Raw genomic sequence first — 105262 nt, 5'->3', positions numbered from 1 at the left:
AAACACTGCAGTAAAATGAATCAAACTTGTGTCCACCAGGCCCAGGTTATTATGTGCTTTGGCATTTCTATCGTAGACGGTCAAGAGAACAGGAAGTGTGGAAAGAGAGAAAGGAAACAGGTCGACGCTCTGCCTTCAGCGCAGTTTCACACACAACAACGTTTACATCCTTCGTGTCATGTGATAGATGAGATTGGAGGCTCATCGTGACAACAGCTCAAACTTCTCCTGATGTTTCACGAAAAGCCCTTTGTGACCCCGGATAAAATGAGTTTTTAGACACTCACTTATTAAGACACAAAAGCGGCATGACGGGAGCGCAGCGATACGTTTCATCAATTAACGCGTGTCAATTGCTTGTTGCATCATTGAGAAATGTGTTGAGATGGGACAAGTTATTGGACTCCAACCTCAGATAGCTCTACCGGAGCATGGGCATCTCTTTTAATAAAGTGGCCAGATAAATAGAGCAGAGTAAAAAAAACTGTGAAGAAAACACTGCAAGCAGGAATTAAACGTCAAACGATTCACTGGGTGTATACTGAATGTGAGGCTAAAATCGGAGCGATAATTGGTTCTTCCTTTGGCTTGTCGTTGCCTTCCTGCCCTGATGTCACGCTGGTAAAAACTGAACTGAGAAATCTGTCCGAGGACCTCTGGGGAAAAGTCCCAGCACTTCTTGTATAAACCAAAAATCAATGACTCAACACTCTCCTGTCAAAATGGTGAGTCAGAGGTCCTCCACGCTGAAGAAAAGTGACCCAATAACCATCAGTAAACAGCAGCTGTGTGTGTCAGTGACCCGAGGGCCATTTAATATCGCAGATATTAAAAAACCGAGGAGAATTTCATTCATCAAGAGCAACCTCCCGATCGGAGTCGACATCAAAAACAATTTCAGGAGTGGAAAAAAAAAAGATCAGGAAATAAGCTTATTTCTATGAGTTTTCCCTCAAAAATTAAATTTCTTAAATCATGGAAGCAGCTCCAAAACGGAGAATGTGAGTCTTCCTGTCCTAAGGGACGGAAACCATATTTGTCTGCCCCCTCGCCACCCTCCTCTATTGTCCAGCTAAAGTGATTTGATAGAAACATGGGCAGGACTTGTAATCTTTCCGTGATACAACTGAACCAGTGCTTCGGGTCAAGAGCTCTAACAATGTAATGTGGCCGCAATCTTGACCAGCGTCTAATTGTCTGTTTCTGAACCCCGGACTGAAAGAGCAGAGAACGGAGACGACCCTCGATGCTTTCACATCCTCCACTTAACTTGACAAGAATGTCAAACATTAGAAAACTCTGTGTGCATCAGAGGCAGAGAGAAAGAATTCATTCACCACAGAGCAAGTCTAGCAAAAGCTTTTCTACGTTGCTCAAAGTTCTTTTATTTTTTTTAAATTATCTTAAATTGACTTTAATAAGGAGGAGTTCGTTCACACAGCATCACCAAGATTGAGACGAAAGCTTGGATCCACCCTGCCTGGTGGGGTGACGGTGTCGGCCAGGGGTGCCCAAAGTCTGTCCTAAAGGGAAGCAACCTGGGTGTTTTAGTTCTCTCCCTTGTGGAAGTATCAACCTTTCCAGCTTGTCAATGTTCTTCTTAGACCTTCTGATGAGCCATCATTGGATCCAGGTGCGTTATATCAGAGAGAAAACTAAAACGTGCAGGATGCTGGCCCTCCAGGACCGACTTTGGGCACCAGTGGTGTAGAGGATCCATATGTTGGTAGCACACTTTGAGCTTTTTGCTACTTTCTACTGATGGCACCGTGTCACAGAGCTCAATCAATCCACCATAAACTCCACATGAAGCTGATATACCTCCGAGTATGAAATTATTTCACTAGCACCGGATGGCATTCGTTGATTGGCCCGTAGTTGGAAGGTAATACTTGCAAACTCCCTGAGCAACACCTCAGCCGCCATTTTCAGTCCACAAAGTAATTAGCGCGCTGCCAATCATTGATTCCACGAAATCTTTGAGGTTTGAGCTTTTTTCTTTTTTTTTTTATCAATCATGGCAGAAGATAGCCTAAACTGTCAGCTGGACACGGCAACTCGCCAAGAGAAACTGTGGCAAGACGTGTCAGCATAATTGGCTACATATGCATAATGACATCATCAGAGCGTCAATCATATCACAAAAACAAAACAGAGTGAAAGTTTCCATCTCAAGGTGTCAAAAGCCAGAGACAAGCGGAGCGTTTTAAGAAGATTGTTGATCTGTCTGATGTGCACTGGTAGGTTTCCACATCTCTGGACCTGCAACCAAAATCTGTTTTCTATATTCATGGATTCCGGGCTCGTCAAAAATATCTCATACCTCTGGATCCGTCTATGAAGTTTATTTGTTTTATGATCATATTTGCTTCGAAGTAAAGTCCTATACTCATAATAACCTTTCCTCCAACATCAACCGCCAAACGGTGTTCTCTTTTACAAATAGCAAGAGACATTTTAATCAAAAACACAACAAATTGAATTTCCTCTTAAACAACACCGACACTAAAACGAAGGTTCCCTGGCCGCCTCGCTGTCCTGTTTGTGCTAAAGGAAGTTACAACCCGTTGGTTTCCAACGCATCACAGACAACACTTATAAAATACTTTCCATTTGCACGAGCATATAAAATTGAGATTGCACAGCAGAAGTCATTACTGGCTGCTAAAAAGATATTAAAGCAATTTATTGGCCGTGGCATTTTGAGGACAGCTGGATGGACAATAAGAGGATGGAGGAGGCAGTGGAACATTACGTATCCGTGCCTGACTTGTGTTTGTATCCGCATCTCCAAGCATCTCCAAGCATCTCCAAGTTCGTTTCAAAGATTACTTATTACAGTATCTGTGACGGCCGGGTGATGAATGTGGTTTGCCTTTCCTCATTTCATCACCACATCCACCTTTGGGTCATAAATTTGGACCCTTGGCGGTTATAATCGTCTCCTGTCTCGCTTTTTTTTTTTTTTCCATTAAAAAGAACAAAGCTTCTGGAGCCTTTGCTTTGCGTAGTGGTGACCTATTGTGCCAAAATGCATATCTACTGAATGACAGATGCTGTACTTGTAGTAAAAAATAGGAAAAGTCTATAGTTTACACTTATTTTTTATTGGATTAGGGATTAGCATAGGTTCCATTTTAAGGGCAGAGTTTGAAATGAATTATATTTTCAAAGGGGAAAGAAATTCATTATTTTCTTTTTATAAAAGGTAAAAACACATTTAAAAGCTTTAGTTTTAGTTTTGGAGTAGAAAATTTGTTGTGACCGTCAGTCCTCTAAGTGGTGATGACGTTATTCATAACCTCTTCAAACCGCGAAACACGTTTAAACTGGAAATGCTGATTCTAGCCGATCTCTTGATGTGGGAAAGTAATAATTTAGTAGTAGGTGCGCATAAACCTCACTGAGTCCAAACAATGGAAAAACAATGGACAAACAATGGAAAAATGTTAAATGGTTTCAATTCCTGTCCCATGCTGTGTGTTTGGCATCACCAAACACACAACATCAATAGAAAATATCAAAAACAGGAATAAAAGCTTCAATTTAATTAAGTTCAAATTCCAAACAACTTTATCCTGAAGGAAAATCACCTCATGTCAAGTATTTTTCAAAAAGAGATTGTGGATGGTGAGGCACTAAGAGTTTGCAAGTAAAATAAGTCTAACTTCAACAAAAAAATAAATGTTTTATTGTTTGCCACTCGGTGTCACTGAAGCGAAGTTTTAAATGGTTTAATCTGTTTGAAGCAACTCATGCACTGGTTCTATACTGGTTTGTTGTTTCATTGCCAGTTTTGAGGATTTCAAATTTTGCTCTAAAATTAGCTACGCTGCAAAAACAGAAGTCAGTTCTTTTACTTGAGAAAACAAAATGCAGTTATTTATTAGTCAGACGTTTCATAAGTCCAACCCAAAAGGTCGGACTGAGGAACAAGATGACAAGATGCAGGTACGAACTGACGAATGGACGGACTGACAAACAGATGTTCATGTTGATAGCAACAGGACAACTGAAGATCTAATTTCTTTCTTCATTTTAAATAAGAGCCTTAAAATATTGTCATTTTGAAAGCACTCAGGTTCACGTTAGCTAAATGCTAGATTTCAGATTTATTCTTATGCCAAATTGGGCAATTGATGCTACAGCAAGTATTAAAATCAAAAGACAAAGCATCAAAGACTGAAAAGTAAAAAACAACAAAACATACCAAAAGGACATACAATACAAATCAATACATCATGGGAAGAGTACAGTAGTGTATTTCATCATTGACCAGCAGGTACTACGAACACTAAATCAGGTGCAAGTCCCCCTATGCTGTCCTGCATTAAAAAGAGAGATTGCTGTAGGAACAAGCGTTTTCATGAACCTTTAATAGAACTTTGCATTAAAAGAGTCATCAATGACTGAATGAATGTCGCAAACATTCATAAACACTCCTTCACGCTCACGCCGTTGCTGTGTTGTGTTTATGACAGTCTTACGCACCCCTCTTTAATTAAAGTGTCACTGTGAATTTCAAGTTGACCTTGCCTAATCGTTTTTGTTGGATGTGATTAGGTGCCTGGATCTGTCCCAATCTGTATCGAGCTAAAAGCAAGTCTGAACTTAATTAAGCAACTACACAAAGACAGCGGATGACTTGATAAATAATGAGATGAGTTGAACAAGCTCAGCTTGATAAAGAACCCACTTTTAAATAATTTGAGTGAAAGGAAAGAAAGAAAAAAAAGAGTTGGACCTCCCGAAGACACAATAACAGGGCTTGAATGACAGAGGAAAGACTTTAGCCAACTGAATATTGATCTTCTCACTGCATGTCTGGGTCTCTGTGCAAAGCCGTATCTGTTTCTCGGTTCAGTTGCGCTGAAGTTTCCACTCAGGCTTTGGAGAATTGAAGAGAAAGACTGAAGACGACACGGGAACGCTGAGGTCGGAGATGAAAAATATGCAATTTGTTCGGCTTTACCTTCACCCACAAAAATTTGGCCATTTATAATCATGCAAGTTTTTGTTTGTAAATGAATTAAGTGGGGAAAAACGTGCAAGGATATAATAAATTGAGACATTGTAGAGTTGAGATTGTGAAATGCTGCCTATGTTTCGTTTTGGAAATGAAAAAAATTAAGATTTTGTAAAGATGACAAATTGTTATTATGTGAAGTAATTAGACTGGCATCATTTGAGTCCCATCCCAGCCACCAAACAGTAAAAAATAAATGAACTTATTAAAAAGGCTCTCATGGATTTGACATGTTGCCACATTTAATAATGTGATTTAAATATAAAAGTGTAGATTGAGGTTGGACTTCTTTGACATAACTCTTGATAAATTTTGTTAATAAATAAATAAGTGTCTCATCTGGAATAGCATCAGAGAGCGCCAGCTACACAAGTGATGCTTCACACTACTGTAATAAAACACTTAAAATTAGCATTTTGTTCCATATAAATGGAACAAATTTCCATCACACATGTTTTTGTTGAGCGTCACGTTGAGGCATAACAGTAACTTGACACAAGTTAAACTAATGAATGACAAACTAAATACGTAGCCTCATATATAACCCGGTAGGTCTGCTGAAATAGTTAATGGTGACCATGCAGTGGTAACAAAGTACTATCACAACTTAAGCAGCACTCAACCATAAAGTGCAATAGAGCTGCAGTAACTCAGGCTAGCAGCGTAGCTAGCATACTTCTGTCTCCCAGCGCCTGAACTGGGTCATCCCAGCAAACAGCTGGCCTTGCTGGTCGGTGGATCAGGCCTCCTCCACAGAGGCCGTCAGCGCTTTCATGCTGGCTGGTTGTACGAATCTAAAACCGATGGAAACAACATTTTAGCTGTAGATAAAAAGTAGATATTTGGTTTTGTTAGCGCTGAACTCAAATCTAAGCGTTGGTCTGGTAGTGTCTGTCCAGAAAATCTTCAAAACATTTTACGGTGGCAAGGCCGAAAATTTCATTTATTTATTTTTTTAATCTTATTTATTCATGTTGTCATCAGAGACAATAACATTTATGTCTTTCTATGATGCCAACATGATTCTCTGGGGTAGAAGGGCTGCATTTCTCAGGATCCTCTCTTCGGGGCGCCACTGCTCGGATCAGACGCACGTAACGCTTACTTTGCTGTTTTATTAAAAATTTATTCGGACAGACCAACACAAAGTCATTCATATCACACACGCTTCATTTCTGCAGGGATTAGAGGTAGTCAGAGTTCCCAGAGAGAGCTCATCACACACACAGGCTGCTGGGTTTTAAAAAGATACATTTTTCAAAAACTTCCACAAATGGCCACCTAAAAATGTTTTGAATTTTTTTGGTGTTACATTAAAACTGTCTACATTTTTTATAAATGGTTGTGGGCGCATCATGCTGTCTGGTATTTTACATTAGAAGAAAAGGGGGACTGCTGAGAGCCAACCAAAAGATGGATGGATCTTATTAAAGGGGCAGTATTATGTAAAGTCATGGTTTTATATTATATTATATTGTTATTCCCTGTTAATTTGCTTTGAAATGGCACTATGTGTCTGGAAAACACTTAATATTACCCTTAGTAATATTAAATGCAGACCTATTTGAGGTCCAATTGACAATCAATTGGCAGGACAATGTTTATACTTTTGAAAAAAAAACTATGTATATATTTGTTTCTTCCATGTAACAGTTGCGCGCTACATTAAATTGGTCTTTCACATCAATCTGAATAAAACACAAAATGATGAATAATAGTATCGAAAATATGAACCGTGTTTCAGATAGGGGCACAAATTGGTATCCATCTTAGTTCATATAAATACCATAAACTAAGAAAACACACAGTTCAAAATTCCACACATCCTGTTAAAACAAGAACCAAATGAATAATGTGATGATGTAATATTCTTAGCCATTTTGAAAGCCTGATTAAATCTGCTCCGTGTTTGTTCTACCACTCTGCTCATTGACTTTTGATGTCCGCTCATACGTTTTGGTGATTAGAGTTGACAGCGAGAGCAAGAGAAAGAGAGAGAGAGAGACAGAGAGAGAGAGAGAGCGCTGTTTGGACAGATTTATACGACAGGTCAGCTGCAGGTTTTACAAACACGTCCAACGGCGCGCCGTCTCATAAAGGCTCTCCAAATGCAGCATCCGCTTGGTGTAAATGTAAAATGGCATATTTTATGAAATACAAACCTTGACGGTTCAAAGAAGAGAACATTGAGCGCTGGCATGTGCTCTCATGGTCGCATGTGGTCGTTTCATATAGGGATTGTTTTTCAGCACAGAAATGTTTTCCAGTTATTGGTTCTGATAATGATGGATAATATATATATATGTGTGTGTGTGTGTGTGTGTGTGTGTGTGTGTGTGTGTGTGTGTGTGTGTGTGTGTGGGGGTGTGTGTGTGTGTGTGTGTGTGTGTCAAGCAGAAGTAAACACCATTATGTCCACAACTGACCACCAGTGGGTTGATCCTAGTTTTTGTCTGTGTGTGTGAGTGTGTGTGGTGTGGGTGTGGGTGTGTGTGTGGGTGTGGGTGTGTTTCTGGAACAGCACAGACTGTGCCACAGTAAGACTGGCCCACAGTGTGTGTCCCCTCCGAGACCGACATTCAAAACCTCAGTTAAGGCAAGTGGAGACGACGGAGACGAACTGATTTCATTGGTTTTTGCTGCAGCATTTGATGACAGATTTGCCAATCGTAAAGCAGCTCAGCACATAAACAGAGATCCAGCTGTCTGACATGTCACAGAATATATTCAAAATGTTTAATACTCAGTGCCTCCACTTTTATTACGTGGTTAAATGATGTGCAGTTTTGCTTAGCATCATGCCTTTGAAACAACTATGTGTTATTCTACACAGTCATAAAGTGTGTTGAGTGACTGAACGTCTCCCACAGTTGTTGTTGGCAAACCTGACCACAAACTCTTGCTCTGCCTCGAATGACACAAACTGAGACTTTGTTCAGTCACTGGCATGATGCCTTGGTGCACTTTCCTAAATATATATATATATATAAATATTATTTATTTATTTTTTGTGAACATTACAGTTTCTATAGGAGCAAAAGACATATTAATGTCCAAGTTCTTTCTTTTTTTTCTATTTCAAGGAACTTCTTTAGAATAATGCAAATATCATCATGATTTTACTGTTGCTGGTTGGCAACTATTTTGCATAAAGTGTCATTGTGTTCTCTGTCTGATCTTATGAACCACTATGGAAGACGTACAACAGATAAGTGGATATCTGACTGCACCATTCCTCACATCAGTGGTTCCCAAAGTGTGGGGCGCGACGCCCTGAGGGGGCGGCGCCATGCCATTGCAGGGAAAGCACTACGGATGAATGGAGAAAAAAAACAAAAAACAGTGTGAAGTGTGAAATAAACTTCAGTGGAGTTTGAAAGCCAAATATGTGTGCAGGTTGAACGACGTGTGTGCCCAGTTGATATTACTATGTAACACTGTACTACTAAATGACAAACACAAGAAAAACCCAACAAAGTGCCGCTCACAGAATCCTGATTCTAACAACAGTGTACATGCCTTAAGAGAATAGTTTGTGCGGTGCAAATTTAAAGATTCCCATGTTCATACATTCCTAACTCTTATTAAAAATTCATCTATTCGCTGCTCCTTCGCGATTGTGTGATTTCTTTCGGTGGAGATGGGATTGGCCTGTATTAACCGCTCAGACTAACAGACATGACAAAACTGTCCGAAGGTCGATATTACCCTGTGAATATAACTAAAAAAAGTCAATAATTTGGATTGTTTTTTTTTTTTTTTTTCTTGCTTTCTCGCAAAACAGTTCTGCCATGTTTAGCTTTCAGAGAGGGGATGGGACATTGTGTTTGTGACAAAAAAAAAACCTTTCAAAATCATGACATTATAGCAGAAAGACTTTCAGTAATCAAGACGATGCATGACTGCTAAATACGTTATTGCGAGGGAACAGCAAATGATTGCATGGGAATGCCAAACAAATAAACATCCCCCATGTCATCAAATGAGCTCCGTACAGATGAGTTTCTGAGACGGCCACTTCTAAATATACTGCAAATAAAATAAAAAAATAATTAAATAAAAAATAAATGCAACCTTTTCAGAAGAATGTTTTTGCTAAATAGCATTTTCCTCTTGTCCAGAGGGAGGCAGCCATCAAAACAGAACAACACCTGCTGAGATGAACTGAACCCTCACGAGGTTAATCGACCTTTACTCAAAATCCAGTACCTTTGTACATTATTCATTTATGAAGCCTTCTTAATTTTCATCTGTTGTTGTTTCCAGGCGCATTTGTTCGCTAATGACAGGGGTAACACAAGCAGTCAGGCCTTCGACAGGATCTCATTTGTCCTCAAAGCGGAGCATGCATTCATTCTGCATATTTTTCACGACGTCTCGTCGTGATGAAAGCACCGAACAGCAGCTTCAGACTCAGCGCTGTAGCTGATCCGATCCGTTTTCATTACCGTTTCCAACCAACAGAAAAGCAACCGTGAGGCGTGTCTTAGCTGCCGTTCACTGCTGAACAGTTGTTTTTATTCATAAAGTCATAGTCATCATATTTTAGGATTGCTCACCAGAGCAGGTGATGACGCCAGGTGGTGGGCATGGAACCAATTTTCTTTGGTAATGTGAGACATGGATGGTAAAATTTAAGACTCAACACAAAGTGAAAGTCACATCTGTAGAGGAGACTGTGGATTGGTGGAACATTTCTGATAGTTTTCCCTCTAGCTTGGAGCTCTTCTAAGCAAGTTCATCAAGAATGTGGGGCAAAGTAATTGCACATATCTGCCAATAGATGGCACCACTATTTTCTCTGCTGCACCAGTAGTAACTGCACTGTTTGATCTCAAACACAAAGAATGAAATTTTACAATTAGACCAGGGTGGTCACAATAAAATAAGGATATTGACCAAACAATATTGAAACTTTTCAGGGTGTAAGAAACCTTTCTTGAAAAGAAAAAAAAGGACTATGACTTTAATTTAAATATGTGCGAAGCCAAGTCACAAAATCACTTTGTGGAACATTCTTCAGCTCCCAATTTCCCCTTTGGATTGGCTCACTCTGCTTGGCAGGAGAGTAGATTTGGTTTATCCCCCCGGCTGTTTTTACAACCAGATGCTTAACATCTGATAACCATATTTTCAGTTTCAGTTCAATACTTTGACATGGAGTGGCGAGAAAAGTCTGCCGTCCTCCTCTGAGACAACACTTTAGCTCTGTATGAGCATCTCTCTGCTCAGGTGTTTTTATTACTTCCCTTTTCATTTTTTCTACTTGGCGACCTAATAGGTTCCTGTGTTGTTACATTTTACATATACATGTCTAAGTGTAATAAAACGTCCCACAGGAGTCCTTCGTCTTTTTCGTCAACCAAAAATACTGAATCTTTCAACATGCTTTCAATATTTTTATTCTTGATGTGTTGCTACAATGATAGTTAAAATTCGGATGATTTTTCAAGGGCCCGATTCTTGCGAGCTCCCTCAGCCCCCCCCAGGCAGGTGCAGTGCGTGATGTTCGTGGGCGGAGTGCGGCCATGTTGGCTCCCCTCGGTGGTTGTTTTAGCATGAAATGCAGCGAGGCTCTTACATACGCGAGATGCCCATTTTGCTCTTCCCACAAGCAGTTTGACCTCTTGCTATTTATAAGATGTGATTTTGTTTAAAAAAAAAAAAAAGCCAAAATATGCAAGAGCTTTATTCCAAGGTTATGAGGCGTATTTCATTTAAAGATTCTTTGTTCATTTCAATATAATTTTTTTAACATTTTTGCTATTTTGTATTGTCTTCCTGTTTGTGTATGAACTCTGTGATCCAGCCGTTTCCAGGGCACGCTGAGTATTTGTGGACGAGTCGTCTCCAGCAGTAAATGAGACAAATGGCAGATTTAACCTGAAACACATGAAAGACCTAAAGATTAATTCATTTGCGATTTTGGACAATAAAGTAAACCTGAAGTTTCCAAGCTGGAAAACCAGTGCAGCCTGGAAGAGGCCAGTATCACACTTTTACATTGTTAAGTGATAAAGTTATGCTTTTATACGCTGCCTATTTTGAGTTTTACACATGGGATTTCTTCAATAACATGTAAATTCATTTCACAGTACAATGAAAATCAAAAGGTCTTTGACCAAATCAGTTTCCGTTTGAATAGTGAAGTCTCATTTTCCCTGCACTGCTGATGAAAAGGCCTCAGAACAGACGAGCACACATCACAAGAAGTTTACAGGTTTTTCAAAGCCCTTTGAAATGCAATGTTTTAGTCTTTGAAATTCATGTGAAGTAGTGAGGATAATTCTGTGCCTGTTTGCCATGAGGATCCCTTTAACACTCCTGATTCTGTGATTTCCTCCTTTCATCCCATATGCATGCGTTTATCTTACCGAGGTAGTTTTCCAATCTTTATGTAGCCGAACTGAAAATGACCCAGGCTGGATTTGCAGAGCTCCGTAAACTTGAATAGCCGAGCTTGTGTTTGACAGGTTTATCATTCTTTCGTGGGAGCAGAAAAGGCTTCAGTGCGTCTGCTGCTGCCTGACGGCAGACTGACAACAGGCTGCATCAAAAACAGATTTTCTTACATTTCAGGGTTTTCTGATCTTTGCCCCAGCTCTAGAAAATCTCAAGAAAAGCACTGAAAAGCGGGCAAGTATGTGAATCTGGTTTTTCTGTCTGTTCTGTCGTTGGCAAACCTTCCAGAATACATTAAAGGTAATTATTTATGACAAAGGGACAGAGTTTTATTTTCAGCTGGAGACTACAGTGACATTGTTTCTTATGTCCTCCAGAATGAGACTATTGTTTATCTCCAGGCTAAGGAAATGAACTAAATGTGACTCGGTTAGAGGTTTTAAGCAATGCTGTGAACTATGTACAATCTCTAAGTCAGCATACCTTGCAAGCGAGTTCACACTTGCTAATTGTTTTCATGTTTTGTCACATAAAAACAAATAACCTAATATTTGAACCATTTTTCACTCAATTTACAGGAAGAAATCTTCATAGGTGGTATGTCTCTGCTAGCTTTGCACATCTTGAGATAAAACGTCAGTTTTATTTTTATAATGTGGCAGAGGACTTTCAAAACCCTATTCACTAAAATGGATAGTTGCTGATGTCAGAAAGTCATAAATTCGCAAGAAAAAATAATAATTGTGCATCATTAAACAAATAAATAAATTGTATTAAAATTGGGATATTTTCTTATCATACATATAAGGACATTTTTGCAACAAAAACACCAGAAGTCCTCTAAGGTTTGGAGGTGATTTTATGTCTGGGTGTTTTCCAAAATGCAGGAGGGTATATGTGAGTTATCAATATATATCTGTAATCGTGAAAAAAAATTATTCAACGTGATGAAAATGTGCAACTTTTCCACATGAGAGAACATCCTTTTGTAACAATTATGCAAAATCAGTCCAGACATGTAGTTTTGTACTCTTCCGTGGCCACGTTTTTATTGCCTTTCACTCTCCAGTGGCCCTAATTCTTTGCCATTGAAACGCCTACAATTGACACTCTCGGGCTTCCATACATAACACTGTTTCGCTTCAAAACAAACGTCAATCTGCGCCGAGAAGAGAAAGCGACCCGTTACCATAGAAACGAGGAAAAAGGTTTGCGGTAGAAGTGAATTAGATTGAGGAAAGATAAAAACATCCGGAGGCCGACGGGCACACAGAGCCAGCATGTTTTCCAAGATGACCAGCGACCGGCCGGTTTGTCCGTGAGTCCAACCCCCCCATCCCCCGAACCGAATGCGAGGTTCAGCCGAACCAGGCCCGGTCCAACACGCCTGCTCTGTTTTGCGTTTGCAGGAACAGGAAGCCGACGGTCCAAGACGCGATGACAGGACGGGACTTTATAGAAGCGCAGCTGGAGCTGAGAAACAAGGAGAACGAGTTGGAGCAGCTGCGGCACAAGGCCCATGAGCAGAAACAGGTTCGGGACGGTCTGTCCAGCGGAAGGAGACGCTGGCTTTGATTCTGCTGCATTTCGTTGACATTCACGGACATGTGGAATGGTCAGACTCAAAAGCAGATTAGTTCTAAAATAATTACAGATTCCATAAAAAACACCGAATCGTTCAGTTTGGTGAAGGGTGATTGTGTTGTTTTGTGTTTGTTTTGTGTTTGCTTGTTCACCACGTCAGACAGAATTATTGGATTGGTTACTTTTATCCCACGTCACGTCAAGTTTTCTAAAACACGGTTTGGGACTTCAGTGTAGCTTCAGATTTGACGACTAGACCAGGGGCCCAAAAAAACCTTTATCATCCAAAAACCCCTTTCTGTGTCTTACCAAACGAAATTTGCTCACAGCCCTTTGTTGTGTTAGTTGAATCAATAAGAAGCTTTTTTTTTCACTGCTGCTTTTAGATTTTAGAATACATAAAAATAAGATTAAAAGTTTTATACGATGCATTTCCTTGAATCCTATATTTCTGCAATGTTCAAAGCCAGCTTTTGACCTAATAAAAAGTGAACGTGACGCAAACACAGCCAGTGTTTAAAATTATTTTTAACTCACTGCGACCCACATGTGAGTTTGGAGCTGCAGGTTGCAGACCGCTGACCTCGATCACGTCCTTGACGCGACCCCAGCAGAGAAAGATCAGACTGCTTTGTTCAGACCTTTGAGCTGTGGTTTAGAAATAAATAAAAGCATTTTTCTCCCTCTCTTATAGCGCCTTTATTGTCGGTTCAGTTTAAAACACCTGCACAGCTCAATTGATTGCTGAAGTAGATTGCAAGGAGAAAAGAAAAACACACAACAGGAAGCTCAAATCTGGGCAGAATTGTGCTGTACCAGAGATTATGCGAAACGCAGTTGGTGCTTTGTGAAACGTTCCAGTGGGAGGGGTTTTAATGCTGTCTCAGGCCAGACAAAACATTTGGCTTAAACTTATATTTTATGATTTAACATTCGCCATTTATGTAATCCTAAATTTCTAAACATGCAGCACTGTTTGTTTGCTTCTTTAGATCCAGAATCATGACGTTTTCATAGTATGCCGTGTCAAAACTCATATCGTGTGGCTCATGTGACTGACTGAATATCTGTTTTGTTGATGTCTGTATTGTTTTTTTTTTGTTGTTTTTTTTTTGTGGCAGTATTTGATTTATTTACATCGGCGTAATGAGGAGCTGCAGCAAACCGCAAAGGAAGCACGCGAGCAACGCTTCAAGCTGGAAATGTTTTTTCGGGTACTTCCAGAAATCACACACACACACAAAGCATGTTTATCAAGTTTGACATTCTCTAAGTCATTACTTAACACTGCTAAATATTCATTTTTATATGAAAGTGTGCTCACATATAAATGTTTAATCCTATTTTTTCTCTGAAAAGAAATATCTCAACAAACGTCCTTTTACCAGCTGGGGAATAAAAACAGGACATGCTCCCCTTTGAAAAACTAGTCATTTTCCCTTTTAACCAGTCATTTCTATTGCCATCCTCCTGACCATGAGATTTGTTTGAGGATAGTTAGTCACCAGATCTTCGGCTTTAGGTTTTGGATAACACTCCTTATATTTCTGAGTTTGTTTCATGCTGATGTTATGCCTCCTAAATGTCCAAAAGCACACAAAGTTTTGACGCGACTGTCTGTGGCACTGAGTAACTCCATCATTCTCCTCCAGGACGAAGAAACGGAATCCGACAGGTTGATGGCTGAGAAGGAGATGAAGGAGGCTATGGAGAAGGAGGCGGAAATACAGAGGCTGAGGGAGGAGTGTGTTGAGCTGAAGACGAGGAAGCGGGAGATGCAGCTTCAGACCCTCAAATACACACACTACCGGGAGTTCTTGGAGCGCGTGCTCAAACTGACAAAAGTACGGAAGTGACCCGGCGTGTGGCGCAGTTGTCTGTTAATTCATTGATAGAAATGACGAGGGAAAAGTGGACATATTGGGACACAAGTTCAGTTGAGACAGTCTAGATTAAATAAATAAAGAAAAAACAAGACGCTCGACTTAATTTCATAAAGACATCACAGCATCCCATAGGTTTTCACCAACATGTCCAAGACTGTCCCTTCATCTAGTAACTCTGTTGAATCCTCCACATATTCAGCCAGTGAGTACATCTTCCATGTCATCTTTACCGTCCTCTAACAAGTATACTGTACATTACGTAGAGTAAGGATTGGATTAATAAGCTTTATCTTTGAAAAAACAATTGTTGAAAAAGTATTTTCTTTGCCTCCATTTCTTATTTTTGATAAATACATTTGGTGGAAACCATCCTGCCATTACTGCAGGACCTGATATCTATAGTCTTCGATATCCGGAGGCAGAGCCAATCAACAGCAAGTAATATGAATGGCACTCTTGGATTGACTGCTTTGCAAATATCAGCTAAAAGCGTGTCAAGCAGCACTTTCACATTTTAAAAATGTACACAAAAAATTGTGAAAAGTGGGTGGACGGTGTCTTGCAAATAATTTAGAGTAACGTTCAACAGAGAGATGCGTGAATAGGCGCATCATCCGCAGGTAGCGAGTGCGGGGAGTTTACTGTAAGGATTTGCATCTTTTAATGTTAGTCTTTGAAATATCACAGTGTGCACATGAATTTGTGTTTGTCTGTCTTATCCTATCATTCTTAAATATCAAATCTAGTTTTAGGTTGCGTTATGTTGCACTTGATGTAGCTTTTATTTCCAATATCTTTTTACTTTTACTTGAGTAAAACCTCTGGGTACTCTGCCCAACTCTGATTAAAACTTGAACTGTGGAAATTTGAAAAATCTAAAACCAGGACTCATTTTTACTTTATTTTTATTTTGCATTTGGACATCTGAGAAAAAAAAAATCTATTCCTTCTGTCCTTTTCCTACACAACTCTGTGTCTTGCAGTTCGCCAACGTGGATGCGCTCGCAGGTTACTTCGAGAACCTCCTCTACATCAGGGACCAGCTGTACCAGAGGGAGACTCAGGTGCAGGAACACATGGAGCAGCAGAAGAAATCCTTCCAGATCCTGAAGGACCAGCACAACCTGCTGTGGCTGCAAAAGAACAACCGCCTGTCGCAGCTCCAGACGAACCTGGAAAAGGCTCGCTCTAAAGCTCTGATATGGGTACGAGAGCGCCTGATCATAGCCTCATCGTAGCCTAATCATAGCCTAATCATAGCCTCATCGTAGCCACGAAGCAAAAGACGATCCGAGAGAAGCTCAGGTGTTGCGTGTTTCTACAGGAAAGGCAGTGGAACCAAATTCAGGAAACGGCCGCAAAGAAAACGCTGGAGCTGGGCCAGATTACGTACGCGACCCTTAACCTCTTCGAAATGGCCGGCGGTGTGATCGGAGTAGGCGGTCTGGACATCCACGACACAGAGAAACAACTGGACGCGGTATGCACCCTGAGGGAAGCAGCGTAAGGAAGCCGGAGTAAGAAAAGAAAGAACTGATGGGTGTGTGTGTGTTTCCTCCTCAGATCAAGAACTTCATAATGGACCACACAGACATTGTGAAACATTATCAGACATACTTGCACCGAGAACTCAGAGGAAGCAAAACAGACAAGTAGCACAGTGTTTGACCTTGTTCCAATGTTGTAATATTACACTGCCTATTGCAAACAAAAAAAAGTACAATTCACTTTTCTTCTCTTCTCTTTTTTTCACCCAAACTTAAAGATTAAACCCTATTTTTCTATACTATTTGGATAGAAAAGTTGGATGGAAGTTGGTCGTTGCGGTTTCGTAGGACGTGTGATTCTGGTGCAACATTTGTGCAAGATGTCGTACATTATATTTAATACTCTAAAACTTTCATGAAACCTCACAATATAAATTGAAAACAAAGTACCCCTACAAATCAATTTACAAAGTTGGATTTTCTATGTCCCGCACTTCCAGGGTTAAGATCCACTTTGATTTCCCACCTTATCTTATCCTTGTTTTATCTGTTCCAGTTGCAAAAACACATAAATCCTGAAATGATTCCCCGAAGTTTTACGGTCAGCTCTCAGGATTAGGCTTTCACCCTCCCACCCCTTATGTAAGTCTTGGACCCACCTAAAACAGGTAAACGGAAAAACTAAGTACACCTCATGATCCAACAGTTGGAATACTTACCTTGTGCAGTGTTTTTTTTTTTTTGTTCTGTTGGATATTCTGTTGTCTCCCTAAGATGGAGTACAAGGGCCACGCTAAGACAAAAAAACCAAAACAAATCTATAAAATTACAACAAAGTCACAAAATAATTAAAATAAACCCTTCTCTCTCTCTCTCTGTCTGATAAAAGAAGAGTTTAACTGGAAACATGCCTCAGACGATGAATTGGATATCGGTCTGGCATGTCAGGATTTTCACCTGTAATCCCGGCCTCCTGGCTTCGAGCATCGTTCCAGATAAGCTGTCTGGAAGAGTCTGCAGCTTATCTCCGGTGAGACAGGGTGCAGTTTAAGGGTCTTTCATGACCCCGCCTCCTTCGCCTCCATTGCAGTGTCCACTTGTCTCCGTTTGCGTGATAATTGAATAATGATTGTGCCAAACGCACTCCAGAAAAGCAGGAGAACTCAATGAGACTGGGACTTCGGGGGGCTTTTCTTTCTTTTTTTTCTCACCAGTGCTGAACGCCTGAGCCCACAGATAAGGCTAATTTACGGCATTGTTAGCTTTGATGACTGACGCTGGGCTCATTTTAGACATATAACACACGGTAAGACGGAAAGGCCACAGAGAGGTCACAAGGGGGGGTAGAGCTGCTGGAGAAACGGTCCAGCAGGAGGCGACGACACGGAGCGAATTACCTGACCTGCTTTCTGAAACAGTTTGCGAAGCTCTGCCTTTGCTCGATCCGAGGAGGGTCACGAAGAGGAAAGAATGCGCATCATGCTTGCAACCGTCCAAATCATATTTCTTCGCAGATGTTCCCATTTCTTTCTTCTTTTTTTCCAACTGGAAGAAAATTGATACCAGGAAAGAGGAGTCTTTCTCATTCATAGCTGCAATAAAAAACAATTATGTTGCCAAGTTTCTGGTATCGTCCTCCAATCTGCAGTATTAGGCAACAAATGACCATATATTATATGTGCCTGCCCTACAGTGTTTAGCAAAGCACGTTATTTTTGCCTGCTGGCCAAGTTCTAATCTGCTTATCAAACTGGTCGTGATCTGGGAAGGTACTGGAATCACATCTGCCTTTTTTCTATTTTAGGGATTCGTGAACAAAAGGCAATCCCAGTCTTCATTTTTTTGAATGTAAATAGTTGAGAATAAAGTTAGCAAGACATTTTTATGGATTTGAAAATATTTGTATTGTTTTAGAGGCCTTCGTTGTCTTACTTTGCCATCTGAAATTGTCATTATTATTATACGGGGCAAAAATATTGCCTCAGCTTAAAGAACTGACCTTTTGATTTTCTTTAACTTTCTAATGCTCAAAGCTTGTGCAGTCAAGTTTAAGTTTTCTGTCACCCGAGAAAACATTGTGCCAAAAACAACAGAGATCAGTTTGGACTGGCTGAAATAGTTGATACTAATGAAAACAAGGGAAGGATAAACAAGGCTTGAAAAGTGTCAAGCAACGTCAAGGAAACATCAGGAAATTCAAAGTAAACCACACACACACACACACACACACACACACACACACACACACACACACCTACTAAGGTAGGCTACTCTGTTTTACTGACATTGTGGAGATTCCTACACATCCCAAACTCTTGCCCGAGTCATTCTTGAAATCTGCCTCTAAAAATACAATCATGAATAATTTTATCCTCACGGCTCCTGAATGATGCAAGACAAGAACTTTTAGATTCTGGGCCTCAATAAAAGGATGAATAAGTTCATGTCTAGATTGCTCTTCTGCTTTTGTTTCTTATGTTTGGTAAAATAGTCACAGCATTAAATTGTCTGCAAAAATTAAAAAAAAATAAAAATTAATAAGTCACAGACTGTTCTTGGCACTATGTAATGACTAATGCATAAATAATCATAATGAATGAATAATAATTAAAAGTAATAGTAAAGGGCTTAAGAGACCAAATGCAGGGTATGGAAAACCACAAATGCAAAAATTTAATCACATATAAATCTATTAATCTCTTCATGTTAAATAAATAGAAAAAATATTACTTTTTATGTCAGCGTGAGTAATGCAGAACTGATCTTATCGTTTCATAGCAACGATCAGAAGCAAGACGGGTCTTCAATCCAAATCAAAAGAACAAACCGACCCAGCTGGCGAGATTTGTCGCCAGAGACGTCGGTACAAAGACGTTGGTCCCTGGACATTAATTCAGACGATAGAATTGTAAATTAAACCCTATTGACTCATTTTCTATACAAATATACATCAGTTATATCAGAAATGATAAAGTGATAGAAGATTCTGACACTGGGAACAGGTTACTGGTTTCTCAGACAGAAGCTGGTCACAAACCTGAGGCCAGCAGGTGTCAATCAGTCAATCATATTCATATTGAGAAACTGAATATGAGAAACTGAATATGAGAAACTGAAGACTGATTGGAGGAATCAAAGAGCTCTGCAGAGGTAACGGCAATAATTAATGTAATTTCACATAATTATCGTGGTAGAAGCCATTTGTTTATTCAAACTTAATCAAATATATATGTCCTATTTGATGTTTGTTATGACATGTTTCCTGCAAACGAACGAGGTAATTAGTCCAAGTTTGTCGTTTATTGATCAGGGGCTCTGATGAACCACAGCGAAGGTAAACAAAGTTGAAACAACCAGAACAGGTGATCAATTCAGAACCAATCGCACCTTTTTACTCTCTTTCTCTCTTTATTGTTAAGCACACCCGTTGCCGCGGCAGCCGCCTGCGCCACATTGATATTTAGTTATCAATTATTAATGAGCCTCTGATTAACACAGCGGTGGTTGATTAGCTCATTAAAACTCCTGCTGAGAATATTAATTCTAACACGTGTTGATTTTTTAAATATTCTTTAATGAAGCTACAAACCTTTTGGATCTTAGTGAATATCTTGATAAGCGCGTCAGAAGAGGAAGTGCTGGTCTCAGCGTCCTGGAGGCCTTCAGGACGCTTCTCACCCACCGCGGGTGGTTCTTATCCTCTGAGCTCGGGTCCTCTACCAGAGGCCTGGGAGCATGAGGGTCCTGCAGTATCTTGGCTGTGCCAAGGACTGCACATTTCTGGACTGAGATGTCTGATGTTGTTCCTGGGATCTGTTGTAGCCACTGCTCCAGTTTGGGGGTTACTGATGACCACAGGTACCACTGTGGTCTTCACCTTCCAGGCCCTCTCCAGTTCTTCCCTGAGGCCCTGGTATTTCTCAAGTTTCTCGTGCTCCTTTTTCCTGATGTTGCAATCACTTGGTATTGCTACATCTACCAATGGCTTTCCTCTGTTGTTTATCCACTACGACAATGTCTGGTTGGTTCGCCCTTACCATTTTGTCTGTCTGGATCTGGAAGTCCCACAGGATCTTAGCTCTGGTGTTCTCTACCACCTTTGGGGGTGTTTCCCACTTTGATCTCGGGGTTTCCAGTCCATATTCTGCACAGATGTTTCTGTACACTATGCCTGCCACTTGGTTATGTCGCTCCATGTACGCTTTCCCTGCCAGTATCTTGCACCCTGCTGTTATGTGCTGGACTGTCTCAGGGCCTCCTTGCACAACCTACACCTTGGGTCTTGTCTGGTGTGGTAGATCTGGGCCTCTATTGCTCTGGTGTTTAGGGCCTGTTCCTGGGCGGCCAGGATGAGGGCCTCTGTGTTGTCCTTGAGTCCAGCTTTTTCCAGCCATTGATAGGATTTACTGATATCAGCCACTTGGGTTATTTGCTGGTGGTACATCCCATGTAGGGGCTTGTCCTCCGATGATGGTATCTCTGGCACCTCAACCTCCGTTCCCTGTTGTCTGAGACATTCACTGAGCACATTGTCTGTTGAGGCTTTGTCCTTGATGTATCTATGGATCTTAGATGTTTTGTCCTGGACTGGATTTGGGGTATATATGTATATGTGTGTGTGTGTATATGCAATCTGTAAGATGACATATTCATGCACACGTGAATAACCATGGCAAAGATAGTGAGCAAAATTCCACGGAACGAAAACTACTAAGGGATGTCTCCACAGATCACTGGAGCTTTACGCAGGGATTGATTGAAATGTTACAGACAAAAGAGAAAAACTCAGCTTCTGTCGAAGAGACACTTGAAGTCAGACTGAAGTGTGCTACCGACACGCTGGGAAATGATCAGTCAAACCAGAACCATACTGATTAGTCAGATGCCAGTTGAGACACTGCTTACATCTAGAGAAGGATATAAGCGACTTGCAACCCAAGAAGCATTGTCCTTGGGTTGAAACATGGCAGTGGCTTTGGCGCGTCTTGAAATGGAAGTCTTGCCTAATAATGTTGATATAGCAATATTACTAAGCCACAATAAAGGTGGTTCAGGTGTCCTATAAAATTCTTCATTTTCAATTATCTCATTGCTCTGGTTTCCCTTAACCTAATCAGAAACACCTGGCTCATTTATTTCTGTGCAAAACCTAATTTTGTTTTAATTGGAATTTAAAGTATATTTATCATAAACTTTCAAAGTGTTAGCATACCGATTCTGCCGCTAACCTCATTCCCACAGTGTAACCTCCATCTTTTTCTGTAAATGGTAATTCTGCGAACGGATTAAATCAATATGTGCGGCATTTACATTTCACCAGCTGGAGGAGCAGCTGACGGGGACTGAGGCAGAAGAATGTGGAAGAAAAATGTACCGCACTTAAATGCCTCTTGCTTCCTGAAACCCTCTCAGCCAGTGGGATTTGCTGACATCCTGTGGCTTTTGGATTGCGGGGAGGAGAAGAGGCAATCGACCGCAGGGAGGATTCGAGAAGTGTTGCGCAGTCATTAAAATCTCACCTTCACCACCAGCTGTCTCACTTCAGAAATGTATTCTGCTGTTGACCTTTTGTTCGGCTGCTCTTATAAATTGGTAATCGGCACGTGAAATTGTTCTAATAAACATTTCCTTTATAGGTAAGTAGTAATGACTCTGCCAAAACGATGATTACACATATTGTTTCAATAAAATGTTTATTGTACTCCTTCCAGCTGAACAAATGTGCCAACACTTTTTTTTTTTTTTTACTTTTCCAAACAAAAACTGATGCAGGTTCTGGCCCGACTACAGCACTTCTCTGCTGGGAACCTCAAATTCTTGCATTCCAGATGGATGTGCTTTTAGAAATTTCTTTCGTGCCAGTGTTGAGCCACCATATGGTAACTCTGCATTCAGAGCAGCGATTATGGATCCTTAAACTGCCATAACTCACCCACTTTTTTACAGATCTTAATAGTTTGACGTTGGAGTAATGGACCCTCTATTGCGCGATCTCTTCGAGCTTGCACTGCGCTCGAAATTAGCTGTAACTGTGAGGTCTCTTGACATACTGTGCACAGGAGGAAAGCTTTCTTTTCAGTGATAAGTCATCATCAGCTCAAACAGAGACCACAAGTGTAACGTTGTAGGATCCAAGCAGCAATCAGTGCAGGGAACAGTTGATTATCTGACACGGGACATCTGCGAGTTGCAACAGTCATTATATTGCTTGGTTCCTTGAGAGGAACCAAGCAAGACGATGAGGGTGCTATTCCCTTTTTTGCATTATACTGTTGAAGAGAGCAAGACCTTCTCTTCCACTTTGTTGTAGAGATCATGCAGGTTACTTTTCGTTACTTTTCACACGTATGAGATAATAATGTTAGTACTGTGCAGAGCTGGCTTTGCATGGACGAAGTAAAATAAAGTGAAAGTGTGGAATATTTCAACAGTCCGTCCTGCTATTTTTGGTTAGAGTGGCTAACCGCCATGCTAACGCCTCCAACCTCTCGCCTCACCGTCACAGGGTCAGAAATTTAACTTGAGGATTAAGCAAAAACAAAATTTTGAGGAAGGCAACATTTACAACATCTAAGAAGGACAAGTTCAACGGTCTTAATTTGATCCGAGAAGAACCAATTAAAAACATGAACGAAGTTAAAAAGAAGTAACTGAAATAGCTTGCAGTTTTCAGTATTTAGAATTTCATTTATTATTGTTGAGAATAACATTAATTCTCATTGTACATGTGATAAAGTGAATAAAATGTTGTCAGTCATGACAACATTTTATTCAGACATTATTTACAATCAATTTCAATAATACTGCTGCCTAGTAGAGGTGTGTGATATTTAGTTTGGTATTGTTTGAATACCAAGCACATAGAGAGCCAATATTACCAATACCAAAACTTATTATTTGATATATCGTTAAACTTCTAACCTGAGGGTATTTTTGTGATTTTTCCTTTGAATTATTTTGTTAAAATCTTGGACAGAATTATTCAGCTAAAGTTTATAAATGTCTGCAAACTACTTTGATGACATATTTATATTGACATACGGAAACAATAGAAAACTCAAACACATTTGTGTGCAGTCGCAACAAGCAATCACTGTAAAATTCACTCTAATTTCCATTCTGATTTTGTTTTTCTAAAAGAGAATTTTCCATAAGGAGACTTCATGATCCATTTTATTTTTGGTTATGGATATTGTTTATTTTGGGTATTTAATACATCTTCCAGTTCCAGTGTTAAATGTTCTTTACAAAATTAAAGTTTACCGGTCTTTTAGAGGGCAAACTCGAATTATGATGCTATTATCGATACATTCCTTGAAAATTGCCTCGCAATATTATCGTTTATTGTGATATTTACTGCGACAATTTATCGGCCAGTAAAATTTATTACTTTGAAAGACCAAAGAGCAAATCAACCCAACTTAGAATTGAGAAACTACTAAACAGTTTCAAGAGGGAATCTGAAACTAAAGTGTTGATCTGACACTGATAATGACTTAGGATGGATATTATTGATGGTTAGGATTGTCTACTATCTACTTCTACTAATTACTCTGGAGTAATTCGGCTGCTGCAATATGATGTCTATATTACTTGGACTAAAGACGAGGGTTTGTGGTGAGCGATCGTTTGTATTAAAAATGACAGATATTATTCCATGTCCTCAGCAATGAAGTAATGTTCTTTTCACTCTGCCCCACTATGATTTTGGTCTAATTTTTTTTTTTACCGAACTGCGATCATTATATGTGGTAAAAACGGCATTGGATAAAGACCGAGTGTACCCTCCAACATTTTTGGGGGGGAACATCTTCCCAGAAACAAGATTTTTTTTTTATGGTCAAGACCAGGGAAGGTAGAGACGAAGGGAATGAGCTGAACTAAAAGAAAATCAGAGAAAGACAGGCTGCCCATCTTTATAATCCATACTTCTTTTTGAGTGAAATGAAAGAGTTGTATAATTAAGCCAGGACGGCCTCCAAGTCAAACACACCATTACCCCGGTGCGTCTGAGAAAGCTGTCCTGGGGCCGGCTGCCAAAGTAGCTCTGCTGCTAAGGAGGAAAAAGCATGTGGACGCTGCAGCGGTTTAATTTGGTAAACTCATTAAAAGAAACTCTTAAGCCACCCCCCCCCACCCCCCCAAAAAAAAAAACTTAAACAGAGGAAACCTGATTTTTTTTTTATTCCATTACAAAATTAACCTCTTGACTGTCTGAAGGAGAAGTCAAATAGCTGAAATAAGTGTCTTCTTCTGCCTTGCCACTTCATATCTTCACCCTTCACTGTTTTTTCCAGAACAGCGGCCTCATCTGTGAGGAATAATCCTGAGCTGTTTGCTTTTCTCCAGGCTTCGCAACTGAACCTCCTAGAGATTAGACCGCTGCTCCAAAAAGATAATTACACTGAAGTCACGAAACCGACGTGTAACGTAATGCGCGGAGGGACGAAGGGAAGGAGGAAAAAAATGTAAAAAGAAATCATCCGTGAGGCCTTCGTGGAGCCAGACCACCAGTGAAACGCGTGAGAGGAAATATCTGATGGGAATGCAGTTTGTCATGAACTCTGAATGTTTTTCTTTCTTTCCTTCTTTTGTACATTCTTTATGGAATGAAATATTAACGCGCTTCGTCGACGGCAGCCCGTTGAGTTCATCAACGGGCTGCTAACGGAATCGCGCGCTTCCGTTAGCATCTTTTGCGTTCAGTGCGCTCGAGCTCTCTGTGAGATTCTTCCGACGACGCGGCGTAAAAAGCCTCTTAACGAGTCGACTCTCAGCCGTCTGACGACCCGGAGCGCCGTGATTTTCAGGGGCGAGAAGGAGGCACCTTGTGTGCGGCTTCCAGCTAAAGGAGAGGGGGCGAGGGGGGACAGACGTGGCTGAGCCCGTGGAGAAAGGTACGGGTTCAACCAACCTTAAGAGAATGTTGCACGAGGTCACTTTATCGGGAGAAAAGATGAATCTTTCATCTGTTAAAAGTGCACACAAAGGAAGAAAGGAAGAAAAAAAAAAACGACTATTTGCTTAGTGTTTTTGGTCAGGGTTTGTTTGAAACAACCCAGACTGCTAGGAAGTGAAATCACATATTCTTTCTGAAGATGTTTAATGACCCGCTGGCTCTTAGATTTCTCAACTTACCAACAAAATGGCAGCGAAAGAGACGTGGTTATTTCTGGGCTCGCCGCTCCAGGGGTTTTTAAAACTACCTGAGAAAAAGTATTTTTTTTAAAAAAGAATCAACTCTTTTGGATCATTAGAATTTTTACATTTACATGAGTAAACAATCTGCGACATGTATAAAAGTAAATCCAAAGACATCTGGTGCGGGGTAAATACTTTGAATTTGCTTACTTTGACTTGATAAACGCTTACAGAAGATGATAATATAATAATGACAAAAACCCTTTTTATTTCATGACTCAACACCGGCTCTCAGAGATTGTTCCACGCGTCCTTAACTTATGGTTTTGCTTTTATGGACCACACAAGAACATAAAGTCTTGGGTGACGGCATCGTTTGTAAATCAAAGTGTTTTTTGTTTCTGTGAGCATTCACGAATCGAGATTTAAATAAGTCTGACGTATCAATTTATGTTACCTGGAAATATTTTTCTTCCACTGGAGAGAAGAAAAAAAAAGTGGGAGTAACAGAGCGGGGCAAACTGATTGAGACAAACAGAACTCGTTTGCAATCAATTAATTAGCTGTGAACGTTTTTCATGTAGTCAATGATTGATTCCCTAATTAAACTCTTAATCCTTGTTGTTCCTTTATGGGTTTTTTTTAAATTATTATTTATTTTTCTACCCCTAGTGTTAGACAAATCGAAGTCAAGCGTTTTGCACTGCCGTGAAAGTACGGCGCGACAAAGAGACATATCAAGCCGTCACAACGATGGCCAAAAACTGTGACTGCTGAAATTTGTCCCTTCTGACGCACGACACTCACTCGGTTCTAAAACCTCTTTTCCTGCACTAATACTCCAAATTTGCCCATGGAAAGATACGGCGTGCTCCCTTCTAGTTCATCATGTGAAACTTGGAAGATTTTCTGTTTTCTGAGTGGGCTCCAGACATCAATGTTTTCTCTAAATGTATTCATGCACTCACAATGAAACTATTGAATCATAATATGCCAGCGAGACATACTCAGATTAGCAGAAGTTGTTTCTTCCCTATTGCCACATTTAGCAACATGTTCACTTGCGTGATTGACAGCTCTAAGGCCCTCACCCTGGCTTTGGTTGGTTTTTGGGGAGCAAGTGTAGGAGACTGATCTTTTCACAGATTATCTCATAACATACAAATACTAAAATATTTGACACCAACACTGAAGAAAGCGCAAACCAAATACATTTATCTCCTTCACTAACAGGCATGCTGTTTTAACTCGTGCAACTGGGTATTTTCATCGTGAAATCTCCATGAGATTTTCTTTAGTTCCCACATGTTAATTTATTATTAATATGTTTTTTTGTTTTTCTCCTTTTCCCATAAGCCCTGGTTTAGCCAGAAGACACGCAAGAGGTCCAAGTGGCCTCCAAATAAAGGAAGAAAAGAAAAAACAAAGTGACATAGAGCAGAGTCTTTGCTGAGATTCCTCCTCCGAACTGGTCCCCGAATACCCCATGCAGCAGGTGGAAACAGTTGGACGTGGTCAAACGTCTGCATGCTATGAGGACATTAGATGAGTTCATGCTTGTTCCGTGAAATCTTGTCAGTAAGTCGTGCTGAAGTGATGTTTTGAAAATGCACACTTTTGAACTCTCAAGTGTGTGCTTCTCTCCGTCTTTGTGCCAGTTCTTCTGTTTCTGACTCTTGTTTATAATTTTAAAGATAACATTAACTGAAGAACCTGACATATTTTTTTGCATTCCTTTTTCTCTTTCACCACTTCATCATTAGCATATTTTGTGCCAAGAAAAATCCTGGAACTCTGTAGGTGCAGCAGCCAAACATTGGAAGCTTCTTTCCTTCTGCCTTAGTGCTACTCAATAATAAAAAAAGATCCCCAATAACAAGTGGGAAACCTCTGTCTTGTTTGTCTATAATTTGTTTTCTCATGTTGACTCATTAATGGTTCTGCTGAGTAATTGCGTGGCCTTCTGCTGCTCCCTCCCACCTCTTTGATTCTCCGCTAATGCGACTTGGGCTGTTTGCTGCGCTTTCCTGACTCCAAGCCAAGCTTCCCAGCCGTGTAAATGATGAGAAACAGGCAAATCCTTTCCAGATGTTCCAGCCAATAGTCCCTCATTTATCGACTGAGGACTCATAAAGCGAAAAATGAAAGAAAATGGTGATTTCCTCTCCTACTTAAGCAATGCGACTATTCCCTGGTGTTCCCTACTTATGGTGAAAACAGGCCCCATGGCAGCCGGGTTGTCACGGTGTGTGAGGTTATTCATATGTTTAGTATTTTAAAAGCAACAGGCTGTTCGATTTCTAGCTTGTGTTGATTTGAAATCAGAATCTTAATCCCAAATGATGTGATTCAAAATCAAAACTTTTAATTTTGTACGCTGTAAAAAAGAATGTGCACAATATATGGTAAAATACCAGCAGCTGTAAGTAAATATGACCCTTGTGCACAAAGGTCACACGCTTTTTTTTGTGCATGAAGACTTCTTCCCGCCACGAGCCAACAGTTCCCTCTCACATCGACAGCAGGCTCATGTGACGCCACCGCCGTAAATTACAGAGAATTCATCTGGTTATTCTGACTGTTTTGTTTCACGTAATGCCACATGGAGCGACTGATGTGACTCCTGTTCATCTGCTCATATTTTACAACCTGTTACACATATGAATCATTTTTAAGTACTGATACATACCAGATGTATGCAGGAGACAAACAAACAACAAAAAAAATGAAGCTGGTGCTCAGTCAGGTTAGACAGAGGGCAAACCTCCACTTCTATGTTTTCGCTGCAGATGCTCGATTTGGGCAAAAAGTATCGTTTTGGTCTCATTTGCCCAAAGAACCTTCTTCCGTGTGTCTGACGTCTTTCCCTGCAGGCTCAACTTGAGATGTTTGTCAACAGATTTTTCACACCTGAGCTGTGGATCTCGACGGCTCCTCCAGAGTTGCCGTGTCTGTCCTGTCTGTTTCTAATGATTTCCTCCTCTTGCCTCCCACCAGACCGCCAGACATTCCTGTATACATATGCAATTCTGCATCTGCACGTAAGTATTTTTTAAAAGTCCCATAAACACACCCACAAAGTCAAAACAATCTTCAAGATGCATCAGTGAAAAACATTTCAGAAACTCACAACCCCCTGGGATTAAAAATCAATTCTGTCCCATTTTATAACGCAAACTGAACAGTTCCTCCATCCATACACTGCCCCCTTAATACAATCACTATTCATTCAGAGTTGTCTAACGCAGAGTAAAAGGTCATATTGCCATGCTGACTGTTGTCACTTATTTTGCACAAAAAGACAAGATTTTTACACCCCCACGTAAAGTGCATTACAACAATTCTGCGCATCACTGTTTCAAAGCACTTCTCGACCAGAATTTAGCTTTTTTTTCTGATATTCTGCCTCGGCTCTGATCTGACTGTCAAATTTAAGATCTAGTAGCTGAAACAAATCTGAACGGGAGCCGAGCGATACAGGTCTGCTGCTGGCCCTGTTTGCTCCCATAAATAATCCGGCAGCTGTGATTGAGTTTGTATGCTAATGAGGGATGACTTGCACAGAGCTGTGTGACTGGGGGGTAATTCAATTATGTGGTAGTTTATTTGGAAAGAGAAACTTCAAATCAAACCAGGTAACTGTGGAAACAAATGACGCAGTGGGATCAAAATCTCAGCAGCCTGTGAGGTGAATTGAATTTAGCATGTTTATTCTTTCGTGTTTAATTTTTGCCACAAAACTGCGGTTTTGTGGCAAATTAAATTGTTTGAAAAATAAACACAAGTCCACTGGCACACAGAAGGTTTTCCTTGAGCTCTGCTCCACGTATGATTCACATCATTCAGGTAAACAATCAAAGATGTAGGTCAGGGCCGTGCACAGACATTTTGAGAGGCTGGGGCTCAAGTAAAAAAAAAAAATGGCACCTTGAACAACACGTGGAGTTGCCAGCGGATTTTTAATTTGCGCACACTCACAAGAAAATAAATATTTTTAAAGTATTTATAGCTTTAAAGTTATCGGTCATTAAAATAACAACAAAAAAATCCCACATTTTCCAAAGAAATCAGATGAGAACAATTTGATGAATCTGAAATAGAAAACCTTTTCATATCTATATTTGCTTACATGCTCAGGCATGATAGGTCTTGGCTTCAGCCTATTACTTTTTTTGATAAATTATTGTGTTGTAAAAAAAAAAAGTTTCATTTTATCGATTGTTTTACCAATATTATTATTACTTTGTGATTTTGTGAATTTACCATAATGAAGCTAAAATGAATCTACACGTATTAGTGAACGCAACTATAAAGCAATCAATCCCGTAGGGTGCAGTGACACGGCCGCCTGGTAAAATGTTTTTATATTTTTTACATAATTCTTAGAATTAATAAATGATTATGGATTGACGAAAAGGTTCTATGCATCTATTTTGCAAAAAGCTCCCTAATTAGAAACGAGGTCAACAGAGAGAGAGTACATGGATGTTTAACAGTCTTTGTCTTCTTTCAGTCTTGACTTTTTTGATTCCATCAAAAAAAGTCAAACTTAAGCGTGACATGAAGAACAAAACAAAAAGAATGTGGAGCACTGGTGATAAGCCCAGAAATGCTCCTACGGACCACATGCAATACATTGTTAAAAAAAAGAAAGAAAACAATTTCAAAAGGGCACTTTTTCTTCTCTCCAGAGAAAAAAGAGCAGCTGCTCCAGCACCACCTAGTGTCTGGTATATTTGATATAGTATATATTTGATCTTGATTGACAGAACTGCAGCATACCTTGAAAAAAAGAGATGTTTTCTAACACAGAGCTCAAAAAGTACAAAAACAATTCAACACTGTGTGCGACAGAAATCCCAGTCCGACCAGAAATCATGAAATCAGCTCCAGAGCAGAGCTGCCTGTAAGAAGCTCAAACTAGATGAACGCGTGACTTTGTTTCTTACAGGTAATGCTTCATACCGCGCAGCTGCTACTGACTGCTACTGGTTCCCATCATCTACAACAACCGTATGAAGCTCGCCAACACGTCCCGGAGACATCGTCGTTCATCACCGCTTGACAACAGCTCAGGTCAGCATGTCCTTTATTTCAACCTCAGCCTTTCAGCAGAGTCTGCAGACAGAACTCTCTGAACCGGAGTGTCTCATGATTTCCAGTTTCACTGTCAAAAGTCTGGAGACATATGCGAAGATAATTTTGTTGCGTTTATTCGTGTCTCGTTGCCACGCGGTTTCTCCTACCCTGAAAACTGGGACGGCAGGTGTTCAGGAGCATGAGTCAGCTTTTGCAGATTATTGGCGTTTTAAAAAGAAAAAGGTTGCCACTGATGGCAAGGATGACCAAAATAAATGGAAAAAGCTGATTGGCAACTAAATGAAGAGTTTGATTCCTGTAATTTAAATAAATATATTCCTTAACATTTCTTTTGATAGATTTACAGTCAAGGTTCACTCTCAAAAGATGCCTCAGACCAACTTAAAACCCTACACAGGTGGTGGAGGTCAGTGAAGGATGTAAGCCTGAAGAGCTGAGAGAGTGGAGGTGGAGAAGGGGTGGAGGTGGGTTGAGCTCGGCTGAAAAGCGGAGGAAGCCATGAATCTCCATCCAGCTGGGGCTTGGTCGGTAATTGGGCGTGACGTGGCTTGGTCGGGTGTCGATTGGTCATCTGTGAAGAGCGGCACGCACCGATTGCATGATGCAGGTGGGGCTAAAGAGTCTTCCCGTTTGAATTTGCCCCTAGGCTTCATTTGGTGTAAAACTTATATTTTGTCACCAGATTTTCCATTTCACAACAGCTTAGTTCATAAGTAATGAAAATGAAAAGAAAAGTGAGTTTTCAAAACATGATAATCCAACTTTAATGGAAGTTCAGATTTCAGGTCGCCATGGAAAGGTATGTTATTCAAAAAAATAATAATAATTTCACATCAATGGATGACAAAATCCTGTTGAGGTTTTTTGAACTATTTCACACTTGCTCCTTGCTGTAAATTTTGTCATTTCCCTTTTCTCAAACTCCATTCCCAATCTGTCTTTGTTTGATTGGGAAAAAAAAAAGAAAAGGAAAACCCCTCAGTTTGTTTTGCGATGATGAGATTTCCAGCACTTAATAGGACTTATCACTGCAGCACGTTATTGCTGGGACACCTTTGAATTTGAAATCTGCTCATTTAAAAATCCTGCACAAATTCACACCCGATCGATCCTGAATACGTGCCAGACTGGGGAAGCTTGAGTTCAACAGAGCATTGAAGAAACCTTTTGTAAATGTTTTGTTTATTTGAACGGAAATGAATTAAAATGCATCTATTTTGCAAAAGCTCCCTAATTCGAAACGAGGTCAACAGAGAGAGAGTACATGGATGTTTAACAGTCTTTGTCTTCTTTCAGTCTTGACTTTTTCGATTCCATCAAAAAAAGTCAAACTTAAGCGTGACATGGAGAACAAAACAAAAAGGTCAGTCGTGACTAAAATACTTGCAGCAGCTGTCATGTCTGCAACTATATTCCCCAGCAGGTCAGGCAGTGACAAAGCTACAGTAAGAGAATTATTATACATGTCCTAAATGCAGTGGTTTTAGTTTCCTATGTATTTTCAGTGTTCCTCCAGTCTCTCTCTGATATTCGAGCTTTGATTTTACACTCTGAGCTCTTTAAGCCAGGAGGAATCATTTCACAGCTGTTACATTTCAGAGCAACAGCATTAAAATGCAAATGCAAAATATTCAATCAGCTGCAGAGTTCATTACTAAACTGACGGACGAGGCCATGAAGAATTATCCCTCGTATTACCATCAAACAACTTTTAACTGATTACCATAAAGCTCCTGCGAAAGAAGGTTTTTTCATGCACAACATTATTAATCCGTGAAACATTCCTCTGGTTAGAATGTGAGTACTATTAGATTGAAACTGCTCTTTAAGCATACGTCAAAAATAAAAATATTGAAAATATTTGCATAAACAGCTACGCAAGATAAGCATCAAAAATGTTACTTTTTAATATGTTACAAAGAAACACTTGGCAGGTTTCACATTTATTGTGTGGCCTCAACAAATTACTAGAAAGGTTACTGTTTATGAAACCACGGCCATAACCCATGCGCAGGACCCAAACCTCATTACTACCATCACCTTTTGCAGCCGGTGCAGTGGAAGCATTTCCAAAATGTCAGCCGATTTGATGAGGAGTTCTCGTGTGAAAAAACAGCAACAGAAAGCTCCTCTTCATGAACAATTTGTGAGTCTTGCTCCCTCAAAAATGTGTCAGAGATGTATTAGTTTAGACAATCATTTGGCTAGAATTAAATATTTTTACACTCTGGTGACGAGAACATTGCCTGACTTACTTTCAAAAGTGTGCAGATAACCTCGCCAAGCTTGGACAACCAATTTTTAGGTTTCCTCACATAAATACATGGCTAAATTTGGAGACCTTTTAATTCCAGGCAGTAAAGAAGATGTATTAAACACAAAAAAAAGATGTTCAAAAGATCAGCTGGGGGCGGATTGATATTGGATATCACCACTTGGCTTCATAGCTTTCTACCATTCCAACAATGTGCTTTCCATCAAAGTTATTATTTGTTCCCACTGCAGTTTTAATTTGTTCTATATTTATTAGGTATTACAGATAGAAACCAGTAATCGGGCCAGAGATTTGGATGAAGAGATGGACTCAGACCTGACCCTGCAGAGACACATAAAGGTAATTACAAAGTCAGCCTTCTATCACCTGAAGAACATTTTCAGGATTAAAGGACTTATGTCCAGAACGGTGCTGTTGGCATTCTCACTAAAACCAGGAAGAGAGAGCACATCCGCTCACTAATAAAGTTTCTACACTGGTTCCATGATGCTCAGATAATAGACTTTAAAATACTTCTGTTAGTATATAAATCACTGAATGACTCAGCAGCAAAACATGTTAACCCCTGTTGTTGTTGTTGTTGTTGTTGTTGTTGTTGTATCCTCAGAACCAGAACCAAACATTGAGAACCAACAATCAGTTTTTATGCAGCACAAATCTGGAACAAACTTCCATGAAAATGCAAAACAGCTGAAACACTGAGCTCCTTTAAATCAAGGTTAAAAACTGACTTCCAGTCAGACTACATGAAATATCGATCAATATGTTGGATGTGTATTTGCTCCATGTTTTTGACGATGGCATTTGACAAATGTAAAGTTCCAGGACCTCACCTTTGGTGAATGAACGGTGAGATATTTTCTGAAAATTTATTTTTCATTTACAAACTGAGGAAAACTTCTGATTGACAAACAAACTGTGTCTGAGTCTGGAGTCTGAAAGCTTGGATTTGGGAAAGTCTTGTTGGCAGTTGGAGCCGGTTCTGCTCCGTGACATGTAGCAAGGATATTTCTGTAGAATTTACCAGTGGCACATCCAAACCTACCAGGGTGGAAACATTTGATCTTTTTTTTTTTCCAATCTCATACTAGTCATTAGACTCAGTGAACCTGGGGCGGATGGACACATGCCAGACATTCCTGAGGTGAAAATGTCCAGTTTTACGGTTCAAACTAAACCCATAACGACAGGTGACATGTCTTCCACTCTTTGTTTTATGAAAGTACAAACACATGGTTTCTGTTTGTTGCTCATATTCCACTGAGACCCAAACTTCTGAGGCTCCAGCAGAAACAGCAGCTCACCTCTGAGGTGACGATTGATGACAAACTCACTTACCGTCGCTTAATGAGACACGGAAAGACTCATCAAACTTTAAAACCAATCGCAGGAAAGGTAAACCTTATTTCATTCTCTGCCTGCCTGATCTGCTGTGGGAGTTTGACATGGAGGGCTCTGCTGATGCTGACACCAGATCTCTTCTCAAGGTTGCAACCTCATTTTTTAATAGTTATAGTACATCTGAGAGCACTTAATTATCCATTCTAAGCAGCGTGTGCTCACCCCGTTTATCATTTCTCACTCCATGTTTCAGGTTTGGGAGGCAGCTGCTACCACTATGAGCGTTAGGGATGCTGAGCTGGAAGCAAAAACTCCTCCAAACTCTCCAAAGACTGTTCAGTCTAAGCTTAACTACGTTTCATTTGACAGAAAAGGAACATTTCTCCAACATCTTGAATTTTCTCACAGTTTGAAGCTTTTGTTGGAATTTTTGTGAGAGATCTATGGAAAGTATTGTGGAAGGAAGTTTTTTTTTTTTTTTTACAAAACAGTCTTGGCTTTGATACTCCGAAATGAGCTCAAGTACAACCATTTAGAAACTTTTAAAAAATCCACGTAGGTTTTAGAAAAGGGTTGTTTAGTGTGGGATTTTAAATGTTATCAAGGAGCCAGACTCTTATAAAATCTGAAGGTGTCTGCAAGATACTTTAAAAACATGTTTTTAAGATGAACTGAAGCAATAAACATTAAATCAAACTTGTGTGCATTGTTTGCCAAGTAAACAAAATGCAAATAATGAACACAGGAGAGCAAATCATGGTAAAAACAATATTTTATGGTAGAAACTACAACGCAAACATAAAACTATATTTTAAGAAGGAATCTGAAACTATAGTATCAATCTTATCAAACTAGTATCGATCCAATACTGATATCAACTTGGTATCGATAGTTTTGGATCGATACCGATGTAAAGATTTCTACTGAATGGAGAAACCAGTCACTATGCATTCCAGTCCTCTGTTCTTTTTAAAAGATTTTCAATAAGATATAATCACCTCTTAAGACAATGACACTGCTACTTTATTGGGATTAAGCTAATAGGACAAGTGAAAAAAAAGAAATCAAAGATGATTATGATTACAACAGTAATATGACTATATGATATGTGATAATATATTATATTTCTCCTTTTTGACAGGTATAATTATGGTTCTTTCTGTGTTAGGCATGATTTTCAAATAAATTAAATGTGCAGTGTAGACTTGAACAAAAGCAACCAAGAGGATTTATTGTCCAAGTGTGTTCATTAACAAGGAATTACTTGACTTTGGTTTTCCAGCAAATGAAACCTGAAAGCATCAGCTGCATCAAATGGTGAGAACAAAGAATGCTGGGCTCATACAATGTGGAAAGATTTGTTCTTGATGTAGATTAATGAGCACCTCAGATCAACAGTGATAGATAAAGCGAGGTGTAAGTAAAGCAAAATAAAAACTTGTGTAAAAAGCAGCAGAAATCAGAAGTATGACTTTCATGTCTCTTGGATTTCTACTGCACCTGCAGAGATGCGAGAAAGATAATTGGTTCCAGCAGACAAAGAGACAAGCGGAGCCCGAATGTCTTGTTCACACGATGACTTATCTTCAGCTTCTTAACCTGTTTATCTCTCTCTCTCTCTCTCTCTCTCTCTCTCTCTCTCTCTCTCTCTCTCTCTCTCTCTCTCTCTCTCTCTTTGCTTAACTTTCAAAGGGAATTTTCAGAGACAAAAAGAGATCAAACCGGGACAAAACATCTCGCCTCCAGCGACGCAGATCAGGTTTTTGGGTTACCCAACGCGTATCTTCAACATTGTTCAATTTTATGAGAATCACATTTTTAGAGCGGGGGTCTTTGATTTTTCTTTCAAGGTGAATAAATATTTAATGCTGACCTCAGAGCAATGCAGCGTGATTTAAGGGTGGATTTCAGGAGAATTTACTGTTGCGTTCATCTTCTCTCTGTGACATCAGAGGTAGCTCGTTTTTGGCATGTGATCTGAATAGTATTACTGGAAAGAATCTCAAAGATTTCAGTATTTCTTTGTGTGTTGCATAGTTTTGTATAACTTGCAGTGATAACAAAAGTCTGTAGTCTACTTCTTCAGAGCTTTAAGGCTGAGAATGGGTTTTTACCACTTAGTTTTATGTCTAATTCCATGACATCACATTGATGTAATCCATGCACTCTTGCACTATGCACTAAGGTCAGATTAATGTGACTCATTTTATTTTATTTGCTTTTGTTTTTAGAAAAATACAAGTTTCCTGATAGTTTAAGCCATTCTTGACAAGGGGCGGTTCTAAAAAGAAAAACAGGGCAGGAATTTTAAGACTTTAATAATATTCTCAAATGGAATTCAATTAAATGCAAGAATAAATACATAGCAATATTTATTTATTTCAGCTGTTAATACATTTACAGAGTTTAACACCGTGATTTGTTGAGATGCCAAAAGTAGTCAATCTTTGAAAGAATGGCACCATCTTGTGGTAAATGTCTGCTATTACACAACAAAGTCTTCCATGTGTTGTAAACCAACCTTTCTAAAGTAAATTGAGGTTTCCTATTGGTTAATCGGAGTTGTACCGCCCCCTACCTATCTCTGATTGGTTCCTTGAAACTAACAGTGGAAGCATGTTTATGTGAGCATATTTTCGTTAGCTCCATGATAGTAACCGAAATTCGACAATCAACAGGTTAGTAACTTTGGTCAAAGGTTGTTATTACAATTAACACTTCGTAAACTATTGGACATTTTTGCATTTAAGGCGTGTATATGTATTAATATATAATATTGTAAACTGTTTTAACGACTCCTAGTTAGCACTTAGTTAGCAATGTTTCGGTTTTTCCACTTATATTCTCTTTCGAATACTTTTCTACCGAATGAGATGCCGTTCCCTAGTGCTGCAGTTCCCTCGTCGTTGTCAAATCTCTGCTGTTCTGCACCTCACCGCAAAACTCGTTTTAAATGTGGCGGTTTGCATCATTAGTTTAGTGACGACGTGGGAGGCGCCACATTAATCCTCAATGTGATGTTAAGCAGGACTCCATAAACAACAATGGCGAATAATGTTTATTTTTAAGCTGGCTTTAGATGAGAATTCGAATATTTTAGGTGTCATCTCGAGCTGGTTCGCTATCAGCGCCTCATACCGATATTTTTATACAGTATGTTGCCATGGCAACAACCACGAAGCCATAACGACAACTGCGGTCAGCGCTGACATTAGCTAACGCGATAACCGGCTGTTTTCATTGTAAACGCTTTGGAATACAAACACTAACGGCTTATTAACGTTTGCTTTTTCTTTCTTTCTTTTCTTTTTTCTACTAAACTCATTTGTTGTCGTTGACGACTGTTAGAGGACACCGTGTCGGGAGATGAACTGCAGTTAGCACCTCTGAAACCCGTCATTAGCATGGCTGGTATGTTGTCACCCAACACCGTGTTCCAGTAATGAGACACTACGCCTAACGGGCATCGTGGCCGCTTTACATGGGAGTCGATTACCAGGCTATAAAGGCACAGAAGCTACTTCGACTTAAATACACGCGTGGGGACCAGCATTAGCTTTATCGTAAAGGCAAACCAAAAAAAAAAAAAAGAAACGGCTCTCGGCACTTCTAATCGGCTTTTCTGCGTCTTATTTTTAGGGATGGGAAAGACGCCTGTGGTGACCCCTCAGCAGCTAACGAGAGGAAGGTAGTGACGGTTAAGGAGCGAGGTTGAACTGCCGTATGCAATGAAGAAGTTATTGAGCTTTACCAAGAAGAAGAAGAACTGTGGCACCTCAGACAATGTCAGCGCACTTTCTGATGGCTACGACTTGAAAGACAAGGATCTGGGGAAGATCCACAAGGCTGTCTTCCAGGGTGATTTGGCCAAGCTGAAGCCGCTGGCTAAGAAGAGTGATATCAATCAACTTGACAAGGAGAACAGGTAATCCTCACAAGTATCCTGTAAAGTATAGTGCATGAGCTGTCTGGTAGATTAAAGGAAAGCTAAATTCTTTGTGCCTTTTGCCAGTCTGTACTGTCCTCATCCAACCTGGCCAGTGTGCTTATTATATAAAGCTTGCAGCACTACGTAAATTATACATGTACCGCAAGATTTTTATGTGGAAAACAACTGTTAGAATGACCTGTTAATGTAATACAGTGCAAATGAGATCTTTTTTTTATTTAAATCTTTTTAAAAAATTATGAATCAGGTGCAAAGGTTCCCTGTCCTCTACTTAATTCCCACTTCCCATTTAATTTCTAAGCTATATGAGCAGCAGAAATTTTTAAAAATAATACGATTATCTTCATTTATGTGGCAATGCATAGTTTTAATTGAACTAAAAGGAGGAGTTTTATTTTTTTTTTTAAGTTTTGACAAATAAGGGAATAAAATTATTCGATTCAGATCCCTGGTTGATTAATTAATTTGTCTCTATTTATAACTTTCTAAAGATTCTAAAAAGAGTTTGTACAACTGTTTGATGTTTGATATTTGCATGATTCTGAACTCTTCTTCCCTTTAACAGAACTCCACTTCATATTGCGTGTGCCACCGGTCATGATGAAGTGGTTCAGTTCCTCGTTGATAGCAAAGCCAAACTTAACCTGCGTGACAATCAAAACAGATCCGCCCTGATGAAGGTAATCCTGCATGATGACACTCCGAGAGACCGCAAATCTTTTTTTGGTGTTGAATAATTGGATTTATTAATTGCATCCTCTGCTGAATGCATTCAAAGTAAAACGATCTTTTGAATAATCTGATACTCTTTTTTTTTATTATTGTTATTAGAGCAGTTTTCGTGTCTCTGGTGCTTTAACTGCAGTAACGTACACTCAAATTAAAGGTTGGATTTCTCTGTATGAGATTACACTACTGCACTACAAGATCAATTTATTATTAAGGCCTTCTAGAACTTGTCAGTTGGAGCATTATGACATTTTGCCACCTTCTTGTGTCATTACTTGCTATTGTTTCAGACCTCAATTCTTAATGTATATTGATTTTTTCTTTTTGTTTGGTTAACAGGCAGTGGAGGGCCAGCATGAACGCTGTGTGGCAATATTGCTGGAAAATCAAGCCGATCCAAATCTTGCAGACGTCAACGGCAATACGGCCCTCCATCTAGCAGCGAACATCCCCTCCATTCCCACAGCGACACGTCTGTTGCAGCATGGGGCGGAAATTAACGCGCAAAATAAGGTGATTGCCATATGAGTTTATGGTTTCTGTCAAAAATGAGTATTTTTTTTCAGAAAAGTGTGTTTTAGTCACAGTCTCTTGAGATTTTGTTCACATTCACGGCAAAGTGTTACTTCCATTTTGTCAATGTTGTTTGATCTGTGATCCAGGAGGGGTTCGCCCCATTGACCATTGCGATCCGTGAAGACCGTATTGAAATGGCCGAGTTTCTCCTGAAAGAGACAGCTGATGTGAATTGTCTTGACCACGAACAAAGGTCCGTACCGAACAAGAAACCATTTGCCAATCATGATTGTCGACGGAAGGTCATGTCGAACTGTTGAAAGCTCTTCTGCTGACGCTGATTTCATTTTCAGGTCCCCTTTAATGCTAGCTGCCTGCAGCGGTCAGCACAGTATGGTAAAGCTTCTCTTGCAGTTCGATCCAGACATCACCCTTCAGGACAAAAAAGGGTGGACAGCTGATGACCACGCACAAAAAAATGGACATCATAGGTAAGGTCAACTCAAAAATTAATAATGGCAGCAATAATTTCTGTAATTTAGGGCAGCAACAAACAATTATTTTGAGTAATCTCTTAATCTGTCGTTTATTCTGACAATTAATTGTCAGAATTAAAAAAATTGCACTTTTGTACAAATTTTTCATTTAATCACTGAATCCTTTGCAATGTACAGTATAGGAAATACTTCAAAAGAGGAAAATAAACAAGTATTCAATTCCTTTTCTGTCATAAAATAAAACTAAATGAAACTAAAACTGTGAGGAGTTTTGGATTAAATATATTTACAGGCAAAGGTGTCTTCATCTTAAATGTAAAATGAATACATGTTTGAATAAAATGAGTAGAGTTTTCCTTTTATTGCTACTTGAAATATGTTTGGTATTTTTTTCATCAAATGGCTTTTAGTTCGAGTCTGTAACAATTAATTGATTCATAAATTAGTTGACGATTCAGTAATTGATTCATCACATTTAATCAGATGAACTGTTTTGGTCCTATGGTATTTACTTAAAAAACTCTCAAAAGTAGATTTTTTTGTCACATTTATTAACAACACGAAATAAAAACAACCTTTTCAAATAAACTTTGATTCACAAAATTCACTGACTCAGTTTCACAGGCCACATTCAGGCCTGAGCACTGACCTTTCTGACAACATGAAATAAGCTAAAAGAGCTAAACAAGCAAACACATCAAGCAACATCTGATGCGATTGCAGCATTTGAGCCAAAGACTAAGCCATTTTCTTAAGAACACTGGTTCTGTTTTGGGGACTGATCTGAAAAATCTGGAGATGATTAAATCGATCTTTAGCCAGAGGATCCTGTAAAACCGCTGTAATACAGATTGCAACCTTTCTGCCCACATCCATCAGCATCTACAACAACTCTGTAAAGAAAACTGGATAGTATGAAATATAAAAAGGGATGAATTGAAGTATTTTTTATTTTTTTTACATTAAACTGAATCATAAAAAACGCATAAGGACAGAAAGTCAGTCAGCAAAGAACGCACTGGGAACTTTTACTGAGTGACTTTGGGCCAAATGTCCACAATAATACTACAAATATCATTTTTATGCCATGAGTGGCCCAAGCTGTTTTTAGGTTTAGTGTGCAGCTACTTTTCCACTTTCTTTTCCCTTTATTAAAGAAATGACATTTTAAAATGGACTTGGGATAATAGTGCAACAAAAAAAAAGAAGTAAAATCAGGAGAAACCTGTGGGTACAGATACACTTTCACAGCACCGAGTGTGGTTTTATAGTCTCTTTGAGCAACACCAAAACTAACAGTAATCTATTTTTCCATGCTTGGTATGAGCACCGTGGCATTTTGAGTTTCTTTTTTTCCCCCTCCCCTCCTTTTCAGTTGTTGCCTCCTAATCACAGAGTATGTTACCAAGAGGACACACAGGGCCTCAGTATCACGTCCAGGTCCATACAAGAAGAAAAAACCACCGAGCATTCCCTTCCACCATGAACCTGAACCAGGCTTTTCTTTGGGAGGACCAGCCACTGATAAAGGTGATACACATTTATTTTAGTTAGATAGTGAAGAAGTAAGTTTTACAGACTCTCTGTATGACTGACTGATCATTTTATTTATTCCTCATGCTTGACTGGAACTAGAGCTTGGGACAAATGAAGAAGGGGGAGGTACTATACTTAGATGAACTTTGTTAGCAGAATTAGTTTTCTTTACATTGTAACGGCCAAATTTGAGTTCCGATTAAGATCAGGCTCCTTCACACATATTACGAAATACAGAGCTAAACCTGTTGCCTCACTTTCAGCCTCTAGATGTGAGTCAATAAGTAATGTGTCAAGGAGGCTGATTGTATTTGGGGGGAAAAAAATCTGGTAAATTCCTTTCATTTTGCTACTTTTATTATGTAGTTCAGTGTGATGGTCTGTGTATTGTTTTAACTTTAAAATAATTAAAGTTGACAAAATGTGAAAAATTTTTAAGGTATACAAACTTTCATAGGGCGCTTTAAATGCTTTGAATCTCTTCTACATGTCGGAGGAATGTCTAGGTAGAGTTTCTTTAGATAATACGTTAATAAAAACGTATTTCTCCCTTGCTGCAGATTTAGAAGACAATTCATTGTCAGAGTCAGTCAGTCGGTAAGCAGAGTTTTCTTGTTGCATTCAACAATTCCATTTTACAACTTGATTTTCCTGATTGTAATTGTTCCTCCGTCCTTAGAGCTTCTAAAAGTGCGAATGATGAATGGCCCTCAACAGAAGATGATGATGACTCCTCTGCGGGAAAGGTTGGTGAGGTTTATATTTGACGCACAGCAGCCTTATTTATTAATTTTTTTTAAATCTAACTTTCATGTAATGTTTTTGAAATTTAGAAACCACTTAAAGTGAACCTAAGCCGAATTTTGGCGTCTAAAAAAGGAGAAGGTACCAAGAATCTTTTAATCATTTGTTACTAATTATAGTAGTTTGTGACTGTAATCTGTTATCCTCGCTTACCCCGTAGCTCCTGTTCTACCCGACACTTCCCTGAGTGATGCAGAATCAGAGCCACTACGTAAAACTAATGTCCCAGTAGATTCCTCTACAGTTTCCATTCTTTCCAAATCCCCTCTTCATATCTCCAGAAAGGTAAAACTGTAGTGGTAAAGCTTTACTGTGTGCTTTTTTGTAACAGCTTTCCATTCTTTTGTTGTTTTTTTTCCCACCAAATGCCAAAGAACAAGGAGATAATTCAGCTGAAACGGGGAAAGGAAAATCCTCAGAGCATAATTTAAGTGCTAATAATTCTCAGGATGAAGGTTCTGATGGAGGGGACTCTGGAGAAGATGATGAGGAGGAAGAGGAGGAGGAGGAAGAAGATGAAGATGATGAGGAGGAAGAAGGTGAAGAGGATGATAGTGAACAAAGCGATGAAGAAGAAGATGCATCGGAAGAGGAGGAAAATCACAATCAGAGCTGCTCTGCAACTGACATCAGAGCTGATAGTCAAAACACTCCCCACAGTGACTCCTCTCTGAATGCTGGGATTCCTGCTGCAGTCAAACATGAGATCAGCAAAGAAGAGAGGGAAAGAACAGACGACACCAGTCCTGATGGTGCAAAAACCTCTGCAATTCCAGCAATATTAGACATAGCAGGTGATTGCATTGTGTCTGCCATTAGGGTGGAATCAAAGTTGTCCGATGAAGAAGAGAGTGTTGCTAAGGAATGTATGAGGTCATCAGACCAAACATTTATTTCAAATCAAATCTCAACAGAAGTCCCAGTCCCGCCCGAAGTAGCTCAGTCACCCGCTAACGTTAAAGAAGTGGAGTCAGACAAAGAGATGGAACACGATGATAAAGATTCTTTGAGCGACGAGACAAATGGTGTCGACAAAGTTTGGAATGATACTGACGATGAAGAAGAAAATGAAGCAGAAGAAATTGGTGGAAGCACTTTGATCACTTGTCCGAGGAAACTGTTAGCCGACATCGGAAAGAATATCAAGTCTGACGTGGAAGATGATGCTTCGTCAAGCAGGGAAACTGTTGAGGAAGGTAAACGTAAGTCCTCATGGGGCTCTTCAGTAGAAGGAAGTGATGTCGACATACCCAAAGAGAGCGAGGCAAACATTGAGGTTCTTCAACAAGAAAATGATGTCCAACCTCCAGATATGCAGCTGGAAGAGAAGGAGGAGCAGCCTGATACTTCATGGGATTCTTCAACACAATGTGTTTTACCAGAGAGAGTTATTGATGATCCGGGTTTACCAAGTTCTCCTCAGGCCAAAAACAAACCAATCGTAGCAACTGCAGTTGAATCAGATTGGGATTCCTCTGAAGTCGAAAACCAAAATGACACTGGTGCTCAATCTGCAGTTGCATCATCATATTTAAACGAAGAAGACAATGATACGAAAGAAACGCACAAACGCTCCTTCCAAGAAGAAGAAAAAGACAGTATTGAGAAAGAATCCAATGACCCCTCCCCTGTCGTGTCAGTAGCACTTGAGTGTGAAGATGCAAAAGGCCCAATACTCTGTGATGATGGCCAGCCAACGGGATCTGCTTCACTAAAGGAAGAAAAGTTAGATTCCGAAAATGAGGAAGGGAACAGTAGCAGTTGGGATGATGATTATGAAGAGGAAAGTGATGAGTCGGACAAGAAAGAAGCAGAAAAAGCCAAAACAGACAAAATTCAAACTGTGGACAATACCGAAGAGATTCCATATTCCTACATTGACGGAAATGATGAAGCTGAAAATGAAACCAAAGCTCAGGGAGAAACGCTGGTCGTCGATGAAAATCAGAGTAAAGATTTTGAGTCGAGTGAGGATTCAGATAGCAGGCATCAAAAACTCCAGTATGACTTTGCCAGTGCTACAGTCAAATTGCTTGATGTTGGAGATGATTCTGCTGGGTTATGTGAAAAGTCAGTTGATGAAGGTGAAGCTAGACTAACATCGTATGCTCCGCTTGAAACTGAAACTGCAAGTGTTGCCAGTACAAGAGAGTCTTCTGACGAAGATCAGAGAGGGGAAGTGGTCTTTTCCAATTCATCCATCAAGGATGATGATACCAGTGGACAACACCAACTTTCAGAGGTCTCTGGTGAAGCGTTACCCCAGACTGACATTGATGATGTGGACCTAAGCTCACCCGATCGATCTGAGAACACGAGCCTGAGATGGCACGAGCTAAAAAGCACTGACGAGCCTGGTATTCAGGTAAAACAGAGATGTTTGGTTATTGGGTGTCAAATAGGATGGTTTGTATTTACATTACTTCTGCCAAGACCTTCAATATTTGTACCTATTTGTTTAATGGTTGTGAACTCAAATGTCAATGAAATGGGGTTTTAAATGCATTATCTTTTTTTCCTTAGAAACAAAATTTTACTGAAGATGAAAAAGACAATGATAGAAAAGGAAAAGATGAAAAAGACTCATCGAATGCTGATAATAAATCTCAAGACAGTGGAGACGTCCATGATGGAGTTCCAACTGTTCCAAAAGTAGAAGTTGGTAAAGATAAAAAAAGAGGTATGAATACTAACATGAAACTAATTGGAGAATTCTTAACAGTGGATGTAACCGAAACATTCAACTGAGATGTCAAACTTGATTGACTTTCAAGTTCAAATAAATTAGTTCTTTAGAATTTATCAGGAAAAATTAATTTAGAGGAAGCTAAGTTTGCTAAATGTTTGCTGAAGTCTGCCCTCCACTGTTTATCATGAATAAGTTTCTTTTTGCTAAAGAAGAGTCATGACTTCTTTTTATACCATAGATTCTCAGTGATCATGTTTTGCAAACTGACAGTATTGTTGCTATTGTACAACATTCAGTACATATATCTGAAATGTGATTAAATGCTGAAATTGTGTACTTTGCGGCTATTAAAATCACTGTTCTTGATGTATTTATTTAAAAAAAGCTCTATACTAATTAATTAAAGTTTCTATGTAGACTTCCGGTTAGAACTGGGTCTGAAGAAAGGGGAAGGAGATGAGAGTTCATGGGACTCCGAGGTATAAACAAATATGTTGCTGAACTGCTCCTGATCAGATGACTGTTCTTGTTTTTGTCGGTTTTTAGTATTAAAATTTGTTTGTAAATTTCAGTCGAATTCGGAACTTTCCAACGTACCACATAAGGAAGAGCCAAATCTGCACAGCCCAAATAGAGAGGGAGCAAATCCTGTGGAAGATTCACTCAAAGAAAGTAAATGTACACTTTTATTATTTTTCACTTTATTGATGGTTTCAGTGTTTTTTGTTTTTGTTTTTGCTTCTAGATGCAACCAAGTCATTCCAGGCAACATTCCATGCAGCAGAAATTGTGTGACTTTACCTATTTATTGTTATAGAAACATGCACTTTAATGAACGGCATTTATCCTTCTGTTTGTCTAGTGTCCGAATCTTTAAAAGTTATATATGCACAATGTAAAGTGTGTCCCTTTGAACAAAACCGTCCCAACAGTTTGTTACTTTTCTTTTTGTAGACCTGTTTTACATTCCTTCTTTTTTAAGAGGGGAAGGAGGGAGTAGGATGGCAGAGATAGAGCCTCGCAAGAATGTAGGGATGCCACAAGGCAGCCAGGGAGAGGGTACGCCTGTTTTCACTCCCGGCTAATCAGAAAACTCACCATCACGTCATTGTCGCATAAGGGGATGCATGCAGCATTCACTGCACCTGCTTGATCCTGTCAACTAGCTATAAAGTGCAAGGCACACTACGTCTTTTCAGAGCTTAGTGCCTTGTAGAAGAAATGCAAAGTACTAAAGTTCAGAAATTGAGAAAATTTTGAACTTTTTTGCTTTTTGTTGCATTATAAGAACAACCTTCGTTGGATTTTATTGGGATTTTAAATGGCAGACCAGCACAAAATGTATTGTTTTTTTTAATTTTTTTATTTTTATTTTTTCATTTTTTTACAGCACAATTTTAAACCTACAAACACAAAGCTTGAGTCTGGGGAGAAGGGTTGCCTTCCAGTAGAGCATCAAGCCAGAGTTACAGTAGAAGGGTTTATTTCAAAGCATGTTCATGTGTTACAATCTACTAAAACCAACTGAGAATCTGATCCAGAACTTGAAAATGGATAATCAGAGACACTGTATGACTGAGTGAGATATTTTGCAAATGATTAAGGGTAAAAATTACAATCTTAGGATAAGGCAGAGACACACCTAAAAGACTTGCAACAAAATCGAAAGTGCCTTAACATAGGTTGGAAGTATCAGGGATATTAAAATGATCACACTAATCAAGCTGTCAAGGTCGCTACTGGGACCCCAGCAGTCGCTGACACTACCCTCTATTTGTTTTAATCCAGACACGTCACCTAACAATCCCAACATGAGTTTGCTTTTGGCCTCACATTTCCAAGTGTGAATGTCGCCAAAATGACCTAGAGAGACGAACCCACGCCACTTTAAGTAAAAGATGAAACCTGTTCTCACCTCCTCTGTTTAATGTTGTTTTATTTAAACCAGACATAGATAGTTACTTTCATTGTTATCTTCAACCACTTGTTTGCCTTGACAGCCCCATTAGTGACCTCTACTAATCTGATTGTTCTTGCTAAAACTTATTAGCCTCATACTTTCAAGCCATGTTTAGAACTGAAGAAGCTAACTGGATGAGAAATGAAACATTTTTATGAAAAATTAGAAGACGTCTGACTGCCTCTCCCAATAAAATACACTGAAGTTTGTGGCTATTAAGGTAAAAAACAAACAAAAAAATGAAATATGAGGGAACTGAAGATAGTTGTAGGTGGCTTGTTTTAAAGGAATGTTGTGATTCAAACTCCACTAATCTTGACCATCGCCTGAAGTTGTGTTCCATTCAAAGACATCAGTTTGCATGGCGATGCAGAAACATGCTAACCTCCAGCTCATTTGCATGGGAATGCTTCTAACAGTATCCTAATTGCCTGCATCATCTGGATTTTCCAGATGCTTCCTGGTGAACTTCTTAGTAGTCAATTGAAATCACACCCTGTCTTTTTCAGCTGACAGTGACAATAAGGATAATCAAAGGGAGCTTACAACGGAAGACAATCCTGTACAGAAAAAGGTACATTTAACAGATAGAGACACAGAACCTAACTGGTATATGCTACAATTACAAAGCTCTGTCTTTTATTTTAAATAGAAGGAAAGTTCTAAAGAGCTCAGTGTTTTGATCAGCCACAAAGGAAATGTCAACATAATGGACGAGCTTGGTGTCGGCGATGTAGATGATCTTGAAGGTAAGGGGGGGTTTTGATGTCCAATGAAAGAATTTTAGTCTATTTTTTGACTGATTTCCATCAAACAAGCTACAACATGTAACGTTTTTAGCATAAGAGTGGGACAATTACTCATCAAATCTATAATCTGCAAGGGACTTTTGGAAGATGATTGCACAAAGTTCACTCTACAAACCTCTGCTTCAAAGCATGATGGTGTTTGTTTTGGATTTGTTTCAGATTTTTGCTCTCCTTACCATGAATCTATAGCATTCATCTGAGAAAACAATCATTGTTGAAATTCTTTTTGCTTTAGTGTGAATTATTGTTGGCTTCAGCAAAAGTTTTAATGTAAAAGAAAACAACTGCATATGAGCAAACGTGTGTGAACTGATTAAAAGTCTGCGTTCTTTACATGCGACATTGATTTTTGCATTGATTTTTGTTTCTGTCCTTACCCATTTTGAAGCAAAAGACGCAGGTCAGTAACAGTAAAGGAGTTTGAATGAGTTCAGATGTATTCATTAAAAACTGTATTTGCGTATTTTGCCTTAGACTGTAGCTTAAGAGTAGAAGAGAAATGGGATGTAATGTTTAACTTGACATAAACTGTACTCCATGGCTCCACAAACTAATCTTTTTTTCCCCCTTGACTTAAAGTATCTTATGTTCGTGGTGCAGATGGATCAGACTGGGATTCTACCAGCAGTATCAGTAAAAGAACCCCGACTGGGTTGAAGATTCCCTCCTCTGGCCTCGAGGAGTTTCAGAAAGACGGTGGTCTTCCCAGAACCTCAACACCTAAGAGGAGCAGCAGCTTTGGGAAGAGTCTACCCAGCACGTCCTCCATCTCTGCTCTGCTGCTCCAACCTCATACAACGAAGATAAATTTTCAGACGCCAGACGAAGAAGGTAAGTTGGTGACTTTTTTTTCTGCCATGCGTATCCCGAGTATGCATATTTAACATGCAAGAGTTTTTATCTGTTTCTTTATCCCACAACCAGATTCAGATAGTGAGATAGAAAAGACTAGAGGCTCTCAAGAAAATTCTCCTGCAGGCAATCGGCGACGGTCAGCGCAGGAACCTGGTACAATTTAGTAGTCCTTTTTAAGATTACCTCTATGCCCGCACATGCCCAGTGTTCTGGGTACTGACTCCATCTTCTCTCCAGGTACTGCTGAAGAGGCAGAAAACATTCAAGAAAGTTCGGATTATGAAGTGGAAAAGGTGAGAAATGTTGATAGAGTTGTCTGCCTCCTCAATTCAATTCTCCTTTTTAGCAACATCTTCCCCAGTTTAAGTGTCTTTCTCTTTCTGAAAATGCATGAGCAAGACATATTAGCGTGAAATGTCTTTGATGACTTCTAATTTGGAATATCTTGGAACATTTTTAGCAAAAGCAGAATATATTTTTTACAAGGTATATCTAGCGACCTAACTGTACTAAAGTGTTTCTGGCAAGAAGCCACAAATGTACAATATATTTGTAAAAATATTTTGAACTTTCTCACTCTGTCAAAAACTTGAGATGTGATGGACCAAGAGGGTGCATTGCCTAAATTATTCATTGTACGGAAAATGATTGCAGGCTTTTGTGTTATGTCTCTACCAAGGTTGCAATTTTCGAGATGGAAAGTTTTACCCAGTTCTCGTTTCAAAGTAGACAGTTTGAACCAGGGGTGCACTGATGAATAGGCCCCAATTTCCTTAATTTTGGGTGATTGGTCAATAATAAGAAACCTGTTCACATCTACACATAGGCGGAAGCTATGATCACCATTATATTTAGTGACTTATCAGACTAAAAACAACGGTATCGGCCAAAGTCATAATTGCCAGGCCAAATATTTTAAAGATTGGTGATTGGTCAAAAAACGCAATTGGTTCACCCCTAGTTTGAACATCTCAAGTGGATTCTATGTCTACCTTGTGTTCTGGATATTATATCAAAACCATTTTTTTGTTTGCATTTCTGTCTTTTTTGTTGTTGTTTTTGTTTGTTTGTTTGTTCTGTCTTGTCAAATCACATCATCAAAGGAGAAAGATGATGCAGTAGATGGATGTGAGTTCAGTTTGAACAACTTAGGCCATGCAGGCTCTGACACGGAAGAAAAGGTAGGTGGAGATACTCCGTGGGAGAAGCGTTACGAGAAACTCTGGGTAGAGGTTGAGAAAAGGGAGGTAAAATCCACCTTTAAGAGCGTCACTGGGGAGTTAAAGGAGAGGTTTGGCGAACTTTTTAAATCAAGGGATCCTGCGAAAACCCCCACGGAAGACACTTCTCCTGCGTCCAGCTCTACGGGTGAAGATTCAAGTGACGAGGAAGAAGAGGACATCGTTCGCCCCACAGCTAGAGCAAGAAGTATTGTTCTTCTCACCATCCCTGAGCAGAGAGAGTCAGGACAGGAGGAGTCTATGGCAGAGTCACCTGGCAGCTCCTTGTGTGAGGAAACACTACCGGACTGTGATCAAGATGTGAACGATAGCTTTATCCATCATAAGTCAGCTCTACTCACAGCTGATGTCGAGACCAAAGCTTCATCACAGCTTACCGCCGCACAGGAAGAAAGCGAAGACGATACCGATCGATACAGCAAACCTGCTTCAAAGGATAACGGCGTAGCTCTGCTTGCTACTGACTCTGCTGGCCGTCTACATGAAGCTGGTGGGTCCAATGCAGGGTCAGAAGAGAGTCTGACGTCTGAGCTGGCCTTGCAACACAGATGTCCAGATGTCTCTAATGGAGAAGGGCCTGAAGAAGAGGACATGATGAGGTTTGATCCTGAGGTAGGAAGGCTGGGAATTGTTTTCAAAGCAAAGGCCCAGCCCAAGAAAGCGATGTAGGATTGCTGCTTTTGACGCAGTTGCTTCTGGACTTCGTCTTTCTCTCTCTTCCTCGGTTTTTTCAATACCTAAATGTGTTTCTCTTTCTTCTTTCAGTTGAGGCTTATAGCATTATGACCCTATTGCTGCAGTTACATGTCTATTTCTTGTCACGTGTTTCATTTAATATAGATCTGCTTGGTTCACTTATACCCACCTTAACTTCTTGCCATTCTAACCAATCAGCTGTGGACCCTTGAGTGTTTTCTGAACAGCTGTGTGGCGACAAGATTATTTGTGAAAGTCAAAAATTGCAGATCTTACGATTAGATTTATGCAGGGTGTCCACACATCCTTAAAAAAAAAAAACTTAAATTTGTGAGTCTAAATTCATGTGTCTAAAATTGAGGCCTGAAAATGTCAATTAATTTAAAAAAGTTCAGTTGGCCTTAATTAAGTAAATCACAGCTTTTTGAAAATGCAAAATCAGTTCTGTACATATAATGTACAGTAAAATGCTGCATCTGGGACAGATTTTCAGACAAAATATGCTAGTGACTGGCCAGCTACTCTAAAACTACCAGTGGTCCACACTTGTGTGCTTTTTATTTGTAGTCTTGTGTCATACATGTGCATTGCATGTATGATTTACACTGAAAATGTCTGTCAAAAATGTGTGAAGTTTGCATGAACAATAGTTTTCTTTATTGCATGGAATAAGTTTTATTTTCAGTTTTGATTTCCCTTATTATGCATGCTGTGTGTTAGTTTTTACAGTCAATCTTTTGAAGAGTTTTTATTATTATTTTATTAGTTTTTTTGGTGTGTCAATTCCTTAAAGGACAGAATAAGAAAAGGAAATAGAATCTACTATTTGTATTGTCAGTTTATTGTTTTTAAAGAAAACGACAACCAGCAGTAATACTTAAGCTGATCGCATTGTAAAAAAAAAAAAAAAAAGTTAATTATTTGAATTTCTTTCTTAGACAGGAACCCAGTTCCTCCATTATTATTATTATTATCATCATCACCATCGTCACAGTATTACTTTTAAGTAGTAATACTTAAAGGTGTGTTGACTTCAGTAAATTATTAGAATATTAGGTTGACATTGAGCAATAGCAGAGTGGATGTTGTAGATCAAATTCTTAATTTTAACTATTCAAGAGTATTCAAACGTCTTGGGTTAGTTATATAGTCTTAAGTAGTAAGGACTTATTCACATCCCTTGAGCCTTTTTGCATTTTGTTCTAAACCAACCACAAACTTCAGTGTATTTTATATGTGGGGCAATAATTTAAGAATAATCCTTAAAATGAAAAACCAAAAACTTACATCAGTGAATATTTGCGTCTTAAAATGAATGAAAAAGTTTTCATCTGCATCAACTGCCTCAAATTTGCACCATTCTTCACTTGTGAGCTTATTACAAAATCAATGTATAAATTCTTTTTTCCTTCCACTTCTGTATTATTCACTGGCCTATTTTGGTATATCGCTTAAAATCACATTAAAATGCATCAAAGTTCCTAGTTGTGATGTGAAAATGCTTAAAGGTGCATAATTACTTTTCCTAGGTAATGCAGTTCCAATAGACTCTTAAGTAGAAACAGCTTCAAGATATTAGGTCTCCAGTGGGCGGGGCGACGCTGAATTATGTATGATAAGGAGCACGAACACGGATCCAAACTGCATGTTAAAGTGCAAGCCTCGGCCTTCCTCAGCTGGACCGTTCTCTCCTGCCAAGTTCATAAATCTTGCATGTTTTTTTATGTTGTTTTTCAGATGGCCGGCAAAACAGGTGCTGTGACAAAGCATCGAAAGTCGTTATTTTACCGCGATGCCAGTGAAGCAGGTGGTTCGGAGAAGCCTGGGACCAGTGTATGTTTAAGTTTGGTTCAAGCTGGAAGATCTAATCAGGAATATGAGTTTGATGCCAGGTATTCATTCATTTTGCTTCCCAGCGAAAATACTAATTGAAAGTAGCCATTAGAAATTGGTTTTATATTGAGACTTTGTGTACAATCTGTGTGGCTGGTTTCTTTTTTTTTTTTTTTATTCTGTATGATTTAACATTAGTTTTAGACTGTTTTTCAGTGAAATGTGGCAGAAGCTACCACATTTCTTTGCACCCGTGGTAAAGATGAGTAAGAAAAAGCCTAAAAATGAATTTGTCATTTGACTCCCAACACTCGCACCGAGTAACTAATTGCATCTTGAGGTCGCCCAGTTTCCATAACAAATTGAGTCAAGATAAAGTTAGGAAAGAACTATTTTGTGTCCTACAATCACAAAAATAAACATGTTGAATTAAAAAAGCAATCTACTGGAGCTTTGGTTAGATGATAGGATGAAGCTTCATTTATTTTCTGTATTTTCAGGCTTTCTACACAAGATTTGCCAAGAGTGCAAATAATTCTGCCCGGCCGTTTAAGGATTTTTGTTTTATTTTGGTGTGTTGGTTTCAGTGTGTGTTTTCTTTTTCATTTCAACCAAAAGCCTCAGTCAGTCACAGTTCAATGAAAATCAGGTTTATTGCTCTCCATAACACCAACAGAGCTCCAATCGTACAGAGCTGCAGTGGCATAAAGCAAGGTGGAGAAGGGAAATTACAGCTTGAGCTGATGGTCCATTGGGCCCGGCAAAGTGGAGGCCCTCAGGCCAGCATACAAGTTGATCGACCAACCGCACATGAGGTTGGGGAAAGCCCTATAAGTGACATATCGGACGATGAAGAAGGCGACAGGTATATATGCAGGACGCCACTTTCCTACATCTGTCTGTGCCACTGATCTATTTGGTGTTATTAACCCGAACGCTAGTTATTGGAAACAAATCTCCCTCTCCAAAACTTGTGGTTGATAGGTCAACAGAGTATAAAATTGTTAACTAGGGCTGCAACAGACAATTATTTTAGTAAATGAATTTCAATTGGGTGATTCTAAAAATATGCCACTTGAGGAATTCTGGGTAGAACATGTTTACAGACAAAGGTATTTGTTTTTATCTTAAATGCAAAGTGTATTAATTTTTTGTACCGTTTTCGCTTAATTACTCCCATGAATATGTTGGGGGTTTTTTTCCAGCATATTCCCCTTTTTTGAGTTTCTGTACTCCAGTTAACGATTAATCGATTACTAAATCAGTTGACAATTACTTCAATTAATTGATTAATTCAGATTAATTGGTTCTTCCAGTCCTACAATTTTGAATTCTACAGAGTAATTGTTTTTTCTTTATTCTACTTAACAATGATTTGAATACTAAATTAGTTGCCAATTATTTCAGTAGTCGATTAATCACAAGTCGATTAATCGTTTCAGCCCTACTGTTAGCATAGGATGCGGTAAAAGTATTTGCAGCCTTCAACTTTTCTTCTGTTTTTGCTTTGGTTATTTGTTTTCAGCTCACCACCCAACTTCAAAAGTCAAAGATAACCTGAGTAAATGCAAAGTTATGTTTTCATTTAGTTAATCAGGTTTGATATGAACAATTGATCCCTAAACTGAGTAAGTGATTGAGCCCACTCCAGGCAGCAACAACTGCCTTGAAAAAGGTTCAGTAACTTGCACAATATCTGGCAGACAATCGTGAAGGACAATGGCGTTGTCGTTGATTTAAAGCTTCCTAAAGTTCTATGAATAGCTAAGAAAAACAAAGCTTCCAAATGCTTTCAGAAGTTGTTGCAACTAAGAATGATACAGTCAGTTTCAGAGGCAATTGTCACCATAGGAACCAAGAGGGTTCGGATAACGTTTTTCCCTTTAGGATTAAAGTGATGATTAGAAAACTGCGTTTTACATTTACTCAGGTTGTCTTTCTTTAAGTTGGGAGGGTTTAAGTTGTGATAAAAAAAACATAGAGGGGGCTTCTTCTAACATTTCATCTCTTTAATTACACTGCAGAAAATAGACAAATATCCACAATATGCAACATAATACTTCTAACACTTCCAAAACATATCTCATTTTCAGTTCTTTATTGCTTTTATAAGTCGTTAAAATGTCAAATTTGCTTTTATCAACCAAATCAGAAATGCCTTACATTACAGGAAAAGCTTGCAATTGCTGTCTCAACATAGTATTTTCACTATGTTCATGCAAATCTTTAGAATTACTTTTTTTTGTTTTTTTGTTTTTGTGTTTGTGCGGCTCAGGTCTACGACTACAGATCAACGGAAAAGCAAGGTACAAACAACCAGATTGACTACATAACTAAGTGTTGGATTTGAAACAAATAGGGGAATAATTTCATCATCATTTTTTTATTTCCAGGTCCAGAGTCTTGAAGACATAAGCATGCCTGACGATCTAGAAGAACTCAGCCAGTCGTCCGACACAGACGATGCGGACTCGCAAATTTCAGGCTACCGTAATGCAGCCTCCTTCATGCAGAAGCTGGAGTCATTCTCTTTGGGTAATAAGCTTGCGCAATGCATGAAGAGTTATTTACTTTCCTTACTTTTTGTTGCAAAAAAAACAAATGGACAATCTAATTTTGTAGATAGACACAGACAGATGGACTGGTTGGCATCCATGGTGAAGCTCTGTCTAAAAATAAGTGTGTTCTTTTATCGGAGCAGAATTGAACTGAAAAATGTAGATATCAAATTTGAACACTTTTATTATCTGTTAATGACACTGTTTTTAACTAATTCACATGTGGCACAAATTCTAGCAGTCATTTTAATGGATGTATGTAAAACCTTTTTAATTACATTTGAGCTTATTTGAAATCAACAGCTTTCTTTTAGCTGTTCACTGTTCACTAAACTGGATCATTGGGATCAGTTTGGTGGCCTGTAAACGAAAAACGGACATGGTTCATCTCTTGGTCCAAAACATACGGCCAAATCAACGAGCAAAGGGTTCACCGGACACTGAGTTGACCTTCTGTATTTCATCCCCCAGATCCCACGACTATGACAAAGATACAGAACATCTTCCACGAGTACGAGCGTTCCATTGAAAAAATGCGAAGTCGCCATGGCTATCTGTCAGAGAAGGTGAACCAGCTGGAAGCGGAAAGAATGTCGCTGAAGAGCTTACTGGAGGAAGTCAGAGACGCTAAGGCCCTTCTGGAGCGCAACCAGCTGGAAATACAGACTGACCTCACAAACATCAAGTGAGAATTTTTTTGTTGTTGTTGATTTTTGGGCCAACTTTCCTCTGAACTTTTCTTTTTTTTTTTTTACACATTTATTTACTTGATCTCTTTGTGTTGCACTTGGTGTGAAGATTTCAACTGAAACAAGAGCAGGAGAATCGCCAGAATGCCTCCATGATGTACGACTCCACCAAAGACAAGCTGAAGCGGGTGGAGGAGCAGCATTTGTTTGAGGTTGAGGACAAGCAGAAGGTGGAGCTGACACTGAGGAACGTGGAGCTGGAGATGAGAACGCTCGCCAGCAACTTGAAACAGGCACTTTGTTTTTATCTGCCCAACACGGCGACTGTTTATTAAGATTTTGTTTTCTGCTAGAAATGGAGATGTGTGTTATCGATTAATAAGTTAATCTGAAGTTGATCGATTCTATCAATCCACTTTCGATTAATTGGTAAGCAGCCATTTTCTTTTTTTTTATATCAAAAGGGACGACCATCTATATTTTTTATGCTGAATAGAAAGAAAATATGTCTTTATATTTCTATAACTTTTGTGTCAGTAGTGTTAAATACTGACTGAAAAATCTGTGGAAATTGCAGAATTTTTTTATCTGATTAATTGTCAGCATAATAAATACGATAATTGATCACTGAAATAATTGTTAGTTGCAACCCTTTTGCGTCCCTTGTTAAATACACGTTGCCTATTGTTAATTACTGACTGAAAAATCAGCAAAAATTGCCAGGGTTTTTATTCGATTAACTGATTAATCGTCACCATATTCGATCACGAAAATAATCGCTAGCTGCATCCCTATTTGCTTGCTCTTTGCTTGCAGGTGTGTGTATGTGATTCTAACGCCTGTGTGTGATATGTTTAACGCTCAGCTAGAAGAAGAGCAACATGAGACTCAGAAGTTGCTGGCTCAGGAACGCACCTCCCGGGCCCTGCAGGAAAATCTGCTCAACAATCACCTCCGAAAGCAGAAGGAGATAGAGGCGGAGAACAGGAAAAGCATCACCAGAAGCAATGAGGTGATTCTCTAAATTTCAATCCGATCTTCTCAGGATTGTTTATTTAATTTTTTTCCCCCCCAATACTGTTATTTGTTTTGCTTTTTTAGTCACACAATCCAGACCGACTTACGGTGATGTTTTGATGTTTTTGTTGTGATGTGTTAGGCTTTGTCTCAGCTCACCGAGGCCGGCGACAGGGAAAGAGAGCTGCTTCGTCAGAATAGTTCTCTTCAGGAGCAGCTGGCCACGTTAAAGGCAGACTTCGAACATTCCCAGGCAGACATCAAACTCAAAGAGACCACCCTCGAGGAGGAGAAGGAGGCCCTCAAGGAACAACTCGAGGACATTCGTCAAGACCTCCAGCACAGCAATGAAACCGTGACCCAGACCGTGTTCACTTGCAACAACCAGCTGGCGGCCCTGAAGGCTGAGTTGGTGAAAACCACGAGCCAGCTGGAACACGAACGACACGCCCGCGAGGCGCTGGAGACCGAGGCCGAGTCGACTCGGTCTCGCTTGGCCGCAGCCGTGAAGGAGGTCGAACTTCGCCTGGCGTCTCACGCAGAGACAGAGAAAGTTCTGCTCAGAGAGAAGGAAGAACACCAGAGACAGAAAGACCGACTCGCACGTGAGTGGAGAAGTCCTCCGGTCTGTACATACAACTTTGCAGAGCTGCAGCTAACAGTTACTTTAGTCATCAATTATTCTGTCGATTAATAGGATAAAATGAAATTGGCACTTTCTGGTTACATATTTACAAAGAGCGACTGTTTTATATCTTACATGTAAATTGTATTTAATTTTTTGTTCAGTTTTGGCTTAATTACTGCTGTGAATATCTTGTTCTTTCAGTAAATAACCTTTTTGAGTCTGTATTCTCCAGTTAACATTAATCACTAACTGGAACACCAGAGAATTTTTCCTGGAGGAAAAATTAGTGAACATGTTTTTTACTTAATTGATTAATAATGGTTTTTCAATTGCTACATTAGTTGATCAATTATTATTAATCGACTAATTCACTCCTGAAATAAGAGTTCTTTCAATTAATCAATCAATCACAATTAATTGATTGCGTCAGCCCCACAATTTCTACTCTTGCTTTTTATTTACTTGCCTGCAGTGTGCATTTTACAATGACTCTTTAGTCTGGTTTTCCTCCTAATGCAATCCACATCTCTTCTCTCTGAGAAGATGGTAAATAGATAAGCAATTTTATCACTTATATATATTTTTTTAGACGAAATAACCATTCAGCGCGAGGCAGTCAGCAACCTGAAACAGAAGCTGGCCAAGGCCGACGCTAATACAAACACCATGGAGAACGACATGCAGCGGGTCTCTGCGCAGCTGACGGAGAAGAATCTGCTGCTGGACGCCCTGCTGAAAGAGAAGGACTATGGCATGGCACGTGCCAAGGAGCTCGAAACGACTCTGCAAGCAGAGAAGGAGCTGTCCAGTCGCAGCATAGCACGCCAAGAAGCAGCGGAAGAACGCCTCGCCCATGCCCAAAGCGAGACCGTGTTGCTCCGGCAGCACCTGGAAGAGGCCCAGAACCAAGCCGCCGCAAAGGAGCGCGCCATGACCGAAGCCCAGGAGCGCTTCAGCGACATGCTGACCAAGCTGCGCGCTGACTGTGAACAAAGAGTTCACCTGGTCGAGGAGAGGAATAAGGAGCTCGCCAGCAAGGCTGCTGAACTTCGTGATCTGAACATCAAGTTAGAGGAAGAGAAGAATCAACGAGAAGTGAGACTGAGGCTGCGTAGCCTGACTAAAAGTTCTTCAGAACATCTCATATTCCCTCCTGTAGGCCTGCTGAGATGCTTCTTTATATCTGCTTTCGTTTCTTTCTGCACAGAACACTGTAAGGCAGCTGCAGCAGGAGCTGGCCGACTCTCTTAAGAAGTTATCGATGTGTGAAGCTTCCCTGGAGGTCCTCACACGCTATCGCAACGACCTGGAGGAAGAGAAAGCTCGGCTTGTCAAAGACGTCGAAAGACTCAGAGAAAAGGTGACTGCAGGACGCAGCTCTCTTCTCTGAAGCGTGATTTATTACGAGACGATCGGTTAATAAATCTTCTGCTGGAATATGATAAACTGCAATCACTAAGTTGAAGTTTATTATGAGATCAGGGTCTGGCAAATGTTAAAACTGGTTGAAATTTTTTTTTTTTTTTCACATCTTACGGCAGTGCCAATACTACGTTTTAAGTAATAGGCAAAACATGTTTTTTCAAGTTTTGTTTAAAAAAACACACTCAACATCTAAGTGCAACATATATTTCTATTTAGCTCACTTGAGTCAAGAGTTCAGAGAAAAACATTTTACTGAAATTGTCAATTACAGCAACATTGAAATTATAGTCAGTTTCTGGCCTGTCCTGCTACCAGTTGTGAAGTGAACCCCCAGACCAGTTTTAGGACTAATTTAGCCTCCAGCTGGTGTTTTTTTTCTCAGTTTTGCCCTGTGTTTAGCTTTAAACTAGATTTTCCTCTGCATGATACCACCATCACCATATTTCACCATTGGAGTAGTTTATTTCATGGGGCCGTTTTGGGTTTTTGAAAGTGCATTTCAGCTTTGGTTTTCTTTCCTCCCACCCATCATATTTGCAAAAGATTTTGGAAACCAAGTCCGATTTCTTTTTTGTTCTACTGAAGAATTAATTACTTCCATTTGGTAAGTCGTCACAACAACAATCATAGTTTTACATTAAGATGTAACAAGAACTTCAAGAAGATTTTTACGACTCTGTTTATGACATATTGAGTTGATCAGAAGATTAATAGCTCTGATATTAATCCTCTGTATACACTTTACATAAACCATGAAGTACACTTTTTATCTTAGCTCTTGAGTGTTTTGTTTTGTCTGTATCACTTAGCTTGAAGAAACCGAAGAGAAGTACCTCCAGGCAGAGCGACACATCAACAGTACGAAAGTCAGAATTGACAGAATGGAAAAGGAACTTAGCAGTACCATCCATAAACTCCAAGAGGCGGTGGCTTCCGTCGTGGCCTCTGAGATCACCACCAAACAGTTGGAGGAAGCAATGCAAAAGTAAGTGCAAACACACGGCTTCAACACAAGCGCTGATTCATAGCAATCCTTAGTATTTATTCTTAGAGAACTGCGCATTTGCAGTTTTGACATAAAGTCTACAAACCATGTGATTAGATACTATGTGCAGATTTTCTTCTATAATGTTATGGCTGGAACTAACGATTATTCTGATGATTAATCGATTAATATGTTTTGTTTAAAAAGCACATTCTACAAGTTTTTAAGCCTTTTTTGTACATTAGAAATATATTAAGATAATTATTTTTTTTCAAATAACAAAATGTTTTATTACCTAAAATGTAGCAACATAGCATTCCTGCAGTAAATCTGAACCTGTTGAAGCTAAAACTAAAACACTTTGAGAATTTCTGCTAAAATATATTTAAAAAGAAGGTTGGTTTTTTTCTGAAATGTAAACTGCATATATTTTTTTGTACTTTTGGCTTTATTACAGCTGAATATGTTGGTTTTTCACCAAATGCCTATTTTTTGAGGCAGCTTTATATATATATATATATATATATATATATATATATATATATATATATATATATATATATATATATATATATATATATATATAAAATGAGGCCTGATTAATAGAGAATGTTAATGTCGCCCAGCCTGGAGGTCGAGAACGCCAAACTGGAAGGTACTACGAAGCAGCAGGCTGATAAAATTGAGGCTCTTCAGAAAAGTGCTGAGGAAGCCGTCGTGGTGAGTAACTTCTTCACCTGCTCACACACGGTTTCAATGCTCCACGTCTCTTGACAGCTAAAAGCTGTCATGCAATTCTGTTCAATCAACTGTCTGAGTTTATGCATTTAAGTCAGTTTTAAACTTAAAGGGCATACAATCTTTTTTCAGCTAGCTGACTGCTCACCTGGAGGCGGGGTCAGTATTGTGACTGTAGGCGTAGTTGCTTTATGTGGGGTTCTTCCTCTTTGTACACTGATTCATTTAATCGTTTTTTATTTTTAACTAGAGATAAAATGATTCTCTCAATGAAGTAAAATATAACATGCTTTTAGTGTCAGAACTCCAAGCATATGTGGGAATAAATATCCTGGTGATGGAGAAATGTCTTTCATCTCCCAGTTTTTTTATTTATTTATTTTTTTTTATCTTTTGTCTGTGGTGTCTTTCTTTCAGTTGTGAATGTATTCCTGATTAATGCATGTCACTTCCTTTAGTTTGCTTTCAACTTTCTAAAATCCTAATTTGACTTTTTTGCAGCAGCAGTAGCAGAAACACAAAGACTATTTAATTTTTTTGTTTTGTTTTGTTTTGTTTTTAAATCATGTTTTTTCTTTAGGTCCGTGCACATTTGGAGGAGTTGGTATCAAACCTCCAAGGCCAGAAGATTTCTTTGGAAGAACAGCTGAATAAAGAGGTGGGTGGCTTGTGCTGTTAGTTCTTCATAAGTTTCAGTTTATTGGTATTCATAAATAATGAAAATGAAAAAGAAAGTTCAGGACCAACAAAATGACTAAAAATAAATTCTCATCCTAATTCCTTAGTTGATGTCATAGGTTTACATACACTCAATTGTAGAGGCTGACATTATTTTTATTTGACTTTTTTTTTAATTTTATTGGATTTTCTGATCAACCCACTATAAAGCAATAACCTTTAAGTAGCTTTAGCATTCTCAGCAGACTTCAGTATAGGGAACTTGCTCTAGTGTAGCAGGGAGCAATTGGGACGTGAGCAAACTCGTGCATGAGCTTTAAAGGTTTAAGGTTTATTTTCAAAATGATTTAAAATTAGCGACATCCATGCCTACAAGTCTGAGCAGGACTTTGAGCTTGTGTGTTTTTCTTCTACAGTTGCACAAACAGAGCATGCTGTCTAACACCATGCAAGACTCTCAGGTCCTGTGGGAGGAAGAGACAAAGAACCGCTCAAAGTTAGGACTGCGCATGACAGAACTTGAAAGAGAAAAAGCAGAGCTTATAAACCAGGTTTTCACACTGATAATAATCTATGCATGATATGATGGTTAAGTGTCACTCAGTTGAGGTGAAAAGGGTCACTGAGTTGTTCATTCTGGTGTAGATGGAGACGGAAAAGAAGAAAGCCAAGAAAATCGCAGAGCAAAAGAAAGCGGTTGACACTCGCCTCGATCAAGAGATGAAGAGAAACACGGATCTTCAAAAAGAAATGCACAGGTGACTTTTAAACTCTTTGGATTCTCATTGGGCGGTGGGTCATCCTGCTGTTTAGAGCCACCTCGGATCCACTAGAACCAACTTCTTGGCTTTGTGGTCCACCAGTGTCTGTATCCTTTTTAAGTCTCCATTCAGTTATTTTGTACATTCAATCAGCCTAGTCTTTGCAAGTTTAGGATATTTTACTTGATGCGTTAGATATTCACTCTGTACGTTTATTTTTAAGGCAACGAACTTTATTAAAAAGTGCAAAGAAGAAGCTGCAGGGTCAAGAGTCTTATTCGTCTATGAAGAGCCCTCACAGGCGACCGAGTCAGGCTGATGGGTGGATGAAGGACAAGGTTTGTGGGTCTGATGCTGGCTTCAACGCAACCCAATGCACTGCTTATACATTACATTTTTGTTTATGGATTCAAAAAAATCAAAGACCATTTGACTGTTTTTCTTTGACTCAGTTCACACCAGGATTCTAGACCTGGGTTCTGAGGTATTCAGCAAATTAGCAGAAGCTATCGCTATTATTTCACGCAAAAATATTAGCTCTGTTATCGCTAAAGCGCGAAACATAAAGAATTAGTGGACGCTAACACTAAACTGCTAACAAAAAAAAGATAGTGGAAGCTAATTCTAAACGCAGAACATGAACAGAAGCTAACGCTAAACTACTAAGCAGAAAAACACAAGAAGCTAACACTAAACTAATGAGCACAAAAAAAAAATTGTGGAAGCTATTTTCCACACGAGACTCGCAAACAGCCAAATCCTCTGTTTCTTATTGTACGACATATCATCATTTTGAAGTTGCATGAACAGGATGACCAAAGTCAAACATGTACAATGTGTAATATTTATGGAAAAATTGGCTTGAAAGGCACAAAAACAGCCATCATCCTGAAGTGGCTAATGGGACATAGGCCAAACATGTGACATGAGGGGTGAGCAGGTTAATTTTTATGCTTGTATCCACAGTCAAAATATTTTTACAGCAATATGCTGCCCTAAAGACAAGTGGTTTGCCCCGAATTTTAAATGAACACCTGGGCAGTGCATCGCCTACAATCTCCCCTTGCTTCTTGGTCTTCAAACATCCCCTCTGTCTTCAGGTGGAGGATCTGCAGGCAGCGCTGGAGAAGGAAAAAGCTCGTCGCTACCAGCTGGAGCAGATCAACGAGGAGCTTCAGGACCAGTTGGCCTCCCTGACAGGCGTGGGCAGACACCACGGCGAGCTGGAGAGAAACAAAAAGCACCTGGAGAGCGAGTTGCTGGAGCTGAGGCGCCAATTGGACAGCGCCCAGCCCGACCAGAGCGTGCTGGATCAGTACCGACGTGAAGCAGAGGAAAAAGCCCACCAGGAGGTGCAGCAGAAACTTGAGCAGGTCAACCTCTTCCTACAGGTAAAGAGCTGAGAAAAATCCCAACAGAGAGGCAATCAATTCACAACAGCAGGAGACTGACGTCGCACTGTGATACCAGTGGGATTAACTACGATCTGTGTGTCTCTCAGTCCCAGGCGGCGTCTCAGGAAGCGCTAGATGAGATCAAAGCCGCCAACGAGGCCAACCTGCGCTCCCAGCTGGAACAGAAGATCCGGGAGCTGGAAGGGGAGCTGAGCCGAGCCCGCACCATCCATCAGGAGGCAGTCAGCCAAAAAGAGTCCACGCGCTCAGAGCTGGAGCGCTACCGACACCTCTACAACGAAGAGATGCGTCTGCGGATGTCCTTAGCTGCCAAACTGGAGAGGTTAAAATGCTTATCAAAGAAGACTGTTTTGCTTTGTAAAAATAATTAAAACAAAAAAATGAGTTTGGTAAACTGGTAAACGCTTGTTAGCAAATCTTGAGCTGCTAAAAAGATGGTAGTGATTAGCTTTTTCTTGTTTCCCATGAACAGGGCCAACACCCGCCTCTCCGAAGCCAACTCCAAGTTGCTGAGTGAGCGCAGCAGGAGTCTTATGATGGGAAACATTACAAGCGGGAGCCTGATGGGACCTTCTCTGGACATGAGTGCCTTGGCTACGCCAGCCACCCCCGGGACCTCAATGGGGGCCCTCAATAGGAACACGAGCGTGGGATATTCCCTGCCCAGTACTGAGTCAGACGGACAGAACCAAAGGGTGGAGGACTACCTGGCTAAGGTCTGCCCAGTCCTTCATCTCTCACTCACTTATAGAGATTAAAGAGGAAATCTGTGTTCTTGTATATTCCTGATTTCATTTCTTAAGAACGAGTTTATGTAACTGCGGAGATGTTGGTGATAAATAGTGACATCTCTGTAGTTTCACCTCATAGTCAGAGACGTGTGTTCGACGAGTTACATCAGCTCACCCAACAAACACTTTAGGCTCTGTAGACTTTTTTGTTTGTTTGTTTGTTTCTTCCTCCTGTTTATTATTTCTGCCTTTTCACTATTACCTCTAACTTGTCTTGTATTTCTCACTCTTTTAGCTTCTAGCTCAAAAGTCTTTTTCTCACTTCTCCTCTCTTCAGCCAGACTCATAACCAGGTGTGTTGCTGCTTTCAGCTGAGTGTCTGACTGGTTGCTGTTTCTTTGCGTTGCTCGTGGCTTCAGTGGAGAAAGAGCTGCCAGACAAAGCAACAAAAAATTCACATATTTTGCGCTTCTTTTTGAAATACAGTATAACTGGTTGCAAATTTATGCATACCCCTTGAATTTTCTTACATTTTTGCAATGTTACAGCCTCAAGCCTCAGTGAAGTTTTTTGTGATTACAGTTTATTTTGTAGACAAAGTTGCATTTTATAGTGAAGCGGAGAGAAAAATAAGCAAGGTTTTTTAAATTAGAGCTGAATGATTTAATTGTGATAATTGATACTTGGAAATATTGTCAACTAATTTAGTAACTGATTCATTGTTAAATTGATCACTGAGAAACCCCCCCCCCAACATATTCAGGGAAATAATTAAGCCAAAGCTGTCCAACAATATCTACACTTTCCATTAAGGATAAAAAAAAAAAAAACTTACAAATATGTTTTACCCGGAACTCTTGAAGTAGCATGGTTTTATAGTTTTAGCCTCACCTGGTTCAAATTCTAAGAAGAAGTCTCCTATCAGGAGATATTTTTAAATCACTATGCTTTTTAAATGTCATGCCTCTAACTAATACTTTCAGCAAATATCTTTAGGCAAAGTTAATAATCCACATTAAGGAAGATAAAAATATCCACTCACTCCTCGGTAGTCTCGGGTTGTAGACTCCAAACAGAAATCGGAGAAGCCACCGAGAGGCCCATTGTAACTCTGGAGGAGCTGCAGAGATCCACAGATTGTTGTTCACTCCACAAAACTATCCTTAAGAAAAACAGATTAGGATCTAGTTAGGCGAGACGAAACTGAATTATTTGGTTTACGATCTTGTTTGTCACGTGGAATCTCAGTTTAAAACTTTGCGGTTTGTGGTTGTAACACGGCAAAAACGTACAAAAACTGAGCAGCAGAGAAAACCTTTGCAGAGCGCTGTGCCTTAATCAACTGAGGTTTACCTGTACAACAGAGGAAGCAACAATAACTTTGAGGAAAGCTGCTCAGCCTGAAGCTTTTATCACCCCGGAGGCTTGCAGAAAAACCCCCAGTGGTTGACAAGTACTGGGTTTCTTTTTTCAATTTGTTTGCCCCATCTTATTTCTGCCAGCCCCTGGAGAGCATGTTGTCAATATATTTCTGTTTTTTATCCACAATAGAGGCTCAGGTGTTCAGTGTCAGTGGCTATCGACGGTTTCACTGGTCTTCATGGGAGTCGGTCTCATTGTGTTGCAGTCGTTCAAACATGAAAAGCCATACTAAGGTTTAAACTAAAAAAAAACAAAACATAACTACATCACCAATTAATCTTTTTAATTTAACGTCTTGTGAATATTTTAGGCTTAATTTGGTAAAGGCACCTCTGTTCTGCCTGTACAGTTTAAACAACACAAGGTGGCGCTCCTTTGTTGGCTTTGAAAGGCAGCTGGAGGCCACTGTTACTATTTTTCTCTCTTCTTTTACTTTCTGCCCCTTTTTATCAGCAACTTTAGCGCTAAAATGTTCCCACTCAAGAATCGATTTAGTTTGGTTCTGTCTCAGGCATAAACAGTTTGTCATTCAGTATAAGGTTATTCTGAATCTTCCAAAGTAGTATTTGAATTGACCCTGAACATTGAGATCATAAGTGGTACAGCCATTGGTCACAGAATCAGGTACAGAACAGCTTTTATCTTAAAACTTTTTTGCATGGAAACATGGTTCTGATTTGCTTTCAAAGGTTTGCTGGAACGAACTCTGAAGTTTTCAAGTGCCAGTGTATCTTCAAGAGACAAGTTATTATTAAGCAACTTAATGCAAAAAAAATTATAAAATGTACACAAATTTTGTTATAGGAAAACAAATTAGGCCTGGATTAAGCTACATCCTTGCCAAAAAAAACAAAATCATTAATTCACTGAACACAAAATGCTTGTATATTCATGCCCAGCCAGTAGGTGGTGATAATGTTCATATTATCACATTATAAACATCAAAGGAATACAAAGAAAGATTAATCTGAGCCTTGATGGTCGATTCTCCTAAATAATTATTTTGATCATTTCCTCTCAACAACAAACTCTTTCAGCAGCTAAAAATAGAAGAAAGCTTATTTAAAAGATAAAATCTGTCAAAACTATAAAGTGGCAGGTATTTACTAAGTAGGTTATGGTGTCAAATATAAACCACAAACTCTGTTTGTGTCTGCATTCATCTTGGTATTCTTGCTGCGAAAAGGTAAATACACAATAACAATCTCTTTCAATGGACTGCAGTTTGAACTGCATTAGTACACAGTTTTAAGGACCTAAAACATGACAGGTTCATTGGGGCGGGGGATTTGTAAATACTCACCTCTGCCATTTTCCATCCTGACAGCAAACATTCCCCCAGAGGGTTTAGCTCTGAGACTGCACCGTAAAAAAGGAAGTGGATCTAAATGCGGTGCTTGTCCATTGTTCATGTTGTTGGTTTGTGGTTCGGTAGCAGTGTAGGTCTACAGTCTTCCACTGACAGCATTCTGAAGCTTGTTTGTTGCTACCGTTTGACCAAGCAGCAGTCCAGCTCTTTTTCTCCTTAGTTCAGGTAAGATGCTTCTACAGTTGTCATTGGTCCTACAGCTGCATAACAACAAATCTCACAGTTGAATAACGGCAGGAACTCGCATGTAATGGATACAACTGGCTCGTGAGCACATATTGGCACAATTTGACATTTCGGAAATAAATTAGCATGATAAAACGTCAATTTCTGGCGGGGGGATAAACAGTTTCGGTGCTATGGTGAGGTGGGCTTTTTTTCTGTTTGGCCGTATCGAAATTAATGTATTTGACTAAAATGCAGAGAAAACACTGAATCAACAACCGTTGGCGCAAACCAATGGAAGAAGACAACAGGAAGTAGTTAGAGGATCGTGGCGCTGCATGTTTTTTAACGTCTCACCGCGTGAGCAAACTTATTTACGTGTGATTTTAATTGCGTTTTTTATTTCATGGAAACACCGCAATTCTCGTAATTTTGTCTTTCCGGCATACAGTCAGCAGCCGTTAAGTGGACACAGCATAACAATACGGCATTAAAACTGTACATGCTTATTAAATCGTTATGTAATGTTCTAGTACCTGGAAGGAAGGATTTTTGAGCTTTTATTAGCTGCAAGCCATAAATTGATAGAATTCAATCATTTATTTCTATTTTTTTTTTTTTCAGTTCAAGAAATCTACTAATATGTATCAAGTTTCACTTTTTGAACTGAAACACTGAAAAAAATCTGCGGATTGATTTTAGTGTTACCTTAGCAAACATAAAAGGCCCAAATGTGAAAGCCCTGTTTTAAAGTTTGAATAAAGCAGTGGTATAGTGGGACTGGTGTAAATTAAATTCTTATCTAGATCATTTTCATAATACAAACATAACTGGACAAGCCAGAAATTTAATTTATGCACTCCCCTATTATCCCCACACAGAAAAAGGCATATTAGTTTGTACTGGTCGCCATCTGAGGAAGGTTAATTTATTCAGATTTTACGTAAAAATTATTGATACAAATTTGTTTTTCAACCATGGAGGAGCTTTTTGTACACCACAACTTTCAGATATGTGAAAATTTGGCATGACCTTCTGTGTTTCACGTAAAAAAAAACAGATTTTCTCCAGCTTTTTCCCCCTCTGGTGTGTTTTCTACAGTGGTGTTTCTGCTGGTAAACGTCTCCTCAGTGTCTCTTCTCTTCACCCACATTTCACACCCGCATTTTGTTTTTGTTCACCTGAGACGCTGCTGTGTTTTCCCCAGATGCAGAGAGAGCTGGACAAAAACATATCGAAAGAACTGAGACACGGTAAGTGCAGCTCCTCCTCCTCCTCCATCTTTAAGCGTGCGGGAAGGAGCATCGGCAGGTGTTAACCGTGGGCCCTCTCTCAGCCACAGCGGAGCTGGACGCCGCCTCGGCCCGCCTGTCTCCTGTGGGCTCCGCCTCCAGAGTGGAGCTGGACCCCCTCAGCTGGGCCACGCAGCAGTATTTGGAGGTGCTGAAGAAGAACCGTAGGATCTGAACACACGTTTCTGCCAGCCACCGGAAAACTAAAGCCAAGACCAAGAAACTAACGCTTTTTTTTTTTCTTAAGTCTTCTTGTCATGAAATAAACTTGACCGCACGTTGCACTTACCTCCCCTTGACCCCTCACGGAGTGAGGGACGGACGAGACTCTGAACTAAAGACGACCTCAGAAGTATTTGTCTTGCCGGCTGAAACTAGTTTTGATTTGTGAATTTTTGGTGTTTTGGAATTACCGCTTTTAAGTATTTGTATTTATCATCATTTTTGCCAATTTATGACATTTGGTACATGCCATCCAATGGTGCAATATCTGTGGTAGTACTGATATAGAGTTGTGTCGCTCTCGGTTTATTTGTTCTTTTATGTAATGAACAGTATATACTTGAACATGACGAGCTGGAATGAGGTCCGGCTATAAAAACAGGGTGACCATGGTTTTACATTTCAGCTTATTGTTGGTTTGATGAAAGGGACAGTCGGTTTATATTTTGTTCCATTATTATTTTTTGTTGTTTTATATTATCTTAAAATACTGTAAAATAAAAATACAAATACATAAATATACAGAAAGGTTTTCAAAGTAACGTTTCATTCACTGCAACAACAGTGGAATCAAAAGTTTGTACTCTGCATATATTAGTATCTAAAACTGAACAAATGAAAAGCTATATGGAGCATCCAGGAAGGATTTGTTGTCAACATTTTCTACCTAAATACAGCAAATGTTTTAATGTAATCTATTCCAATATGGGTTTCCCTTGACTCATATTTACAGTGAAGGAGAAGACATAAAATGGACAGCAAATCCATCTGAAAAATGATCCGAGCTGCTCAGATTTTACAGCAAAGCATTCCCAAACCGTGACACATAGAGTGTGCATCCTTAAAATGTCTTAAATTTGTTATTCTGAAATTAAGGCATTAAAATGTCTTAAATTCACTGAAAATGTGTATGTTGGCTTTAAATGCGTCTTAAATTTAGTTTCTTATTCTGGTGGGACTGTTCATTTCGTTCCTCGGGAACTAGCTGCTCATATACTGTTGCTAGCTGCCCCTTTTTCCCTTGTGAGTAGTTTTAATAGTTTTTGTGTTTCTCTTTATTTTTATTATTATTTTTGGTTGCTTTTGTACCAAAATAATACTTTTGGTTTTGGTTGCTTTTGTACGCTCCTTCTGCGTACTTTCCGCTATTTTCACCGTTCAACTTTTATACCATTCAGCTTGCTATGCTAATGCCGGCTACATCTTTTGGTGTTCATAGCTAAAAGAATGCATGGAATGGCATGCATACTTTTGACAATATTCAGTTTTTTATGAATTTTTCATCCCCATAGAAATAAATGGAAAAAGAGGAAGAGCTCACCCTGCTGGTAGAGTTGAGAATTAGGCATACGCTGCCTTTTAAGGTTTATCCGCTTTATGCTACTTCTACTGCTGTTCCAACACCAGCGCAACAGGACTAGCTCCCTCCTGTGGCAGAGTTGAGAATGACAATATCTACTGTTATTTGGGTTTTAACGTTAGCTTTAGCTTTTAAGTCTAAGTCACTGTGTAGGTCAACATGCAGGCCGCAGCCAAGAAGCTGCTAGCATTACTTTTTTTAGCCAGCTTTGTTTAAGTTCAGCTTTTACATGGGTTCTACACAAACATCACATGTATTTTTTTTTAATTAATTTAAAAAAATGCTAAAGACGACTTGAATAGGAAACATTTAAGGATATCTATTGGGGGAAAGCATAAGATTGTCTTCAGCCGCTGTTTAAACGAACCCAGACATTTTAGAACAACGCGTGAAGAGTCCCGGGTTGGTGTCGTTCAGATGAGACTCGACTCTCCGTCGAGCCTTGACGCGCCGCCATCTTCAACCCCAACTCTCATTAGCTGTGTTTTGATGTTCTCTAAACCCCCCACCAGCCCCTCTCCTCTGCTCTCCTATCCTCTGCTCTCCTCCTCCTCCCACGCGAAGCCTGATGATATATGAAACAATTTTCCTCCCATTAAGACGAGGCGCCGTGTTTTATGACTCGCCCCCCTCCGGCTCGCGCGTCTCTCCGGGCTTTGATATTCAAATCTCGTTACGTTTATTTTTGTTTCCTTTGTAGCAGATGGGCACATCTGACAGACTGACTATCAGGTGTTTTTATTACCACTTTCACCCATTATTATTATTATTATTATTTATTTATTTTATTATTTTTTTTTATGCAGACGCGCATATAAACCCTGCTTTGATTGAAGAGGTTACAGCCGCCGTCACGAGGATTTGGAGGCAGATAGAAAGAATCAGAATAAAGAGGAGCTTGTTTTATGTTTTTTATTTATTTATTCATTTTTGATAAAAAAGCAGACAGCTCGGGTTGCAAGCAGTCTAGTCTCCATTGGGTCCAGCAAGATGTCCGTTTGGAACCTCAGTGATGTCACGAGGTTGTCACAACAGCATCATTTAGGCTATTGTTAGATTGCAGCCATCATTTAAAAAATAAAAAATCTGTTTTCGTGTATATATATTGAGTTGATCACAAATGGGTCAGATGCGCGTAAAGTTGCATTCACTGACCTCATGCAGAAGGCCTGTCGCTTTAACTCAAAAGGCAATACAAGATCACAGGTTTGACTCCTTCCTTTTTTCTTTTCTTTTATTTATTTATCTATTATTATTATTATTTCACAGCTAAAGAACAGGACAAACACAAAACCTGTCGTCTCTCGCTTTAATCCCTCGTCGCGCGTGTCAAACAAGGCGCTTTTAAACATGAAGGAGACGCTTATTGTCTCCAGATCTCTGCGGGATCTGACGAGCCTCATCGGGAAGCTGCGACAGCGAAAGACGCGCCGCCAGCAGCCAAAAATAAACCTCTAAGTGGCCGATGAAGACGACGCTGTCAAAGCCTGCGCGGTGGAGCAAAGAGGCCCGTTTAAATCACGTCAGAGCAAGCGGATCAGATTTAGGCGTCTCCGTGGCCCACAATGCATCTGTGTCATTTAGAGGGTGGCGGACGAGCGGCGTGAGATAATCGCTCAGGTTTGTTCCACTTGTCAGCCTGGATTTGTTCTGACCTGCAGCTACTGCAGAAACACTGCAGACATAACCCGTGTAAACCGTCCTATTGATAATCGAGTACTCTTGTCCACTGTTTGGACGATTAATCGAATATCAGCAGGTGCGCTATTAACCACTTGAGCCTTTTTATTTGTACAATATTTGAAATACATTAAAACATAGAACAAATAAAAGTAATTTGATTGCTTTAAAAAAAACAAACAATAAAACTCTTCACTGCTTAAAATGCGACAAGAGCATGGAGCGAAGCCAAGAAATAAAACTGCTAATGACGTTAAAAGCTCATCCCTCTCTGCTCAACATCAACATGGCGCAGTACTCATTTATTGGCTATGGCTTTTGGATCAATGGGTCAATAATTGAAAAGCTAAAAGTGCTTAATAAGACATATTTTGCTTTGCTGTAGAGAATTTGATCCGAGTGACGCTAAAATGTTGCCACTTAAGTCATTCTGAGTAGAATGGAAGCTGTTTTTTGTTTGTACAATTTTACCCAGTTGCTCCCAAATGTTATTTTTTTTTTTTTTTTTTTTTGCAAATGAACATTTTTTTAGTTTGATTAGTCGAATTAGCAATTAATCAACAGTTAGATTAACTCATGATTATTTCAGCAAACGATTAATCACGATTAATCTCTCAGCTCCAGTAATTCCTTCCACTTTCGGTTCTGGATCAGACAAAAAGACTTTCCACCGGTCAGCGGGTCAGTTCAGACATGTCTGCCGTCCCGCCCGGGGGCTCAGCTGCGGTGGCAGATCTCGCAGCAGTCCAAGCAGAACTCCAGGAACTCGACGGGCTCACAGCAGGACTCGAACAGCACCGAGTGGCAGTGGGCGGGGCATCCCAGCTCTTCGCCGGGCGCGTCACGGGCTGCCTGGCAGCAGCGGGCGCAGAGGCAGCAGGAGGCGCAGAGGCAGCAGGAGGAGCAGGCCTCCACCAGGCCCAGCAGCACCACCGAGAACTGGCACCACAGGCACGCCAGCAGCAGCCCAAAGCACGAGTCTGCAGGCGACACGACACCAGGATCAAGACGACTTGAGTGATGTTCCATAAAAGGCTCTTTTTGTTATTTTTTTTATTTATTTATGTGTGTGTGTGTGTGTGTGTGTGTGTGTGTGTGTGTGTGTGTGTGTGTGTGTGTGTGTGTGTGTGTGTGTGTTCTCAAAAACAGGGGGATTAGCGACTCTATTAACCCAAATTAATCTCCCGCATTTGTTTGTTTGCGGTGTCAAGCGAAACTTCAAAGAGGAAAATCTTGTGTTTACTTAATCACAGCTTTGTTCAGTCCTCCAGGGAAAATGAAGACAGAAAAACCCACAGAGGCTTTCAGGGCTAAAAAAAACAAACAAACAAAAAAACAATCAAGAGGAAGCTGTCACATGATAATTGCTCTGCTGCCCAAATTAGGCGCAGACCAAATTGCATACGTTGACCTCGTCTGTGTGCTGCGGTGTTTGTTTTGGGTTCCTCCTGTATTCTTTTATTTCATTTTATTTATTTATTTATTTGTTTTCATCTCTGCGAGGACAAATGAGAGCGAGCTGCTGCAAATCCAGCTGTTTCATCCTGTTTACTGAAGGAAGCCAAAGGAAAAGAGAAAAGAAAAGAAAGGAAGGTGTCAGAATTCCCTGCGGAGTGGGGCTCAACATCTCCCTGCTTATCCCGCTGATTTATACACACCCCAGATATCACTCGTGCTGATGGACGTGTGCAGATGAAAGGGAGGCGCCGCGTGTCGCTCCAGAATTGATTTGATGCGGCGCTTCACAGAGACGGCAGCGTGAACCCGCCGCCAGACAAGCGGGAGACGGAAGGGAAGCAAACGGACTCCGTGTTCCGGGAAACTTTCTGTCCGGAAAGTTTCTGCGTTTGGTTGAAACACGACCGAACGAACAAGACGGGCCCGACTTTGAAGAGTTTACCGCAGGGCTCACAGAATAAATCAGTCATTCTGTTTCACATTTTCGGCAGCTGGGAATGTTTGGTGTTTTTTTACCGGGATGTTTACGTGACAGACCGGCGGGAAGCAGAACAGTGGGACGTGTTTATGGTGTGTGCGGTCTCAAAGTTTGACCCGAGGGAAGCGGAACAGCCCAAACACAGCCTCATCAGATCAGACAGAATTGGTGTCAAACGTTTGTGCAGCAAAAAAGTTTTGTTGGTGCCGATGTCATTTTAAAGATATTAAGAAATGTCTCCAGAGGTCATGAAAGGTCAACCAGCCTCACTATTGTCTTCACATCAGATAAAACTGGTGTCAATCAACTCCACTGTGTTTGTGCAGCAAAAGGTTTTGTTTGTGCTAATTTGACTTTGAAGATAATTCTGATTTAGCAAAAATGTGTGGAGGGGGCTGGTTGACCTTTATTTGATAATTAATTGACAGGGATGTGAATGAGAGAAGGGGGAAGACATGCAGCAAAGGTTGCCAGGCTGGGAATCAAACCTGCGACAGCCATGCTGAGGACTGAGGCCTCCATATGTGGGTTGTCTGTAACCTGCACCACCACAGCACACACGACCTTTTGATCTTTAAACCTTCATTAATATCTTCAAAGCCAAAAAACAAAAAACTATTTGGTGGTCAAACATTTGACATCAATTCTGTGATTTGAAGAAGGTGTGTGTGTGTGTGTGTGTGTGTGTGTGTGTGTGTGTGTGTGTGTGTGTGTAGGTGTTGTGTGTGTGTGTGTGTAGGTGTTGTGTGTGTGTAGGTGTTGTGGGTGTGTGCGTGTGTGCGTGTGTAGGTGTTGTGTGTGTGTGTGTGTGTAGGTGTTGTGTGTGTGTGTGTAGGTGTTGTGTGTGTGTGTGTGTAGGTGTTGTGTGTGTGTGTGCGTGTGTGTAGGTGTTTGTGTGTGTGTGTGTGTGTAGGTGTGTGTGTGTGTGTGTGTAGGTGTTGTGTGGGTGCGTGTGTGTGTGTGTAGGGGGTGTGTGGGTGCGTGTGTGTGTGTGGGGCGGCGACTCCCCTCAGGTCAAGGAACAAGCTGTGTCATGCATCCATTACCAGACCCCTTTGTTATTAAACTCAGGTGGATTTAAGTGGCTACTTTGACTAGGCCGTTCAAGTAGACGAGTATAGATGAGTCTGTCCATATCTTCTCCAGTTTCATTCAACCTCTAAATTCTTATTAGTAATTTAACATTTTATTTTTAATGTATATCTGTTTAAACGGGACATGCGGTTTGCCTGCAGATCCAGGAGCCGGTGGGTCGGGTCCGGGTCCACTTCTCTTGCTCCTGCTCCTGTTGCCGCGTACTGACGTCGCCGAGCCCTGCGGCCGGCTCTGGGTTTGCGAGGCAGCTTCGGCTCTGCTCTGCGGGACGGGGAGGCCGCATCGGGGACACGTCGGCCTCTGAAGGTGACGGCGAGGCGTCTCCGACACGCAGCGGGCCCCTGAGGCCTCCGTCAGGCGGGCTGGAGCCGGCAGAGGCTGGGCTGAGCCACACAGACAGACAGACAGACAGACAGACAGACATGGGTCATGTGGCAACAAGAGGAGACTGACACACTCTTCTTTTATTAGCTTGTCTTGAAGAAGACCATACTTCTTCTTCTGTGATACTAAAGACACTTTGTGAAAGTGAAAGTATTGGGTCTGCAGTCACGAGAACACAAACAAGAAGAAGATGAAGGATTGTGAACACTTTTTTTAGTGACCTGGTCTCACCTGACAGTTATTTTGTAATCTGCTGTTTCCTAACAACAACAACTCAAAGTGGGTAAATGTTCAGCCGGGCCGTGGCGACTGTGAGGATAATCAGCGTAATCGGTCCAAACGCAAATGCAGCAATTTCATCTAAAACCATGACTGCTTTCTCATTTGTTGTCCAAAGCAGAAACAACAACAAAACTTAACAAACATCTTACGTTTTCTTCTCAGCAGATGTTCAACTTTAAGAAACCATAACGAGCAGCGTGGCAGTGTGAACCTTTTCCACTGCGGCGCCTCAGTTTCCATGTGCTGCCCATGAGCTCAGCGCTCGAGGTATTTCCTCCGCGAATGGGGGTCGCCCCCTCAAAGGAAATCCTCGGCTGAAGGCTCAGTCAGCTGAGAGGCCGGATCGTATCTGCACTCATGTTGGAGATGAAGCTCGGCCAAAGAGGGAGCATGTTCACCACAAAAAGTCTCAAAACGTCGTCCTCAAAATGCCTCTGCTCTCCTTCACCGAAGAGATCTACGGAAAGCTGGGATGAATTTCATGTTTGTATTTTATAGATTTTCACAGAAAGAGGATAATAGATTTATTTATTTTTTCTTTCAGGGAGGGGAAAAGGGGAAATTTGCCACTTTGTTTTCTAAAAAGAATAAAGTTCCTCCAAACTTTCAATCAATCAATAATGAAAGCACATTGTATTGCTTCGCAGTTGATATTTGCTGTGAAAAAAAACTAGTTTTTCACGAGTTGTTAAGTCTTTTCGGTCGAATGTTTTTGATAAAAATAATGACAGATTTAACTGATTCACACAGAACGTAACCAATTTTTATTTTTAATTGACTTCATGAGTTATTTTTTATATATATTTGTACATTTGGTATTCTTTACCCTCCATACCGGACTATTTTTAATTTAACAATATAGATGGAAGAGTTCATACGTTACTGTCATAAATTAGATTTTAAAAGGCCCAAAATATAAGACGAGACGGTAAATTTTATATAGCAAAACACAAGTTAAATATCTATTTGTACACATAAAAAAATGTTAGAATCCTTTTAACCAAATAAAGGTGCTGATAGATGAAAACTATAATTAAATGTCTCCATTGTTACATTACATTTTTACTAAATCAAAATCCCCAAAAATGACAAAATCACAGCTGGCACAAAATCTATTAAACATAACCTGATTCAGATTCAGCTTAAAACATTTATTCTGAAAAACAAACAAAAAGTGGACTTTTGTTTTAACGACCTGCCTAACTTGATGCACATTAAACCACAGACGGTTCAGTGAATTCACATTAAAACCAAACCAACATGTCTGCCACTGAAAGGCGGTCGTCCTTCAGAACCAGCACGTTTCTGCACCTATGAAACCCACAGATCACACGGCCCGTTTTCACTCGCGTCAGGTTAGACCACCGGCACTTGCCTTCAGTCGGCCTCTTTTCCACGGACGCGTCTTCTCCCGGCGGCATGTCGGACCGGCATGCTTCTCGCGCCGCCGCTGCAGGACCTTCTCCGGCCTTTTGTCTGGAAAGGGTCAGGAAGCCCCCACAGCAACACCCAGCATGCTGACATGAGTCACTGCCTGTGTAAGCTGCTCTGTGTGGGTTTGTTTTGTTATTGTCCGGCGCCTTAACAACACTCCTCTTCCAAGCAGACCCTGTGTGAGCGCCGCTTGTGAGCCGGGGTCATCGGAGAGGTCGTCGCCTTGTTTCTGCTCTCAGTCAGCCAACACGGCGGAGGCACATGCTGCACAAGTGTGCTAATTAACAACAAACACTAATAGCAACTGGGGATGCGGTCATAGCACAAGTATTATAAAAGAGAGGAAGAAAAACATCTTAAATAGCCAACATAAATTGGCCCAGATTTTCTTTGTTTTGGGAAATCAGTGAATGACCTCTAAGTATGTGAAACCAGCCTAAACTACTAACCCGCTAACCTTAGCATGTTAGCCAACTATAGCTAGTACAATGATGTGTGTATGCTAAATACTACTACAACACCAAAGTTTTCAATGACCGCCGTTGAAACACAGACTGTAATAAAATGTCAATATTAGTTTGACTTGACTTGAGTGCTGCATTCGAAACAGTCGTGACATTTTATTATCCCAATTAGAAAATTGGGTTGGCATTTCCGGTGTAGTACTCAGCTGGCTTAAATCTTACCTGTCCGACAGAACCTTTTGTGTTTCCATAGGCAGCTTTAAATCCAAGCTGAACGAAATTACCCATGGAGTTCCCCAGGGGTCCATCCTGGGCCCGCTTCTTTTCAGTATCTATAAGCTTCCATTAATGAGATTACAGTCAGGTTCAAATACTCACTAAATGTACTGATTCATTTCTGGATGAGACGTAACTTTCTCCAACTAAATGAAAACAAAACCGAAATATGAGTGTTTGGACCAAAAGAACACAGATTAAATATAATCAATCTGTTGGTTTAAAATGCTCGGACAAAGCCAATAATTTGGGGGGGTGATCATGGATCCTGATCTGAACTGTAATAATCACATCAAATATATCATAAAAACCTCACACTACCATCGAAAAAATATTGCTAGAGTTAGACGACTCGTGTCCCCACTAGATTCTGAAAAATTAGTTCATGCATTTGTTTTTAGTAGACTCGATTACTGCAGTGGCATTTCTACTGGATTATGAAAAAATTTAAAAAAAAAGCAGTGAGACAGCTGCAGGTTCTCCAGAATGCTGCTGCAAGAGTCCTGACTAAAACAAAAAGACATCAGGACATCAGGACATCAGTCCAGCTCTCAGATCCCTGCACTGGCTGCCTGTTGCTCAAAGAACAGAATTTAAAATCTCCTTAATAGTTGACAAACCCAGACCACATTTCTGATCTTCAGCCATATACACCACTCAGACCTTTAAGATCATCAGAATCAAACCTAACTAGTCATAGCTAAACATGGTGAAGCAGGAATAAGCTTCCTGCTCACTGTAAGTCGGCCCCAGCCTTGAGTTTATTTAAAACAAGCTTAAAAACCTTCTTAATGAAGTTGCCCATTCTTTTTTCTAAAAATTCTATTCATTCACTATATTTGAATTTTTTCACGTTTACTCTATTTTTAATCTGCTTGATTTTATTTCATTACTATCTCCTTGTATGTTGTTTTTAGCTTTCTTGTATGAGTACTATGAATTGTGCAGCAACAATTTTCGTTTGTGCTGCTTTGGCTGTGAAGATATTAATGAAAGGTTAAAGGTCAAAAGGTTAACCAGCCCCGCCCACCACTTTTATGAAATCAGACAAAATGGGTATCAAACGTTTGCACAAACCAGTACAAACATAGTCGAGTTAACTGACACCCATTTTGTCTGATTCGAAGAAGGTGGGGGGGGGCTGATTGACCTTTGATGACCTCTAGAAACATTTCTTTATTTCGTTAAAACGATGGCGGCACAAACAAAACAATTCTGCTGCACAAACCAGCACAAACGTTTGACACCAATTTTGTCTGATCTTATAAAAGTGGGGGGCTGGTTGACCTTTTGATCTTTAACCTTTCATTGATATCTTCAAAGCCAAAGCAGCACAAACGAAAATTTTTGCTGCACAAACGTTTGACACCAATTTTGTCTGATTTGAAGAAGGTGTGGGGGAGAGCATCTTCACTCAGGTGATTTTATGAGGGGAGCCAACAAATCGAGGCGCATCTCTGTGAAGCTTTACTCAACCGCCTCCAACAGGTTTTCTTCCGGGACTTTCTTCCACTCCTGACCTGCTCCCCTGTTCCTCATCCAGAGGGATGAGTCACCCACCAATTTCCACAGTGGAGACAGAGTGTTCAGCACGGTCCACTTCTTCCCCAAATTACTAAACCATTATGGGCCCGCAGTCCACCAGTTTATGAGTCCTTGTTGAGCCGACTGGTCCCTTGAAGGACGGCATTGTTATTGTTCTATATGTCGACGAGCGAATGAACAACCGACCGGCCTTTTTGGATCGGGGGAACAAAAAACAAAACATGCTGTCAAAAGTGCCGCGCTTGACAACATGTTGGTTGCTTAGCACATCAAAGCGGCACACGAACGAAAGCTGCTGAAGTTGTCGAGCACGATGCTAACTCTCAGTCAGCGGAGGATGTCAGGCGGCGAGGCGAATCAAAGGCAGCACTGAGAGGCAAACAGCAAACCAAAAGCAAACATGTTATCGGCAAAGACAATTACTGACATCAGTCGAGACAGGAAGTCTTTTATTCCACGGCGAACAGACGCTGCTTCACCCCGTCTCAGTGAGACGGCGTGACGCACTTTGGACTGTCTGTTCATCATTTCTATGTTTTATTTATCTGCTCTGCAGAGGCGTCAGCCCAAATCGGAGCTAATTGAAGCATCTTGAGAGACAAACAGAGTGATCTGAGTAAATCTGCTCATTGGTTAACTTTATGCGAAGCTGTTATTTATAAGACAGCATTTTATTTTTTTTTTCCACGTAGGATCAGATTTTAAAAGGTTTTCTGAAGCGATTTATTACAAACACAAAACACAAAAGGTCAGGACATTTGTTTGATTTTGGAGCAACTTATCAAAGAAAAATATATGAGTTGAGCAGCAGAATGCTCAGAAGTTGCAAAGAACTTTTTTTTTTTACCATCAATATTTACTGGATATTTATAACTATATATCTGCTGTGTTCAGTTGTTCACTACTGTTATTGTGAGATCCAGCTACACATAGATGGACTCTATTTCGGTGACTTGAGAAAAATCATTTCAATTCTAAACGGGAGACATTCGGACAACAGGAAGGAACCAAAGATTTGATAGGACTTTCCAGAATAAAAACCGAGTCGAAGGTCATCCCAAGGTGCCTAAACAAATATTTGCTTTGTCTTTGCAGTTATTTTTTTGTTTTCTGGTGAAACAATAATTGCTTCTCTTTTTTTCTTCATTCAGCTGAAGAAAACCTTCAGTCATCCAACTTCGGGTTGAATCCAGACATTTCAGTAAAATGCGGATTTTCAAAACTTCATTTGGAAGACAAGAGATTAACAACGGGATGTCATCACCGTAAAAATGATAGGAAAAATCCTTAAAAAGACGACAAAATCGGAGAAAGTACAGCAGAAACAACAATGGTCCCCAAAGCAGAGCCCTGTGGAACACCAACGTGAACAGGACATGAGGGGAAACCATTTGAACCGAATTGGGGCAAATATTTAGGGGATGTGAATACTTTTGTGGGACACCAGGAGTGGACTAAAGGCAATGATAATAACAATAATAATAATAATAATAACAATAAAACACTGTGCAGCGTATTAAAATGTACAATAAGCTGACACATTTTATTCAGTGACACACATCTGACCCACACCTGCGGACAGAAACTTCCATTACAACGTGCTCAGAGTCGACCTCGTCTTTATACAGTGGACAAGTTGCGGTGGTGAAAATAAACCTGCCGAAAATAAATAATCAAAGAAGACAACGTCTCTATTTACAAATCCAGTCCGACAGAACCCGCCACAGGGAGCGTGACCTCAGTACACAAAGGTCACGTTTTGTTGTCTGGAGAAAGACTGGGAAAAATCGTTTCCAGCTATTACACATTACCGTCTCGCTCACTTTTTAATTACACACGAACACGGACCACAAACAACCCAATAAATCCAAATTTAACTCGCAACTTCTTAACACACAGGTGAGACTTTTACTTGTCTGTGCCTAAGAGAGAATTCACTAACGCCATTTTGACACAGATGTTTTGTTTTTTCTTTCAGACACGTGCTTTGTTGATGCATCTGTCCCAGTCAGCCTTTACAAAGAAGAGGAAAAAAAAATCACTTGGCCTAAAAATGAAGAGTTACATTTAAAAAGTCTAACTAAGTTACTTTAAAACCCAGGGTGACAACAACAAGAAAAAAAGGAGAAAAAAAAACGCCTAATTTAATTCAAAATTCGAATCGTTTTCAGTCATTAAACGTACAATTGTCGCACATTTTTGTCTTGACTGTGATTTATCCCACATCTGGAACTGGATGAGGAATGCAGGTTTTAACACACAAAGATTAAATTATTTCATCATCCATACAATTACGTATAAAACAGCTTCCAAAAGAGTACATGTCTTTGATCCAGTACTGTTATACAGCCTTACTAAAGTATCTGCGACCTCTGAACTTCATATTTTATCAAGATACAAACACAAAGTTGAATGTTTCGTTGGGATTTTCTGTGAGAGAGTAACTGGTAGAGCTGTGCAAGTGAAGACAATCTGACTGGTGAAAGAAGGCTTTGTGTTAAAGTTGATAGATACAGGAGGAGAATCTAAAGACTGCAGGAATCCTCCCCATCCATTGTGAAGCACAGTGGCGCCAGCGTCATGCTGTGGGGGGCTGCTTTTCATCAGCAGGAGAACATGAAAGGAAGGCGGCTGGACTTAAGACAACTAACGATTATTTTAGAATCAATTTTTCCATCAATTATTCTGACAATTAATCGATGAATCGGTTGAAATAAATCGTCATATTGAGCAGATTTTTCTTTAACCATGAAAGCCTTTTTTTTATTATCCAATATTAGAGATACATTACAAAACTCAAATAATACATAATATTTTTTTTTTTTTTACAGAATTAGAAGTAGGTGAAACTAAAACAGTAATTTGAGGACAAAGACTTTTTTCTCTTCATCTTAAATGCAAAATGTGTATATATATATATATATATATATATATATATATATATATATATATATATATATATATATATATATATATATATATATATATATATATATATATATATATATATATAAATATATATATATATTATATATATATATATATATATATTTTTTTTTTACCAGTTTTGGCTTAATTACTGCTCTGAATATGTTGTTCTTTTGGTAAATTACCTTTTTTGTGAGTCTGTACACTCCAATTAACGATTAATCAATTACTAAGTTAGTTGACAATTATTCCAATGATTGATTAATCACGATTAAATTAGATTAATCGTTTGTAATTTCGCATTTTGCAAGAAATCCCATTGTGGCTGCAAACAGTGGGGAAGATCAAAGGTCACAGACACTTTAGCAAAGTGTCTGCATTTCATTTCAAACCCTCTTCAAATCAGACACCTCAGTAAAGTTGCCTTAGTACCATCTCCAACATCTCAGGATGCTAAACGAGTGCTGCTTGAAAGGTCAAAGGTCACTCGAGGTCAAACAAAAGCTCCTCGCCGTTTCCGTGGATCAGAGGCTGCAGGCTGACCGGATTGAGTGTCGGCAGCTGGCCCTCGTCGTCACCGTTCACTTTCTCGAAGCAAAGTTGCCTGAGTGAAACAAGACAGAAAAAAGAGAAGCAAAACCGTGTCAGTCATTTTGGTCAGTTTTGGGTTTACATTAAGCTTCGTCTTACTCACTGCTGGACGGGAGGAGTCAGGTTTCGTTTCCGGCTGCTGCCGTCGGCTGCCTTGTCGACGCCTCGAAGGGTTCGGCTCGAACGCTCCCTCTTGAGGCCCGGCAGCGAGGCCTCTGCCAGCGCAGCCTGGAGAATATTTGAAAATACAAACTGAGAAGCTGAAGCTCCCCGTCTTCAGAGAGCTGCTAATTTAAAAAGGTGCCCAGAAACGTCGACGTCTCACCTGGAAGGTGGAGTGCAGGGCGGTGCCCAGAGACAGACTGGAGCAGACGGTTTTTATCAGAGATGGACTCCTAACAGGGTACAACAGCAGGGAGGTGGATGTTATTTATTATAAGGTAATTAGTGCGCACATGTGAAAAATAAAAAATATATATATATAATTTTATTAAAGTGGTTAGTTTCTGGACCCTAGAAAGTCTTTTAAATTTGCAATAACTATTGTTCATTCTTATCTACTGCTGATGGAGAGATTTGATAATGGCTACAGCACCAACTTAAACTTTTTCACAATTACAAAATGAATTAGTTAAAATTGTTTTTGTCTTTAAAGAGATTCTATTTCAAGTTGAGTTTTTTACTTTAAGCATAGCACAAAAAAGCACATTTAAATGTATTTATTGACTTCAGCTTCTTATGTCCAACTGAGACATAACTATGACCACTAGATGGCAGTGCATCAATTCTGAATTTATTGCCTGTATGTATTTGATGAACTTGTCCATTTTAAGCCGACATTGTTTTGTTTTCTATCAGAACAATCAAAGTAAGCTTCAAAGGTGCAGATTGAGCACTCCTTATTTTGCTGAATATAGTACTAACCATGTATGTACTAGTTAAATATCACTCACTAAGCGATATTTCAGTAACGCTTTCGCTAAGTGATACTGAAATATTGCTTTTCACAAAGCGATATTTGATGAAAGCCGATATTTCACTAAATATCGGTTTCGTGACATTTGATTCAATTTTGCTTTCACTGAACAATATTTAGAAAATATTCAGCCAATAAAGTGATATTTAGCAAATATTGCTGGGAAAGTGATATTTCACTAAAAATCGCTTTCTCTAAGCGATATTTAATGAAAGCAATATTTCACTACATATCACATAGTTGCTGTAATTCAGGACAGAATGTGTTTCCTTGCTATGACAGAACAGTAATAATCAAACATCATCTTATTGGACCTCATGCTCTGGTCCATGTGATCAGAAGTTGGGCGTTACTGCACCCTGTGATCTTCTGGGACCTCCTCCTCTGGTACTCCTCCTCATCCACCGTCCACACGGCGCCTTTCACGTTCTCCACGCGCACGAAGCACTTGTGCAGGCTCAGGTTGTGGCGGACTGCGTTCTGGTTCAGAGTGACGGAGACGGTTGTGCTGAAGCGGGTCGGCCGAGACGCACACGCCGCAAACCGCCCGGCCAAATATTCTGCTCACCTTCCAGGTGGCGGCGTTCCGCCTGAAATACGCGAACGTCCTGGTGAACCAGTTGTAGATCTCGTTGAGCGTTAGCTGCATGTCTGAGGCTTCTGTGATAGCCTGCAGATGGGCGCGGAGAGCAGAAATATGCGTTTAGTGTGTCATAAAGTGAAAATAAAAGGAAGTGCGTCATAAAATCTCATGATACCTTTTTTGTTTTCCACTCTACATTTGGCATTAGCGAATCAACACGATGCTGCCCTGCAAATGGTTTCACACCACTTTAAATGCATTTTCTTTAAGTAGTAGATCAGAACAAAGCGGTGCGTTATTGTAAAGTGGAAGAACAATGATGTCTGGTTTCACATTTTTGCACAAATATAAGTCTGAAAAGCGACGCGTCTGTCTGTATTCAGGCCTCCTGAGTTACGATGTGGCAGAACCGCCGCTTGCTTCGATTAGCGTGGCGTATGTTTTGGATTATGCCTCCTTCTGTTTTGACAAAAGCAGTTGGACAATCTCTTCAAAATGTCTCGAGCTGAGTCATACTTTGACAAGGACATTTTTAACAGATGGAAAATGTTGGTCTAAACCATTCAATTGCAGTTCTGGTTGATTGTTTTTGGTTCTTATCCTGCTCCAAGGGGAAGTTCTGCTCCAGTTTCCTGAGTTTTGCAATCGTTGACAGCTTTTCTCACTCTTCAGCACCAGGTGTGCGTTTTCAGGAGCCCATTCAGTGTCAGTTCTCTGTTGGTCTGGTTTCGCTTCGTACAGAGAACCTCGGCTGATGAGAAACAATTTCTTCCTAGAGTCGTGGACTCTGTTGTTCTAAATTTACCCAGTCGCTAACGTTTGGCTGTAACGCATGAAATGCGCAAGTTTGATGACACGAAGTTAACAGGAACCAACCACTCTCCACTGCAAAGAGAAAAGAGCCGAGCCAAACAAAATGGCTGTCATTGGATATTTGGAAGCGTGGCTAACGCAGACTGAACGGCTACGTTCACTTCCTGCACTTCCATTGATAAAACGAAATGCTGACTCGATACTAAAACAACACAGGAAAACAACGTCATTGTTCACAACTTCTCCTTCTGTTTCCTGATTGAAATTCTATTGGAGAGAATCCAAGGCAATGGGAGAAATCCCTGAAAGGAGATGAAAACAGTGTGAAAGTGCGTAAGAAGGCAACGGTCAGGCTAGATTTTTTTGCCACGCATTGTGGTAGAAAACGTCAGAAAAAGTTTGGTTTGAGTCTCATATCAGTACTTGGTTCAGTGCTTCATCCTGGAAACTAACGATCAGGCTCTAAATAAGGCCTGAACATTCAGTATCACATAAAGACAGTTCCCAAAGTCGGCCTTCTGTCACCTGGGGAGAAGGTGGGATTAAAAGAGTAACTTCCGCTTAAGATCTAGAGAAACTCATTCATGAGTTTATCTTATCAATTACTGCAGCGGTTTCCTCACAGGTCTGCCTAAAACAAAACAACAATAAAAACAGCTGCTGCTCGTGTCCTGACTAAAGCCAGGAACACAGAGCACATCACCCAGTTCTAAAGTCCCTACACTGGTACTGGTTCTGCTCTGCATCCCCAGAACCAGAACCATGGAGAAGCAGCATTCAGCTTCTACGCACCACAAATCTGGAACAAACTTCCAGAAAACTGCAAAACAGCTGAAACAATGAGTTCCTATAAACCACGGCTACAAACCCACCAGTTTGGATCTGCCTTTGATGAATAGTAAATGAGCAACATATTTGACGTGCTTGATGATGGCGTTTGACAAAATGTAATGTTTATTGGCACCGTGTGATGTTTTTGTGGTGTAAAGCACTTTGAAATGCCTTGCTTCTGAAGAATGCTGTTCAATAAACTAGACTTAAAATAACATAGATGTGAAAAGTCAAATGATCTCTCTGCTCATACCTGTCGGATCAGGGCAGCGTAGGTAAATGGTGGTCTGACGTCAGCGTTCTGGTAAAGTTCAAATTCATTTTCTGCAGAAGAACAAAACACAGTGTGTGTGTGTCTGATTTCAAATGGAAGATTTGAAATCAGCTACTTTCCTGACGCTTTCGGGTGAAAACCGCGTCCACCGTTTACCTGAAGACAGAGAGAACACCAGAGGGTGACGCCGGTGTCCCGCGGCCGCCATGGAGCGTCTGAGCGGCAGCTCCTCGTCTTCCTCGCGGCCCTGCGGCGGCGAGCCGGCGGCGCTCAGAGGTCTCTGGTGTCTGAGAGAGAGGGACGCTTTGCTGGCCAGCGACGCTGGACGGAGCTGAACAGAAAAAGACGGACAGGAAAAACAAAACCAAAGAAAAAAAAAAGTGAGACATTTCCTAAGCGGGCGTGACAGAGCGATTGGACTCGGCTCCTCCGACCCGCTTCGGCTCAAGCCGCGATGAGAATGAAGCCAATCATTGTTAATTACAGGGTGAAATTGTTTGGTGAGTGTTGTGATTAGGGTTCAGTGTTTGCGAGATTAACAAATGATTAGTTTCCGCGTTATCGGAGCATGTCCGCCGTCTGGAAGCAGACCGTCGGCCCGTCTGGAGCCGACAGCTGGGAGACAAAACTACAAAAGAGAGAGAGGAGAGAAAAACAGGAAGAACGCGCACAAGACTAAATATATTAGGATTTCCAGCTTTGTCTGATCTAAGAACCACTTTACAATAACACTGCACTTACAGATAGCATATGTCATTAATTAGTCTCTAAACACTTTATAGATCATTAATAACTGTTTATTATGCATTAAGTAAGGGTGAGAAGGAGACTAGATGTACCGGTTTCTTGCCAAATAATGATCCAAATCTGTTCCTGTATACATTTTAAACAATCTTGTAAGCACAATAAACATTTGTAAACGTCCAATTTTTTTGCTTATAATTTCCTTCTCGCACTTACTTAACGCATAATAAAAAGTTATTAATAATTTATAAAGTGTTTATAACTATCTAGAAGCCATCGATAAGGGGAGACTTATTGTAACTTTTTGTAAAAATACCAACGTGCCTCAATTACAGCCTGACACGCTACACATCTGCAGGAGAAAATGACGTTTTATCTCCTTATGTAGCACGTCCCTGGTTTTCCTGAAATGTTTCCACCGCTTTAACCTCTGCAGATCACTCCACACTGTAAAACATGAAAATACTTGGCTTAACTTGAAAATGAAAGCCCACCTGCTGCCTTGAAAATGCAATTAAAATCAACAAAATGAATCATTTTGGCTTTAAATAAGAAATTCAAGTTCACAAAGTTGACTTGACAATGAGAGACAAGTTGTGTAAACTTTGATTTTTTTTTTTGAGTTGATTAATCTTGAATTGTGAGTTTTAACTTGATGCTAGAATTTAGACCAAATAATTATTTCACAACCTGCGAGAGAAAGAAACTGCCTTTCTCTAGTTAAAGAGTCACATTTCTCTATTATTTTTTACTGACAATATCAAAATAATGTCTTATTCTATTTTACAGTAAATGAAATTCTTTCAAATCACATGAGCAAACTTTTCTGATCTGACAATGACTTCTGCTCAGAAACATTTAGTGTGAACAGGACATTAAAACAAACATTTGCCTTAATGAATCACAAGATCAACGCAGGTCATTTCCATCTCGGGATACAAAAACATGCCGCTAAGCATTCTGGGAAATAGCGCTCACTCGTGTCTCATCCTTCTTTCAGTTTCGAAAACTGAAAGAAGAAAAAAAAAACAAAGAGTTTTTTCCAACTCTTGCAGGTTTGACAAAACAAATAAAAGGTTCAGTTTATCTTTCACAAACTCACACACTTAGGTGAAAAATCTAAAACTCGCTATATTTCATTTGAAGACAGCGGACGCAACTGATTGTGGCTCAGGTGTTTCGCGGCGTACCTGGGGGCCGCGGCGGCTGACCGCCGCGTCGGACTTCGCTGACTGAGCGCGCGGAGAGGGCAGGCGCAGGTGAGCCATCATCACATGCAGACGCTCCTGTTCTTTGCAGAGCTGATCCACGAGACGAGGCGGCGTCGTGGCGTAAAAAGAAACCAAACAAAACAAACAAACAGTGAATCCGGCTAATTAGAATGGAAGCCTTTCATCCGAAACACATTTTCCAAAACAAAACAATTTCCCGCTGCGTCTTAACATCTGCTGAAAGTCGGCGTTGGCTGACCGACGTAGATCCAGAGCTAAGTAAAACAACAAGACAATGAATCAGATTACGGTTGTTTTTGTGCGTTTCTTACGGGAACAGTTAAATTCTTGCGCGCATATGATACTTAAAGTTGTTTGTTATGGAAAAACGAAACAGACCTAAATGAGGCAAAAAGTGTGAAACAAAGTTTTGGACGTAAAGAAACAAAAACAGGATCATAATGGCTACGTTTAAGCGCTGAACAGTTTCCTTTCTTTTTTTTTTTTCTTTTTTACAATGCATCTAGAGCTGGCTAAAGCTGAAAAATACGCATTTGTCTTTTTCGTGGGACTCAGTCGTGTCGAATCTAACGCGATTCTGGCTCACCTGCAGCTCCAGCTGCTGGACCACCTGCATCTGGACTCGACACTGAGCGGTGCTCCGGTCGTCCAGAGTGTGTTCGCTGCTCATGTGTCTGAAAAACAACGACAAAGAAAGAAACATTCAGTCACTTTTCTGAGAAGCAGGTAGAAAAACACTCTTCTGTGCAGATGACAACGTGGCGATATGTCAAAAAAGCAGCCATAACTCAACTGATGGGATAAATTCAGCAGGTGATCGAACCGACATCCTTTGGAAGTTTGACTAAAGGACTACAGTGCGTTATCATATTGTGTTCTCAATTAAAAATTATGATTGTGATTAATGATTGTAAGGTTCATCCATAACATAAGGGTTTGATTTGACTATTTTACATTTTATTTAAAGATCATACAGGCAGCATGGACGATAGAAAACTGTGGAGATGAAGAACTTTTAAAAATGTGTTTTTTTGTTAGCTTGACTTTGCGGAAAAAATAAGTTGACTGGTAAGTTAATTTTAATTTGAATGTGTGTGATTTAATTTTAATAAAGCTTATCTCTTATGGCCTCATATAGAAATGTCCGTTTTTATTGCACCTAATCTATGAAAACACATTTTATACCGATGTTGTGTCAAAATAACACATTTCAACACATACTTGTGGCTGTTTGAGAGACACAACAGTTAATTTTAACATGTTAAAATTGGACACATCATGTGTTGTTCTTGACATTTGTTTATCTTAGCCAGTATTTTATACTTTTCATCTTTTTTTTCCAACTCCTCTGCATTTTTGTAAAGAATCTGTTTGATATATTTATCATCACAGTAGATCATTTTTTTCTTCTTCAAAAAGTGCCAGGTTTTCTACGAAAGGTGAAGATCTCAGACGTTTGGAGCTACAGGGGAAAAAACAAACAAACTCACTGGACAAACTGGGCGATGTTTTCACAGACGGACTCACAGCCGGGCCAGTTACACACTCCGGGACCGAAGAGGGCGCGCGCCACGGCCTGGTCCCCGTCTGCACCGCTACTGGATGAGCGAGAGAAAAAAAGGAAAACTGACACATCACTTAAAAAAAAATAAAAATTATTCAACGCCTAAACTCCTGACAGGAGACTCTAGTTTTCTTTTCTTTTTTTTTTTTTGGGTGACATGAAGTGACAGGAAGAGGTGGCGGGTAAGACCGACAAATAAACGGAAACCTATTTCACTTTTGAGTCGGGGACGTGTTCTCCAGTCATGTCGACTTTCTTTTTCTTTTTTTTTCCATTTTCTGTGCTGCACCACCGCAGGTGGAGGAATAAAAAGCAAGACAAAACAGCAGCAAAACAAAGCAGCCCACTGGGAATCGAATCCTCAAAAGCAAACGTCGCCCTCAGACAGAGAGGACGTCTGCAGACTTTTGCAAAAACGGCCGAACCGCTCCAGAATAAACGACCTCACCGATCCGCTCCAGGAGGAGACTCAGACGGCCGATCCCCGGTCGGCTCGACTCGAGCGGATGTTTCCCGGATCCCGTTCATCGCCGTCCTGTCATCCGAAAAGGCCGATCTGAGTTCCTTCCACAACCTCTGCGTCTCGGCGGGTCCGAAACAGCCTGTTAAGTTGGTACAAATGGTTTTCGTCCTCATCAGTGAAAGGGAGGAGAGAGAGAGAAAAACCAGCAGAGAACGGCGCGCTGCGAGTTCCTGACCTGGACCTGAGGAGAGGCCGGGAGGAGAGGCGGCCGGTTTCTGCTGGAACATCAGCTGCTGAGCAAGAAGATTTCACATCAGGGAGGAAAGTTTGCTTAAACGCCTCGGAACGAGAGATCAGAGCATTCAGTACTGCTGGATGTTTAGTTACAAAAACCAAAAAAATATATAAACAAAAAGTGCCACAAATCAGTAAATACATAAATAATATCATAAAATAAACATGTGATCATTGAATTAAAATGAAATCAATAAAAATATATGACAATTTTAGTAACTTAATATGTCAGCTGCACAACTAAATGATGATTATATTTGGAACTTAATCATTCAAATGTAAATTCATCATGATAACGTTGAAACCCAGGCTGGCTTCTGATTGGTCGACCTGCTAACCAATCACATCGTCTGCAGCTGTTTAACTATAAAATAAATGAGCGTTGAAATCAATATATATATATGCTTCCAACATGATGCATTAAAGTCTTAATACATGATTTCTGCACTTAGTGTAAAAGTTACTAAATATTAGATTAATAATAAAAAGATTTATTACTTTAATATTTGATGTCTGGGTATTGATTTGCCAAAACATGACCCCAAATAACCCAATAATTATAATTATGAAGATACTTTATTAAAATAACAGACAAAATAAAAATACAATTAGCAAATTTAGTACATAAATTAGAAGTAATAATAATGACCTTGTATTTTTATGATGTAAAGCTCTTTGAAAAGCCTTGTTGCTGAAATGAGCTGTACAAATAAAATGCTTATAAACATGTTTAAAGTGTAGAAGTCAGGGACTTTGTTTAATGTCACTCTTTTTTTTTTCTAGTCATTGTTCATACACCTGACTGATTCAGATTTAAATTTTGTTCCTGATAGGAAAAGACAAGCGTCTCTTGAACAACGTGGAGGATGTAAAAAATGTGAAAACAAACCAAGGACAAAAAAAAAAAAAAAAAAACCTGAACGGATCTCTTTTCGTTTCTATTTTCTCTTCGAAAAATGATAAAAACTTAATCACTGACAGTTTATCTTTGGTGCTGAGCTCCACGCCTCCTGTCCATCACCCTGATCTTTCGCTCTCTCTACGGATTCCCTGCCACTCAGAAACATTATTAACAGGATTGTCAAAATAAAAGATTTCCCAGAAGGCTTTACTTTACCGGTATAAACAACTCTTAAAAAAAAAAAACAACAACACACAAACGACGAGATCAGTTTCTCTGATTTTACTTCATATAGGTAAATGTTTGAACGAAACAAAAATTTTTCTTTTATTCTACGAACTCTTGATAAAGTGTCTCTGAAATTCCAAGCAAACATTTTGTATTTATTTGCAGAAAATGAGAAATGGTCAAAATAAGGAAAAGGATGCAAATAATGCAAAGAAAAGAAGCTCATCTTCATTTAGAAACAGCAAGACTGTTGTTTCAACTCAGGAAGAGTTCAGAAATCAACATAAGGTGGAATAACCATGAGGCGTTCAATGGCTTCAGCTCAGTGAGTCACACATGCACATATAGGTGTTGATATGTGTAATATTTTTATGATTGAACATCTTTTACCTCTTTGACTTTCTTGCTGGTTCGCTGTTGAAGCTGCTGCTGGTAAAATTCCTTCAGGTGTTGCTAAAACAGGAACAAATAATTCATTATTTCTGCTATTCAGATGTAGAAACCCACCGCCTGCCGATAGACCAGAGACTGACAGAACGACAAGGCGATTTTTTACGAGCGCGCTCTAAAAGGTTTAGAGCCTAAAATCGATTTCCGCTGACAGCGACGTCTCCGCTTCGCCTTTCGCTTCTTGACGTCAGCTTTAATTCTACAACATGCTTTCTGTATCGATGTGTAATGTTGTCCCAGTATTTCTGAAACTCAGGCGACGTTTCTGGATGGGATGTTTTTTACATTTGTATCGTTTTCTGAAAAACTAAAGGAAATCGCGCTCACTGGGTCTAAATAAGCATTAGAAAAGAAGACTGTTGTCAGAGAACAACATATGCAGACATGACCAAGAGCAAAATCATTTGTTTAGTAGTGCTTTTCTGTTTGGAAAAAAAAACATCTGTTTCTTAACTCGTTTATTTATTTTTATCTTACCATTTATCAGCATGTTTAGGCCAATTTTAACTAATTTCCGTCGCCAACACAAAATGTTTTTGTACGTACCACTGTATGACATATTTATCTGGATATATCAGAAAAATATATTTTTAAAAAACTCTCAATAATCATATCAGTTAGTTTTGTCATAATATGTCAACATTCTAATTAGCATTCATCTAATTAATTTCATCTGCATGGAAAACTTGCACTTTTAAAAACGTCTCCGTGGAATGACTCCAACTCGCTCTGCTGCAATATTTGCAATCTGTTTGCGAATTACAAACATTACCACAAAACAAAATCTCTACGCTCGGTTTGGAAGCGGCGTGATGCAGCCGTGCGCCGACGTACCTGCTGGAGCAGGAGGGCTTGCTGCTTGTGGCGGATCAGAGCCTGCAGCTGCTGCAGCTGGCCGGGCGGCAGCAGCTGCTGCAGCTGCTGAGGAGCCATCAAGGCCAGGAACACCTCGAAGATGAAGAAAGACGGGATTTAAAAACGCACACGCACACACACACAACCACAATCTACAGAGAGAAGTCAGGAGTTTTAATAATGGACGTAATCAAGCGGGAATCTTTCCAATTACACATCAGGATTGCGAACGGCTTTGTGAAACATCATCATGCCGCTGACCCCGAATGAGACGGGAGACGGGCCGACCTAATTAACGCCATAATTTCATGCTGGTTGTGGCTTCTAATAGGAGTGTATGGTTATTAATAAACGCAAACACCTCCGGAATAATAACTGACCTGTAAACTTGGTGATTGAGCGACAAATGACTGACTGATCACCTCCCATGCGGCGGAAGCCAGAAACAAAAGCAACATAATGTTCTGGACAATTTCAGCTAAATGGGCCACTCATTTTGCTGAAATGAGGGGCCCATTCATTTCGACGTTATCGATATGTTGGATCGATCTGCATTTTTATCTAAAAAGCTAAACAGTTCAGCTTTTTAGATGAGACATTTAAATAGATTAAGACAATCGAGCGTCGAATTGTCGCACCAAGAGCTGAAAACATCAGTTTGCTCTCGATTGTTCAAAAACAAAGATGCAGTTTAAAGAAGCTCCATTTATTTTCGTCCCACTAAATGCCGTCCCAGTTATTTCACTTTTGCAACGGGAAACAAAATGACATGATAAACCAAAGCCGACTGCATTTACAGCAGATCGAACTCTGTGGATCTACTTGGTGCTTCGTCAGAAGAAAGTAAAAAAAGACGATTGCAAGATTATGAAAGCAGATTTGTTTGTTACTCGCTGAAATCAGTTTTTTCCTCCAGAAAGTGACGCTGTAAACGTTACATTTGCTGTCAGTTCCAAACACTTTTTAACTTTATATGTATTTTGCTTTTATAAAATCAAATGTCCTTTTTATTTTTCTTCTTAGTGTTTCTTTTCACCTTTTTCTATTATAATTTTCTTAATTTTTGGGTTTCTTCTGTGTGTTTTTCTCTCTTTTTTGGTTTCTATTTTGTTATTATGATATTTATTCATTTGTGAGAACTAACGTGTTTCTGGTAAGCAGGTGAGGCTCAGCTGACTATACTGTCACGTAATGTAGAGTTGATTTCTGGACCTCGGGCTGACAACAAAAGTGCTGATAATGTAGCTAACTCTTCTCATACAGTAAAACTTTTGAAAAGTACAATTTTGAAAAAGGTGATTTTAAAAGATACATGCATACATGAACAAAAATATGACAGAGGACTGTAAAATTGTTTTGCCGCTTTCTTACTTGCATTTAGCTCACATCATTTTGATTTTTGGGCTTTTACACTAGAGGGCTTTTACACTAGAGATGTTGGATATTTCAAACTTTGGTATCGATTTGATACCAAGTATTGCCGATACTGATATTTTTTATTATTTATGTTTTGAATACATTACCAAACTTCTGACCTGTAGGTGTTTTTATGTTGTTTTATTTTTTTTTTACAGAATTTATACAAACGTACAGGTATCTACAATATACTTGAAAGATATTTTAGCAATAAAAATGAAAACGATAGAAAAACTAAACAAATTTTTGTGCATTTTTTCCTATTTAAACAACATGTAAAAAAAATACATAATTTGAGAGCAAATCAAAACAAAAAAATTTAAGCAAAGTTGAGAAGCTATAAAAATAAAATAGTATCTCAAGAGGGAATCTGAGGCAAAAGTACCGAATGCTGATATTTGCACTTGGCATCGGTGTTATCGATATTTCGGATCGATCTGCAAAGTTGATCTTGTTCTAATTTTGCAGAACTCCAGACTGCATCACGTCTCTCCACGTTGCCGTTTCCGACTTACAAAGAGGAGGATTTGACTGAAAATGGACTCTGTGAGGATACCTGTTTGTGGAGGAGGCTCTGGCAGCTTTGCGCCCTCACTCCGCTGCAGGAGTCCCCATTAGCCGCTTTCTCCCCCGCTCCGGCGTCCGTGTGGCTGAGCAGGCTGCTGACTGGAGTTTGACGGGCTGCCGAGGGACTCAGAGGAGACTCGGGCATCTCAGCACAAGTCCTTGAAAAAAATAAATAAAGAAAGAATAAACAGTAAATAATAAGCTGTAAGTTTCAGAGTCCCGGTGGAATCACTTCTTCTTTGTTCTGAGAACAAGACGAGATGTTTATTTTAGGAACCTGCAGTGTCATTTTTCAAGAAGGTGTTGAAGAAATCGCCTCTGGCTCTTTAAGCCTCAGACTTTATTTAAAGCCTAAAGCGCAATTTATAGCCCTAAAAGAGAGTGAATTAGAAAAAAAAATTATATATATATATATATATATAAATATATATATATATAAAGAGAGAGAGAGAGAAATCTTCTACATTTATAGACATATTTGACCCAAATAAACATTTATATGGCATTTGATGCATGGTATAAATTTGATAATTTTACCAATAATTCCACACAGTGTAAGGAATCCATTCACGTCTTTCAGGCATGAAGGTGATAAACTCCTACAGATGTTTCTGTTCCTCTTTCTTCCTCATGCATAAGAGCTGAGGCAAACTGCTTGCCATTTCCAGTAACAAATTACTCATTTAAATTCCACCGTTAAACTAAACGCTGAACAAAACTTCAGCGTTTAGTTTAAACTTTTTGTCAAGTATTAAATATTAAACGAAAGCTACGTACCGTTACTGTGGGAGCCAGACAGAGATGGTGACTCCAAGAGAGGCAGGTTTGGACTGAGGGAAGGAGACATCTGCTGGAGTTGGGAGTCTACCTGAGGTGGGGAGGAGTCACTGCATCACTGAGCACCACAGCAGAAAGGATAGGAGGCGTAGAACCAGATGAGAAAAAAGGTCTCAGTTCTCTCAATTCTGGCTCCTTGGCTCAGCATCACCAGACATTCGATCCAGACCGATCCAAACAGAGAGGGAATTGATCTGAAACAACCTGTTTACATCTTGTAATTTTTACTCATTGCAGCTGCTTGATCTGCACTAATAAAACTTGTTTGCAAGTAATAACGTCCCCCCCTCCCCTTGATTTTTCTGGGAATGATCAGCCTTTTAGTGTGGAATAGTTGGGCTGTTTGTAACTTTGTTCAGCTGCATTTTCTGGAAACTATGCAAAGAAAGAGAAAACAAAACAAGAGCTCCATAAAAACGCAGCTGTCAAAGTGTTATCAAAGGCCTGTTTACAACGGTGACTGCTCTCGTTTGAAACGGCACATCAGGTACATCTATGAAGACTAAACAAGGGATCAAGTTCACATTTACAAGGCACAAATCGTTTTGCACCAAACATACCTCCATAGTTTTAGTTTTAGATTGTGGATAAATGAAAGATTGTATATCTTTATAACTTTAAAAATTCGGGGTCTGTCTGCAGTGGCACCAGCAAATATAAACAGAGGGATTTAATTATTCATTTTATGTCCTTTTTGTCCTTCACAGAGCTCAACTTTGAAATAACTTTTGGTTTTAGCGTCCCTTTCAATTTGAGGGAACAAAAACAAGGAACCTCAGGAAAGTTAACTCTACTTTATTATATTTTACTTTACCTTTTATGGAATACTTTACACTACTTTACTTAACCTTAAACTACTTAATGTTATTTTACAATGCTTTACTTTGCACTGTTATTTTGATTTACTTTATTATAGCCTACACGTTACATTGCACTGAATTACCTCACATTATTTTGCATTAAGTTACTTTACACTTTATACATTGTTACTTTACGTTACATTACTTTCCTTCATGTTACGTTACATTACATTATGTTATTCGGCATTACTTTACGTTACGTTATGCTACATTGCTATTATGCTATATTACTTTACTTCACGTCACTTTACGTTACATTACTTTACTTCATGTTAGGTTACATGACGTTATTCAGCATTACTTTACGTTATTAGTTCACGTCACTTTACGTTACATTACTTTACTTCATGTTACGTTACATTGACGTTATTCGGCATTACTTTACGTTATTACTTCACGTCATTTTACGTTACGTTATTCGGCATTACTTTACGTTACGTTATATTACTTTACTTCACGTCACTTTACGTTACATTACTTTACTTCATGTTACGTTACATTACGTTATTCGGCATTACTTTACGTTACGTTATATTACTTTACTTCACGTCACTTTACGTTACATTACTTTACTTCATGTTACGTTACATTACGTTATTCGGCATTACTTTACGTTATGCTACATTACTTTACATTATGCTATATTACGTTACTTCATGTTACTTCACATTACCTTACTTTATATTTTATTATGCTCCATTACTTCACGTTACTTCATGTTACTTCACATTGTTACTTCATGCTATTTACATTACTTTACGTTACGCTACGACACATTATGATTCATTGCTTCACAATAATTTATGCTGCATGAGTATTATCAAAATGAATGTACGCACCCACAAATGTGCGACCTTCAGCTCTTGCACACTTGGACCTTTCAAGCTGGACAGACAATGATTCTGAACTTGCCACCGGGTCTTTCTGAGAAAGTTTGGACTTAAATTCAAATTGAGGCATCATTGAGTGACCAGAAACAGGCTGTTGATGCTTGGGCTGAATGAATGCACTTCTGCAAAACAAGAGTGGTCCAGGATTCCTCCACAGTGATGCAAAGCAACTTCTTGACTGTTTGCTCAAACACACTGAGCATGACACAACCACTTATTAGAGCAAATAATTTTTCACTTGGGATCAATGAAAATTTATGGATAATTCAGTAAATACAATCCCCCTTTAAAACTACACTGCACCTTGCGCATGATGTAATTGCACTTTTTGCAAGCAGACTGCAATATCTTGTTTAATGACAGGGGAGTATTGTGTGATATATTGTTACCGTAACTACCAGTGTGTTTTATTTACATGACAGCTTTATTGAACTGTGAGAATCTCTGCCTCTCCATGTCAGAGTTTCGCACTCAAGCTGCTGACATGGATGTCAGAAACTCTGTCCTCTCTGTGAAAGTGGAGAGGCTAGGAGTAATATTGACTGGAATTAAATTGGTGAGTTATATTGGAGGGGAAAAAATACTTTTCTAAGGAGAAAACCATCTGAAATTACTGTTTCCATAACCCTAAAATTCTTGTGACACACTGGGGCAACAGCACCCAAATAGCTGATGGGGTAATTCCCATACACTGTAGTTTGACTCCACTGGGAGGAATTACAGTGGTTACATAAGAAAAAAAAAAACCTTCAAACTTTACTTACTGGTGATGTTTTACCAAAACAAAACGTCTAAAAGTAGTTTGTATTTGTTAGTTCCCTTAGGATGAACGAAACATCAGCTCCAATGTTTGAGCTCAGGACTACTGTACATATTTTATGTCCCTTCTGGCCTATTAATAGTGTTGGCCTTAGCAACAATGTCCTCTGTAACTGGACTCTGTCTGTTAAGTCAGAGCATGTCGAATGTCAGCTGGCAGGAGGAGCAACATTGCAGTTTCTTGCTGACACTCATTGTGGAGCTTCATGGAGTTTGCCGGGCGGCCGAGACCTTCCGAGGCCTGTAACTACCTCGCTGTACCAGGCCTCTCCGGCTTGTACCCAGACGAAGATGAGGACGATTTAGTTGTCGGTTTCAGACCGAAATCTTCTCCCATACCGTCCAGAAGGAGCTCGTTCTCGGACGAGGACTCGGATCTCGAGCCTCCTTACTGCAGCTCCCGGAGGGTGTCGTTTGCCGATGCCAAAGGCCTCAGTCTGGTGCAAGTGAAGGAGTTCGCCACGTGGGACGTACCCAAACTGCCAGGAAGCGACTCCATCGCTGTCGAGGGCAAAGATTCAGTGGAATACCACCTCTCGCCTTTAACTTTCTCCCTTCCACTGCCTTCCAAAGAGGTGCTTGCCAAAGTACTGAGTCAGAAAGTAGAACTGGAAACAATTGGGTTACTTCCAGGGACCACGATCCTTAAAGGAGTGGTCCGGGTTCTCAACATCTCCTACAACAAGTCTGTCTACATAAGAACCTCTTTGGACAGGTGGGCCACCCACTTTGACCTTCTGGCAGAGTATGTCCCCGGCTCCAGCGATGGAGTGACGGACAGCTTCTCGTTTAAGCTTACCTTGGGGCCACCTTTCGGGGATCAGGGAGTCAGGGTCGACTTTTGTCTGCGGTACGAAACTCCCGTGGGGACATTCTGGGCTAACAATAACAGCAGAAACTACGTGCTCTCCTGCCAGCGCGGCATGAAAGGGGGGACAGAGAAACCACAGAGGGAAAATGCAAACAAGAAAAGCTGCCTGAAGACCACCAGGTAAGGCATCTGCTGGGTTTGTTGGTTAGGCTTGCACTAAGAGCAGCACAAGTTCAACTTTGAGTGTAATTAATCTTATTTAATCACTCTAACTGCACACTCTTGGTCATTTTTTTTTCTCACTTTTAGAAGTTGAGGATGAGTAACCAAGCCATTTTAATCCAAACTGGTGTTGTTTTAGTGAGTATTTTAGTGTGATAGTGTGTTAGTGTGATTGAAAAAGAGTCATCAATCTCCACAATGTAGAATTCCTTGGTTGGGAATGGTTTCGGCTCAATATGTCTCCCAGGTTTAACACAAATGATACCGTCCCCATAAAATGAATAGACGATGGTAACATTACATAAAGTCTCCTCGTGTTCTCCTATTGTGTTGATTGGTGACATCTTCAATACAAAAAAAAAAAACATGAAGCAGAAGGAAAGACCCAAACTGAGTGTGACCTGGTTTAAATTTGATTGATTCGCAGTCAGAGTGTCTCCACTGTGGAAAACATTTCATCAAAGCCAGCTTCGTCTCAGGAAAACATGTCAACAGGTGATTTTTTTTTTTTAATTTTTTTTTTTACTTTGCTTAGAGTGAAATAAGAACAAAGTCCTCAGTGTGGAACCAAGTGTTTGAACAAAATGTCTCTGTTCTCCAGATGAGTCTGTCTGGGGGCCAGAGGTGGGAACTTTGAAAACCAAGAAAACCTCTGAAAGACAATCAACAGCTTCAACCCGAGAGGGACAGAAACTACTGGTTAGTGTCACATTTTCTTCATATATATATTCTTCATATATATATATATATATATATATATATATATTGAATTTTGCACAGTCTAAAAGCAAATACATCCCTAAACCTCTGAGGTATTTTTAGGAAGGAAAGGGAGCACATGAGGAACAGAGAACTTAACCTGATCCCGATTGCTCTTTCTGTGGGAATGTCACATGACACCATCTTGAGTGCCACGGGCGTAACATAATGCACGTCGGGACACTTTGTACCTGCTGTTTGCACTTCGTCCGTTTCTCATTTTCTCACGGCTGATAACTTGTCACTTAGCTCAAGCATTTCACTACAACATGTAGCAATAAATAACAACTCATCTTTACTTTTACTATAAACCGACTGCTTAGACACAATGCCAATCTTTTTTATGTTCAAATTAAAACTTGAATTTATGTGATAACGCCACGCCCGGTTGTCTTTCCTGTTCTGACAGAATGAAAGCATCTCCACAATGTGATGCTACCAACATCATGATCTTCTGTGGGAATGTGTGTTAGAGATGATTTTCTTGCCACACATGGTTGGAGGACAAAATGTTTTGTTTTCGTCTCATCTGACCAGAGCACCTTCTCTATCGCATGTCTGCTCCGTCGCCTACATGCTTGTATCAAACTGCCAACAGATATTCTCAGGACTTACAGTAATAGTGGGTTTCTTCTTGCCGCACAACTAATTGTAGATGTAAGCCTTGCTCATCTCGTCAGGTTAGGTGGCCTTCCATTTCTTGAAAGTTTCAACATACTCTTTCCATGATGTTGTGTTATAACCCATCCACTTCCTTCTGTCTAATCTCTGTTCTTTGTTCTTCATGATTGCATTTATTCACATGTTCTCAAACACATACATATATACTGAGACCAAATCTCTGTTCGCCCTTCTAGAACGAAGGGATTGGTGACGATCCAGACAAATTTGCAGTTCCGTCATATCGCCACGCGTTGCGCTGTCTGAAAAATTCCAACCGTTTCTAAAAGGGGAGACATTGCGCTTTCCAGCCAGAATCGGGTTATTTCTGTAATTTCATCCCCATCCTAGCAGGGAATAAAATTAATCTGATGGGCATTTGTTTAATATACGGTAAATTGAAAAAATTACTTGCTAGATATTAAAAGCTCCAGTTTTTACGGATAGATGGGCAAATTTATATACACTCACAAGACCTTTAAAGAACTGCATACAATTAAAATAAGCAAAAGTATCCAGGCGGAGAGCTGAAACTTAGGTCTTATAGCGTTAACTAATTTAGCAATGTTTTAAAGAAATCTGGTTACAATGGATTTTATTTAAAGGGAGCAGAATACAGCATATTAACTCGGAAAGCAAAATACACTTTTCAGATTGCATCTTCAAAACCTTCTTTCAACTTCACAATCATGCATTACTTTGTACTGGTGTATCGAATAAATGCCATATGAAATATATCGAAATGTATGGTTACAATGTGATAAATGTATAAATGTTCACTGCAGATGTGCAAGTATGCGTAAGCTGGCACTAAAACGAATCTATCCCTGTTAACGGACAGATGGAGAACAAACAGAACAGCAGCAGAAGGAGGCAAAGACAAGCAGCACGGATGGCCAGACTGAGGGACTTCTACACCCAAAGAGATGGAGGAGAGAATGACCCTGGCAAAGACGAAACCCCCACAGAAACAAAGCAAGTAACTCGCGAAGAAGCCCCAGGAGACAATGTTGTCAGTTTGCAGCCGTTTAATGAGGGACAAGTTAAGTCAGAATGTCCTCAGTTTGTTTTTGAGGCCCTTGACCAGACATCCACAGAGCAAGTGAAATCTGACCTGGCTGTATTAGCGCGAGGCGAGAGTGCTCCAGATGTCTCAAACAACCCCCTGGATTCAGACGGTGAGCCCGCCCCAGAAGAACAGCCAAATACCAGCAAGTCTGTCACCACAAATCAGGATGGAGACGTGAGTTTACCGTGCACTAGCAGCTCAGCAACAGCGAGGAGCGAAACCCTTATTAGTCAGAGCAACAGTTTCACGTTCTGCACATTGGTTGCTCCACTGTACTGCCAGACATTTCAGAGGGTGTCAGCTGAAAACCCTGTCAATACAGGAGACTTCAGCCTTCCCTCTGAACTCACACAGACCTGTGGCGTTGTTCCAGTTAGCACCAGAAGTAACATGGGCAAAGATCTGACCAGCACTCAGGGATCGAGTGATGAAAGCTTGTCTGTCAAACTGGTCGGTCCAACCTCCGTAGAAAAAAACACCTTGAATAAGATCCCAAAGCATTTCGACATTGTGGAGAATCCAACTGAGATGGAAAAGAAATCTAACCAATCTTTGGGCCAGCAATGTCCTGTGGAAGACAATGTGAACTCCCAGACAGAAGCACAGGAGGACATTTTGGCCTATGGAGCACCACAGTGTCAGTCAACAGAGCAAAATGTTTCCCCTGGTTCAGCAAAGGTAGAGGGAACACTCTCAAAGGATGAAAGTAAAGAGGATCTCAAAGATTTTTGGATTATGCTAGAGCACATCGACGAAGGGGTCGACCTACTGGTCAATGGTGTTCAAGAGAAGATTTGTGAGAGCGCAGAGGTCAGCAAGGAAAATGAAAGTAGGAAAACTGCTTTGGTGAAAGATAAACTTCTACAGATATTCGATGAATTGAATACCAACCTGACTGACAGCAAAGTTTGTCTGAATAGTCTTGTCTATCTTTGTGAACCAGAGAGAACGAATCTTACATCACTTGCTGCATCTTCAGAAACTCAAGAAGGTGCAAAAGAAACAGAAGCTGAAGGCAATGAAAGCACCACTGGTGAGATCAATGAGATGTATGAAGTCACTCAATCCATCATAAATGACATGAGAAGTAACAATGAATGCCATGCCAATATGACTGGGAGACATAAGCATCAAAATGTTGTGGAAGAGACAGAGCAATGTGAAACGGACCCCCCTTTCTTAAAACAAGATGAGGATTTGCTTTTAATAGACACTGTAGAGGAGAAAAACTGGGAAAAGATGGTTGAAGAGGAGGAAAACTGTGTTTTATCAAATGAAGAAGAAAGGGAGCTACTACATTTAACGACAGAGACCAGTAAAACTGAGGAGAATGTAGAGGAGGTCAAGGTACAGATTGCTGTGGAGTTAGAGAGTCAGGCATGGCTAGGAAAGGAATTTCAGCAGGCTAAGGCCAGAAAGACAGATGGAACAGAAAGTACTGAAGTAGACACAATAAAAGTAGCAGAGCAACAGATTGAGACAGAGAGACAATGGATGAGTATGGAAAAAGCAAGGCTCAGAGAGGAAGAGGAAAAGATGGAAACAGATATGAAGCAGGATATAATAATCCCAGGAATAGAAGCAGAAGAGCTTGTAGTTACAGATGCAGACTCAGACATGACAAAGCAAAACAATGAGGATGAACCAGGGTCTTTTAAAGTAGGGACAGGCTTCACACAAAACAAGGTAGAAGATGATCTATCTACTCTAGTGAGTAGAGCAGCGAAGAACTGTCCAAGTGAGAGGCAATATGCGTCCATCCAGAGGGATACCCTACAGTCCCATGAGGAGGAAGAGCTTCACAGCAAGAAGGATGACCAATCAAACACGCACACCAAGCACCTTACTTCCAAAGGTGATATGTGCGATTCGGGGGAGGAACCCGACAGCGCCTCGGCAGAGTTGGACTCAGACGAAGAGCTGCGGTTGTACGTGCGCTGCCTGAGGGCACCGCAGGTCCACACAGACAAGATCAGAGAGGCGGGGTTCACAGCACGCAAGAGGCCCTCCATAAGGCGAGGCAAAGTGCCGACAACGTCCATGCCGTCCATCAGCGAAGCTCTGGACGAAGAACAGCAGCACAGCAGCCCTCTGGAGACTGACGAAGACGTAAAGACAGCTGCCGAGGCAAGAGCCAATACACAGGAGAGTATACAACAAACTGAGCGGAGGTGGAAAGACTTATTTTCTTGCGACAAGGTCTCCAAGACATTGCTGTATGCCTCCTTGATGGTTGTGTTTACAGTTGTGGCGTATCATTATGATTTTCTTGCCTGTTTCTTGCTTTACTTGATATCAGTCATTTGGCTGTGCTGTCAAAGAGAGAGAGACCCCATTAAAAACAAGTAAAAAAATTAATCACACTGTAAAAAAAAAAGACGCAGTTTTGAGTGTGTTTCAAAGAGACTCCTGGGCATTAAACCTGAGATATGAAAATAATTCCTGAGTTTTCCCTATGGGAGGACATGTAGTCTCTGTTGTCAAGAGTATAAATAATTAGCTGTATGTTTTTCTCTGATCAAACATTTTCTGTAACCCAAACAGAAAATGATTATGTAATAATAGTTCTGAACGGCATGTTGGGGTGTAAATAAAAGTTACGTGTTTGCTGTGGAATATAAACTATAATAATAAGAGGGTAATAAATTACATAAATGCTACCTATTTGTGTTGACATTTTTAACCCTTTAACTGCTGTGAGGACATCGGTGTCCACATGGATCCATTGGATAACGTGAGCATTTTCAAGGACAACCAATTTGAAAAGCACAGAAGACTTATGGAAGCAGATTCCCCAATTAGATATGACCAAATGTCTCTGGCCTAAATGTTATGGGAGGTGGAAAAACAAACTACACCGTTATACTGTCAAGAAAAAAAAAATAAATTAAGCTTCCAATTGCTGTTGAGCCTTTCAAGAGAAACCTGCATCCTTGGTGTTTAACAGGGAAAGTGGCAACCAGACACTGAACTTGGTTAATTATTCATCACTGTGAACAAAACAGTAGTGTTGGACTTGGTGTGTGTTGACACCATCTCAGGAAGGAAAAACGTCATCAGTGATCCTAAAGAAACAAGTGATGCTGCCCATCAAAAAGGCCGGGTCCAAACAAAAGTTTCTCGCAAATACTTCCCAAGATCAGACACTGTAAAAGACTCATTGGGTAATTTTTGAGACTCTGGTCATCATAAGTTAGGTTTGCAATACTGCATTTGACTGAAAATGTAAAACTGAATGAGAGTTTTGTGGCAACGTTCTTCAGACAGATGATCCCAAAGACGAGATATTCAATCACAATGCACAGTGGTAGAATCCAAAAAGCATATCAGCACAACACAACACAGCACAAACAGAGTTTAGACTTCTTAGTACCTCTTAAAAACGTTGTTTGGCGGATTGATGTACTCTCAGATAAAGAAAATGATGAAGAATTTTGTTAGCAGTGCAGGTGGAGTACATATAGTCAGTAGGGTTAGGGTTACATTTTCCTATTTGACAAGACGGGGTGTTTTTTTTTTTTTTTACCCCAAATGTAATATACATACATAATACTTGGTTGTATGCAATATTTTAACCCAAGTTTCAGTCAAAGCAATGAAGATGTTCCCTATTAATGATGCCAACCAATAAAATAACAAAAACCAATGGGTTATCTCTAATCAACATACACAGTCAGAGCTACAGCAGGGGATCTCAACAGCTTTGTTCCAGGGAGTC

The 105262-nt window shown here is 39.9% G+C and overlaps 5 protein-coding genes and 1 long non-coding RNA gene across 9 annotated transcripts; 4 read left to right on the top strand and 2 right to left on the bottom strand.

The window, feature by feature from the left end:
• Window positions 1-12596: 12596 nt before the first annotated feature.
• Window positions 12597-16613, top strand: cfap73 (cilia and flagella associated protein 73). 2 transcript variants are annotated; one of them, XM_055036049.1, is made up of 7 exons: window positions 12597-12746; window positions 12838-12961; window positions 14134-14226; window positions 14665-14856; window positions 15882-16103; window positions 16223-16378; window positions 16462-16613. In XM_055036049.1, exons 1-7 carry the CDS (start codon window positions 12709-12711, stop codon window positions 16552-16554), a joined length of 918 nt encoding a protein of 305 aa, XP_054892024.1. In that variant the 5' UTR covers window positions 12597-12708; the 3' UTR covers window positions 16555-16613. The 2 variants fall into 2 exon arrangements, with proteins under 2 accessions (XP_054892024.1, XP_054892033.1); XM_055036058.1 differs by lacking the exons at window positions 12597-12746; window positions 12838-12961 and adding an exon at window positions 12967-13043.
• An 8471-nt stretch (window positions 16614-25084) lies between these two features.
• Window positions 25085-27369, top strand: LOC129365455 (uncharacterized). The gene is made up of 3 exons (XR_008606519.1): window positions 25085-25282; window positions 26883-27104; window positions 27290-27369. It is a non-coding gene; the product is annotated as an uncharacterized LOC129365455 (long non-coding RNA).
• Window positions 27370-36840: 9471 nt separating this feature from the next.
• si:ch211-272n13.3 (ankyrin repeat domain-containing protein 26) lies at window positions 36841-69349 on the top strand. 3 transcript variants are annotated; one of them, XM_055022434.1, is made up of 42 exons: window positions 36841-36920; window positions 37882-38167; window positions 38757-38871; window positions 39260-39433; window positions 39583-39689; window positions 39790-39927; window positions 41309-41463; window positions 41569-41595; window positions 42030-42066; window positions 42149-42215; window positions 42303-42354; window positions 42434-42558; window positions 44797-44953; window positions 45380-45441; window positions 45535-45634; window positions 47432-47496; window positions 47575-47671; window positions 48311-48562; window positions 48656-48739; window positions 48824-48879; window positions 49690-50439; window positions 52261-52415; window positions 53033-53221; window positions 54632-54662; window positions 54750-54891; window positions 55386-55599; window positions 55713-55896; window positions 56469-56615; window positions 56763-57225; window positions 57838-58343; window positions 58456-58608; window positions 59483-59658; window positions 60285-60378; window positions 60977-61054; window positions 61491-61625; window positions 61720-61832; window positions 62059-62173; window positions 62936-63226; window positions 63337-63572; window positions 63723-63966; window positions 68145-68190; window positions 68274-69349. In XM_055022434.1, exons 2-42 carry the CDS (start codon window positions 37971-37973, stop codon window positions 68402-68404), a joined length of 6660 nt encoding a protein of 2219 aa, XP_054878409.1. In that variant the 5' UTR covers window positions 36841-36920; window positions 37882-37970; the 3' UTR covers window positions 68405-69349. The 3 variants fall into 3 exon arrangements, with proteins under 3 accessions (XP_054878409.1, XP_054878338.1, XP_054878487.1); XM_055022363.1 differs by lacking the exon at window positions 36841-36920 and adding an exon at window positions 37405-37653; XM_055022512.1 differs by lacking the exons at window positions 36841-36920; window positions 41569-41595 and adding an exon at window positions 37406-37653.
• A 2222-nt stretch (window positions 69350-71571) lies between these two features.
• Window positions 71572-76609, bottom strand: LOC129364684 (uncharacterized). Its single transcript, XM_055037495.1, has 3 exons — window positions 76445-76609; window positions 74657-75065; window positions 71572-72471 (listed from the first exon to the last, which is right to left on the bottom strand). The coding sequence occupies exons 1-3, from the start codon at window positions 76607-76609 to the stop codon at window positions 72209-72211; spliced, it is 837 nt and encodes a 278-aa protein (XP_054893470.1). The 3' UTR covers window positions 71572-72208.
• A 5388-nt stretch (window positions 76610-81997) lies between these two features.
• On the bottom strand, window positions 81998-95439 carry LOC129364092 (forkhead box protein P2-like). Its single transcript, XM_055036526.1, has 16 exons — window positions 95395-95439; window positions 94607-94775; window positions 92614-92727; window positions 91720-91782; window positions 90142-90199; window positions 89892-90045; window positions 89370-89477; window positions 88466-88553; window positions 87838-87948; window positions 86060-86234; window positions 85883-85953; window positions 83971-84072; window positions 83761-83882; window positions 82752-82821; window positions 82530-82654; window positions 81998-82439 (listed from the first exon to the last, which is right to left on the bottom strand). Exons 2-16 carry the CDS (start codon window positions 94760-94762, stop codon window positions 82319-82321), a joined length of 1638 nt encoding a protein of 545 aa, XP_054892501.1. The 5' UTR covers window positions 94763-94775; window positions 95395-95439; the 3' UTR covers window positions 81998-82318.
• A 2774-nt stretch (window positions 95440-98213) lies between these two features.
• On the top strand, window positions 98214-103921 carry ppp1r3ab (protein phosphatase 1, regulatory subunit 3Ab). Its single transcript, XM_055040852.1, has 4 exons — window positions 98214-99014; window positions 99484-99551; window positions 99658-99755; window positions 101317-103921. Exons 1-4 carry the CDS (start codon window positions 98230-98232, stop codon window positions 103891-103893), a joined length of 3528 nt encoding a protein of 1175 aa, XP_054896827.1. The 5' UTR covers window positions 98214-98229; the 3' UTR covers window positions 103894-103921.
• The last annotated feature ends 1341 nt before the right edge of the window (window positions 103922-105262 follow it).

The sequence above is a fragment of the Poeciliopsis prolifica genome, unplaced genomic scaffold, assembly GCF_027474105.1.
Source record: "Poeciliopsis prolifica strain line A6 unplaced genomic scaffold, Auburn_PproV2 SCAFFOLD001, whole genome shotgun sequence".
In the NCBI taxonomy this organism is placed as follows: domain Eukaryota; kingdom Metazoa; phylum Chordata; class Actinopteri; order Cyprinodontiformes; family Poeciliidae; genus Poeciliopsis; species Poeciliopsis prolifica.
This window is presented reverse-complemented; position numbering and strand designations above follow the sequence as displayed.

What these genes read in the sequence shown, in the direction of transcription:
- si:ch211-272n13.3 (XM_055022434.1), top strand. Translation starts at nt 37,971, where the DNA reads ATGAAGAAGTTATTGAGCTTTACCAAGAAGAAGAAGAACTGTGGCACC. An exon ending in TTGTCAGAGTCAGTCAGTCG is followed by an intron (nt 42,067 to 42,148) that starts GTAAGCAGAGTT and finishes CTCCGTCCTTAG; the next exon opens with AGCTTCTAAAAGTGCGAATG. An exon ending in GTGCTGAGGAAGCCGTCGTG is followed by an intron (nt 60,379 to 60,976) that starts GTGAGTAACTTC and finishes TTTTTTCTTTAG; the next exon opens with GTCCGTGCACATTTGGAGGA.
- ppp1r3ab (XM_055040852.1), top strand. Translation starts at nt 98,230, where the DNA reads ATGGAGTTTGCCGGGCGGCCGAGACCTTCCGAGGCCTGTAACTACCTC. An exon ending in TCAGGAAAACATGTCAACAG is followed by an intron (nt 99,552 to 99,657) that starts GTGATTTTTTTT and finishes TCTGTTCTCCAG; the next exon opens with ATGAGTCTGTCTGGGGGCCA. An exon ending in GAGAGGGACAGAAACTACTG is followed by an intron (nt 99,756 to 101,316) that starts GTTAGTGTCACA and finishes GTTAACGGACAG; the next exon opens with ATGGAGAACAAACAGAACAG.
- cfap73 (XM_055036049.1), top strand. Translation starts at nt 12,709, where the DNA reads ATGTTTTCCAAGATGACCAGCGACCGGCCGGTTTGTCC. An exon ending in GCTCTAAAGCTCTGATATGG is followed by an intron (nt 16,104 to 16,222) that starts GTACGAGAGCGC and finishes GTGTTTCTACAG; the next exon opens with GAAAGGCAGTGGAACCAAAT. An exon ending in CAGAGAAACAACTGGACGCG is followed by an intron (nt 16,379 to 16,461) that starts GTATGCACCCTG and finishes TTTCCTCCTCAG; the next exon opens with ATCAAGAACTTCATAATGGA.
- LOC129364684 (XM_055037495.1), bottom strand. Translation starts at nt 76,609, where the DNA reads ATGCCGCCGGGAGAAGACGCGTCCGTGGAAAAGAGGCCGACTGAAGGC. An exon ending in TTTCAGTGGCAGACATGTTG is followed by an intron (nt 75,066 to 76,444) that starts GTTTGGTTTTAA and finishes TCGTGACTGCAG; the next exon opens with ACCCAATACTTTCACTTTCA. An exon ending in ACCGGCTCCTGGATCTGCAG is followed by an intron (nt 72,472 to 74,656) that starts GCAAACCGCATG and finishes TGTCGCCTGCAG; the next exon opens with ACTCGTGCTTTGGGCTGCTG.
- LOC129364092 (XM_055036526.1), bottom strand. Translation starts at nt 94,762, where the DNA reads ATGCCCGAGTCTCCTCTGAGTCCCTCGGCAGCCCGTCAAACTCCAGTC. An exon ending in CGGCCTCTCCTCAGGTCCAG is followed by an intron (nt 90,046 to 90,141) that starts GTCAGGAACTCG and finishes CCAACTTAACAG; the next exon opens with GCTGTTTCGGACCCGCCGAG. An exon ending in TCTCCTCCTGGAGCGGATCG is followed by an intron (nt 89,478 to 89,891) that starts GTGAGGTCGTTT and finishes TCGCTCATCCAG; the next exon opens with TAGCGGTGCAGACGGGGACC.